The sequence below is a fragment of the Myotis yumanensis genome, unplaced genomic scaffold (genome assembly GCF_028538775.1).
Source record: "Myotis yumanensis isolate MYYU_CA2020_CCGP unplaced genomic scaffold, mMyoYum1.0.hap1 SCAF_21, whole genome shotgun sequence".
In the NCBI taxonomy this organism is placed as follows: domain Eukaryota; kingdom Metazoa; phylum Chordata; class Mammalia; order Chiroptera; family Vespertilionidae; genus Myotis; species Myotis yumanensis.
The window spans coordinates 8209550-8353728 of NW_027223772.1; the positions used below are offsets into that span (position 1 = coordinate 8209550).

General features: G+C 44.9%; 1 protein-coding gene and 3 pseudogenes across 2 annotated transcripts; 2 read left to right on the forward strand and 2 right to left on the reverse strand.

The window, feature by feature from the left end:
• The first annotated feature begins 25611 nt into the window (after window positions 1-25611).
• On the forward strand, window positions 25612-26642 carry LOC138998812 (oxidative stress-responsive serine-rich protein 1 pseudogene; annotated as a pseudogene).
• Window positions 26643-39519: 12877 nt separating this feature from the next.
• Window positions 39520-107858, forward strand: ACO1 (aconitase 1). 2 transcript variants are annotated; one of them, XM_070400834.1, is made up of 21 exons: window positions 39520-39622; window positions 61346-61464; window positions 67418-67586; window positions 68634-68771; window positions 81796-81865; window positions 81978-82161; window positions 82675-82814; window positions 84704-84875; window positions 87912-88012; window positions 89570-89686; window positions 90463-90622; window positions 91899-92034; window positions 92767-92851; window positions 93644-93800; window positions 94964-95088; window positions 96630-96734; window positions 97624-97766; window positions 99499-99646; window positions 102705-102827; window positions 105697-105882; window positions 107003-107858. In XM_070400834.1, the coding sequence occupies exons 2-21, from the start codon at window positions 61368-61370 to the stop codon at window positions 107114-107116; spliced, it is 2670 nt and encodes an 889-aa protein (XP_070256935.1). In that variant the 5' UTR covers window positions 39520-39622; window positions 61346-61367; the 3' UTR covers window positions 107117-107858. The 2 variants fall into 2 exon arrangements, with proteins under 2 accessions (XP_070256935.1, XP_070256934.1); XM_070400833.1 differs by lacking the exon at window positions 39520-39622 and adding an exon at window positions 40160-40253.
• Window positions 107859-114177: 6319 nt separating this feature from the next.
• Window positions 114178-125638, reverse strand: LOC138998919 (procathepsin L-like; annotated as a pseudogene).
• Window positions 125639-140010: 14372 nt separating this feature from the next.
• Window positions 140011-140810, reverse strand: LOC138998821 (gem-associated protein 8-like; annotated as a pseudogene).
• Between the last annotated feature and the right edge of the window lie 3369 nt (window positions 140811-144179).

Consider the following 144179-nt stretch of genomic DNA (forward strand, 5'->3'; position numbering starts at 1 on the left):
ACGTAAGACCCAGTGAACAGGATTAAGACAAAGTCTATGGAGAAATCAGAAAAGGCATTGATCTGGGGGAGATCCCAAGCAGTTAGGAGGCAAGGTTTTACATCGCGACTGCTAGCTATAAAAATAAGGGAACTGTAAACTCTCTGACTGTGGGTTTCCTGAGACAGCAGAGATAGAACTATTTCTCAAACTCGAATACAGGGACAGTCACTGCAATACATACCTCTTAAGGGAATCGATGCATTAAGAGGAAGCATTTGCAGACTAAAAGCCGCATAATACACAGAGGTTGCATCCTGACAGCTTACTTGTTAAAAGAATCCATTTGCGGCTCCAATATTTGGGGTCAGTCATTTCTCAGAAAAAGGTTAATGGAAACAAAATGGAACTCAGGCACATTCTCCCAACTGCTGTACAGAAATATAAGCAAAAATACTCCCTTAGCATATCCTAGGGCTATAGAGTGCAAAATCATTGCAACTTCTGTTGAGTAGAATTGCAGTCGGTACAATGGAGAAAAGAGGGAGGCTAGATGCAGGGAGGCATTTGTGTGGTGATTGGGCAGGTGGACTAAATGTCCGCTGGTCACTTCCAGCCTGGGGTGGCAATGATGCCATCTTTGAAGGCAGAGAATATGGAATAAGCCAAGCGGTGACTGGATGGAGCTGTAGAAACTTTCCCAATTCAGCTTCCAACCTAGAAGCTGCTCTGAACATTTTTATAAATGTGTCACAGGCTCGCAGATACTAGGGAAAGTTGATAGGAAATGAAGTCGTAAAACCTAATGGCTGTGGTCTCATCTTCCTGTCTGGGCAGCTGTATTCTAGAAAGGTGTGGATCCAGCTTGGGTCTCAGCCTCTAGAGCAGCTGTGCTCTCTGGAACGTCACCAACAGTGAAGGTCCCAACAAATGAAGAGAAGAATCGAGCAAGAGGAGATGTCAAGAGGCAGTCTAGAAACCCGAGGCGGACATAGGAGCCTTGTGCACAGAGATTTGGAACAGGATGGATGAGCATGCATGAGGCTGGAGGGAATCCTCCCAGAGGGGATGTCAAGGCTGTTCCAGTTCAAATGACTTTGGAAAGTACACCACTGCACCTAACGCGCACACAGCTCTCCGCGGGAGTCAGCCACAGCAGGGGTGTTGCGTTCCTCGGCTGGGGTCTGCATGATCCAGGCTGGTCATGACTGGCTTTTAGGGAGGCCTCACTCCCTGCCAGGCTCAGGCACCGTGTTCTGCACGCAGCATCTTGGTCCTCACAGCATCCGTCCATCCTTATCAAACCACTCACAGAAATCATGTTTATTGAGGATTGATGGATTCTAAATTGTATTGCTCAATTAAATTATAAAACCATAAAGCTACACTACAGGAATGTTTTGGGGTACATGGTGCTACCCTCTCCCCACCTCGAAATCCTTTAATTCGGTGGTTTTCAATGGTATGCCACACACCTCCTTAGTCTGGGGCATCGACCCCTTTTCCCCACATTAAACAATGACAACAGCCAGCACAATAGCGGACTGGTGTGACTGAATCAAAATGATACCTAATTGATTTTGTCAGATCAGCAAAAAGAAATTTTTTTGGTGTGCTGTAGAATTTTAATAATTAGTTTACGTGTGCCCTGAGATAAAGAGGGTTGGAAATCGCTGCTTTAATTGAGTAGTACTGTGGCATTACCCACCCGCTGACACTGTAAGAAGCAATGGTGTGAAATGTCTCCATGTGTTTGATGTAGGGATATTATCTATTGCATTACATAGCATCCTCTTCATGAGTCCCCAAGAGACATAACTCCTGATCTCAGTATAAGAATTATTATAGCCGAAACCGGTTTGGCTCAGTGGATAGAGCGTCGGCCTGCGGGACTGAAAGGTCCCGGGTTCGATTCCGGTCAAGGGCATGTACCTGGGTTGCGGGCACATCCCCAGTAGGAGATGTGCAGGAGGCAGCTGATCGATGTTTCTCTCTCATCGATGTTTCTAACTCTCTATCTCTCTCCCTTCCTCTCTGTAAAAAATCAATAAAATATATTTTTAAAAAAAGAATTATTATAGCTCTTTTAGCACCTGGCATGTTTTTATATGATAGGCACCAGATCATGCAACTGATCCTCTTTCCCTCCTTGCAGTAGCTGCTAGCAAATTCCAGGCCAGATTCATGGCCCAACTCAAGACATGCTCTTACCCTGACTTCATCCCATTCTTTCTTACTCCATTTTTTCAATTTAGTTATGCTTTGTTCTTTTATCCTATAACATTCTGCACATTGTTTAAAACCCTCTTTGAGCAAGATCAGGTATAAACACATACATCCATACAGTCATGTGTACAGATCTAAAAGTGCTATGGCCAAATTGCAAATACAGTGCAGGTATTAATGGTTTCATGTACATATAATGGGAATTAGTGAAATTCCTCTCCTCTGTTAAAATTATTTCTTGTTAATATTTATAAGTAACCCAGTTTTCCTGCTTTACATTCTTATTGAATAAATCCATTTTCAACTTGCCAGAATCCTGAATTTCTTTATTACTCATATGGAGGAGCCAAGTCTTCTGATTTATATGGAACAACTTCTCCATCTATTGGCACAATTTAATATTGCAAATGATATATTGTGGGTTTTTTGTTTTGTTTTGTTTTGGTTTTTTTGCAAATAATATCTTGAAATCAAATGTTTCCTTATTACTTCAAAGATTTCCCCTGTTTAAGTATCTTAGAAATTTCCCACTATCAAATATTTTTAATACTTTTTTTTAATATATATTTTATTGATTTTTTACAGAGAGGAAGGGAGAGAGATAGAGAGTTAGAAACATCGATCAGCTGCCTCCTGCACATCTCCCACTGGGGATGTGCCCGCAACCCAGGCACATGCCCTTGACTGGAATCGAACCCGGGACCTTTCAGTCAGCAGGCCGACGCTCTATCCACTGAGCCAAACGGTTTCGGCCCCACTATCAAATATTAAAAAGATCTCTGCCGCAGTAAGCTCTTGGCCTTCGGGGGTTAAAAATCCTATAGAAATTAAATTCATGACATTACCACTGGGCTGAGAGGTCTCCTGGATCACAATCTCTACCTCCTAGAGAGGGAGTCAAGCTGAAGTTTCCAAAATAAGAGATAAAGGAATGAAGAGACATTAAGCATACATATTCTAAGTCAGGTTAGGATGTGATAATCATTTTTAAATCAGGTTTAAGGGCTGCATAAAACATTGGGCATGCCAAAATTTCAATACTCATTGAGAATAGCTTATAAGTGACAAAACATATGGGCATTCAGAAGGGCCAATCAATTGTATAAATATGTATCATAATACTAACTGTTGAGATGGAACCAGTCTTACCACTCCTCACCTACCAACAATTCTCTACCCTTTTTTTTTTTGTAGTGTTGGTTTAGTGATGGTGATCTCCTTCAGCTTTTTCTTGCCTGAGAATCTCTTTATCTCTCCTTCGATTCTAAATAATAGCCTTGCTGGGTAATCTTGGTTGTAGGCCCTTGCCCTTCATCATTTTAAGTAGTTTGTGCCAATCTTTTCTGGCCTGCAAAAGTTTCTGTTAAGATATCATCTGACAGTCTTTTTTTATATTTTTAAATTAAATGTATTGGGATGACATTGGTTAATAAAAGTATATAGGTTTCAAGTGTATGATTCTATGATACATCATCTGTATATCGCATTGTGTGCCCACCACCCAAAGTCAAATCATCTGCTGTCACCATATATTTGATTCCCTTTAACCTTTACTACTCCTACCCCCTTCCCTCTGGTAACCACCAAAAACAGAAAGAAATCAGTTTATAGTCTTATGGAGCTCCCTTGTAGGTAACTAACTGCTTTTCTCTTGCTGCTTTTAAGATTTCTATACTTTTTAAAAACTTTATCTTTATTGTTGAAAGTATTACAGATATTTCCCTTTTCCACCCATTGACCACTTCTAGCCTGCTCACACCCCCACTCCAGGCCTTCACCACACTAAGATTCTCTACTTTTGAGTAAAGCATTGCCCTTACCTGACTAGGCAATTCCAATTTCTTGTAAACAAAATACATCACTTTGAAGATTTTTAAGGCATAAAATGTTCTCAAAATCCCTGTAATGTTGCAATCTCTATGTGATTCTGTGTGTCTGCTGTGAATTTATTTATATGTACACCTCTTGAATTATTACCCTACAGATCTGAGCTTAAAACCCCTTTCTTCCATTTATACAAAGAGTGCAGCCTTGAGCAAGTTACTTTTACCTTCGAAACCTCCTTTTCTCATGTGTACATTAAAACAACACTGATTACCTTGTAGGGCCGTAGTGAGCAGCATTAAATAGTATTTTAAAAAATATATAGCACTGAGATGTCCAGTCAAGATGGTAGTGTAGGTGCTCACCTCCTCCCACAGCCACATTAAAATTACAACTAAACTACAGAACAGTCCCACTGAGAACTTCCTAAAGTCTAGCTAAACAGAAGTCCTATAACTAAGAATGTTTTTTTTTAAAAAGCCACATTGAAACTGGTAGGAGGGGCAAGATGCTGAATTGGCTGATCCCACACCCACGTGTGGGGTTTAAAAATTGGGAAGACATCTCTGCTACAGAGGTCTCCCCTGAGGAGCAAGGGGTCCCAGCCCCACACCAGGCTCCCTAGCCCAGGGTTCCAATGCCAGGAAGAGAAGTCCCTATAACTTCTGGCTGTGAACACCAGACAGGAAAAAGCAAATGGGAGAAGGAAAAAATAAGAATTAAATCAGAAATCAATGAAATTAAAAATAGGAAATTAATAGAGAAAAATCAAGAAAACACAAAGTTGGCTCGTTGGGAAAATTGAGTCTTTAAGCCTCTATCCAGGTTAACTACACTAAAAAAGAGAAGAGGCATAGAAATAGAAATAAAAGAGAGGAGAGGATATCACTGTTATGCCCAGATTCCAAGATCCCCAAAAATTCCACACTGGGAGCCAGTTCGATGCAAAAGCAGAAGGTCCTTTTATTTTTGGGCTAGCTAGACCGACCCCGTTCCCGGCCGGCCCGGCCCTGCTCCCGGCCGGCCCCGGCGACAGGAAGAGAGTCCCCTCCCATGGGAAAATCCGGCTTTAATAGGGGGGTGACGCAAGGGGATTGTGGGCCCTGCCGATTGGCCAGGCGTGAGCCGGGTCTTGTTACACAGGATGTGGTCATATCTATGGCGCGCACTTCCCTTGATTGTCATTGGTTAGTTTAAAATCCCGGGCGCGGCCAGCAGAGGCCTGGGCTTCCGGGAAGAAGGCTACACGTGGCCCCAACATGGAGGATACAGGCAAGATGGAGGGGAGGGCATAGCCCTCACCCTTTCAATCACTATAGATCTCATGGACATTAAAAGATAATGAAAGACCATTATGCCCATAAATTTGTTAACCTAGGTGAAATCAGCCAATTCCTTGAATGACACAATATGCCAAAATTCACACACATAAAAAATAGATTATCTGAATACGTCTATAGATGTTTATTCAAAAAGTTGCATAACCTTCCAAGATAGAAAGCACTAGGTTCAGATGGGTTCACTGGTGAAATCTACTAAACATTTAAGGAAGAAATTTTACCAATTGTCTACAATCTCTTTCAGGAGATAGAAGTAGAAGGTATACTTCCTAACTTATTACATGAGGCCAACATTCTCCTAATACCAAACCTAGACAAAGAAATTACAAGAAAACTATCGACCAATATCTCTCATGAGCAAGATACAAAAATCCTCAACAAAACATTAGCAAATTGACTCCAACAATGTATAAATTATACACCATGACCAACTGGGACTTATCCCAGGTATGCAAGGCTGGATCATCATTCGAAAATCAATTATGTAACCCATCACATCAACAGGCTAAAGAAGAAAAATCACATGATTATGGGAATACTAGAGATGCAGACAAAGAGTTTGACAAAATCCAACACCCATTTGTGATAAAACTCTCAGCAAATAAAGGGTAACTTCCTCAACTCAATAAATATCTACAGAAGAACCTCTAGCTAACAGCATACTTAATAATGAAGTTCAACGTTTTTGTACTAAGGTTAGGAACAAGGCAAGGATGTAATCTCTCACCACTATTTTAACATCTTACTGGTAGTTCTAGCTCATTCAATAAGACAAGAAGAGGAAATAAAAGGTATACATATTGAGAAGGAAAAAATAAAAGTCTTTGTTTGCAAATGACATGGCTGTCTACACAGAAAATCTAAAAGAATCAACAACAGGAGGAAGCAAGATGGCAACGATATAGGCAGACGCGTCCCAGGTCTTGTCCCGGAGCAAACGGAGTAAGCAGCTGAAACTAATAACACCCACCCCGAATTGGCGAAATTACTCAGCTGGTGAAACGGTTTGCAGCCGGGAAGGGCAGAGCTCCCCTGGAAAGGCAAAAAACCAGGGATCTGGGCAGGAAAGTTTGCCAGACCTCTGAGCCCAGAGGGTCGGAGGGAGACTGTGTGGCAGACAGCCGCATCTCTTGGGACAGACACAGCCCCTGACTGGGGAAAGGAGTTCCTCGGGTTTGCTGGCACCAGGAGATTTGAGATTTGGATTTTGTGATTGCGGAGAACTGAGCCTAAAGGGGGCACCCTGAGGAACTGACCAGATCATGCAGTGCTGGTAAGAGAGGAGCGTTTCCCAGACCGGTAAGAGAGGAGAGTTTCCGAGGCCGGCCAGCGTTTGTTTGTTTGTTTGTTTTCACTGAACCCTGCTCATAGGACAGTTTGGATACAGACACTCACCTGTGCTGAAGAGAGGGAGAAGGTGCGGACGAGTGGAATCTGGGGAAAGGCTGAGGAGAGAGGGGGAGCCGGGGGAGGTGGCAGCGAATTGAGTGCTGAGACACCCCTGGGCCCAGGACTGGGGCAGCCATCCTCTCCAGAGGGTGGAATTCCTCCCTGCAGCCCCCCAGGCAAGGAGCACAGCCACACCCAGATTCCACCCTGTATGAGATAAAGGATTAAAATAAGCTGATTAGTCCCTGGGAGTTACCAGGGTCTGGCCTATAGAGGGACTTTCAGTCCCACCAACAACACAGAGCAGGGTAACGATTAAAAAACCAGCTCTGGGCAGTTGACCTCCCCAAACCAGTTTTAAGTGCAATAGAGAACATAAACCCTTACTGCTGGATAGAGAAGCCGAATAGCCTTAGAGGCCAACCCAAAAACACTGCCACCCAGAGGCTGAGCCACAAACTGACTCTTAGGTGAATACAAATTAAAGCAGTCTGGATCACAAATACGGCCTGCTTTAAAATCAGGACTGTGATTTACAACATGGAGGAACAGTGTAACGCAGGGAAATTCAACACTCTCCTGAATACCTGGTAGGACTAAGGCGAACCAGGCTGAAGAGTAGAAGAACCGAAAGACCTTCACTACTGCAAATTTTTTCTTTTTTTTTCTTTTTTCGCCTTTTAACTAAGAAACCAATTTTTTTCTTTTTCTTCTTTTTCCATCACCTGATTTTACCCTTTTAATTACTACATTTTTATTTTTAACCAGTATTATTACTGCTACCATTTTACCATTTTTTAAAGTGCCATTTTATTTTCTCTTTATTTTCTTTTGGGATTAGTGTTCTCCATTCTATTTTCATCGTTCCTTTAGCATCAATTTTCCTACCTCAATTTCACCTCTTTGCTAAAACCCTCTTCCTCACTTTTCCCCTTTTGGTGTCCTGTTTCTCTTACCCTATTCCTGCTTTAGATTTTCCCAATTCCATCTTTTTACCCCCTGTCTAATTCCACCCTACTTATATATCCTATTTCCAATCCACTGCTCTAAATCCTTATACACCTATCCTTTATCCTTCTTCACTACCCAAACTTTTTTTTTCTTATCTTTCTATTGTTTTCTTGCTGTTTGCTTGATTGTTGAATATATTGGGGTTTTTTTTTATTTGTTTGTTTGTTTTGTTTTGTGGGTTTTTTTTCTTTTTTAGGACTGGTTGTGAGGTTGTTTTGCTTTTTCTTTTTCTTTTTTTTCTGCTGGTTTTTCCCTTCCCTCCTCTCCCCCCCCGCTCCCCCGGTTATTTTTGTGCTTCTGTTTTCCCTTTCCCCTCTTGATATTATTGGTGGTTTGTAGTTTACATTCATCTCCAGGGATCTGTTGCTGGAATTTGTTGGGATTATTGGCAGTTCTATCAGAGTTTGCTCCTCATACAAATAGTCTCTTCCCCTCTTCTACTTCATTCTCTCTTTTCGCTCTTTTTTTTCTTTTTTTCCCCCTCTTTTTTCCCAATTCCATTTTTGCACTCCTTTTTTGTTTGTTTGTTTTTTCTTAGCTCTCTTTATCTTCTTCTCTTCTTTCTTCCTTATCCCCTAATTCTCTTAATTCAGGTGGTCACGTTTATTTGGGGTTATTAATATCGTGAATATACTTGTGTTCAGTGCCTGGTACATTGTGCCTTGTTGTGTTGTATTTTGTGCCTTTAAATCAACGCAGCAGATCCAAGCAACAGCAGCCTCCTGATCACCACACCCTCTGTCTGAGGAACAGCAGCCATACGTGAAGCCTCCCCCCACCAGCCAGAAGAGCCACCACAGCTGTGAACAGCACCCACCAGAGGAGCTGCTGCCAACTAAGAAGCAGCTGCTACCGCAACCATCCGAGCAGCAACCACAGCCCAAGGACCCACTGCTACCCAGGGAGGAGCCACTGAACGACTCAACATCTACATATGTCAGTGAGATCAAACATGGGTAGGCAAAGAAACCCCCAAAGGAAAGAAAAGGAGGACCGGCCAGAAAAGCAGCTAAGTAATACAGAGGCATGCAATATGACAGAAAAAGAATTCAGAATAAGGGTCCTAGAGTGCATACACCGGATGGAGGAAAAAGTCAACAACTTATGCAAGAAGCAAGAAGAAACAGATGAAAAAATCAATAACTTATGTAAGACCCAAAAGGAAATGAAGAGCGATATAGCTGCAATAAAAAACACCATTGAAAGCATCAACAGTAGACTAGGAGAAGCAAAGGACCGAATTAGTGAATTAGGAGACAAGGAAGCAAAACACACTCAAACTGTACTGCAATTGGAGAAAAAAATTAAAAGACAGGAGGAGAGTCTAAGGGAGCTTTGGGACAACATGAAGTGAAACAACATACGAATAATAGGGGTGCCAGAACAACAGAAAGAGGAACAAGGATTAGAAAACCTATTCGAAGAAATAATATCAGAAAACTTTCCTGAGGTGGGGAAGAAAAAAGTCACACAAGCACAGAGAGTCCCAAACAAGGTGAACCCGAAAAGACCCACACCAGGACACATCATAATTACCATGGCAAATGTTCAGGACAAAGAGAGAATCTTACAGGCTGCAAGAGAGAGACGGAAAGTTACATACAAGGGATCTCCCATTAGATTATCAAATGATTTCTCAACAGAAACACAACAGGCCAGAAAAGAATGGACGGAAATTTACAAAGTGATGCAAAGCAAAGGACTGAATCCAAGAATACTCTATCCAGCAAGGGTATCATTCAAATTTGAAGGGGAAATAAGAAGCTTCACAGACAAAAAAAAGTCTAAGGGAGTTTATCACCACCAAGCCAGCAATGCAAGAAATGCTAAAGGGACTGGTGTAAAAAGAAAAAAGAAAAAGCTCAGAAAGAAAACAGCCACACACAAAAAAAGAAATAGCTACAAACAAGTACCTTTCAATAATAACTTTAAACGTAAATGGACTAAATGCTCCAACCAAAAGACATCGAGTGACTGAATGGACAAAAAACATGACCCATACATCTGCTGTCTACAAGAGACCCACCTCATTAGAAGGGACTCACACAGACTGAAAGTGAAGGGATGGAAAAATATCTTCCAGGCAAATGGAAAGGAAAAGAAAGCTGGGGTAGCAATACTTATATCTGACAAAATAGACCTCAAAGTGAAGGCCATAACCAGAAATAAGGAAGGCCACTTCATAATCCTAAAGGGATCAATACAATAAGAAGATATAACCCTGATAAACATATATGCACCCAATGCAGGAGCATCCAAATACATAAAAAAACTCCTGGAAGATATCAAAGGAGAGATCGACAACAATACAATCATAGTAGGGGACTTTAATACACCACTGACATCTCTGGATAAATCCTCTAGACAAACAATCAGCAAAGAAACAGCAACCCTAAATGACTCACTTGATCAGATGGACTTAATTGACATCTTCAGAACACTTCACCCCAAAGCCACGGAATATACATTCTACTCAAGGGCTCATAAAACACATTCAAAAATAGACCACATATTGGGTCACAAACAATGTCTCCCCAAATTCAAGAAGATTGAAATCATACCAAGCATCTTCTCAGACCACGATGGCATAATATTATAAATGAACTGCAAAAAAAACAACCCAAAATACTCAAACACTTGGAAGCTGAATAGCATGTTATTAAATATTGATTGGGTTACCAATGAGATCAAAGAAGAAATTAAAAGCATCCTGGAAACTAATGACAATGAAAACACAACAATCCAAAACCTATGGGATGCAATGAAAGCAGTCCTGAGAGGGAAGTTTATAGCTCTACAGGCCTATCTTAAAAAGCAAGAAAAAATGGTAGTAAATCATCTAACTCTACAACTCAAAGAATTAGAAAGAGACCAACAAGAAAACCCCAGAGTAAGCAGAAGGAAGGAGATAATAAAGATTAGAGCAGAAATAAATGACATAGAGACCAAAAAGATAACACAGAAAATCAATGAAACCAAGAGCTGGTTCTTTGAAAGGATAAACAAGATTGACAAACCTCTAGCCAGGCTCACCAAGAAGCAAAGAGAGAGGACACAAATAAACAAAATCAGAAACGATAGAGGCAAAATAACAACAGACCCCACAGAAATACAAATGATTGTTAAAAAATACTATGGACAGCTCTACTCCAACAAACTAGACAACCTGGAGGAAATGGACAAATTCCTAGAAAAATACAACATTCCAAAACTCAATCAGGAAGAATCTAAAAATCTCAATAGGCCAATAACTATGGAAGAAATTGAAGCAGTCATCAAAAAGCTTCCAGCAAACAAAAGCCCAGGACCAGACGGCTTCACAGGAGAGTTTTACCAAACATTCAAGGAAGAACTAAAACGTATCATCCTCAGACTACTACAAAAAATTCAAGAGGAAGGAACACTTCCAAGCTCATTGTATGAAGCCAGCATCACCCTAATACCAAAACCAGGTAAAGACAACACTATGAAAGAGAATTACAGGCCAATATCCCTCATGAACATCGATAACAAAATCTTAGCAAATCAGATCCAGCAGTACATCAGAAAGATCATACACCATGACCAAGTAGGATTTATCCCAGGGATGCAAGGATGGTACAATATCCGCAAAACAATAAACGTGATACATCACATAAACAAATTGAAAGAAAAAAACCACATGGTCATATCAATTGATGCAGAAAAAGCATTTGACAAAATCCAACACCCATTTTTGATAAAAACTCTCAGCAAGGTGGGAGTAGAAGGATCATACCTCAACATAATAAAAGCCATATATGACAGGCCCACAGCCAACATCATACTCAATGGACAAAAACTAACACCATTTCCCCTAAGAACAGGAACAAGACAGGGATGCCCACTCTCACCACTCCTGTTCAACATAGTCCTGGAAGTATTAGCCATTGCAATTAGACAAGAAGAAGAAATAAAAGGCATCCAAATTGGAAAAGAAGAAGTAAAACTGTCCTTATTTGCAGATGACATGATATTATACATACAAAACCCTAGAGACTCCATCAAAAAACTACTAGACTTAATACATGAATTTGGCAAAGTAGCAGGATACAAAATTAATGCCAAGAAATTTGAGGCATTTCTATACAACAGCAGTGAACTTTCAGAAAGAGAGATTATAAAAACAATCCCATTTACCATCGCATCCAAAAAAATTAAACTACCTAGGAATAAGCTTAACTAAAGAGGTAAAAGACCTCTACTCTGAAAACTACAGGACGTTGAAAAAAGAGATAGAGGAAGATATAAACAGATGGAAGAACATACCATGTTCATGGATTGGTAGAATTGACATCATTAAAATGTCCATACTACCCAAACCAATCTATAAATTCAACGCACTTCCCATTAAAATACCAACGGCATACTTCACAGATCTAGAACGAACTCTCCAAAAATTCATCTGGAATAAAAAAAGACCCCAAATAGCTGCAGCAATCCTGAGAAAGAACAAAGTAGGTGGGATCTCAATACCAGATATCAAGCTGTATTACAAAGCCACTGTTCTCAAAACTGCCTGGTACTGGCACAAGAACAGACATATAGATCAATGGAATAGAATAGAGAGCCCAGAAATCGGCCCGAACCAATATGCTCAATTAATATTTGACAAAGGAGGCAAGAACATACAATGGAGCCAAGATAGTCTCTTCAATAAATGGTGTTGGGAAAATTGGACAGATATATGCAAGAAAATGAAACTAGACCACCAACTTACACCATACACAAAAATAAACTCAAAATGGATAAAGGACTTAAATGTAACATGGGAAGCCATAAAAATTCTAGAAGAATCCAAAGGCAACAAAATCTCAGACATATGCCGAAGCAATTTCTTCACTGATACAGCTCCTAGGGCACTTGAAACTAAAGAGAAAATGAACAAATGGGACTACATCAAAATAAAAAGCTTCTGCACAGCAAAAGAAACCATCAACAAAACAACAAGAAAACCCACCTCGTGGGAAAACATATTTGCCAATGTCATATCTGATAAGGGCCTAATCTCCAAAATTTATAGGGAACTCATACAACTTAACAAAAGGAAGATAAACAATCCAATCAAAAAATGGGCAAAGGATCTAAATAGACACCTTTCAAAAGAGGACATTCAGAAAGCCAAGAGACATATGAAAGCATGCTCAAAGTCACTAATCATCAGAGAGATGCAAATCAAAACAACAATGAGGTACCATCTTACACCTGTCAGACTGGCTATCATCAACAAATCAACAAACGACAAGTGCTGGAGAGGATATGGAGAAAAAGGAACACTTGTGCACTGCTGGTGGGAATGCAGACTGGTGCAGCCACTATGGAAGACAGTATGGAGTTTCCTCAAAAAACTAAAAATGGAAATCCCATTTGACCCAGTGATCCCCCTTTTAGGAATATATCCCAAGGAATCAGAAACACCAATCAGAAAGGATATATGCACCCATATGTTCATAGCAGCACAATTCACCATAGCTAAGATCTGGAAACAGCCTAAGTGCCCATCAGTAGATGAATGGATTAGAAAACTGTGGTACATCTACACGATGGAATACTATGCTGCTGTAAAAAAGAAGGAACTCTTACCATTTGCAATGGCATGGATGGAACTGGAGAGCATTATGCTAAGTGAAATAAGCCAGTCAATGAAGTAAAAATACCACATGATCTCACTCATTCATGGATAATAGAGACCATTATAAACTTTTGAACAATAATAGATACAGAGGCAGAGCTGCCTCACACAGATTGTCAAACTGCAGCGGGAAGGCCGGGGAGGGTTGGGGGGCAGGAGGGAGGGGGGTAAGAGATCAACCGAAGGACTTGTATGCATGCATATGAGCATAACCAATGGACATAAGACATTGGGGGGTAGGGGAAGCCAGGGTATTGTCAAGGGCAGGGAAAATAAAGGACACATATGTAATAACCTTTGTAATACTTTAAGCAATAAAAAAATAAATAAATAAATAATAAATAAAATAAAAAGAATCAACAACAACAGTAAACCCTTCTGGAACTAATAAGTCATTGTAGCAAGGTTGCAGGACACAGTTAATATATGAAAGTCAATCACTTTCCTATACACAAGCAATGAACACATGGAATTGGAAATTAAAAACATATTACCATTTGCATTAACACTTGAAAAAATGAATGCCTAGGTAAAAATCTAACAAAATACATGTATGTGTAAGTCTTATATGAGGAAAATTCTGATGAAAGAAATTAAAGAAGTAAATAAACAGATAGATAGTCCATGTTCATAGATAGACTAAATATTGTCAAGGTTTCCATTTCCCCCAACTTGATTCACAGAATCTCAGCAAGTTATTTTGTGGGTGTCAACAAGCTGATTTTAAAGTTTATATGAAAAGGCAAAAGACCCAAATTAGCCAATTCAATATTAAAGGAGAAAAACAAATTCAGAGAACTGACTACTCTACTTTAAGACTTACTATAGCTTACTATGAAGGTACAGTAATCTAGACTGTGTGATATTAATGAGAGAATAGACAAATAAGTCAATTAAACACAACGTAGAGCCCAGAAGAGACTCACATACAGTTAATTGATCTTTGACAAGAAAGCCAAGACAATACAATGGAGCAATGATAGTCTTTTCAATAAACAATGCTGAAACAACTGGACATCCACATGAAACAAAAATTAATCGAGACACAAACCTCACACCCTCCACAAAAATTAACTCCATATGAATCATGGACCTAAATGTAAAATCAGAACTATAAAACTCCTGGAAGATAGCATAGGAAAAACCTAGATAACTTCAAGTATGGCAATGGCTTTTTTAAAATTAAATTTTATTGGGGTGACATTAGTCAACATGAACATATAGGTTTCAAGTGTGGATTACTGATTTACAAAATCTGTATATAAGACCATGTGCCCACCACCCAAAGGCAAATCTTCTCCTGTCAAGGGGGAGAAAATGGTTCGAATGTGAGGCAATGACTCTTCAGATAGAACACCAAAGGCCTGATCCATGAAAGAAAGAAGTGATAAGCTGGACTTTTTTAAAATCAAAATTTCCGCTCTGTAAAGAAAATGTCAAGAGAACGAGAAAACAAACTAGGATAAAATAATTGCAAAAAAAACATATCTGATAAAGGACTGTCATTCAAAATATACAAAGGATACTTAAAATTCAACAATAAGGAAATGAACAACCTGAATACACACCTTACCAAGGAAGATATACAAATGACATAAAGCACAGAAAAGATGTTCAGCATCATCTGTCATTGGGGAATTAGAAATTCACACAGCAATGAGATACCACAGACTGGGGCGCCCTACCTGGAGGACCTTCACGGCTGCGCTGAAGATGAGGGGGAGGAAGACCTCTTTGACATCGAGGATGACATCATCTATACTCAGGACTTCACAGGGCCGGGACAAGTCCCAGAAGAGGAGGCCAGTCAGGACGGACAGAGTCGGGGCCTGCCCAAGAACATGTGCATGAATGGCACCGATTCAGTGCAGCTAAGCACCAGATCGAGGGCAGAGCGCCGGGCCAGTGCCGCCTCCAACCCTGCCCGCAAGGCCTGTTCTGCAAGCAGCAGTGAGGGCAGTCGGCCATAGCCCGTCTCAGAGAGCCCTGACCAAGTGCCATGGCCCAGGTCCTCTTCAGTCTTCCCAACGACTGCTGGCTCACCGCTGACCACACAGGAAGGCCACACCCTTCGTACTGACTGCCCCTCAGGAAGCTAGGGGGAAGTTCTGGAGGGCTGTTGCTGGGGACAGCAGAGACTGGGGTCTGTTTCCCCTCCCCTGCTGTGCACTCCCCAGGTATTGATACAGGCAGACTGATAGAACTAAACATATTAACAGTAATGTCACCCAGGGGTGGTAGGATTATGGGTAGTTTTTAATGGAATGTGAATGTGTGCCTGTGTGTGTTAATATGCACACATGCATGCATAAACATGGGTATATTTTCAGATATTTTTGCAGTGACTGTGCCTTACTTTTATAATAATAATGAAAGTGATGTAGAGAAATATTCTTAATGTCACCTCTGTGTAAAACCACTTTTTTATTTTGCTGCACAGCAATAAGTGTCTCCTTCAAGAATACTTCATTTTGCTCTCTCCCAAAGTTGCAAAAACAACTCTGATAATGAGTAGTTTATTTTCAGTAATAACATATTGGCTCTACTTAGGGAACTAGCTCACAGAACTTTTCCCTATGGCAAAACAGAAATGTCATACACAGAATTATTACAGGGTTTATGCTAACTCTGGCATTTTACATGCTTAAGCTCATTATTATTCTCATTAGTTTTATGACTGTTAATAGCAATGCTATTTATAGGATGACTTAACCTTTACAGATTTCAATCAAAGATTTGAAAACTCATTGAAGGATGTGTCTAGAATGTAAGAGGCTGTATTTCTGAGTGATTTTCCCTAGTGGGGAGCATCCTTTGATCCTCAATGTATTTAAATGACTGGGTTGTCTCACCAGAGAAAAATCAAGAAACAATTATCAGTAAAGGTATAAAACTCATGAATGAATAACTGGTTTTCATAGGAATATGCATGAATGTCAAATATACATATGAAATGAAAACACCTATGGGGTATTTTTTAGATATTCCCTTTTATATATGTAAGCTTAAACTAGGCAAGGAATAAGACCTTTCGAACAAGAGCCTTATTTTTTAGCTAACGCTGTTCTGGAATTAAATCTGAGCAGTTAAACTCTAAAAATGCAGAGGGATACAAATATAGAAAACACTCTATTTTAATTGTGAAGAATACAGCAAGGACACCACTGCTCACTTTTGCCAACAGACGGTTTCAGCTGTCCAGCCCAGTCCTTATATTCTTCACCATAGAGTTGTTCATTAGTCTGTGTCAGCTGTGTTTCTGCATAATTGTGAGGTGTTTTATAAGCATTTTTAAAACCATAAAACCAATAAGGAATAACATATCTCCCATCATTTTATGAACTTCAGAACAGTTTATAAAGCATGACAATTACCTGTTGTTTAAAAGAACCATCTGATGGCAGAAACATTAACTTTGACTAGGTCATCTTTTGCTGGGGATGTGATGAGATAGCTGCAGTGGTACTCAGTGGTGGAAATGGAGACGGGACCCACAGAGATGATTAAAGTACTGCCTCTCTGCTCTAAATCTACCCACTTATACTCTGCTTCTTGACGCTGGGACCAGGACTCTCCAGCCACCCTTCTGTTTGTCAGGTGGCTCTAGGGTACGATATGTCAACAGAGGCACCAGAGGGAGTCTGAGAAACTAGAGAAGGTAGAAGGGACTTACTTGCTCCTTCCTGTCTGTTTCATGGAGGCTTCCTGTCTGCTTTCAGTTTTCCTCATACTTACAAACTCCTGTTCCCCACAGAGACATCACCTTCTTCTTCAAGATCTGGCTCGCAAGCCCACAGGACTCCCCATTCCAAACTCAGAACCACCAGCCAGTCAGGCAGTACATCTCCTCACATGTCTGGGTTATAATTCCGTAGGGTTCCTCCGCTGAGGGCTGATAATCCCTTCCTACATTTGCTGACTGTTTGATACCTTAAAAGCTCTCTTTTTTTACCTTCTCATTGATTCATAAACCTAGTGAACAACTCTATTAGATTCTGTTGATTCAAATAAATTGTGTGGTTTCTGTTTCCAATTTGAACTTTGATTAGTTAGTTGGGCTGCTTAGACAAATTACCATAGACTGGGGGCTTAAAAAACAAACATGTATTTCTCACAGTTTTGGAAGCGGAAAGTTCAAGATAAAGGTTCCAGCATGGTCAGGTTCTCGTGAGGACCATCTTCTAGGTTGTAGACTCCTGATATCGCATCCTCACATGGCAGAAAGAGATCAAGCTAGCTTTCTACACTTTTAAGAAAAGCACTAATCCCATTCATAAGAGCTCCACCTTCATGACCTGATCAACTTCCAAAGGCCCCGCCTCCCAATACCAACACTTTGGGGGTCAGGATTTCAACATATGAATTTTGGGGGACATATTCAGTCCTTTGCAGACCCTGATACAAAAAAGAACTTGTCAACATCTAGCAAACATGACATGATTTTACCCTTCGACCCATCAATATCATGTCTAGTACTCTGTGCAAAAAGATCATATGGTCTAGCATTTTCCTTGAAGTGCTATTTATAAGAGTGGTTATTGAAAACAAAAAAGTCTATAAATCATACATGCACATAACGGAGTATCATAAAGTTACAGAAAGGAATGGGACAAGGCTCTACGTATTTCTATGGTGTGATCACTACGATGTGTGGCTAGGAAAACAAAAACAAAAAATAACAGGGAAAGAATATGTGTAGCATGCTGCTATTTGTTTACAAAAGAATAAAATAAGAGCATGTGCAGCCAGAGCAAAATAGACTGTTACCTCCTAAGGCACCCCATTAAATTATCATCAAATTTCTCAGTAGAAACATTACAAGACAAGAGAGGCAAAGGAAATATTTAAAATACTGGAAGAGAAAAACCACTAACCAAAAGTAGTATATCCAGCACAAATCCCCTTGAGATATGAAGGAGTAATATAGGCTTATACACATACACACACACACACACACACACACACACACACACACACAGACACACAGTTGAGAGAATTAGCCACCACAACACCTGCATTACAACAGATGTTGAAAGGAGATCTCCTATTGGAAACAAAAAGACAAAAGTATATAAAACTTTGAGTAGAAAAATTAACTGATAGACAGAAGCAAGAAAACACAAATCTACTACAGAATTACAGAATAGTGCTGGAAGCTATCCACTATACACTATCATGAAAGTGCAAACAGGGAACTCAGAAGGTTGATGGACCTTGAGCTTTGGCAAGGGCTAAAGCTATGCACTGATTGTTCTGTAGAGACAATGGTGGCTCAAGCAATTTCCTGACCTAATAGTCTCAAAGTAAATCTTTACTAATATTTACTGACCTTTAAGATAATCTGTCTGCTACTGGATTGCCTGCCTAAGGACAAGATGTGTATCTAAAATTGAATAAAAAGTTAACAGGGCCTGGGCACCAGTGAAGCCTTTCCACTAGAGAAAGACTCTCCACTGACCCCCCATGATTTCCAAATTCATATTTCTTGTCTAGTGTGTTCATTTGTGTGTGGCCCTTCTCCAGATCCTGAACCCTAGCCATGCAGGTTGCAGCTTTCACATAATAGGTTATTAAACAATTATAACATGTTAAAGGGAAAAAAGAGGGCATTAAATATAACTACAGAATTTTGGTAACATTTGCACAACATTAAAAGGTATAATTTATGACAACAAGATCATAAAAGGAAAAAAGGAAAAGGTCTGAACAGGTACAGGTAAATGATGACAAGAGGCAATCCGAAGAAAAAGTGCTATTGTATGTATGAGACATTTTACACAAACCTAATGGTGACCACGAAACAAATATTTAGAGCTGACAAACAAATATTTTTTAAAAAGGAAATAGAGAAAAATATCATAGAAAACACCAAACTAAAATAGAAGATAAAAAGAAGGGAAAAAATACAATAGAAATACAGAGAAACCTGAGAAAAAAAATGGCTATAGTGGGTCCTTTTATACCAATAATCACCCAAAATGTAAATGTAAATCACAAAACAACAGAATACACATTCTTCTCAAGTGCACATGGAACATTCTCAAGGACAGACCATATGTTGGAGCACAAAACTAATCTCAATAAATTTAAGGAAACTGAAATTATACAAAGCATATTTTCAGACCACAACAGTATGAAACTAGAAATTAACTACAAAGAGATGCTGGAAAAAAACACAAATTTGTGGGGATTAAACAACATTCTACTGAAAAACTATTGGATCAAAAAAATAAATAAAAGACCAAAGATACATAGAGACAAATGAAAATACAACATACCAAAATTTTGGGGATGCAGGAAAGGTGGTACCAAGAGGGAAGTTTATAGTATGACAGGCCTACCATAAGAAATAAGAAAAATCTCAACTAAACATTCTAACATTATATCTTAAAGAACTAGAGAAAGAACAAATAAAGCCCAAAGTCAGTAGAAGGAAGGAAATAATAGAAATTAGAGCAGATATAAATAGAATAGAGCACAGTAAGAAAAAAGAAAAAAAATTAATGATACAAAGAAGCTGTTTCTCTGAAAAGATAACAAAAATTGACAAACCTCTTAGTGCCTAGATTATCTAAGAAAAAAAAGAGAAAAGACTCAAACAAATAAAATCAGAAACGAATGAAAAGTTACAACAGACACCACAGAAAAAGAAAAGACAATATAAGAATACTATAGGCCATCAAATTTGAGAATCTAGAAGAAATGGACAAATTCTTAGAAATACATAACCTTCCTAGAGTGAACCATGAAGAACTGAAAAACTTAAATAGACCAATCACTGACAAGTAAATTGAAAGAGTAATCATAAACCTCCCAAAAAACAAAAGTCTTCTAAACATGCAAAGAAGATTTAATACCCACTCTTCTCAAAATCTTGCAAAAAACTGAAGGAGAGGGAACACTTCCTAATTCATTTTTATGAGGCCAAATTACCTAGATACCAAAAACAGAAAAAGACAACATACACAAAAAAGAAAATTACAGGCCAGTATCTCTGTAATTCACAAAAGAAATACTAGTAAATGAATACAACAATACATTGAAAGGATTACACATCACAGTCAAGTGGGGCTCATTCCAGGGATGCAAGAATGGTTCAGCATCTGCAAATTGATCAATGTGATACTACACATTAACAAAATAAAAGACAAAATCATTGAATTATATCAATAGATGCATAAAAAAGCATTTAACAATCTATAACATCAATTTAGTATTTAAAAACATTCAACAAAATGGGTATAGAATGTAAGTACCTCAACTTAATAAGGGCCATATATGACAAAACCTCAGCTGATGAAAAAGTCTGTGTTGAAAAACTTAAAGGTTTTCCTCTAATATCAGGAACAAGACAAAGACGCCTACTCACATCACTGTTATTCAAGATAGTACTGAAATCCTAGTCAGAACAATTAGGCCCAAAAAAGAAATGAAAGATATCCAAATTGAGAATGAATAAGCCCCTATTTTCAATGACATGATTCTATATATAAGAAACCCTAAAGTCTACACTAAAAGATTATTTGAAATAATTAACAAGTACAGTAAAGTTGCAGGACACAAAATCAACACTCAAAAATCTATTGCATTCCTATATACAAGCAACAAAATATCAGAAAGAAAAATAGACAAAACAGTCTCATTTACAATTTCAAAAAAAAGATAAAATACCTAAGAATAAACATAACAGGAAATGAAGGACCTGTACACTGAAAGCTATAAGATTTGTTGAAAGCAACTGAAAACAAAGAATTGAAAAGATATTCCATGCACATGGATTGGAAGAATTAACATTGTTAAAAAGGCCATATTACCTAAAGCATTCTACAGATTTAATGCAATTCCCATTAAAGCCCAATGACATTTTTCATGGAAATAGAAAAAAAATCCTCAAATTGATATAGAACCAAAGACATACAACAGAATAGCCAAAGCAATCCTCAGAAAATGAACAAAGCTGGAGTATCACACTCCCTACTTCCAACTACACTACAAAGCCAGAATACCCAAACGGTCTTGTATTGTCAGAAAAAGAGGCACACAGACCAATGGAACAGAACTGAGAGCCCAGAGATAAACCCACACATATGTGGGCAACTAATATTAATAAAGGAACTAAAAACATACAACAGTGAAAAGTATCTTCAATAAATGGTCCTGGGAAAACTAGAAAGTCATATGAATGAAACTAGACTGATATCTGATACCATACACAAAAATTAACTCAAATTGGATTACAGATTCGAATTTAAGACTTGAAACAATAAAATACATATAAGAAAACATATGCCCTAGCCATTTTGGCTCAATGGATAGAGCATCGGCCTTTGGATCAAAGGGTCCCGGGTTCAATTCCAGCCAAGGGCACATGCCTTGGTTGAAGGCTCCTCACTGGCCTGGGGCCCTGGTTGGGCTCCTGCAAAAGGCAACAAATCGATGTGTTTCTCTCACACCGATGTTTCTCTGTCTTTCCTTCTCTCTTCTACTCTCTCTTAAAAAATCAATAGAAAAATATCTTCCGGTGAGGACTAAAAGTTTCAACCCTCATCTCATGGTTGGCTGCTCTGGCAAACAGCCCCCATCCCAAGGTGCTTTCCAAAATCACCTTCATTAACATAACAAAGATACCTTGATGGTACTTCATGATTCTCTCAGTACTCAGGAAATTCCAAAGTTGTGCCAGGAGCTTTGTGCCAGAAAAGGGAGGAAAACCAAATACATATTTCCTATTACCAATCACAATATCACAATTTTGAAATAATGAGTTTACATAATCATTTAATAAAATTGAACTTTAAAAAAGTTTACAAACATATAGAAACTCTATCCATTGACATTGTTTCTACAAATACCAAACGCAACAGCAGTGAGTGTCCAGATCACGTCTCTAAATACTGTTTCCGACTAAGAGGAACCAGAACTCCTTCTATGAAATGGCAGGTGTAGGTCTGGGGAAGAACATGTACGAAGTGAGTGAAAAACCTGTTATACCAGAAAGCAAAGAAGCTATGGACAGCTGGGTTCTCTCAAAAGGATCCAAGAGCCAACCTGAAGAGACTCCATTAGAACATTTTCACTTGACCTGTAATTAACGAGTCCAGGCAATGATCATCAATGCTTGGTCACATCACACACACACACACACACACACACACACACACACAAAATGACAACCGGATATCCTGGTAAAAGTTGACATCATCTACAAAGTATTCTTGTGCAAAACATGGAAACATATATAAGCTTCAAGAAAAACATGGAAACATAATCAAGCTTCAAGATATATATATTGTCCTGGCCGGTTTGGCTCAGTGGTTGAGTATTGACCTATGAACCAGGAGGTCATGGTTTGATTCCTGGTTGTGGGCTCAATGCCCAGTAAGGGTTGTGCAAGAGGCAGCCAATCAATGATTCTCTCTCATCATCGGTGTTTCTATTTCTCTCTCCCGCTCCCTCACTCAAATCTCCCACTCCCTCACACAAATATATATATATATATATATATATATATATATATATATATATATATATATTAAAGATACATGTACTATACCTGAAAACAAAACCAGCAGCAGATGTTGACCTTGGTTTAGCAACCTCAGTACTTAAGTTCTGGCTAATAAAGAATTCAGAGGCAAGACTCAAACTATATAAGAGAATGTTTATTTAGAAAGTCACAGAAATAGAAGTGAGCTATAGAAGAAACAGTCTCAGTGTTATCTGTGGAAGTGGGGTGTCCACCAGTGGAAGTGGGGGATCCCTTTCCCCACTGGGTGCTAGGAATTGGGTTCTTATACCCTGAGAAAAAGAATTTCCTAAGACTAGAATGGATAATGAGTGATTTTTATGTGCATGGAGTCATAACCCTCTGTTTCAAAAGTCCCATTTCCCTTATCCCAGTCCTGGAAAAGGCACAGCTGGGGATTCAGCAGAGCTAAAAGCAAAGCCAGCGTTGAGTTGCAGTTCCATGGAGGAGCTGGGCCCGATGCAGCATCAGGCTAGTTTCAGTCCATTCATCTGCTGTGTGGGGTCCACAAGGCCGTGAGCAAAGTGAGCCAATGCAGGGGAGTGAGCCCCCTGCAACAAGAGAGCCAGGAGTGCAGGCAAGCAAGAGTGCCATAGAGGGGACCCCTTTGTTTAGTGCTTAAATATAAACTCGTCCTGTGCTTGCAGTGGCCACACCTACACGCCTCCTCTGGCCAATGCCCTGTTCCCAGGTATGACTGACAGGCAAGCGCCCTCCATATGTCACCAAGACTTTACTGGGCATGCATCTATTCTTTCTTTGTCTAGTTCCCAAAGTGGGGCACACACCCCACAGGGGGTAATTTGATTTTTAAGGGGGGCAATTAGAGAATGAGTTAACAGTGAATTTTTTGCATTTCTTATGGTTCAAGGGGCCTCATATACAGTATATAAATATATATTGTGACATACTTATTCATTTCAGTTCTCTATTATATGTTTTGAAACTTTATTTGCTATGTTTTCATATCATTTCATTTTTTTTTTTTTTGGACCGCCGGCACGGCCGGACTACGCCACCGGGTTGAATCCTCCGGGCGGACTGCGCGGACACCACCGGTTTATTATTATTATATTATTATTACTATTATTTAACAATTTCTTAGTGATTTCTTCCTCAGTACTTCAACTGTCCTTTCCTTCTTTTATTTTTCTCTTTCATGGATGCCATTTCTTTAGACGCTTGTTTAGACTAAGTTAATGGCCTTGTAGGCTTCCTCCACACGAATAGGAGTTCACTTTTTGAATAATAAGAATTACACATCAGTGGAGGGTCGCGGGGGACAGAAAGATTTGAGATGCTTAGGTGGGACATGGCCAAAAAAGGTTGGGGAACCACTGGTCTAGTCCCTTCCCCCAGGACCTGCAGGGCACAGACCTGGAGAATGTTAAGCTGCAGCTTCTGGCACAAATGCTTTGCCCATATCATCCGGCCTTCCCTTTCCTCCTTTCCTGTTAATTACTTAATCACTGGGTTGAATACAATGGTCTCATCAGAAAACAGGTTAAGGAGGAAAAGAAGGGGCCCTTGAGCTTAGGAGGGAGAAGGATAAAGGCCATGTGCCCGGGGGAAGAGGACAGGGTGGGAAAGGGGGCAATGCTCCCAGGAGAGAAAGGCCCTGCGTCCTCCTCTTGAGGATATTCCTCTAGAGGTCTCCGGGGAGGATCCTGATAGATTATTCATCACCGTTCCAGGTGTGTCCTTTCAGGATCAAGGTCTCTACTGATTGGTTGGCACCAGGGCAGGGGGTCATTAGTCACTGGGGCTGCTCCCGATGTTGGCCAGGACATTGCTTGTCTGGTTTTGCTGCTTTTCTGGGCCGGGAGCTAAAACACACTTGTGGCTTAGATGTTATCCCTAGAGGTGAGTGCTGAAGGGGTGGCCATGCCAGTGCCTCCTCCAGGGGGTCTCCCCAAGATTGGCAACATGACACAGGAGGAAAGGTCACGGGAGGGACTGAGCAGAATGACCAGCGATACAAAAGGTCAGGGGCTCTAAACCGAATGACCAGCGATATGCTGGGGAGGAAAGGTCACCCTGGGGTCAAGGCCCTTGTTTTCCCAGTTTTGCCCAATGTTCACCCTGGTGACCTTCTGTACCTGGCCCATCGTCCTGCTCTGCTAGTGTTTGTCTCCCTGCCTACCACGTACCTATTTTGCAAGAACAGAGGAACATATTGTGACATCATGGAAATGCAATTAACAATACAGGTGTTGGAACACTATGGAACAAACAATCATTTCCCCGACAAATAAACTGCAAGAAAAAAATAGAGTGTACAGATCTGTAAATTAACAGAGAAAAAGTTATGGGCCTAAATTAAACAAACAAATTGTAAGACAACTGGAGAAATTTGAACACAGATGGGATATTTTGTGACATTTGGGAATTATTTTTAACTTTCTTAATATGAAAATGATATTGTGGTTATATTTTTAAAACAAAATATATGATACATGAAATTGTATAAACTTGGATATTTTCTTTGAAATTATCAGGTATGGGGAAGAACTGAGTGAGGATATAGAAGAAATACTATTGTCCAAGACTTTATAATTGCAGAGTCTGGGTCATGAGTTCAGGGGGGTTTATTAATAATTCTTTTTCCTGGAGCAGGGGGGGGGGGGGGTTGGGGATTAATAGGGGGGAATGAGGGATCCGGGACAGACTAGCTGAACCGACGGGGCTGGGTAACCAGAGTGCGAGAAGTATAAGCGGGGACATCATAGTAGTGTAAAAAGTTTCACAATGAAATCCGAAGCCAAGGATGGAGAGGAGGAGAGTCTACAAACTGCTTTCAAGAAATTAAGAGTGGATGCATCAGGGTCCATAGCATCTCTGTCTGTTGGAGAAGGCCCATGTGTCAGAGCATCAGTCAGAACAGCAGCAGACGATACCAAACCTAAAACCACATGTGCATCTAAAGATAGTTGGCATGGCTCTACACGGAAGTCTTCCCGAGGAGCAATGAGAACCCAATGTCGTCGACGATCTGAATCTCCTGTCCTTCATCCCCCAAAGTTCATACATTGCAGTACCATAGCATCTTCTTCCAGCAGCCAGCTCAAGCACAAAGGCCAGACTGACTCCCCTGATGGCAGCAGTGGGCTGGGAATTTCAACCCCTAAAGACTTCAATGCAGGAGAATGCTCTACTTCTCTCGATACTATTCACACAGGGGCAGTTGTTGAGCCTTTGAGGACTTCGGTTCCAAGGCTGCCGTCAGAGAGTAAGAAGGAAGACTCCTCTGATGCTACTCAAGTCTCCCAAGCAAGTCTCAAGGCCAATGAACTCTCTGACTTTCAATCTGTTTCCAAGCTAAACCAGGGCCAGCCATGTGCATGCCTAGGCAAGGAGTGCCAGTGGAAGAGGTGGCATGATATGGAGGTGTATTCCTTTTCAGGCTTGCAGAATGTCCCTCCCTTGGCCCCAGAACGAAGGTCCACGCTTGAGGACTACTCTCAGTCGCTTCACACCAGAGCTCTGTCTGGCTCCCCGCGCTCCTGTTCTGAGCAAGCTCGAGTCTATGTGGATGATGTGACCATTGAGGACCTGTCAGGCTACATGGAATATTACTTGTATATTCCCAAGAAAATGTCCCACATGGCAGAAATGATGTACACCTGATAGCAAGAACCAACTAATATGCTTTAAACCAATGAAGGGCTGTCAGAGAGATGTAGTTAATGGCAGACCTGGCAGCCACTTTGAGAAGACACCTCCTGCTCACTGTGCTTGCAATAAAAACGTTACTTGGCATCTCAGTTCATATTCATTCTTTAAACTTACTCTCAGAGTTCTTACATACCTACAAACTGATCAAAGAAAAAGTCCTTTCACTTAGTGATGTTCCTGGGGGATGAAGAAACTATAATTACATGACTGGTAGCAGTGGGTACATGGTAAAAACATTTTTCAAATCTGTGAAAGACTTTGTGGCCAAGGAAATGAAATGTGGTTTTGTAACTGGACTGAACATTTGTTATGCAGTAATTGCCAGCTCAGAATATTAGAACTTCTATGACGGATTTAAGCCATCTCTGATTTAATGCAAAATTTATTGTCTTTACAGGTTTCTTATGTTATTAAGCCAGAGATCCAGAGTTTAGATTTAATATGAATAAACTAACTGGCCTAAAAAAAAAAATAGGGGGGAATGAGGACACATTTGTAGTACCTTAACTAATAAAAAAATAATAATTATTCTTTTTCCTTTTTCATATGTTTATATTTTCATAATAAAAAGCCCACTTTTAAAAATCAAAATCATCTGAGTTAGTGTTTTTGGATGTAATTCTTTGATAACTTTTCCTATTACCTACATTATTATTGCACTAGAGTTGACTTTTGTTAATTATATGTAATGCTGTGAAGAAACAATGTATTCATCAGAATTTTTCTTAGATAAAAAAATAAATAAATCCACTCTCTATAGAATGTTAGCAAACCTGACTGTGGGAAGAACAATGCCTGATAAAATAAAAATTTAAAAGTGAGAAATTTCTTGGTTATATCTGAAAGGAAATGATGAGAGAGAGAGAGAGAGAGAGAGAGAGAGAGAGAGGAAGGGTGAGAAAGAGAAAGATGGCTACTGGCTATGCTATATAATGAAACCATTCCTCATTACTCTTGAAGTGAACAGAAACCATCCATACGATATAAAAGGCTTGCTGATCCTATATAATAAAAGGCTAACATGCAAATCAACCGAACAGCAGAACGACCGGTTGCTATGATGCACACTGACTACCAGGGGGCAGACGCTCAATGCAGGAGCTGCCCCCTGGTGGTCAGTGCGCTCCCACAGGGGGAGCGGCACTCAGCTAGAAGTCAGGCTCATGGCTGGCCAGTGCAGCTGCGATGGTGGGAGCCTCTCCCGCCTCCGAGGCAGCCCTGAGGATGTCCAACTGCTGGCTTAGGCCCACTGTCGGACATCCCCCGAGGGGACTGCGAGAGGGTGCAGGCCAGGCTGATGGACCCCGCCAAGTGCACAAATTTCATGCACCAGGCCTCTAGTAATAGATAACATCTAGTGAGCATTTACAATGTGCCAATCAGCTTTGCTAAGCACTGTATACACATTAGCTCACTCACGCTTCATCACAACTGTATGAGGTAAGAATCATTACCACTGTTTGCAAAATGAGGAAACAGGGGCACCGAAAGGTGAAATATTTTTCCCATGTGACACAACCACAGCAGTAAAAAGTGGAGTCAGGGCTAAAACCCAGGATGGAAGGCAAATGACTCCAGGAACTTCATTCTTCATTCTTTATACTGCAGGGCAGGGTTCAGAAAACTGTCCACAGGCCCAGCACAGCCAGGAGCCTATTTTAGTACCTTTTTTCCATGTGAGGTGTGGGGTGGCTGCTCTGCTTAGGGTTGTGGGGTTTTGGGGGGTCCAGGGCCTGCTAGGCAGCCAGTGTCGCAGGACCAGGTCGCACTGGTGGCTATGTGTCACAGGTGACAGGAGGGCCAGCTGTGCCTGCCGGTAGCTGTCGAAGTCCTGGGTGGGTGTCAGCTGTGGGTGTCAGCTGCCTGCAGTGGGAGAAAGACAGGGAAGCCACCCTGGCCTTGGAGGACAATGAGGAGGAGGAAGGAAAGGTGGCGCCCCCTGCGAGCCTTTGCCCATGGAAACCGGTACAAATGCGCAGCGAATGCCAGGGATGTGTACCTGTTCAGCACCTCGTCCCTCAGGGCGCCTTCTATAACCGCAGCTCCACTTTTATTCTTGAGAGCTAAGAAAGTTGTTACATTTTTAAAAGGTTGTAAAAAAGCATATACGCCAACAAAACTTTTAAAAGCTGACCAGCCCGTGCTCTACCACCTTGCTAGGGTTTCCACTTGGAAACCCTATTATTGCACTAGAGTCGACTTTTGGAAAATGGAAAGGGACAGCACATTGACGCCTGCTGTGAGTGGCTGGAAGTTAAGGTCAGCCACAGGATGCGGGAGCGTGGATGCTGTAAGAAAGATGAACAAGTCACAACTTCTCAAAGCATGAGAAGGTCTTTGGATTGCCACAAGAAAATAGAAGTAGCATTTGAACCAAAATCAACCGAATCTCTGATAAGTGGAAGCTACCATGGATATCGCTTTCAGCGATCGCCAACTGGTGGTCCACGGACCACTGGTGGTCTGTGAGGTCCGAAAGGTGGTGACCGCTGGTTTAAGGAAACCTTTGGAACGGCAGTCACCAACCAGTGGTAGGTAGGTAGATAGATAGAAAGATAGATGGATAGATAGATAGATAGATAGATAGATGGATGATAGGTATTTGTCAGAATATTTGGTTTGGGTCAGGCACAGGCAGGCGGGCAGTGTCACTGAGTGGCTCTGGCCTTCTTTTCCATTCAGGGCATAACCCAACACCTCTCAAGCCACAGAAACGCATGTGCATTTGTAAGTCACAATGAAACGAGGTTGCACTAGCCCATGTGTTTGCACCTGTTTAATGGGGGTCCTACTTGGGAACTGCTATTGATGGCATCAGACAGAGCAGAATAATTCGGGTTCAGGCCATCGATTGTTGGGTGAAGTTCCTACTTGACAAGTGGCAGTGTTGGATCTAGGCAACAAAGAGATTGCTAACTGTACATCTGGGGTAAGGTGTTCCCACCTCAGGTGTCAGGGTTGTTTAATCCATCAGTCTACAGTCTTCCCAGCTGGACCAGATAGCAGACCAGACAGCTATCCTATCTAATAAAAGAGAAACATGGTAATTAGCGTACAATCGCTACCCTTCCCATTGGCTAATCAGGGCGATATGCAAATTAACTGCCAGCCAAGATGGCGGTTAACCACCAACAAAGATGGCGGCTAATTTGCATATGTTGGCACAATGCTGGGAGGTGAAAGGGGAAGGATGGAAGAAGCCCCCTGCCACTGACGGTGATCGGAAACCCAGGGGGGAGCTAAGAGCCGGGGGCAGGGCCCTGCCCCCCAGCTGTGATCAGAGAACCAGGCGCCTTTGCTGCCCCGGCCAGTGATAGTGGGAAGCAGGGGTGGAGCCAGCAATGAGAGCTGGGCAGGCACGGAGCCGGCAGTCCGGGGAGCTAGGGATCCCTTGACCAGGCCTAAAGCCTTGGCCAAAGACGTTAGGCCTGGGCAGGGGCGGAGTCAGCAATCGTGGGGAGCTGGGGGTCCCCTGCCCAGGCCTAATGCCTTGGTCAGAGGCCTTAGGTCTTGGCAGGGGCGGTGCCAGAGATCATGGGTAGCAAGGGCAGATCTGGGAATGGTGGGAGCTGGGGGTCCCCTGCCCAAGCCTGACACCTCTGGCAGAGGCATCAGGTCTGGGCAAGGGGCCGATCCTGCGATTGGAGGGTGATGGGGGTCAACGCCTGAGGGCTCCCAGTATGTGAGAGGGGGCAGGCTGGGCTGAGGGACACTCCCCCCCCCCCACCCAGTGCACGAATTTTGTGCACCGGGCCCCTAGTCCTATATAATAAAAGGCTAATATGCAAGTCAACAGAACTGTGGAACAACCGGTCACTATGATGCGCACTGACCACCAGGGGGCAGACGCTCAATACAGGAGCTGCCCCCCGGTGGTCAGTGCATTCCCACAGGGGGAGCACCGCTCAGCCTGAAGCTGGGCTCACGGCTGGGGAGCACAGTGGCGGTGGTGGGAGCCTCTCCCGCCTCCACAGCAGCGCTAAGAATATCCGACTGACGGTTCCCAGATTGGGAGAGGGCGCAGGCCAGGCTGAGGGATCCTCCTGAGTGCATGAATTTCATGCAGCGGGCCTCTAGTGTCATTGATAATATCCCAAGAATCAGTAAAAATATATGTGAGTTTCATCACAGGGAGTATTGGCCAGAGTGATAAGAATGGCCTTGAGCTGTGCCCACTGAGTGGACAGGGGCAGCAGTGTTCAGGGTGGCAGCCCAGGGGACACTGAGAGGTTTCAGCTCACTGAACCATCACTAACCAGGCCCAGGCGCTGAGGTGAACCCCATGGAGCCAGTGGCTTTACTTCAGGTGGCATAATGCAAATAAAGTTTCCCCTTTAGCTGCCACTTTTTCATATAAACTGAGATGCTGCTGGGACCAGGCCACTGCATCCTTGAATATTCTATTTCCACTTGACAAGGGAGGTATATTGAGCCTTTTCCTTATTAGTTGTCAAGTCTAAGTTGACACACCCCAAAATGGGGACAGCAGACTGCAGTGTGGAGCTGAGTAAAGAGGTATAGTTGGTGTCTGCTTCCAGAAGGTGGCGGTGTTGTATTAGGAAATTGCCTCTGCGTTTTGTAACAGAACTAAAGCTCTGACTTTCATTTCTTCTCAGATTTTACTGATTTTCCCTAGTCGGCTGGGTAGAGGACCGAGGTTACCTCTCTACATGCCACAGTCCCTGAATGCAAGAAAACCTTCTGGACTTCATGAGCATTCACAGTACAAGCACATGTGACATAAGCATCTTTCATATATTTGGCACTGACAGTCACAATGATACTGACTCTGCTCAAAAGGTCCTCCCTACAAGGTCACTTTAACTTTCTTTTCCCAGACACATCAGTGTAAATGTGGACACCCCCCCCCCCCCCCCCCCATAGCAGGGTGCTGAACCTCCGCATTAGAGACGGTTGGGGCTGGATAACTACTTGCTCGTGGAAACATTCTGTTTACTCTAAAGTGTTTAGCAGCATCCCTGCTTCTACCCAATAAATGCCGGAAGTACACACATACACCCTCCAATTGGGACAATTCAGGATGGATCCAGACATTGTCACATGAGGGGGTTGGAGGGATTAAACTGACTTGATTGAGAACCACTGCCCTCTGGGATCATGGACCAATGGACCAAGAAGTCTAACAGGCATATTAAGGGCTACAGCTGCTAACGGTCTAGAAAGTAGAAGGGAAGAAGAAGACAGGCTGTGGAGGATGGCTTTTTTTTACATTCAATATTACTGCAATATAGTTTCAGGTTACTGCACAGTGGTCAGACCATCATATATTTTACAAAGTGCTCCCTCCCTTGATCTTTCCAGTACCCCCACTTGGCACCACACATAGTGATTACAACGTTATTGACTATATTCCCTATACCATACTTTACACACTGTGACTATTTTGTAACTACCAATTTGTACTTCTTAATCCTTTCACTTTCTTCACTCAGTACCTTAACTCCCCGGCAACCATCAGTCTGTTCTCTGTATCTGTGAGTCTGTTTCAATTTAGTTTGTTTGTCTTTTCGTTTTATCGATGGTTTCCTTTGCTATACACAAACTTTTTATAGCATTTGATATAGTTCCATTGGTTTATTTTTTCTTTTGTTTCCCTTGCCCAAGGAAGATATATATCAGGAAAAAAAATCTCACTAAGAGAAATGTCAGAGATTTAACTGCCTATGTTTTCTTCTAGGCGTTTTATGGTTTCAAGTCTTGTATTTAAATCTTTAATCCATTTTCTTGTATGTGGTGTAAGAAAGTGGTCTAGTTTCTCTTTTGTGTGTGTGTGTATCTGTCCAATGCCCCAACTCCATTTATTGAATAGACTGTCTTTACACCATTGTATGTTCTTGCCTCCTTGTCAAATATGAATTGCTCATAGAGGGGTGTGTTTATTTCAGGGATCTCTATTTTGTTCCTCTGATCCATATGTCTGTTTTTATGCCAGTATCATGCTATTTTGATTACGATAGCCTGTAGTACAGGTTGATATCAAGTAGCATGATGCCTCCAACTTTGTTCTTTTTCAAGATTGATGTGGCTATTCAGGGTCTTTTGTGGCTCCATATAAATTTTTGGATTAGTCTAGTTCTGTGAAATATGCCATTGGTATTTTGATAGAAAGCGCATCAAATCTAAAGGTTGCTTTGGGTAATGTGGACATTTTAATGATGTTAATTCTTCCTACCTGCCGGGGCTGACCGGCAGACCCTGAAGATGGATGAATGATTACTCTGACACACGTTTCTGTGAAAGAGACGCTAAGGGACTGCTTGGCTATAGCCACCAAACAGCCCTGTTCACCTTCCTCCTTAGGCTTTTATTGTAACAACAACTCGAAATAAAATTAACTATTAGATACTATCAGTAGGGTAAGCATCCTTGAGAGAACACCTGCATCCACAGTGTCTTTCAAACAAGGATGTTTTGAAATCTAAACATAAAGATTCTAGTAAACCCCCACCCCGGGGTGGGCTCAGACTTGTTTGGAAAAGTCAAGGCAGGGTCTGCCACCTTCAGAAAGGTCCCCCAGAGGCCCCTGACCTTTCAGAGAATCCTCCTTACAGACTTTCCAACCAACTCCCATGCTTCCCCACACCTACCCATTAGCGGGGTATATTATTCCAGGACCTGAGATTTTACTCTACAAAAGATAACAATTTAACCTGTTACCATTTGGTGGATGTTGGCAGAAGACATAAGATTCTTGGGTCAGAGATGAAGTACTTTATTACTCATACACAACCAGCAGCATGAACATAATGTTGCACCAGTTCGCAATGGGTACAATAGGTAGAGGCCCAGGTGGGTCTATGCATATAGTGAGTTTACTTTGGAACCGAGGAAAAATGAGCTCGGGGAATCCACTGCTTTCACAGTAAATGGAAGGCAGGTCAGTCGGAAATGCCCAGAAGGAAGGACAAAGAGACTAAAGCCGTGGTCAGCAAACTGCGGCTCGCGAGCCACATGTGGCTCTTTGGCCCCTTGAGTGTGGCTCTTTCTAAACCTTAGGAGTACCCTAATTAAGTTAATAACAATGTACCTACCTATATAATTTAAGTTTAAAAAATTTGGCTCTCAAAAGAAATTTCAATCGTTGTACTGTTGATATTTGGCTCTGTTGACTAATGAGTTTGCCAACCACTGGACTAAAGCATGGGAAAGAGTCAAGAGAGCATATGAGACATAGAGGCTACAGTAAGACTTTAAAAATTACTCACACTAATATGTGAAAGCAGTCTCTTCGTAAACTGGGAATGGAAATGAGTCCAATAAACGACAAGTGTGCTACCTTTTTAAACTCTCAGTTGTCAATGTTATCAAGTCATTGTCTGAAAAAAAAAACGAGTGAGTAGCAGCAGCCTCTGAACAATGACCTCACTGCATATCCAGGTGCACCTACAGTGCAGGGCTGCACTCGGCTGTGCTGTTATCAAGGAGAAGATGCCCTGCAATAAGTGAATAGGGAATCCTAGACTCTATGATAGACCAATGTTCCCTTCCAGGACTCGTAAGCTCCTCTTCTTTCCTGCAGAGGGTAAGTAATGTATAACCTTAGGGTATCCAGTGATTTCACTTCAATAAAATTGCATGTGGTTGCATAGAGGTTAAAAGCACAAGCTCTGGAGTTGGAACAGCCTTTGTTCCAACTCCAGCATCAGCATGTACGAGTCATGTGACCTGAAGCAAATTATGTGAAGCAAATTCCGAATCTCATTTGTGAAGTGGCCACAGTGTCGCCAGCCTCAAAGGGCTGTTGGGGAGATTTCATGGGGCGTTTAGTCACATTTGGCTCTTACGATTAGCCAAGGCCAAGGGGATGGCACTTGATTGCTAAGGAGGTGGTCAAATGACCCTGGCTCCCCGGAAAGGCAGCTTAGGACTTGAGGCACTTGGTCGGTAAGAAAGAGAGCACAAAATTAAGACTATATCAGGTGTGGAGGGGGTGGCAATTACATACTCTGGGGGGTCAATATGAGGCTAAGAACTGCCTTTCCTTATAGCACTTTTTTTGAGGAGCAAAACATTTATGTCAAACTTCCTCGAGTATGAGGCAGACATCGTTCGGTGATGAGCTTTGGTATTCTAAAGTCCCTTTACACAAACATTTCAGGAAAGACTACCTCATACTTCCTTTATTGCCAAAAAGATGTCTCCCTCTGTGTTCTGAGAATACTGCACAGCAGACAGACCAACAGAGAGCAATAAAGCAGGGTCAGAAGAAACTGGCTGTAAGTCAGTCAACAAACATGTATGAAGTGCCTATTATGTGCCAGGCTCCTGTTAGGGGTGATGAACAAACGGACATGGTCGCGCCCTCATGGAGCGAGTATTTCCAGGGAGCAGCTCCCTGGTGCCGATCTTGGACCTGCTAGAGCCCGGTCACCTACAGCACTTAGGTTTCTCAGACTCAGTGCAATCCCACCTGCCCTAATGAGTCCGATGTTCTGGGAGGTGGGGGACACAGGAGGCTGTATTTTTATGTTTTTTAAATCTGCCTCCAAGTATATGTTTTTATTGATCTGGGAGAGAGCGAGAGAGAAACATCCATTGGTTGCCTCGCAATTGCACCCCAACCGGGGGTCGAACCCGAAACCTGGGTATGGAATCGAACCCGTGACCTTTCTGTGTAAGGCACGATGGTGCAACCAACTGAGACACACTGGCCAGGGCAAAGAGGCTGTATTTTTAAAAATATTTTTTATTGATTTCAGAGAGAGGAAGGGAAAGGGAGAGAGAGAGATAGAACATCAATGATGAGAGAGAATCATTGATCAGCTGCCTCCTGCATGCCTGCAACACAGACATGTGCCCTGACTGGGAATTGAACTGGTGACCTCCTGGTTCAACCACTGAGCTACACCGGCCAGGGAAGGAGGCTGTATTTTTAATAGGTGCCCCCTGGTGATGCTACGAAACACCCAGTCTGGGACCCACCACTGGTGTCTCTCAAAGGGTGGTCAGCTTCTCGAACATGGTCTTTGTAAGAGTGCAGCCTGGGATGTATGCTTCCAGTGCACCAAGAGGTTTGGGGACTGTTCTAGACGGCCTTTATCTTACATCACTTCCTTTCCATCAAATAACATGTCTGAACGTGCATTATAAATTGCGAAGCTGTGGAGGAGAGACAGTTCCATGACATGGCCGCTGCTGGGACCCTCCGGCTGGCCCTGGGCCAGAACAGAGATTGCTTACCAAGCCCCCCTTAGAGACGGTGTGATTGTAAACGAGGTTCATTCTGCCATAAGTCAGCCTCCGCCTGCCTCTGGCTATGTGCTGGTTCCTGGAACAGGCCATTACCCTGACCTGGCCCGGCCTGTGAAGCAATTTCCTGTCCTTGGTAGCAGTCACGGACTAGTTAGTATCTCTCATCATCTCCGCCCCCTTCACCCGGTGTAATCCCCGGCGCCTGGAGAGCTGTGTGGAGAGTGTCCGCTTTGCCTCGCAGCTGCTCAGATGCACCTGCTATGTACGTTTCCCGTAATAGGCCCCGCTACTTGCCAGACGAGAGTGGCCACCTCTTTCTTCAGTTTTTCCTGCCTCCCGCTGACAGGGGTAGCTTTTCCATCTCAGGGCTTTTCCCTGGGTCTGCGTGTAAAAACAAAAGCATGAAATGAAGTTAGCTGGGGCCAGTTTTTCGGACCCTTCTATACACTGAGTCAGTCCGATTCACGTAAGTAACTGAAGTCAGTAGGAGTGCAACGAGACATTCCTGAGATCGTAACGGGTCTGACCAAATCCTCATGGTTCTTATTACACTAGCTGGTGTTCCTGGTGCTAAGGCAGCTAGAAAGAGCAATGCTGGTACCTCACCCGGGGACTCTTCTGCCACTGGGCGCAGACCTGCAGTGCATGAGCAGGTACCTCTCCCGGGTGGCTTCCTCTCAGAAGGTCCATGAAGCCTATGCACTCCTCTGGGCCAAGTGCAGAATCTTTTGTTATGACAGGACTATTTCAGGCAGACCCTGCCTGAGCATAGTAATATGACTCGGAACCCCTTAGACCAGCCGTGGGCAAACTATGGCCCGCGGGTCGGATCCGGCCCGTTTGAAATGAATAAAACTAAAAAAAAAAAAGACCGTACCCTTTTATGTAATGATGTTTACTTTGAATTTATATTAGTTCACACAAACACTCCATCCATGCTTTTGTTCCGGCCCTCCGGTCCAGTTTAAGAACCCATTGTGGCCCTCGAGTCAAAAAGTTTGCCCACCCCTGCCTTAGACCCATGGTCGGCAAACCTCAGCCCGCGAGCCACATGCGGCTCTTTGGCCCCTTCAGTGTGGCTCTTCCACAAAATACCACGTGCGGGCGCACACGTACAGTGCGATTGAAACTTTGTGGCCCATGAACAGAAGCCGGTATTTTGTGGAAGAGCCAGTATTTTGTGGAAGAGCCACACTGAAGGGGCCAAAGAGCCGCATGTGTCTCGCGAGCCGTGGTTTGCCGAGCCGCAGTTTGCCGACCACTGCCTTAGACGGTTAGCTTTCTCAGCACACCGTGAGAGCCCAGCTCAAGAAGTGGTGTTCAGAATGAGGAAACAACTGCACAGCTAGGAGGGGACAGACAGGAGGTTAGAGAAGATACTGAAGTCCCACTTCACGTGGGAAGGGTGCCAGGTGCCTTTGGAATATCCAGTGGCGGCCGATGCCCCACAAATGGCTGGAAATAAAGAGCATAGAGAGCTGATGGGAGTTAAGATCAAAGAAGGCGATGTCGCAGGTCAGCCGCAGTGGCAGGAAGTCTGCCTGGGAGAGATGAAGAAAGCCCCTCCGTCTATGAAGTCACCGGAAAAGGGAGAGCACAGAGTGCAGTGAAGGAGCCGAAGGAAGGGTAAGTCAGGGGAGCAGCGGGCTCTGAGGCCAATAGGAGGTTAACATTTCAAAGAAAGACTAGTCACCAGTGTCAAATACCACAGAGCAGTCAGCAAGGCAGGCACAGAAGAGAGGCCGCTGGAATTGCATGCAGGACGCAGGCCACTGGTGACAATCCCAAGGGCAACAGGGTGGCGTGATCTGGGAACAATTCCTTATGATTTTCCTAGAGTGTTTCCTAATAAATCTCAATTCCCTTTATAGTTCTGATGTAATTACTTCCTGTCAAGGATTACCAGTTATCTTATTACTAGAGGCCCGGTGCATGCATTCGTGCACCGGTGGGGTCCCTCGGCCTGGCCTGTGGGGAATCAGACTGAAACTGGCTCTCTGACATCCCCCATCCCCCGAGGGGTCCCGGATTGCAAGAGGGTGGTTCTCAGGTGACACACCCCGGAATCAGGCTCCCTCCTCTCTGGTTCCGGGTGCATCACCCGAGAACTGCAGCTGCCAAGTCTCTGCAGCTCAACAGCTCCTGCGTTGAGCATCTGCCCCCTGGTGGTCAGTTCGCACCATAGCTACCAGTCGGACAGTCGGATAGTCACTTAGGCTTTTACTATATAGATATGCCTGCCATCATTAACATTAAGACATTTTGCTTTCTGAAGGGCTGTCTCTGTAAGAATCAAAATTTAGCTGGAAAATGTTCTCTCCCTACCTCCCCACCTCCACCCCTCCTGCTGTCCCCCTGCTCTCCCTGACTTCCATGGAGAGGGCTCTAGTATTATTTTTCTGGGTTACTCCTGAACCTCTGGCGTACAGTGGACACTCAAGGAAAGTTTATTCAATGAATGTTAATGGAAGAAATTTAGAAACTGGGTGAGAAGTCTTCTCTAATATAGGAAATATCCCCTTTCAAAATTAAATATAATCCTTTATGTTGAAAAATTAAATGTAACTAGGGGATAGCTGTACTCTGGTGTAGCATGATGAAAACAGTGTGGCCTGAGGGCTGCATCCCGGCTATGGGACATTTCATATTTGCAAAATGGGGTGCTACTCCTCACTGCATAGGGCAGTCAGAAGAGTGGAAGCACATAACCTGCAAAGCTCCAACCACAGGGCTCTGTGGACTCCGGGCATGGTCACTGGTAGCAGTTGGCATTCGTATTAGCTGTTATTCATCTTATCGCTGATTTATTAGGATACTACAGAAAACTACATTGTCTAACCACTATGCTGTTCGCCTGAAACTAATACAAAATAATATGGAAAATAAACATAGAAAACGACAACTTTCCATCTAACTGGGCAGGAAAACCTCACCACCTTTCATCCACAAGGACCTAACCACTTCGTTGGACTCACAGTTGCCTGAGAGGGCAAAGGTCCAACCAACATCCCTAAAGCAGGTCCCGTGGAGAAGGCCAGTGCCGCTCTCAGCCACTTCTCCCGGGGCCCAGCCTGCGTTATAAAGAGCTCCCACACGTTTTTAAAAAATTCACACCTAGAAACTTTGCTTTCGTAACCATGGAAACCTTGCAGTCTCCTATCATGTCAGCATGACCCCGAGGCCCACTTGGCACGCTTGGCATGGAATTAAGGCGTGTGTGTGTGTGTGTGTGTGAGAGAGAGAGAGGCGGGGTGGGGTGGGGGGGGCGGGGGAGGAGCGAGAAGATCACACCTACCCAGCAGCCAATAATGGAGCCCCAGGGTGGCCTTGCAGCCAAATCCTTTTTAAAAGCTGCATTTCTGCCCCCTCCCTTCGGCTCACTGCCCAGCGCGAGCCTGGCAGTCGCACTCCAGGCCCCAAAGTGGCTAAAGTCGCCCTGGGCGCGCACGAGTGGACCCGGCTCCAGGGACGTGGGGGCGGGGGGTGGGGTTCTCAGCGGAGGCCGCTGGTCAGCTACCCCTCCCGGGGCCAAGTCCCTCCCGCGGGGCGGGGCGGGGAGCCGGGCAGACTCCGCCCCGCCCCCCGGCCCCGCTCGGACCCTCCCGGCCGCGCTCTGGCCCCGCCCCTTCCCCGCCCCCTGGCGGCCGGCCCGGTGGCGCGGGGAGGGGCCCGGGGGCGGTGGCAGCGGGTGGACCCGTGCAGCTCGCGGAAGCGCGCCCCGCAGCGCCCTGGAGCGGCCCCGGAGCAGCGTGGTGTCCGCCTGGCCCCCGAGCCCGCCGTGCAGTCCCGGTGAGTGCCGACCCGGCCGGCCCGACGTCGCGGGCGGGAGCGCGGCCGCCCGGTCCCGGGAGGAGCCGCGCGAGCCTCTTTCGCAGCGTCCGGGCCACGTTCCCGAGCGCGACTCCGGCGCTGGGCGGTCCGGCGCGGGAGAGTCCGGGAGGCCGAGGGGAGAATCGGGGACTCGTCCTCCCCGGGGACTGACCTCCTCACCTTGTCCCCAGCCCGTGCCGCGCGGGGCGCAGGGGTCGGGGCAGGAGTGGCTCCCCTCGCCCCGGTGCCTGGGTGTGCGCGCCGCCCGGAACCCTCGCCGCGGCGCGGGCCTCGCTGGCGAGCCCTCCCCAGGCTGTGCCGGCCGCGCGGGCAGTCCTGACTCCGAGGAGGGTGTGCGGGCCTCCCGGGTAGGCCTCGCCGGGCCCGCGCTGGCCGGACCGGGAAACCCTCACTGTGGTGCCGGCCGATCGGCAGTCCACACCAAGTGGCAGGAGGAAAACGGCCGAGGGGACAGCACCCCTGGGTGGCAGATGGAAGGGCTGGCGGGGAGCACATCCTGGTAGATCAGAGAGCAGCAGGGAGCGGGGCCGCTTCCTCAGTCCGCCCGCACGCAGAATGGCATGTCTTCCTTCCTGCAGAGCGCCTGGGGGTAAGAGCCGCGGGGCACAGCCTCCGGGACAGCAGTTCTCAAACTTCTGGGGAGACTCAAACCCCCCATCCACTCTGAAATAGGAGCGTACTAAGGAGCTTTTGTCTATGTGGGATATCCTTCGATATTTACCATCTACAACAGAAATTTTTACTTTATTTTAAAATAATAGTGGTCCTGTTATAGTTACCCTACCATGTTTTTCTGAAAGTGGCCATGTTGTCCAAAACAGAATGTTACTGAGAAGAGCGGCATGTTACATTTTTGCAAATCTCTTTGATGTCAGGTTTCATAGTAGGCGGCTGGATTCTTCTCTCTGCTTCTGCATGCGGTCTGTTGCAAGATCACGTGTCATGTAGCCTTGGAAAACCTCCCTGTGTGTCCTCCTGAAAACGTGAGAGTGAAAAAGCAAACAGCCCCTTGGTGTTATTGCAAAACGGGTGTTGACCTGTGGACTCCTAGGCAGCCCGGTTCCGCCCCACACCCTGAGAACCACTGGTGTGGGGGATGCTCCCGAGGCTTAAACCACGGGCCCTGCTTCTCGTTTGCGGTCCTTACTCTGATTGGAGCACGCGCCAGCCCATGCCATGGGCAGCGTTAACCTCTGCCATTTGGGACCAAGTGCTGGGGCCCCACATACGCGACGATGAGCCCTGCTGGCCTCTGGAAGGCTCCGCAGGGCTCACAGGTGGCTTTGGTTGTTTCTGCGCCTGCAGAGCAGCCTGTCTGCATCCAGGTGGCAGCAGTCCGCGTCAGACAGGACCTGGGGTCCTGGGAGCTTGTGTGGAGTGTGCGGGGGTCTGTGTGACTGTGACCAGAAGTTATCTCCGCAAGAACAGGAGTGCGTGCATGCTTTTGTCTGCCTTTGCTCTGTGTTCATTTCTGCTTGCAGTTGCATAGCCTTGAGTTTGTAGGAAACTGACTCCCCAGCCTCGGTGCTCTGGCACTTTCCACATGCAGAGGTGTGTCAGTGAGGGGCCCTTCCTGCATCCTTCCTGCTGTGTGGTAGGTGGGATCCCTCTCTGGTTATTTCCTCCACGTCAAGTTCAGTCAGCACAAGTTCAGCGAGAGGTGACTTATGTCCTAGACAAGTTCTCTAAGTCTGTCCTTCCTTCCGCTCCTCCATCCACAGGCCTCTTGTGCTCCGCACTGCAGCCGCTCGCTCCCTTGGGAATGTTGCAGGCACGCGGGCGTGTTGCATCTGTACTTACACTCCCCGCAGATGGGAGCAGCCAGTGGATTTAAGCTCTGAGCACCTGCTCTGTTCTTGGTATAAAGATATGTATTGACCCACTTACCTTGCCCCAGCCCGTGGCCGGCTCTGCCCTGGATCCTGGGGAAAGTAGGAGCAAAGACAGATGCGGCCCCATCTTACCGGAGCTTCCCGTCTGGCGGTCCCTCAGGGAACTGCTGGCTCATTGAGACAGAGTGTCCACAGGAAACATGGCCCCGGGTGAGGAACAGTACCCCTTCCAGGTGTGTGCTTCAGGGCAGGTGCTGAGAAAGACAGGCCCCAAACTGTGAAGACACTAATAAAACCAGCGTTTATGGCCACGCGCCTAGCCAAGAACTTCCTTTGCCTTCCTTCCTCCACCCTTTTAAGGAGGGAGTCACTCCCTGTGAGGCAGCCGGACTCTACGGGGGAATGAGCTCCGGCCTGGTCTCAGTCACCAGCCCAGTCCTGGGCAAGGCACTTTCTCTCTCGGGGCCTCAGTCTCCTCGTCTTTAACGTGAGGGCTTGGGCCACCGATGTCCCAGGTTGGGACACGGCAGGTGTCTGGAGGAGCCAGGGTTTTGCTGGAGCCGGTTGGCACTAGTGTTTGTATGCATTTCTTCCAGTTCCGTGTCAGTGGCATCACATGTGTTAGCTTGGAGTAAGCCGTCATCCGTGTATGTGCACCTCGGAAATCTGCTCTAAAGTCAGGGCTCCCCCACTCCCTGCACGTTGTTAAAGGGTTACCAGCACACCGTTGCTGTTGTCAGAGCGGGGTGATTTTCCTCTGTATTTTAATAGAAAACAGACTCTTTACCCAGGACAAAAACACTGGATGTGGGGTGCGTGATTCAAGTTCTCCAAATTTTTGGTAGGGGAAAAAATAGTGAGTTTTCACTAGAATATGTGTCAGCATATTTCTGTAAAGAGTCAGATAGCATTTTACACTCTATGGGCTCTCCTGTCTCTGTTGCAACTACTCAGCTCTGCTGTTGTAGTGTGAAAACAGCCAGAGACAATATGTGAGTGAATGGACACAGCTGAGTTCCAATAAAACTTTATTTATAAAAACAGGTGCTAAGCTTCAGTTTGCTGACCCCTGTGCTAGAATGTCGAAACAGGAGCCATGCTTTAAGGAGGTAGTTTCATGGAAAAGGAAATTCTTTAGGACTTTATGGATGAATACTAGGGACTTGATATTCCAAGATAGACATGGCTAGAGTGACAACTGCCAAGGACTTGGAATCAAAGGAGAATCCATAGTAGGTTATTTAAAGGAAGGCCAAGTATGTTCAAGTTTTGAGGACACAGCCATGGGTGGAGGAGGGAAGGGGTGTCTTTGTTCCCAGCTGTCTCTCTGGAGCCGTCTCGGACATGCTGGGATAGAGGGACCTGCAGCGTAGCCCAGTGTGATTTTGGCTGTCCATTGGTTGGAGCATCATCCTCTACACCAAAAGGTTGCAGGGGTTCGATTCCCAGCCAGGGCACATACCTAGGATGTGAGTTCAATCCCCATTCAGGGCGCGTGTGTATGGGAGGCAACTGATTGATGTTTCTCTCTCTCTCTTTTCCCCCCCTCCTGCCTTCCTTTCTCTCTAAAAGTCTATAAAAGCATATTCTCGGGTGAGGATTAAAAAAAGAAAACAACAAAAAAAAAATCTCATAATATGTATATATGTTATACACTGTAAATGTACATTGTGTGTATGTATGTGTATATGGGCGTTTGTGCGTTTATATATGTACCTAAGTCATATGGGTGTGTGCTTACATATTCCATCTATTTAAAATTGCCTTATAGATGTTTGGGAGACAGATATACTGAACTATTAAAGTTATAGTTAGTGTGGAATGGATGCTAGAAGACAGTGGACTTGTTACGTTTTGTTATACCATATGTGTGCCTGCCCTGCAGCATTCGTGTATTGCTTTTACAACCTGAAAACAAAACGAAACACTAAAATCCCAACAACCTGTATTTTAAAAAAGAAGATAGTTATTTCTCTAGTAAAAATCCCCAATAAAGAAAATCATGTTAATTGTCACATCATGGTTCTGAACAAGTGTGTGTGGTACTGACATATATTAACTCAGGATAATCTTGAGCGACAGCCCTCTCAGATCGGAATATTTCGTTAAATAGCATTGTTAGATTTAAGCCCCAGATTAAAGTGTTCTTTACTGGACTATATCATGCAGCCTTTACAATGGTGGTGTAAAATGCTATTTCACGAAGTAGCCAGAAGCACAATTTAATTAAAAAACATATTACCCAAGAATATTTCCCTGTGATCCTGTTTTTCAAGGAGAGGAAGCATGTGCCTGTATGTGTGGGTGTGCACACACGTGGACCGAGGCAAAGGCTCTGCCACACACCGAGGGCTTTTCTCTGCGTTCTGGCTTTAAATTGTCTTCACTTTGCTTATCAGTATTTTCTAGCTAGTATTCAAAAAGTGTTAAATTTGATATGACAAGTATTCAAAAAGTGTTAAATTTGATATGACATGACCAAAAATACGCCCTATAGTTACCTGTACACCTAGTATGAGAACAACCCGGTAGCCTTCATTTGTCTTAGATGGACTTACCACCCACTTGCCTGGGAGCAGACCCCTGCAGCTCCCTTCCCCCCAGTGGGAAGTGGGGGACCAAGGGCCGAGTGACAGGCGTGGGGAACCGAAAACAGGCCTGCTGCCAGGCCGTCGTCACGCTGTGCTGTCAACTTCCCCGTGGCGTGGGCTCCAACCTCGGTCCACCCTCTCCCTCCAGTTGACCCCGAGGTTGGAAAGTTCTTTATAAACACCATCATCTGAGAAGCCATCAGCTGACCCCCTCCCTAGATCGCCTGGCCTTCATTTCTTTTTTGGCCATTTTTAATGGAAAATGTCAGACATACGAAGAAGTGGAGAGTAGATACCTCCAGCCTCAACCAATAGGAACGTTAACATTTGGCCAATCTTGTTTCATATATACTCACTTCTTTTTCTCTCTGACATCTTCATTTTCAATTGTATAAATGAACAAAAAATATTCCTCTTTGTTGTGTTTTTTTAGCACAACTGCTGTAGCCAAATCTTTACACTCTTCTGCCCCAGTGTCAGCACTGCTCAAACCACCGAGTGGACCTTGAGCACTTGCTGTGCTGTCCCGCTCTCTGGGCGGCATTGACTCTTCTGTGTAAATGTGTCTTCCCTCCCTCCTTCTCCACTTCTCTGCAAAGCCTTTCTCTACTCCCCTCATTCCAGCTGTCTCTCAGGGACCTTTCTTATGGTCCTTATCCTACTATAGTGATTTGTATGCTGATCTTAGTCTCCTGGTTAGATTTATTTGTATGAAGCAAAGAAGTGTTTTCCTTGTCTTCTGTATTACTTAGCAATGCTTAATGCAAAGGAGACACTTAAAGAATAGATGCTACATTAATTTGAATCAAGTTCATTGAAGGGAATTTTTTTTTAATCCTCACCTTTTTTTCCATTGATTTTTAGGGAGAGTGGAAAGGAGAGGGAGAGGCAGAGAGAAACACTGATGTGAGAGAGACACATCGATTGGTTTCATATGCCCCCGACCAGGGCCAGGAGCTGGCAACCAAAGTATGAGCCCTTGACCAGAATCAAACCTGGTACCCTTCAGTCTGCAGACCGATGCCCTATCCACTGAGCCAAACCGGCTAGGGTGGGAAATTTTTTATTATAAAAGAAATGCATCACATTGAAAGAAAAATTCATAGATCCCACCTAGCACCAAAAACATTTGATGTCACCTGTGAGGATTTTAAAACATTTTAAAGCATTGTGACGAAAAGACTTCAATTTGGTCTGTTACCATTTTTTCAAATACCTGTCTGGAGCCTTTAGGTTTTCTGATGTTATAATGTTTTCCCCCCAGTAGATAAGAGTGGCTCTGGCTGGATTTCAGAGTATCCATAGTGTTTTAAAATGTAGATTTAAATCTTCAGTAAAGAAATAGGCCGTATTTAGAATCCCCCTGCCCCATGAAGTAAGTGGATAGCAATCTCATGAATAATGGTATAGAGTTCCCAGCATGCACCGTGCTTCCCTCTGTTGCCTTGTTTAGTTATACAGCAGCCACTGTGAGCTGGGCAGAGCAGTGCAGGCCAGGTATCGTTACCTTAAATCTGCAAAGAAGTAGCTGAGCTTTAAGGAGGTAAGTGAATCTTGAATACTTACCTCCAGAAAATGGCAGTCTGAGTTTTGGTGTTGATTGGAAACCAGAGGGCTTTGAGATTCTATGTTGCAAACATGCAGAGACAGGGAACTGTCTTTCTGAGCATTATATGTCTTTGGGAGACATACCAGGCTCTTGAGGTAAGTACGTGTCCCTTACTGCCATAGAACTACTAAAGCAGCGGCCCTCAACCTGTGGGTCGCAACCCCTTTGGGGGTCGAACGACCCTTTCACAGGGGTCGCCTAAGACCATCGGAAAATACATATATAATTACTTATTGTTTTTGTGATTAATCGCTATGCTTTAATTATGTTCAATTTGTAACAATAAAATTGGGGGTCACCACAACATGAGGAACTGTATTAAAGGGTCGCGGCATTAGGAAGGTTGAGAACCACTGCACTAAAGGGATATCACACTCTCTGAGCCAGTCGTTTCTGATTCCTGGTGTTCTGCTTTTGTATTTGCTTTAAAAGTTATCCACCTTCTGATGAGTTGGCAAGGCTAGTGCATGAATGCTGGTGTGAGTCTCATTCTGTTCTTGACCTAAGATGACTCTGGGCAAGCCCGTGTTTGGATAGTGTGATTTGCTCAAGCAGGTGTTTACGGAGCACTTAATTATTCCTTATCCTCGTCATTCTTTTAAGACAATTATTGTGACATTACAAAGCACAGCTCACGCCATGGCATCGTTCACAAAGAAGCTGCATCAGGGTAAGACAGTGCCCTCCTACCTAATCGCCAGGTTTGACTTTTCAGTTGAGGAGGGGTGAAAATCGTTGCTGACCGTCTGTTCTATGCAAGAGCTGCGCCAGGGCAGACGTACCAAAAGTACAGTTGTGTAATCGTGGTGGGGCCTCACAGCCTCAGTTAGTCTTCAGGATGGTATGTTTTATAAAACCCCTGTTGGCTCAGGTAAGGAGTGAGTTGCTTTATTTGTGCTGGTGATGCCTATACTGGTGACAGCAACCCACCCTTTAGAAGTTATCTATCATATAAATGTTGCCAAAGTTAAGGATATTTTAGGGGAAATAGAGGTTGACTAGCTAGCCCTCACATGTGTACCTTTGAGTTTGAAGATTGTTGTAATGTGAGATTTAATTTTTTTTAATCCACTTGGCTAATTTGAGTCCTTATGTGAGGAGTGACTGTAAAATGCTGTCACTTGTGCAGCCCGGGCACCAGGGGGCCTAGGTCTGACTGCCAGCTTGGCCAGGTACCAGCCACTAGACCTTGGCAAGTTCCTGAACCCCTCTGATCCTCAGTAAAATGGGATGGCGAAGCCTTTCTCACGCACTTGCTGAGAGACCATATTACACAATGTGGGTGAGGTGCCTGGCACCCCACAGGCGCCCAGCACATGCCGTCGGGCCCAGTGCCGGTGGAATGATGTGGCGCTCGTGGCATAATGCCTGGTGATTGCTGCTGTTCTTCTGCTTTCCGTCCCAGCCCAGAGCTCCTGAGCTCCAGGCCCAGGTATGCAGCTGCCTGCTGGATGTCGTCACCCCAAATCCACCCCAACATCCTGGTTCCCATGTTAGTCATTGGTCCTGCCAGTGTGCCCAAGTGAGGGACATAGGCGCTCTCCCAGACCTCTCTGTCTTCAGTGCTCACCCTGCGTCCATCCTGCTTTCCTCACTCTTCCTGGGATTCTTGAACTTGTCTAACTCAAAAAGGGAGCCTCTGGCCTTAGCTGGTTTGGCTCAGTGGATAGGGGTTGGCCTGGGGACTAAAGGGTCCTGGGTTTGATTCCGGTCAAGGGCACATGCCCCGGGTTGTGGGCTCAGATCCCCAGTGGGGGGCGGGCAGGAGGCAGCCAATCAGTGATGCTCTCTCATCATGGATGTTTCTATCTCTCTCCCTTCCTCTCTGAAATCAATAAAAATCTTTTTTAAAAAAATAAGAGAGCGAGAGCCTCTGTTCCCTTTTCCTGACGTGACTGTAATAGCACCGTAGCCTGCCTCCCTGCCGCCTGGCCCTGAGTCAGTCCCCACCACCACCAGGCTGATCTCTGGTCTTGGAGACTGCAGCTTAGGACCCTTTACTGTGCACCCTTGTCTTCAGGATGAATCCGAACCCGTCTGTGAAGTCCCTCGTGATGTGGACCCTGCCTTCCTTTTCCTCTCGGGCCTGCCCCGCGTGCACCCTGTAGGACTCCCACCGGGGCCCACCTCCGGGGCCCACGCATGTGCTGTCTTCTGTCTGCAGTTTCTCTTCCTGACTCCCTCCCGCTGGCTGTGTCCTTCTGGAAGGTCCTGGAGGCCTTCCACACACCTCCCAGGCAGGTTAAGGTCTCCCTGGAGGCTTGTCACCCTCCATCTGTCACTACCTCCCGACCAGTCTGTGTGTGACCGAAGCACAGGGGGCTTTTATCCCTTTGTCCTGGTGTCCATAAATGTCCTCATTAAGCTCATGAACCTGCACCTGGCCCTTCTCTTGAACAGTTCAGCCACCAGATGTGTCATGGCCTAATCCACTCTATTACTTGTCACATCATAGACCCAGTGAAGTGGCCTCTGCATGTGGATACCATGCCACTGTGTGGTGGGTACCCTGAGATGGACCAGAGCACAGTGGGTAAGAGCCGGGCCTTAGAGCCGGTGGACTTGGCTTTGCATTCCATTCTCCCTGCCGCACGCCTGCAGTCTGGTTCCGGTCTCAGCTCCTGACCACACAGCCCCGCTGCTGTGGGGCCAGCCAGGGCGGGTCAGAAGCCAGGAGCATCGGGTCCTGCCGGCAGCTGCCTTCCTTCCGGAAAACCAATAAACATACGAGTTTATGCCTCCAGCTTCTGGGAGCTTGTCTATCGTGAGTCATCATTCTTGAGTCCAAGCAGTTCTGAGGTGGGTGGGGGTAGATGCCTTCTGAAACTGGCTGAAGCCATGGAGATAAGGTCTCCCTGCAGCCAGCCTCTACTGGTGACACTCGTTCTCAAATCTGAGTTAGACAAGTTCAAGAATCTAGGAAATGAGTTCGGAGGCTGGAGGGCTTCAGGCTGCTTTCATAAGGAAAGGGTGTCGACTACGCTGCTCTGTGATGCTCTCACACACCCCAGCCGCCTGCCCCTACGCCTGCTCTCAGGACTGGGCTGTGATAGGCCTTGGTTGGGGTCTCTCACATGTCCATTTGGAAGCCGCACTGGTGATGGGGGTTGCTGCAGGGCAGGGGACCCACGTTCGAGGAAAGCTGAGCACTGACCTTCACGAGGAAAGGAGGTCGGGAGCAGAGCTCGGGCTGGGTCAGGACCCCTGGTTCTGAGGAGGCCCGTCCAGCTTCGTCCTTTATTTCCCAGCCAAATGTTTCCTGACCCCAAGATGCCTTTCTTTTCTCAGTGCATCGCTGGAATTATAAATTCTCAAGTTCGCCAAGACTTCTTGGGGAAACTCTGCTTATATTCGCCCGCTATTTCATTCTTTTGAGTTAGTGGTCATGCAGTTGATATGAAATGAACTTCAAGGATGTGTGGGGCTAGCCTTTCTCCTTGGGGATTGCGTATGATATTGTGCCGCCTTGGTTGCCACCTAGCACTTGGGAGCCTCAAAGAGGCAGGCGTTTTGCTTTCTGGCCAGAAAGTGAAGAGCAGGGCCTGCTGGCTTAGGCAGCGCAGTGGCCATGGCCTGGGCCCCCAAATCCTGACCCTGGCCTTTGGCAGTGGCTGTGCACGTCTGCCGAGTGAGTCATGATCATTTTAGGATACATCCTGGAAATTTCCAATGTTACTTAATAATGAGGTTCAGAAAGAGAAAGGTTAGATTTGAGGAAGTAGCCACTTTTTAAATGCAGTCTTTATATGACAAGTTAGTTTCTTACCCAACTTGAACAAATTCAGATGTTGGAAATCTACAGTTTAAACCAAAGGTAGAGCTAGGAGAGTACTCTGTAGTTTGTCTTCAGTCAAAATCGCTAGAGTGGCCTGCTCTGCCCTCCTCTTGTCCTCTTTTTCTGTACTCATTCTTGCCTTTCTCAGACCTACCTCAGGGCCTTTGCACGTGTTCTTACCCCTCCTCCAGATTGCACGTAACTTGTTCTCTCGCTTCCTTCAAGGCTCTGCTCGAGTGGCTCCATGTCAATGAGGCCTGCCTTAATCTCCTGACATCCTTCAAGGCCCCAGCACTCCCCACTGCTCTCACCCTGCTTTATCCACACAGCTGCTCACTGTCTGACATAGTTTGTATATTTATGTATTTGTTTAGTCCTTCTCCCTCCACTAAAGTGGGAGCACCATGAGGGCAGGAACTTTGTCAGTTTTGTTCCTGGGTGTATCCCTACTGCCTAAAACAGTTTGTGGCATATGGATACTATAAATATGTGTTGAATAAATGAGTGAATGAATAAGTCAGGTTTTTTTTCACTTGGTAGGGCCTTTTTAGATCATTGACTAACCTTATGTTATAGATTAGGAAACCGAGACACAGAAGGTAATGTGGCTTATCTGAAATGAAATGGAATCATTTAAAAGCTGTTATTACTCTTGAAAAGACCTAGGAATATAGGTGGAGCATTCTGGTTGATCGTCAAGTAGAAAACAGATTAACTTAAAAAATTTAGCAAAAAGAGACAAGTCGTTGTGTGATGGCAAAGCTTTCTGATACAGAAGGCAGACTCATGTTCATTTTTTAAAGTGTAAAGTGCACCTTGCATGTAAATAGAAAAGAAAACCAAGTTGGTGGATTTGGTTTTACTGTTATAAAGCCATTTCTTTCTCCAGCTCCCTCCTTCTGCACTACTTTTTCTCTCTTTCATTCTCTACCAAAACAGGCAATGGCTCTTATCACTTCTCTTGCAAAATTCTTTCTATTACAAGTACCACATTCAAGAGATTTTTGTTTTGTTTTTGTTTTTTTAAATTACTTTTTATGATTCTAAGAGGATCAAAGAGGCAATCTGGTCTCTGGAAAAATTCAGAGATACTTGGGCTACTCCAGTTTCCTAGATGCATCTGCAAACAAGTGATTTCTCGCTCCTCGCTTGGCGAGAGAACCAAGTTAACAGGCCGTGGTGGTTTGCTGGCCTGAACGGTCCTGACCTCAGTCTTGTTTATGCTCACATAGACATCCTTGGAATCTCACTTTGGTCAAAAAGTTGTTTATAAGTAGAATGACATTCGCATACATGACCGTCCATTTAGGAGTGGGACCAATTAATTTCTCTTTAAACAAACAAACAGAAAAAGCAACATATCTAATTTTTATAGTGAACTGAATTGAACTCTAGAGATGTAGTGATATTTGCCTTTGGAGTTGGAAGCCGTGATAATTCAGGTGGGTGTTTTTAGGAAAGTGAGAAGAGAGGAAGAGAGGCAGGTAAACCACATGAAATACAGAAGGAACTCTTTTTGTTGTTTGCATACATTTTAAAAATCCACTTTCCTGGAAACTGACACCTATGCACACTGTGTACCCCCTAAGCCCCTCCCTGTACTCCCCCCCACCCCGAGTTAGCTCTATCCTCCCACCCCTTGCTGACTGGCGTCCTGCTGCTCAGGGTTCCTCCTCTCCTCTGCTCCTTCCCACAGGTGCATGGAAAGCCTTGGGTTGGCTGCAGGGCCCACTCATCTCTATGCCTCTCTATGTCCTTGGGCAACATAAGAGGATCCAACTCACAGCAGAGGCAGCTAAGTCATGGACTTACATTCTCCAAAGGCAGGAAATGATCTGAAGAAGTGAATCTTATTTTATCTGATCACTGGAGTTTGGCTAAAGTCAGTCGAGTGTTCCAAACGTCTCTACAGATTTGGCTGTGCCAACTCGCATCACAGTGTGGCGTTCACCGTGGCCTGGGTGTAGGGTCTGAGATGGTCTCCTAGCGAGGTGATGGTGTAGCAGTGTTCCGCCCGTATGCTGTACTCAGGCTCCCTCCGGAGGCCCACGGGCAAGATTGCTGCCTGGGCTTGGACATTCAGTTTGGGTTACAGATGGCAAAGCCTACTACTGATCACAGAGGGATTTTGTCCATGACTTCAGCTAATTGACCACTTCCCTTGCTCTGCCCATCCAGGTTCTCAATACACCCGAGCATGGGCTGAAATGGAACATCGGGTTGTAGGGCCTACCCTCCATGTGCAGGGGAATCTTGTAGACTGCAAGCCTGAAGATCAGAGAGAGGCCAAGGGCAGCCCTTGCTTCTCCAGGGTTAGAGTCTCATCCACGTTGTTAGCCCAGTCAGGTCCTGTCCGAGATGAGAACATTTGGTCATCAGAGGCCATCTCAGTGTCACTCAGTGTGGCCTGTCTGGCAGACATGCAGTTTACGAAGGAAGAAATTCAGATGTCTGACAGACAGATGGAAAAGTATTCATCTTCACTAGCAAGTCAAGAAATACCCAAGATTAGCTTTTTAATCCCTCAATTTGGCGAATGGTAAAAACGAAAATTATGTTGCCTGGTTTAGGCAACTCCATTCACTGCTTCAGACAAGGGTCACAAACCTGGAACAGCCTTCCCCGGCACCCTGGTGCCGTGTGACAGGTGGAGATGGGCAGAGCCTCTCTCCCGCGGTCCTACTTCTAGGAACTGAAAGCTCAGAGTTTATTTTAAGGAAATGGATTAAGAACCTATTCAAAGAAATGTATGCAGAGGTTGTAGCATTGTTTGAATGTAAATATTTGGAAACAACCTACGTACAGATGGTCCCCAGCTTATGATGGTGCGAAAGCCATACACATTCAGTAGAAACTGTACTTTGAATTTTTAATTTCGATCTTTTCCTTAGCTAGCAGTAGGCAATATGCTACTGTCCCATGATGCGGGGCAGCAGTAGTGTGATGATTTTGCCCAAGTAGGCGAGTTTGTGTGTTCTGAGCATGTTCTGTAGGCCTGGCTAAGCTATGTTATTCAGTAGGTTAGATATATTAAGTGCATTTTCGACTTAGGATTTTTTCAACTTACAATGATTTTATCAGGATATAACCCCAACATAAATTGAGGAGCATGTGTACTTTATTAAGGATGTAAATAAATTGTTATATATCTGAATGACTGATTTTTATGGTATAGTTAAAAGTGATATTAAATATCATATGATTGCCCTATAAAGTTGTTTGTGGTCTATTGCTGAGTGAGAAAAGCAATTTACAGAACAATGTGAAGTTTATAAAGTATCATATGATTGCCCTGTAAAGATGTTTGTGGTCTATTGCTGAGTAAGAAAAGCAATTTACAGAACAATGTGAAGTCTGATCCATTTTGTTAAGAAATTCAAATACATTTTAAAATCATGTTAAATGAAACCATAATACAGATTGACTTTTTTTTTTGTTCACCTGTATTTTTTAACATTTCTGCAATGAGCATCTATTTCTCAGTGTAATATTTTAAAAGTTATCACCACCTACCAAGATGGGGTTCAACAACAAGCTTGATACCCGCTAGGATTCCATAGGAAGGAGAGTGGGTGGGGCTAGGGTGAGAGGAAGGGGTGCAGCTTGGATCGACTTGTATGAGTATGGAGTTGTCCATCTAAAGTTAAACATGAGCCACTTCACTGCGTTGGTGGATAATGGAGGACACGTTTTGGGGAGTAAGGTGGGTTTATCTAAAAAGTCATAGTCACAAGTTTACTTTTAAAGAAATCCTCATCAGACATTATTAAAGAAAGAACTACATATTGTAGTTCCAGAAACGTTGTGGACTGTTTTATCTTCTTTTCAAAAGACATAGCTGTCAAATTCTCATTTTATAGAGACTATGCCAGTGATGGCGAACCTATGACACGCGTGTCATTTTTTTGGTTGATTTTTGTTTATTAAATGGCATTTAAATATATAAAATAGATCTCAAAAATATAAGTCTTTGTTTTACTATGGTTGCAAATATCAAAAAATTTCTATATGCGACACGGCACCAGAGTTAAGTTAGGGTTTTTCAAAATGCTGACACGCTGAGCTCAAAAGGTTCGCCATCACTGGACTATGCCTTCCTGTGTGAAATATCCTCTGAAGATATTTATGTGAAAATTGAAAATGGTTGCTTCAGCTTTTAAACTAGTAATTAGTAAATGAATCCATGCTTATGGAAAATATAATTTGGGTTATATTCAGCGGTATATAACATAAAAAGTTAAAGCCCCTCCCCCTTATTCAATATATTCTTCTACTTAGGGATAATCAATGTTAACTTTAATCTTTCTTTGTTGTACTCATTTTCAATACAGTGTTGTATGTGTGTGAATGAATATATACTAAGAGTTTTGAAGGTTTTTAAACTTAAACTTGATTCTAGTATATATATATCTTTTCTGTAACTTTTTATGTCACTTACTATCACTAAGTGTGAGTCTGAGCTCACATGTCTTATGTTGAATCTGAGTAAGGAGTTGTATGTTTGATGTTTATATTGATAAAGTTGATTTGCCCTTATTCTTGGGAATAAACTGTTCACTCCGGGCAGACTGGCAAAACTTAACCTTAAGTTGTTTTCCCAGAGCTTAGCTATCAGTCAGTTCTCTGGAATTCTGAACCCCATGGAAGGTTCAGTAAATGATTATAGGACTAAAAGTGCCAGAGGACTGTGATATGCCTACGTAGTACATTCTCAACTCCACTTATAAAGGATTTTATGTTGTTGTTTTCCCTGCCGGAAAGTTGTATTTCATTGGAGGGAAAGTAAGTTCTAATTTCTTCCATATTCCTGTGACCCCAGGCAGCCACTCTCCTCAGGACCTGGCTTTCCTCGTCAGGGGAATCTCTGCAGAAGACAACATTCTCTGATTCCCGCTAACACATCCTTATCCTCCGAAGTCAGCAAATCCCTAGGGTGGCTGATGGGTTAATGCAGGGGTGGGCAAACTTTTTGACTCAAGGGCCACAATGGGTTCTTAAACTGGACCAGAGGGCAGGAACAAAAGCATGGATGGAGTGTTTGTGTGAACTAATATAAATTCAAAGTAAACATCATTACATAAAAGGGTACGGTCTTTTTTTTTTTTTTTTTTTTTTTTAGTTTTATTCATTTCAAACGGGCCGTAGTTTGCCCACGGCTAGGTTAATGCCTATCCACTATGCACAGGTGAAGGTGTCTCTGCAGGTCAAAGGTCAGTTGGCTTCAAGACTGGATGTAGTCGGGGAGGAACCCAGCTCTGGACTCTCTCCACCTTTTTGCTGGGAGCATGGTTCATTTGTTAAGTATCTCAGATCTGCCTCCCTGTGCCTGATATTTAATATTTTCCATGATTTAACTTAAAAGTCTGGTGTTTGACACTCTCTTCCCCATACCCACTCTTCCAGGCACAAAATGTACCTGTGATGGTCATGATATTTTATCAGTCACCTAGCTGGAATTTCAGGAAGGCTTAGCTTTGAAACGCACTGTTTCTCGACCAGCTGTCAATTGTCTTGACTTTCGAAGGTGAACTAGATATGGTGAAGGGTTGCGATGCAGGGCATGTGTCTCTTTTTGGATTCCTTTCATAGAAGAACTGTTCGCCTGTCCCCCGTGACTGTCTGGTCATCAGTCCAGCATCTGAAGGCAGCTGTTCAGGAAGGACAGGTCCAGAATGAGCTCCAACCTCCAAGCTGAGAAGATGCCATTTCCTCAGCTCTCCTTTCCTCTTCCTTTTTCCTTTTTTCCCTTTCCCTTCAGGCCCTGCCATCTCATTCTGCAGAACAGAAAAGGCAGCAACCCAAACATATCTCCATGCCTTCTAACTCTCCCCCTTCCAAAAGGATAGGGTAACACACCACCCTCTCCTAAAAAATTCACATGGACTCTCTCTTTTATGAGATTGAAGGGGGAGTAGGTAAAACTGAAAAATGTAGGACAAAGCGGAGCAGAGGAGGATGGGAGATAAGAAAAGAAAGGGAGTGAAACCGGATCTGTGCTTAATGTGAATGTGGAAAGCAGGCAGGCTCCCTGGCCAGTTGGTAGGGTTCCTAGACTAAACCCCAATCTTGGGACAGTGTAGGAGTCAGCAAGAGCTGGTATTACTCAAGTTTGGGCTAGGGGAGGGTTCTGGGCAGGGGAGGAGGCCGAGGAGCACTAGATTCTACTCTGCATCTGACGGTTCCCAAGCAAAGGTCTTCTCCCTCCGAGCCTCCTTGGAGCGCTGTTGTGTGTTGGCTTTCTCTGGGGATTGCTAAGCACTGGGGACTCCTGGAAGGGGATTCGAGACAAGGGTCATAGGGTGAGTGGAACCTTGGAGTGGCTCTGATTTCCAGAGCTCTCTCGGCTCATGTGGAGGGGTCGTTTCCCAGCTTCCAAGCAAATCCATTGGGGGGGGGGGGGGGGGTGGCTGCCGGAAGCCGATCCATCCTTGCTGCTTGACACAGTCGCTGCAGGGAAGAAACATCTGCACAGCATATGTTTCAAGGGACCTGGCGTATATGGCATACTGTTCTTAATGTTTGCTCACCTTCTTGGCGCTGTGTTTTAACCAAGGTCACCTCTCCGAGAAAGGTTTCCCCAGGTAGGGATTTTTCCCTGAGGTTAGGGAGGGGATACAACCCCTTAATTAAGTGCCAGGCGGGTAGTTAAGCTACATAATCATTACTCCCTGGAATGGGAGATAAGGAACGCCCTAACCTTTGTAATAGAAATTGACAGGATTAAAATCGGCTGGTATAAATATGGATGTAACAAGACAATAAACATCAGATCCTCATCAGTTCCTAACCAGAACTCTGACCAGAACTTTGGCTGGAGATCCTGGCTAGAGGTCCTGACTAGGCTGCTGATCAACTGAAGGCTGTCTTCGTGTCATTCCTTCTTCGCCAACTCCATCCACCCTTTGGGGACCCCTGGACCTGCTGGGGCTGGATCCCAACAGGGGGCGGTTTGCCAAAACACAGCTGCTGCTTTCTCCCCCGTGGACAGGTAACAATGGCTGGTGCAGACCAAGGTACTGGGTGACGCCTGAAAAGAAGCTAAGGCAACTCCAGGCAGGCAAAACAACAGTCTTACCATTTCAGCTGCTAGTTTTCGGGGTGGGAAAGTTAAGTCTGGGCAGCAGCATCAGTGACAGATCAGAGGGATAGCAGCATGATTGCCTTTTTAAATTGTCCAGAATTCCGTCAGTGGAATGGTTAAGCCGTTTCTGAGCCCATGGGTTTGTAAACTTCTCCTGGAGACAAGCCAGCCTGTTTCTCATAGGTATCCATATGGTTTTGACCCTCCTGCCTGGCTCCGCATTTAGTGGGGATAAAGAGCAAGTCTCTTGCATTTGTGTTCCACTTCATGTTAAATGCGCTCTCTCCTCAAACACTACAGCCAGTCTCTCCTTGGCACCCGGAGCTCAGTTGTATTTTTTCTCCTCCCTGAGATTCCCATTCACTTCGCCGTTTTCTCTCCTTTTGCCTCTTCAGCTTTTGCTCCATCCACTGCTTTTCCATTCCAGCTGCCCGCCGTCCAGTGCCCGCCCAGGTTCCATCTCACCTTCACGTGAGTTTCCTGCCTGGTTACCCCACCATTCCTCCTGGCCAGTGCACCTGCCAGGGCAGGCCGGGACACAGGTCGCGGACGGACCAGCAGTCCAATAGGGCCCACAGGCGTGTTTGGTTGGCCATCATGGTGCACAGCCACACAGTCCTTTACAAAACGTTACGTACCGACATTTATAAGTCAAGAGAGCGCATGTGAAAATCCAGATGGCCAGCCGTCCTACCTCAGACCTTGGCTGGAGCCAAGAGGCTGCCGCCCTTAGACGGGCACACACTGCCCAGGCTGCCCGGCCCCTCTGCTGCCCGCTCCGTGTAGGCTCCCTGCCTGGGCCATGTAGGCATGTGGGTTGTGACCCCCTCTCTCCTATGAACATGGCCCTCCCTTTTCCATACACTTACCCACCTTTCCTGGTACATCGCTGCCTCCTGAACTAAGCGTAAGCTCCTGACTCCACAGTGTCCGCCAGTGATTCTCAAACTGAAAATGTGTCCGAAACACTTGGGAGATTAAAGACTGATTTGGTAACTCAGGAGGGACACTCAGAAATACTCATTTTTTAACAAGAAAGATCCCAGGTAATGCTATGCAGATTCTAGGGCACATACTTTTATAAGCACAGTTCCAGTATGTTCCATTGTCCCTTGCTGACCTTTCTTAGTTTCAGTTCCAGAATTCCTAAAGAAGGAAGTGGCTTGGCCCAAATTGAGGCAGATACCTTTCCTCCCCCCACAGATGGCGGCTCCTACAAACCCCACATGGGACCAGGGGACGGAAGCCATTCCCAGCAGAGTTGCTGGCGCACAACCCCCTCTTTCCTCCAGCTTCTCTTGCCCTGTCAGGTGTCTGGCTTGTCCCCGTGCTGGTGGCCCCAGGAAGGCAGGGCTGCTTCTCAACCAGCCGCCCCTCCCCAGAACTAACTAGTCCTGGGCTTTGAGCACAGTAGATGTACAAAGCCCTATTTCAGAAGTTATATGTGTACACAGTTAAAATTGCAAACCATGCAAAAGGATATACGGTAAGACTGAGCCCTCCTTCCCCACCTGATTTGGGGCCTCTGTCCCTCTTAGAGGAACCAGTCCCTTTTATGTCTTGATGAAGATAGGGACCCTGGAGAAGAGGCCCATTTGTAACTTTTTATCTCCATAAACAATTGTTTCCTATACATGGGTTTTTTTTTTTCATTTTACAGTAATATGTTGATCATTCCACATCAGTCATCTCAAAATTATTTGAGTTGAATATTTACACATGAAAATCTTGGATTAATTAGGGAAATGTTACTATTCTTTTTTTTTTTTAAGATTTTCTTTTTTTGTTGTTTTTTTGTTTTTATTTATTTATTTATTTATTAAATCTTTATTGTTCAGATTACATTTGTTCCTCTTTTTTCCCCCCCCCCATAGCTCCCCTCCTCCCAGTTCCCGCCCCACCCTCCGCCCTCACTCCCTACCCACTGTCCTCATCCATAGGTGCACGATTTTTGTCCAGTCTCTTCCCGCATCTCCCATTCCCCTTGCCCCCCCCAAGAATAGTCAGTCTATTCCCTTTCTATGTCCCTGATTCATTATAATCACCAGTTCATTCTGTACATCAGATTATTTATTCACTTGATTCTTAGATTCACTTGTTGATAGATGCATGTTTGTTGTTCACAATTTGTATCTTTACCTTTTTCTTCTTCCTCTTCTTAAAGGATACTGTTCAGCATTTCGTATAATACTGGTTTAGTGGTGATGAAGTTCTTTAGCTTTTCCTTATCTGTGAAGCTCTTTATCTGACCTTCAATTCTGAATGATAGCTTTGCTGGATAAAGTAATCTTGGTTGTAGGTTCTTGGAATCCATCACTTTGAATATTTCTTGCCATTCCCTTCTGGCGTGCAAAGTTTCTGTTGAGAAATCAGCTGACAGTCGTATGGGTATTCCCTTGTAGGTAACTGAGTCTCTTTCTCTTGCTGCTTTTAAGATTCTCTCTTTGTCTTTTGCTCTTGGCATTTTAATTATGATGTGTCTTGATGTGGTCCTCTTTGGATTCCTTTTGTTTGGGGATCTCTGCGCTTCTTGGACCTGTAAGTCCATTTCTTTCACCAGGTGGGGGAAGTTTTCTGCCATTATTTCTTCAAATAGGTTTTCAATATCTTGCTGTCTCTCATCTTCTGGCACCCCTATAATTCTGATATTTGTACGCTTGAAGCTGTCCCAGAGGCTCCTTACACTATCTTCGTATTTTCGGATTCTTTTTTCATTTTGCTTTTCCGGTTGGGTGTTTTTTGCTTCTTCGAATTTCAAATCTTTGACTTGATTCTTGCGCTCCTCTGGTCTGCTATTGGATGTCTGTATAATATTCTTTATTTCAGTCAGTGTATGCTTAATTTCTAGTTGGTTCTTTATCATAGCATCGAGGGTCTCATTAGTTTTCATGAGGCTCTCATCAAGTTTATTGGCTGCTTCTAGCACATTATTGCAAGCCCTCAAAATTGCGTTTTTTAGCTCTATATCCTCCATTTCTGTCACGTTTTTTTGTCTCCGCATTTTTTATGCTTTCTTGGTGCACCCTCTTGTGGTCTTTGTGCGCAGTCTTGTTCTAGTTGAGCCTTGATTGTTGTAGTTAATACTAGAGGGATTTGACCACCAGGCCGACTGGCTGTGAGAATCAGCTGTGTCTGCCCGGGAAAACTTCTGTCCTCTGGAGAGGTGCTAATCTAGCCTTTGCCTGAGGCGATCCGGCAAATGGCTCTGTGCAGGGCTTGGGCGGGGCAGATCGAATGGGATCAACAGGGTGGGCAGAGGGTGCAGTTATGGCTGCTCTCCGTCCCGTTCCCAGAAGTTCTGCTTCTCAGAACCCCAGCAACGGCTGCAAACCTCGGAGAGAAAAGCTGCCCTCACGTTTCAACTGATGCCAGACAATCCCGCTTCTCCCGTTTGAGTCTGAGTCCCTAGAGACTCGCCCAGATCTGGATCTCAGAGTCTGAGACTTCCTCCTGATTGAAAACGACAACCGCGCCCTCAGCCACCAGCCCGCTTTGCGCGCGCACCTCGATACCTTCATATTTTCCACACTGCGCCTCCTCTGAGCCTCGATATGCTGTTTTCTTTCCTTCTAGTTGAAGAGTCTCTCCTCAGCCAGCCGTTCCATCTTTTAGTTGTATTTTCGAAGTGGTTGTTTGCTGCAGCAATCCCAGGTGTTTACCTATGCCGCCATCTTGGTCTCCAATGTTACTGTTCTTATCTTAAAATTAAGACTGTTGGGGAATGGATTCATTAAAGAGTTTTTGCCCAAGGGGTAGGAATACAGAGCAGGTGTCTGTCGCCCACCCCATAGTGTTCTGCTCTAAGTTGTACATATATGATTTGAAATTGCTGTTTATGTGTGTGGAGGCCACGAAAAATGTCCTCCCTGTTCACTGCTTATAATTTATAAAAAGAGAAGTTCTGCCCAGAGCTGGGTAGAGGGTCCCCTGCAAACCTAGCCAAACCGGTTTGGCTCAGTGGATAGAGCGTCGGCCTGTGGACTGAAAGGTCCCAGGTTCGATTCCGGTCAAGGCCATGTACCTTGGTTGCGGGCACATCCCCAGTAGGAGATGTGCAGGAGGCGGCTGGTCGATGTTTCTGTCTCATCGATGTTTCTAACTCTCTATCCCTCTCCCTTCCTCTCTGTAAAAAATCAATAAAATATATTAAAAACAAAACAAAACAAAACAAAAAAACCTAACTTGGAAGTTTGGGCCTTGATGCCACCACAATATTACCTTAAAGATTCCCTGATGTGAACACTCCACTGTTGTCAGATACAAAACTGAGTCAGAAACACTTCTGACCAACATGTTTATCATTTACTTACATTGCTGTAGAGACTGACAACAGAAAGCAGCAGCTTTTAAATCCCCATTTCCAAAGTCCAAGTTTTATACAGTTGCATAATGTCACCTGCTATGGACCTCTTACCTCCTGTCAAGCAAGTCACGGTCCAGCTCAAAGGTCTGTTCAGATATTCAGGATTTACCATGACTTACTTCCTTCATTTCACTTCTTACTATTTCTTATCAGTGGCAAAATGTTGGAAAATTGTAGAAAGAAGACAAAAGAAATTTGGGATTTTATGCTCTCTTAGAGGTGAATGCTGGGTTTCACAATAGCTTCACAGAAACCCATTTTATTTGCTAAGATCATTCTTATATTCATTTATATTCCACCTCCCTGTCTGAAAAGATAATGATTTCTTGAAGTAAATATGTACCATAATTGTTATACAAAGCAAACACTCCTCAAAATAAATGAGGTCCAGCTTTGAGAGTAGAAATTAAATGTCCTTGTTCCTTTTCAGGGACACAGAGCCATCAGGAACCATGAGCAACCCATTTGCACACCTCGCTGAGCCTTTGGATCCTGCACAACCAGGAAAGAAATTCTTCAATTTGAATAAATTGGGCGATTCAAGATATGGTAGGTACATGGCTCTATGAAGTAAGTGCTGGGGCAGCAATTGGTATCTCATTTGCATAGTACTTATGCTATGTAATTAATTACCTTTTAGGAGAGTTGAAAAAGGCATAGCAGAGAACAGGTCTTGGATTAAGCTTTATAAACACACATACCTTGCATTGCTCATTTTTAAGTAGTAATAATGATGATATACATGTAGCATTTATATAGCATTTTATAGGGCATAGAGTGTTTGTACATATGTATTATGTCATTTAATCTGAGTAACAACCCTAGAGATCATGTTTATAAAGTGTAATAACTGCTAAGGAATCTGAATTCCCAGAGAGAGTCAATGAGATGGTCAAATAACAACTTTGTGATTACGCAGGATAGGACAAAAACACGTCTTTTTTATTCCAAATCCTGTGCTTTTCTACCTTTATGCTCTTGTCTTTTCCAGATAATATTGGGGAATAATTTCATATATCAGGATGGAACATTTCCTTTTTAAATGAGCAAAGTCGTTTTTCTTATGAATTATCATTGTTTTATCCTAGCAATCCCAGTTACCACACTATATGTTCTTTGGGATTTTATTTCCTTGGAGAGATGTATGGAACTATACTTTGGTCTTAATTACAATAATTGTAACGGAGTTATTTTCTCATTTCTTAGACACTAGTTTTCATGAGAAATATTACTGTGTGTATGTGTGTTTTACTTGGTAACATAAAATACTTTAAATATCTATATCGGTTTCTTTCATGATGACTTGTGAGGCAACCATTTATTCTGAAAGAATTAACTGTAATATTTTGTTTTTGCCTAGTGTATGGGTATTTTCTAGTACTGAATTTGTCCTAAATTCATTCAATATCTTCAATACCTTCATATTTTAAACTTTTAAAATCAGTTTACATTTGCCCTCTTTCCCAGTTGGAAGAATAGTCTAATGCCTATATCAAGACTAGAGGCCCGATGCACGAAATTCGTGCACGGATAGGGTCCCTAGGCCTGGCCAGCGATCAGGGCTGATCGGAGCCTTCCGGCTGCCAGCCAGGGCCTTCCTTCTGGCTGCCAGCTGGGATTTTCCGTCATTGTGTGCCACCCCATGGTGGTGAGCACATGTCAGCGAGTGATCAAACTCCTGGTTGAACTCCCGAGGGGACACTTTGTATATTAGCCTTTTATATATAGACTAGAGGCCCGGTGCACAAAAATTTGTGCGCTGGGGGCGGGGGGGCCCTCAGCCAGGCCTGTGCCCTCTTGCAGTCTGGGACCCTTCCGGAGATAACGACCTGCTGGCTTAGGCCTGCTCCTGGGTGGCAGAGGGCAGGCCCAATCCCTAGGTGCAGCCCCTAGTCAGGCTCAGAGCAGGGCCGATTGGGGAGTTGGGGCGCTGCCCCCTGTCATGCACAGAGCAGGGCTGATCGGGAGGTTGTGATGCCACACCTAGTCACGCTCAGGGTACGGCCAATTGGGGGGTTGGGGCACCACCTCCTGTCACACTCAAGGCAGGGTCGATGGGGAGGCTGTGGCGCCACCCCCTGTCACGTACAGAGCAGGGCCGATCAGAGGGTTGGGGCGCTGCCCCTGTCACTCACAGAGCAGGGCCAATCAGGGGGTTGGGGCGCTGCCCCCTGTCACTCACAGAGCAGGGCCCATCAGGGGGTTGGGGCGCTGCCCCCTGCCACGCACAGAGCAGGGCCCATCAGGGGGTTGGGGCGCTGCCCCCTGTCATGCACAGAGCAGGGCCCATCATGGGGGTTGGGCTCCGTACCCTGTCACACACAGAGCAGGATCGATCAGGGGTTTGGGGCACTCCCTGCTGTCACGCTCAGAGCAGGGCTGATCAGGGGGTTGAGGAGCTTCCCCTGTCACACACGAGCAGGGCCGATCAGGGGGTTGAGGAGCTCCCCCCCGTCACACACAGAGCAGGGCCAATCAGGGGGTTGAGGAGCTCCCCCCTGTCACGCACAGAGTAGGGCCAATAGGGGAGTTGGGGCACCGCCCCCTGTCACACACAGAGCAGGGCCCGTGGGGGGGGGGGGGGAGTTGGGGCGCCGCACCCTGTCACACACAGAGCAGGGCTGATCAGGGGGTTGGGGCGCCGCCCCCTGTCACACACAGAGCCGCAGGGCAATCAGGGCGTTTGGGCGCTGCCCCCTGTCACGCTGATCCCGGTGCAGGGAAGCCTCGCGGCTCCGCTGATCCTGCCCGGCAGGGTCACAGATCTGGGTCCCAGACCGCCGACAGCCTTGCCTGCTGCCGCCTGCCTTCAGTATGCAAATTAGCCGCCATCTTGTTGCTTCAGGGTGGGGGTCCCCACTGGGGTGCCTGGCCAGTCTGGGTGAGGGGCTGAGGGCCGTTTTCAGGCTGGCGGGCGACTAAAGCTCCAAACCTCTCCTTTTTTTCTTTTTTTTTTTATTCTGGCATTTATTTACCTTCTATGGCTGTCACTGGAGCTGAGAGCCGGCTTTCTCTCTGAGGCTCGGCTGAAAGCAGGTTTCTGGCCTTTGTTTTCTGTATTCGAAACAATATTGCGACTCCAGCAAGGCAGGCAGGGAACGTTGGAGTCCTCTGTCACTGAAGGAAGCAAGCCTCCCTGTTCGCATCAGCTGCCTGGCTGCCTGCTGCCATCTTGGCTGACAGTTAATTTGCATATCTCCCTTATTAGCCAATGGGAAGGGTAGGGGTCATACACTAATTACCATGTTTCTCTTTTATTAGTGTAGACTAGAGGCCCGGTGCACAAAAATTTGTGCACTTGGGGGGTGAAGGGGGAGTCTCTCAGCCCGGCCTGTGCCCTGTCGCAGTCTGGGATCCCTCGGGAGATAACGACCTGCTGGCTTAGGCCTGCCCCCGGGTGGCAGAGGGCAGGCCCAATCCCTAGGTGCAGCCCCTGGTCGGGCTTAGAGCAGGGCTGATTGGGGAGTTGGGGCGCCACCCCCTCTCACACTCAAGGCAGAATCGATGGGGAGGTTGCGGCGCCACCCCCTGTCACGCACAGAGCAGGGACAATCGGGGTTGGGCGCTGCCCCCTGTCATGCACAGAGCAGGGCCCATCAGGAGATTGGGGAGCTCCCCCTGTCACTCACAGAGTAGGGCTGATAGGGGAGTTAGGGCACCGCCCCCTTTCACACACAGAGCAGGGCTGATCAGGGGGTTGGGGTGCTGCCCTCTATCACCCACAGAGCAGGGCCAATCGGGGTTGGGGCATTGCCACTGTCACACTCAGGGCAGGGCTAATGTGGAGGTTATGGCTCTACCCTGTCACACTCAGAGCAGGGCCTGTGGGGGATTGGGGGGGGGGGTTGGGGCGCTGCCCTCTATCACCCACAGAGCAGGGCCGATCAGGGGGTTGGGGCACTGCCACTGTCACATTCAGGGCAGGGCTGATGGGGAGGTTATGGCTCTACTCTGTCACACACAGAGCAGGGCCGATCAGGGGGTTGGGACGCCGCACCCTGTCACACACAGAGCCACAGGGCGATCAGGGGGTTTGGGCGCTGCCCCCCGTCACGCTGATCCGGTGCCAGGAGGCCTCGCTGCTCCGCTGATCCCGGTGCTGGGAGGCATATTACCCTTTTACTATATAGGATAGAGGCCTGGGGGCAGGCTGGTTTGCCCTGAAGGGTGTCCTGGATCAGGGTGGTGGTCCCCACTGGGGTGCCTGGCCAGCCTGGATGAGGGGATGATGGCTGTTTGCAGCTGGTCACACACCCTTCAGGGTGGGGGTCCCCACTGGGGTGCCTGGCCAGTCTGGGTGAGGGGCTGAGGGCTGCCTTAACGCTGGCGATTGACTGAAGCTCCCAACCTGTCCTTTTTATCTTTTTTTTTTTTTTTTTTTTTTTTATTCTGGGCCAGCTTTAGCTCTGGCTCTATCTCTGAGGCTTCCGCTGCTGGTTTGTTTGCGTTCTATAATTGAAACAATGTATAACTTCAGCTCTGAGATCCCTTCGGTTTTGTTTAGCTTCTATATTTGTTACAAAGTTTCAAACTGCCAGCTCAGAGGCCAGCAGCGCAGGCGGGGGTGACATTAGAGTCCTCCTTCACTGAAGCAAGCAAGCCTCATGTTCGCTTCCAGCTGCCTGGCTGCTGGCCGCCATCTTGGCTGACCGTTAATTTGCATATACTCACTGATTAGCCAATGAAAAGGGTAGCAGTCATAGTGCTAATTACCATGTTTCTCTTTTATTAGTTTAGATTATATAGAGACTAGAGGCCCGGTGCACAAAAATTTGTGCACTCGTGGGGGGGGGGAGGGGGTCCCCCAGCCCGGCCTGTGCCCTCTCGCAGTCTGGGACCCCTCAGGAGATAACGACCTGCTGGCTTAGGCCTGCTCCTGGGTGGCAGAGGGCAGGCCCAATCCCTAGGTGCAGCCCCTGGTCAGGCTCAGAGCAGGGCTGATTGGGGAGTTGGGGCGCCGCCCCGTCATGCACAAAGCAGGGCAGATTGGGAGGTTGCGATGCCACCCTCAGTCACGCTTAGGGTGGGGCCGATTGAGGGGTTGGGGCACCGCCCCCTGTCACACTCAAGGCAGGGTCGATGGGGAGGTAGCGGTGCCACCCCCTGTCACGCACAGAGCAGGGCCAATCAGGGGGTTGGGGCGCTGCCCCCTGTCACGCACAGAGCAGGGCCCATCAGGGGGGTTGGGGCTCCATATCCTGTCACGCACAGAGCAGGGCCGATCAGGGGGTTGAGGAGCTCCCCCCTGTCACTCACAGAGTAGGGCCGATAGGGGAGTTAGGGCACTGCCCCTGTCACCCACAGAGCAGGGCAGATCAGGGGGTTGGGGCGCCGCCACTGTCACACTCAGGGCAGGGCCGATGGGGAGGTTATGGCTCTACCCTGTCACACACAGAGCAGGGCCTGTTGGGGGAGGGGGTTGGGCGCCGCCCTCTATCACCCACAGAGCAGGGCTGATCAGGGGGTTGGGGCGCAGCCACTGTCACACTCAGGGCAGGGCTGATGGGGAGGTTATGGCTCTACCCTGTCACACACAGAGCAGGGCCTGTGTGGGGGGGAGGGAGGTTGGGGCACCGCACCCTGTCACACACGAAGCAGGGCCGATCAGGGGGTTGGAACGCCCCAACCTGTCAAACACAGAGCCGCAGGGCGATCAGGGGGTTGGGGAGCTCCCCCCTATTAGGCACAGAGCAGGGCTGATCAGGGGGTTGGGGTGCCTTCCCCTGTCATGAACAGAGCAGGGCGGATAGGGAGGTTGTGGCCCCACCCCCTGACACACACACAGCCGCAGGGTGATCAGGGGGTTTGGGCGCTGCCCCCTGTCACGCTGATCCAGTGCCAGGAGCCTCGCTGCTCTGCTGATCCCGGTGCTGGGAGGCATATTACCCTTTTACTATATAGGATAGAGGCCTGGGGGCTGGCTGCTTTGCCCTGAAGGGTGTCCTGGATCAGGGTGGGGGTCCCCACTGGGGTGCCTGGCCAGTCTGGGTGAGGAGCTGAGGGCTGCTTTCAGGCTGGCAATTGACTGAAGCTCCCAACCACTCCTTGTTTTGTTTCTTTCTTTTTTTTTTTTTTTTTTTATTCTGGGCCAGCTTTAGCTCTGGCTCTAGCTCTGAGGCTTCCACTGCTATAATCGAAACAATGTGTAAGTCTAGCTCTGAGATCCCGGCTGGCCGAAAGCTGGTTTCTGGGGTTTTGTTTTGCAACATAGTTTCTTAGAGTTGTAGCTCAGAGACCGGCAAGTCAGGCGGGGAAAGTTGCAGTCTGCAGTCACTGGAGCAAGCAAGCCTCATGTTCGCTTCCAGCTGCCTGGCTGCCGGCCGCCATCTTGGCTGACAGTTAATTTGCATAAGGATATGCTGATTAGCCAATGGGAAGGGTAGTGGTCGTACGCTAATTACCATGTTTCTCTTTTATTAGTGTAGATGGGCTTTAAAGCTCTCTTATGATAAAGAGTCTCATGATTTTTGTTTGTTTTGTTATTCTTTCTCCTTTATCCTAGGACGCTTACCATTTTCTATTAGAGTTCTCCTGGAGGCAGCCATTCGGAACTGTGATCAATTTCTGGTGAAGAAAGATGACATTGAAAATATCCTAAATTGGAATGTCATGCAGCACAAGAACATAGAAGTGCCATTTAAGCCTGCTCGGGTCATCCTGCAGGACTTCACGTGAGCCTCATGTCACTTTGCTCTCTTCTCTGCCTCCCTCGTCAGACTTTAAAGAAAGCTTTAAATAAAAAGCCAGCCACAGTGACTATATAATTTATTACCCAATAACCAGACACTTTTGAAAACGAAAGGGAACTACTGATCCCAGTCAGCAAGAGCTAGTTTCAGGCAAGCTGGGATGTGTTCCCGCCGCCTCTTCCAGTGACAAAGGTCACTGTCTTGGTCTTGAAGACTGCAGTCCCTAATGTGCCAGCGAAGGAGGAGACACATAGGAGTGGAGCTGTCTTGGAATCTTCCTCCCCCGCCCCCCGCCCCCACGTCCTGCCACTCAGGGAGACAAGTTTCAAACACTGTACTTGAACACTGACGTGCAGTCCCTTGAGGGGTGATAAGGAGTTCGCAAGGCCTGACCTATTGCTGTTAAGCCCCAGTTCACATCCTGCTGTTCCCAGAGATCTTTGCTCCCCATCGGCCTCTCTTGTGAGCTAGCACTCACTACCTTTCTATTTTTAAATGATATTAATTTACTCCTTCTGGAGGCCCAATTTTGTTTTTCTATGGAAAATACCCAAATTTTATACTCTAATATAATAAAAAGGAAGGATTCACTTGTACATTTGATGTATAGCTTATTTTTCTGAATTATATTCATTCCTTTAAGTTTGGTCTGAAGTTGAATCTGTTCTCATATGTTTTCTCTAGGTCTTTGTCAACCCACCATGTGAATGGGAAACAGTCATGGTAGTAACAGTTCCAGAGTTTTCAAGCACCAGCTTGCCCAGAGTTTCTCTATTTAGACCATGTTGGTTGTTCACTTTAATGCAGTGATAAAATTGCACACAGAGATACGACTCAGTCATGGCACTTACTGCTTGTGTGATTTCTGCTCAAGGAAATGTGTTCAGAAACTTTCACTTCTCTAAGTCATCATTAGGTCCACTGATGAGAGTTTCATTGCCAATTTTTTGTCAGCGGAGACAAAAACTAAAAAACTCAATGACACATGCTTGACAGATTTCTCTTCTGCTTAATGCCTTCTTTCCTTAGGGGTGTGCCAGCCGTGGTAGACTTCGCTGCAATGCGTGACGCTGTGAAAAAGTTAGGAGGAGATCCGGAGAAAATCAACCCTATCTGTCCTGCTGACCTTGTAATTGATCATTCCATCCAAGTTGATTTCAACAGAAGGTGAGAGATTAACACGAATACCTGGGTTTTCTGCTTTGTGCAGAATATTGGAGTGTAAGTCTGTGTGTGTGTGTGTGTGTGTGTGTGTGTGTGTAATTAAATAAATGAAGAAAATATTTAAAATGAATATTTAGGAAAACTCAAACTTAATATAGATTTTTCAGTGAAGCTTTTTAATTGGGGGGGGTGAGGGTAAATTTTTTAAAAGCTTTTTTCTTTTTTCCCCCCCTTTTTTCTGTTTACTTCTTGGGGTGAGCAGCCTGTGTTTAAATCCAGCTTAAAGTCTGAGTGAAAAACATTCACGTGAATTTCTGCCATGAGAATTTGTCAATGCAAGTACTTGTTTGACTTTAAGAGTTAAGGTTTGTTGTTTTTAACCACTGGATCCTTATTCCTTTTTTTTTTTTAATCCCAAGTAACTATTTTATATCTGGCTATCTCCCCTCTCCGTGTCGGTTTCTATAATGCCTATGCCTTTTTTCTCCTTTGTTCTTTTTTCTATTGTTTGTGATTCTTCCAATAATGCTAACATCTCCGTGGCAGTCAACCATAAGAATTTATTTCTTACATGTCTACAAGGTGACTGGGAGGTCAGCTGATCTGAGCTGAGTGCAGTGGGCAGCTCTGCTTCATTCAGCCCTGGCTGGGTCCGCTGCTGACACTGCACTGCACCTGTGCAGAGCAGCTGGGATAGCACCACTCCATGTGTGCTTCTGCTAGGGCCCAGGTTGAAGGAGAAAGCAACTCTTCACAGGCTCACGAAGGCAAGCAGGAACCCACAATATATTGAGGCTAGATCAGGACTGGCATAAGTTCACTTCTAGTCACAAGGACATTAATCAAAGCAAGTTACACAATTAAGTCCAAAGTCATAGAAGTATTTGCAAGATAACACAAGGGAGGGCAGCCAGGTCCTGCTAGAAAGCTGGTATCTTAACTAGAAGTATAGCTAGATAAAGTTCTTATCAATTATCAGTGAGGAAATAAATAATTATTCTGCATATAATGCTGGGAAAATTAATTATTTGATAGATGTAGCAGTTCATATGAATTAAAGCATTAATATTAGAAAATTAAATCATAAAATTTGGAAGAAAATTCAGGAACATCTGTCAAATATTTTTATGAGAAATACTTTTCTAAATTTTGAAGCAATGAATAAAACAAAAAGGGGGGAAATCTATAGATTTAATGTCTTCAAAGTTAACAGGACATAACTTGAAAAAATATTTGCAACAAATATGTCCAAGGGTTAATATTTTTAATATATAAAGGGGGGTGTGGAAGGTGATGTCATCAGCATGGCATTGAGAGAGGTCCTTCTGACCTCTCCCCTTGAAGCTAGAAGTTGAACAGCTGAAATTCAACAGAGGATTCCCTGCTTAACACACAAGCACGTCTGGGAGATCCACACATTGAAGCATCTGACAGTGGGTGAGTCAGAGCCAAGGGGAAGAGGGAAGAGGGGGAACAAAGAAAGATAGGGATCACAGACGCAGCCTGGACCTCACTGCGGGGCTCGGGAGCGGGAGGAATCGGTTACGGTGGGCACACTCTGCAGTCCTGAGGAGTAGGGGGTAGAATCAATTCCTGCTTGAGTGGCCAGCACATATGACAGCTGAACCCAGTAATGGGCAGAGATAAGACAGTTGCAGCAGCTGTGGATCAGCATCTGCCATTACCAGGCACTAAACAAAGCCATAGAGCCCCCTCCCATCCCCCCAGAGCTTGCCTTCCCTCCCCCTCCCAAAGCTCACACCTGCCCCCAGCAGAAGCTCTAGCAGCAAGTGTGGGTTACAGAGCACAGGATCTGCAGCCCTGAGAACTGGAGAAGCACATTCCTCCCTGCACAGCAGGCACACGCTGTGGCTAATCCCAGTGGCGAGTAGAAATACAGAAGTCTGGAATTAGAGCTGTGGCAGCTGCTATTAGTGGGAGGAGAATAAAGCCATAAATGCATGAATTGGCCTCTCCCAGCCCAGCCCATCCCAACCCACTGCAGCTGAGTCCTGCAGAGGCTTAGCTAGTGCAGCACAGGCAGCAGCATGCAGTTGCCGAATGCAGTGCGGGACTCCACCGGCGGGGAGCACTGTTGCCCACCACATTTACCCCTGAGGGTGATGCCCAGAGACCCAGGTGACCAGGTGAGGGGACACCCACCTCCCCAGGGAATACAGGGCACTTTCCACTGCCCTCCAGAGAGCTGAGAAGCCAGAGCTCTTCAAGATGAAATAAAAACATGCCTCAGGGCCACCTACTGGAAACCAAAAGAAAGACCTCTTCCTATCAACCTGCTGACAGAGATGCGCTCAACACTCTTTAAAAAGGCAGATTCCATTCCCATAAATGCCTCGGCAGAGAAACAATCCATCAAATACCACGGATAACCAAGGTAGCAAGGCAGCTCAGAAAGGATATGAAGAATCTCCAGAAAATAAAGACAGGGAAATGTGTGACTTAAGTGACAGAGAATTCTAGATTGCAATTCTGAAAAAAACCCTCAGTGAGATACAAGAAAACTCAGGCAGTTTAATGAACTCAGAAATAAAATCCACAAGCCAAAGAGATTGAAAATTTTAAAAAGAACCAAATAGAAATTTAGGAGCTGAAGAGCTAAATAAAAGAGATGAAGAATGAACTAGTGAGCTTAGGAAGAAGAGCTGACTAGATGGAGGGAACAGTAGTGATTTTGGAGATAGAAATCTAGAAATGGCACAGATGGAAGAAGAAAGATTTGAGAGTAAAAAATAAAAAGGAAGAACTCTAGGGAACTATTGGACTCCATCAGAAAGAGCAATATAAGAATAGTGGGTATGCCAGGAGGAGAAGAGAGGGAGAGGGAACAGAGAGGCTGTTCAAACAAATAGTCAAAGGGAACTTCCCAAATCTATGGGAAGATGGATCCTCGAATCCAAGAAGCTAACAGAACACCTAAGTATCTCAATCCAAAAAGGCCTTCTCTAAGGCATATATTAAAACTGTCGAAAATTAATGACAAATAATTCTCATGGCAGCCAGAGAAAAGAAGATAATAAACTATAAAGGAAATCTCATTAAAGTATCGGATTTTTCAGCAGAAACCCTACAAGCTAGGAGAGAGTGAAATAAAATATTCAAACTATTGAAAGAGAGAATTTACCAGGCAAGAATAATATTCCAACCAAGTTGTCCTTTAGATATGAAGAAGAAATAAAGACTTTTCCATACACAGGAGCTAAGGGAATTCGTCACCACAAGTCCTGCATTACAGGAAATACTGAAGGAGGTTACCTGAAATAAACAGGCATGCGTAAGATGACTCATGGACAGACAGAAACAGGAAATTGCAATCTTGTAGGATATTATACCCTTCAATGTAGTGTAAGGATTAAAAGAGGTAAAAACATTTTTAAAAAAGAAAAGACATAGCTACTGCAATTTGGAAATGCACTCAGCATAAAAAAGATAATTTGTGACAAAAATATAAAAGGAGGCGGGGAAAGGTCTGAATTTGCACAGGGCAATAGAGATAAGATGCAACCAGAAGCAAAATGACTGCTGCATATATGAAACTTTCTATTACATAAACCTAGTGGTTACAACAACAATAACAACAACAACAAAAATCTAACATAAAAAAAAAAAAAAAAACACCAGGAAAACATTATAGAAGACCACCAAACTAAAATAACAGACAGAAGCCCAAAAGAAAAACCAATAGAGGCACAGAGCTACCAGAAAGCAAAAGGTTTAAATGGCTCTAGGAAATACTCATACATCAATAATCACCCTCAATGTAAATGCTCTGAATTCATCAATAAAAAGGAACAGAGTGGCAATTGGATCAGAAAACAAAATCCAACCATATGCTGCCTTCAAGAGATACATCTAAGCTACAAAGACAAAGATAGGCTCAAAGTGAAAAGGTAGAAAATGATAGCAGGTGTAGCCATCTACACTAATAAAAGAGAAACATGGTAATTGGCGTACGACCGCTACCCTTCCCATTGGCTAATCAGCATGTCCTTATGCAAATTAACTGTCAGCCAAGATGGCGGCCGGCAGCCAGGCAGCTGGAAGCGAACATGAGGCTTGCTTGCTCCAGGGACTGCAGACTCCAACGTTCCCCTCCTGACTTGCTGGCCTCTGAGCTGGCAGTTTGAAACATTCTAACAAATATAGGCCGGGATCTCAGAGCTGAAGTTATACATTGTTTCGATTATAGAACGGCAAACAAACCAGATACGAAGCCTCAGAGCTAGAGCCAGAGCTAAAGCTGGCCCAGAATAAAAAGAAAAAGAAAAAAAGGAGCGGTTGGGAGCTTCAATCAACAACTGCCAGCCTGAAAGCAGCCCTCAGCCCCTCACCCAGACTGGCCAGGCACCCCAGTGGGGACCCCCACCCTGAAGGGTGTGTGACCAGCTGCAAACAGCCATCATCCCCTCATCCAGGCTGGCCAGGCACCCCAGTGGGGACCCCTACCCTGATCCAGGACACCCTTCAGGGCAAACCAGCCGGCCCCCAGGCCTCTATCCTATATAGTAAAAGGGTAATATGCCTCCCAGCACCGGGATCAGCAGAGCCGCGAGGCCTCCTGGCACCGGATCAGCGTGACAGGGGGCAGCTCCCAAACCCCCTGATCGCCCTGCGGCTCTGTGTGTGACAGGGTGCGGCGTCCCAACCCCTTGATCAGCCCTGCTCTGTGTGTGATAGGGTGCGGCGCCCCAATCCCCCCCCGCCCCACGGGCCCTGCTCTGTGTGTGATGGGGTAGAGCCATAATCTCCCCATCGGCCCTGTCCTGTGTGTGACAGTTGTGGCGCCCCAACCCCCTGATCCGCCCTGCTCTGTGTGTGACAGGGGGCGGTGCCCTAACTCCCCTATCGGCCCTACTCTGTGCGTGACGGGGGAGCTCCCCAACCCCCTGATGGGCCCTGCTCTGTGCGTGACGGGGGGGGGGGGGGGGCAGCGCCCCAACCCCGATTGGCCCTGCTCTGTGAGTGACAGGGGGCAGTGCCCCAACCCCCTGATGGGCCCTGCTCTGTGCGTGAAAGGGGGCAGCGCCCCAACCCCCTGATGGGCCCTGCTCTGTGCATGACAGGGGGGAGCACCCCAACCCCCTGATTGGCCCTGCTCTGTGAGTGACAGGGGGCAGTGCCCCAATCCCCCAATTGGCCCTACCCTGAGTGTGACTGAGGGTGGCATCTCAACCTCCCAATCCGCCCTGCTCTGTGCATGACAGGGGGCGGCGCCCCAATTCCCCAATCAGCCCTGCTCTGAGCCCGACCAGGGGCTGCACCTAGGGATTGGGCCTGCCCTCTGCCACCCGGGAGCAGGCCTAAGCCAGCAGGTCGTTATCTCCTGAGGGGTCCCAGACTGCGAGAGGGCACAGGCCGGGCTGAGGGACCCCCGCCCCCCCCCAGTGCACAAATTTTTGTGCACCGGGCCTCTAGTACTTATATAAGACAAGTAGATAGCAAAATAAAAAGTAACCAGACAAAGATGGACATTTTATAATGATAAAAGGGACAATACATCAAGAAGATAGAACACATCCATAAGTATGCACCCAATAAGGGAGTACCAAAATATCTAAAGCAACTACTAACAGAACTTAAGGGAGAAACTGAAAAAAACATGATTACTGTAGGTGCCCTAAATATCCTATTGATAGCTATGGATAGATCATCCAAACAGTAAATCAAAAAGAAAGTATTGGTCTTACACCACACTTAGACTAAATGGGCATAAACTCATTTGCAGAGTATTTCATCCCAGAACACCAGACTATGTATTATTCTCTATTGCACATGGAACATTCTCTAGAGTAGACAATATGATGGGACACAAAACTAGCCTCAACAAACTTTTTAAAAATATATATATATTTTTGTTGATTTCAGAGAGGAAGGAATAGGGAGAGAGAGATAGAAACATCAATGATGAGAGATAATCATTGATCAGCTGCTTCCTGCATGCCCCCAGGTGGCAACCAAGACAGCAATCCAGGTATGTGCCCTGGATTGTAAATTCTAATCTCCAGATTGATGCTCAACCACGGAACCACACTTGGCCAGGCTAGCCTCAACAAATTTAAGATTGAAATCTCATCAAGCATATTCTCTGACCACTATGCATTGGAATTGGAAATCAACTACAAAAGGAAAGTGGAAAAAGCTATGCATATGTGGAGATTAAACAACATGCTACTAAACAATGACTGGGTCAAAGAAGAAATAAAAGGAGAGATCAAAAGATACACAGATAAATGAGAATAACAGTATGACATATCAAAACTTTAGGGATATAGCCAAAGTGGTGAAAAGAGGGAAGTTTATGTCATTACAGACCTATCTTAAGAAAAAAGAGAAATTCCAAGTAAACAACCTAACATTTCAACATAAGGATCTAGAAAAAGAACAAAGACCAAAGTCAGCAGAAGGGAGGGAATAATAGAAACTAGAGCAGAACTAAATGAAATAGAAAAGAAAAAGACAATAGAAAAATTAATGCAAGAGCTAGTTTTTAAAAGATGAATAACATTGACAAACTGGCTAGACTCACTAAGGAAAAAAAAAAGAAATACTCAAATAGACAAAATCAGAAATGAAAGAAAAGTTACAGTGGACACCACAGAAATACAAAGGACCATATAAGAATACTATGAAAGACTATATGCTACCAAATTTAATAACCTAGAAGAAATGGAAAAGTTCTTAGAAATATATAACCTTTCTAGACTGAATCATAAAGATCTGCAAAATCTATGCCCATATGGTGTGGCTCAGTAGTTGAGCACCGACCCATGAACCATGAGGTCACTGTTCAATTCCCGGTCAGGGCACATGCCCGGGTTGTGGGCTCAATTCCCGGTAGGGGGCATGCAGGAGGCACCTAATCAGTGATTCTCATCATTGATGTTTCTATCTCACTCTCACTGTCCCTTCCTCCTCTGAAATTAATAAAAAATATTTTTTAAAAAAAACTGGAAAATCTAAATAGACCAATCAACAGTAAGGAAATTGAAACAATCTAAAACCTCCAAAGACATAAAACCCCAGGACTGAATGGCTTCACTAGTGAATTCTAATCAAACATTCAAAAAATCGAATACCTATTTTTCTCAACGTCTTTCAAAAAAATTGGAGGAGATGCAGTACTTCCTAACTCATTTTTACGAGGCTAATACTACCTTGATACCAAAACCTGGCAGGGATAACACAAAAAAAGGAAATCTACAGACCAATATCTCTGATCAATACAGATGCAAAAATCTTAACCAAAATACTAGCAAATCAAATACAACAGTACATTAAAAAAAATACATCATGATCAAGTGTGGTTCATTCCAGAGGCACAGTGATAGTTCAACATAGCAAATTGACTAAAGTGATACATCACATTAACAAAAGGAAATCAATATACTCAAGATTAGAAAATAAACATTATTAATTATAAAGGTGTAATGAAGGAGACATTTTTATGCACTGCTGATAGCACTATAATTTAGAAATGATGAAAGCAGTATGTATCAAGATCCTTAAAAACTACGATAACCTTTGTCCTGGAATTTCCACTTCCAAGCTTAACTGGTACAGATACAGAAAAAAGCTTAATGATTTAATAGTGTTCATTAAAGTATTATTTATAATAATGAAAATGTAGAAGTGTTCTAAATATACAATAAAAGAGAATGATTTATTAAATTATTGCATGTCCTTAAAGTAAATTATAAGATAACTTTTACAGTTATACTTATAATGTGCTACATAACACTTGGAACCTGCTTATGTTATACAGCTCAATGAGGCAGGTGTAAATTGCATATATAGAATGATCTCAGCTAGATGAAAAGTTATGCAGAGATTAAAATATTAGAAAGTGAGGTGCAGTTATTTCTAGGATTGTAATTGCTTTTTATTTTTGCAATAAGAAGCTATTATAATAATAAAAGCATAATATGCTAATTAGACTAGACGTCCTTCCAAACGAAACGAAGCCAGAGCTTTGAGGGAAGCCCGGGTCCCGGGTGCCAGAGGGAAGCCAGTGCTGGCAGCCAGGGGAAGGAAGGCCTACTCTTGCACGAATTTCGTGCATTGAGCTTCTAGTTTTATAATAAGATATTTAAGAATATGAAATAATCCAAAGGGAAAAAGGAAACCGTTATTTGCTTCTTTGGGGATTTAAGCAGGTTCTATACAGCCTCAAGAGAAATGTAGAAACTGGTCATTCTCCAGTTGGTGTTGACAATATCCAAACCAAATAAATCCAAGGTAAAGAGAAATCTGCTTTGTCCGTAACTGACAGTTCTTGGAACAAACAGACTGGATGCTTGCCAGCTCTTCCTTTCCTTTGGACTCTTAAACCCATCCTTAGGCAACATGTCCCTCCCCCACCCCCCTCTTAAGTCACATGAGCTTAATTTAATGTTTGATTTCAAAGGAAGAGTTAAAAATATATACACAGAATATCCTATTTGAGATTAATGATGTTTTCCTAAAGTCCCACTTCAGAAGCCATAAAAAGTAGCCTCACAAATTCATGGCCAACTTGATCCTTCTTGGAAACTCTCATTGTGGCTGGATTTACCTCATTTTGCTGGCCTGGTGGAGACAGGATTGCAATTGTTTTAATGTCTGAAGTCTTTCCTCACAATTCATAGAGCTCCTGACTTAAGCAATGAATGATTTTTGGTTATCACCAAGTTCAGTGTGATTTTTTTTTTATTTTTTAAACCTTGACATTATCAACTTTGATTTTAATTTTTTATGGGAATTTCCATTTACACTGTAGTACAAAAATATTTTTATGAAAACAGCAAATCTAAGGTGAACTATGATTCTAAATTGACACCCAAATCTAGCAGACCTGTGTGTGTGTTTTTGTAATTAAACAGAACATTTCTGTTAGAAGTATTTTCATTGGTGTTGTTTTGTTTTATTTCTTGAGTTCGGTTTTGCAATTTGACCTCCTATTCTCTTTCCTCATGTTTATAAGGAATCGAATGGGATATGTCTCAATCTTTGTGGAACTGTGTGCTGTGGGCATATTTCCAGCTGTTTCCAGAAATGAAGTAGGAAAACGGGGTAGAGGTGGTAGGGTGGTAAATTTTCTGTTAAATACTTCCCAGCTCTTTGCCTGGTTTGAATAATATTAATTTGCCTCACAGCATCTTTAGGCATTGAGGATCTAACTAACAATTATTGTAAGGTTTTACAAAGTTGTCTTAGAAATAACTATTTTTAAAATCCCAACAAGAATATCATAACAATTTCTGACCAGATTTTGTGAGTGTGAAAACTTATCTCCACTGTTTGTGAATTTCTGGAGTACCATTATATATAATCCTCAGAAACTTTGAAGGCCATCCAAATCTGAATTCAAATTCTGTAACTAACGAGGAATTTCCTCTTTAATCTGTGAGGCCACCACATTTGGAGACCTTAAAAGCTCACTAAGATTGGGTGAATTTGGGGACATTCTGAGTGGTGCAAAAATCTGAATCCTAGGTCTGTTTATTCGTGTTCCTAAATAGAACTAAGTTACTTGAGCCAAGGTAAGCACAATCGATGTTTTGTTTTCATGAGTAAATTCCAGGTTTTGCCTGGAATTAACATATCATAAAATAGCCTAAGCATTTCTGACTTCCTCTCGTCCTGTAAATGTGTTGTTTATCTCAAACTGACCTGACGTTCCCAGCATTCTCTGGGTGCATGTTCCGCTCCATCCCTGCTTCTGCTGTGAGGAGCTCTGATACCCGCAGGTGCTGCCAACGGACGGGAGGACAAAGCTAAAGACTGGGAGTTAGGTCACAGGTGGTCAGAGAGCGGAAGTGATGGGGTGCCAGAGGCAGGGGCTGCCTGTGATTCAGAATGATGTTCCAAGGTGCTTTTTTTTTCAGCTAAACCCATTTAACACCCCTACTATGTACCAGTATTTGTTCAAGAAACAGGTTAGCTAGGAAGAGATTAGTGAACATACAACGTTAATGCAGTTAGTAAATGTAGCCAGGGCCAGATCATCCTGACTTGGGCTGGCAGAAGGTCCTTCAAGCAGTGTCCCTAGGTCCCTAGTTGGGTCCTGCAGGGCGATTATCACAAAAGAAAAGCCAGGAAAAGCAGTCTACTCTGAAAGAAGGGAGTGTGCAAAGGCAGGAGGACAGAAGCTCGGGGAGAGGGTGAGGGCTCCGGTGTGTGTGAAGCTGAAAGTTTGCACTGCAGGATAGGAGAGGGCTTACAAAGAAAAGCTGAGGATAGATTGAAGTATTTTTTCAAAGCACGAAATTTGAATATTATTTAAAAGATGGGAAGCCATTGGCAGATTCAAGATGGGCATGATCTATTGTAGGAACCATTCTGATAACCGTTGCAAAAGGTACATTGACTAGGCTGACAGGGAAACCATCGAGGAGGCTATTTCTGGAATAAAGACTTTGATAGCCACAGCTGCTCAGGGGGTCGTTAGTAAGCACAGACAGACGAGGACAAGATTCAGGGGAAAGGCCAAGCGTTAGGGTTTGCGCATTCAGTTTGTATTCCTGACACAGATGCCCCAGATACATTGGGCCTGTGGGTCTGGACCTGAAGAGACAGGTGGGAATTGGAAGGATGGAGCCCTCGGTGTACGGGTGAGAAGGAGACGAGTACCTTAGGGAACAGTTGCCCCTGGCCAGCAGTGGGGTCCTGCCTTGCTCCGCTGTCCTGGGTCTCCTCTCTCCATTCCTTCCTCCTGCCTTTCTCTAACACACACACCTTCCCAGACATTCATCCCTATGTCAGGCATCAGCAAACTTCGGTGAAGGGTCAGTAGCTCAGGCTTTGCTGGCCACATACTGTCTCTGCTCACATTATTTTTTTCAACCTTTAAAAATGTAAAAATGATTTTCTGCTTGAAGGCCACACACACAAGTGTTGGACTGCATCTGGCCTATGGGCTGTGGTATGTGGACCCCCGAGGTAAGGCTCTCCAGGGATTAATTCCATTAAAGCCACCAGCACGGTTCTTGGAGGATATTCACATCAAGAGAAAAAGGGGGTAACTTGAGTGTGGTTTTTGTAGAGTAAATAAGTGCCTCCAGTTCTTTTCTTCCCAAAGAGTGCCTGCCCGTTTGTCTCCGGTTGACTCCCCTCCTCTCCTCCTTCAGACTACATCAATGACATTCCCATTGGGAAGGCGTTTCTGAGCCCGGTCAGAGTGCCCAAGGCACGGTGGGTGTATTTCCCGAATCACAGCACTGATGGTCACTCCTGAAAGCACCTGGTTGAGTTCTGCCTCTCCCCAGGCTCTGGGCTCCCAGGGGCCGGTGCACATGCTGCTTTTGCACGTTGTGTCCCTTGAGTACCTGCGGCACAAGGTGGGCTCTGCAGGTCACCAGTAAGTGAAGGGAAAGGGCGGTGGGGTTAAGGTAGAGGCCCCTGGACCTTCAGACCTGGGTTCAGCTCTGTGACCTACCTGCATCTGATCTTGGACAACTTGCCGAAACTTCCTGGGCCTCAGCTTTCTCCTCTGCAGGTTGGGGTGACAGTGGTGCCTGTGCCAGGCCAGTGAGTTCACACTTGGCGCCGGTGACATAATCCTAGACTTCAGCTCCTGCTGTTACTGTGCTGGCTGCGGTCATTCCCGCGACCGCCGTGACGGCTCCTGTTTCCATAGCAGTAGCTACGGGAAGGCAGCGCGGCATAGGGATTTAGAGCATCGATACTGGAGTCAGACTCTCGGGTTTGAGTTCCAGTTCCACCCTTTACTAGCTGTGTGGTCCTGAGCAAGCTTTTACCCTCTCTGTGTCTCAGTTTCCTCTTGGAAAATGTGGATATTAGTTGGGCCAACTCAAAGAGTCATTATAGAGACTAAATGAGAAAAGTAAAACATGTAGAATAGTTTCATTTTCATGTCATGAGGTTGTGGATGAGAAGGGAGTAGAGAAGGGCTGGTTCCTAGGAATGTCAGTAAGTGTTAACTATTAATGAGGTCATCCCTGGGTCTTAGCTACTAATTTTACTATCCTTTCCCATGTTCCCGCAATCCAGGATATAGAACAGCAGTTCTCAACCTGTGGGTCGAGACCCCTTTGGGGATCAAACGACCCTTTCACAGGGGTCACCTAAGACCATCGGAAAACACATATATAATTACATATTGTTTTTGTGATTAATCACTATGCTTTAATTATGTTCAATTTATAACAATGAAAATACATCCTGCATATCAGATATTTACATTACGATTCATAACAGTAGCAAAATGACAGTTATGAAGTAGCAACAAAAATAGTTTTATGGTTGGGGGTCACCACAACATGAGGAACTGTATTAAAGGGTCACGGCCTTAGGAAGGTTGAGAACCACTGATACAGAGTTTATGAGCGCCCCCTGTGTGCCGAACCCACAAAGTTGCAACGATGAGTTACTCTACCTTGACTCAACACAATGTAGTTTGATTACAAAAATCCTGGGAAAGTTCCTTGATGCCCTGAGTGGCTGGTGTCATTCCCGAAGGACTGAGTGACTGTGAATAAACCTCAGCCTGTAGCCTAAGCTTTACAGACGTTCTTGGGTGGCCCCATCGTCTTCACGGACCTCTGTTCTCGAGAGAAGGGATTATGATTCCGTAAATGCCTGTCCCTGCTGGCACCGGTTGCTCCCTGTCTCCCAACATAAACAGATGGAAATGCCAGTCCAGCCATGGCTCAGCCCAGAGAGAAGTTGTCATGAGGTTGTGGATGAGCAGGGAGTAGAGAAACAAGGGTTCTTTAAATATCTAAGCTGCTGGTGTCATCAGAAATGCCTGGAGTCTGTTCCTGTGGGTCACACATTGTGATTGATTAATTTAAACTTAAATTCACTTAACATTTTCTACCCACCATGTTTAAAGAGATTGTAGACATCACTTTCATCAAATAATTGTTCTTTTACTTTTGTTAATCACCTTTCCTTTCCCATGTGAATGAATGTATACTACTACCCAGCAGGCCTGCAGATAAAAACCCCATTTTGTTCATTCATCTCCAATAAATTTGACAAGTAACATTCTAACTCTTCTCTCTGACAGGGTAGACAGTTTACAGAAGAATCAAGACCTGGAATTTGAAAGGAATCGAGAACGATTTGAGTTTTTAAAGGTATGGGCAGAGTTTGCTCCATTGGTTGATCCTTTCCGTCTGTGGGTACGAGGGAGAGGTGCCCAGGAGCCCCTCGGGCATTCAGAGTGTTCTTCCCGTTTTTCAATCCTAGTGGGGCTCTCAGGCTTTTCGCAACATGCGGATCATTCCCCCTGGCTCCGGAATCATCCACCAGGTGAATCTGGAGTATTTGGCCAGAGTGGTATTCGATCAGGATGGATATTACTACCCAGACAGCCTTGTGGGCACGGACTCGCACACGACCATGATCGATGGTTTGGGCGTTCTCGGGTGGGGTGAGTGTTCTTCCGTATGTTCCGTACTATAGCTTGTACGTCCATTTGTGTTGGTACCATTACATCCCAGTAGCATGAATTTGTATGACCACAAGAATCAGAGAGGTGTTTTTGCCTGCTTTGTTTGCTGCTGTATTTCCAATGCCCAGAAAAATGCCTCAGGCCTTTGTTTGGAAGAGTGAACTGGAATAGGGGTCAGGGTCATTTAGAATAAGTGAAAATCACCTGGGGTGTGTGTTACAAGTGGAGGTTCTTGAACCCTTGCTGTCCAGTTGGTGTGGAATCAAGGGGATTTTGATACAGATGTTTGGGGACCACACTTGAAGAAACACTCATTAAAAAGTCTGTGGAGGGAGATAGAGAGAAGATAATTGCTCCTTTTAGAAGCATAACTCTGTACTAGTAACTAGGAACGTTGTAACTGGGTTTATTGCCTGGTAATGACCCTGAATTCTGCCTGTGGATACGGTGAGAAGTAATGAAAGCATTCTTGTGTCATGCCACTCCTTGCAGGTGTGGGTGGCATCGAAGCAGAAGCTGTCATGCTGGGTCAGCCAATCAGCATGGTGCTTCCCCAGGTGATTGGCTACAGGCTGATGGGAAATCCTCACCCTCTGGTCACATCCACTGACATCGTGCTGACCATCACCAAGGTAACAGACGCTGCCTCTTCTGTGGTCCTGGAGAGTCACAGTGACAAACGGGAAATACATGATGGGTCCCTCTTGGCCTCCGTGTGTTCTGGAAATGCTAGAAAACCGTATGTTGATGATTTTAAAATGCAATGGATGGGATAAGGGTAGTTCTGTGGTTAAGTCTTAGGTAATTATGTTCATTTTCCTGTTCTATTGCCTCATGGATCTCTTTCTTTTTTTAAAAAAAATATTTTTTTATTGATTTCAAAGAGGAAGAGGGAGGGAGAGATAGAAACATCAATGATGAGAGATAATCATTGATCAGCTGCCTACTGCATGCCCCTCACTGGGGATCGATCCTGAAACCCAGGCATGTGTCCTGACAGGGAATCAAACTGTGACCTCCTGGTTCATCGGTGGGTGCTCAACCACTGAGCCACACCGGCCGGCTGGATCTTTTTCTTTTGAAATTGTGAAATAGTTCAAATACAGAGAAGTGAACATGATATTCATATGCCTACCACATAGACTTCACAGATGGTAACATTTTGCTTCAGAGCTCTCTCTGTATGTTTTAAGAAATGAAGTGTAATACTTACAGTTTAAGCTATCTTCTCTGTTCCCAGAAATAACCACTTCTCTGAGGTTGTAAGAATCATTCATTTGCATTTGATTACACTTCTACTACATTTCCCCCTTGGTTCTTCCTTAAGTGTAAATAACAGACTTTTTCTGTGACTAATGTTGGGCTTTTTAAATTCCCTTCTCTGTACTATAAGTTACATTATTGTAAAGATGTTTTTCTAAACTGGAAAATACTGGTTTTTTTCCCTTTTTTTCTTTAGTCATTTTAGGAAATAATCTTTTTTATGTGATTTACTTGCTTTGCAAAAAGAAAGCAGTTTTATTTTGAAAGGATATTGGAAAAATTATTGACTTATTATCACAAACATAATTTTTTCTGGTTGTAAGTTTGGAGGCTTGGGGTATTTGGGATGGACGCTATACTGGGAAGGCCCGGAAAAGTCTCCCTTTGATGGAATCTCTATGGAATTTGGAATTGGATTTATTTGAACACACTAGTTTATCATAGATGTCTGTGCATTGTTCTTCAAATGTGGGATAATGTAAGGCTTGCACACAAAATGTGGCAAAATTTCACGTCACCAAAGAACCTATCCCTGTATTTGTCCACAGTTCCTGGAACTGGCTTCCTGTAGGGCCGGTGGCTCGCTCGGAAAAGATAGGGGAGTCAGACTGGATCTTTTGGTTACATTTGACTTGTACCTGTGTTTAGGAAATTTGTTCATTTTACACTTGAAAATAGCCATTTACTTACTCAAATCATCATTTATTTGAGTTAAAAAAAAATTATTTTTAGCACTTCCAGGCATTTCCAGTGATCTCATCGCAGAAAAAAGTGTTTCACATTTTTAAAACCTTTTCTTAATATTTTTCTTTGTGTTTATGGCATTACTTTTTTGAACGGTTTTGACATAATTCTAGATTTACAGGAGAGTTTATGTAAAGATGATACAGAAAGCTCCTGTTACCTTTCTCCTGGCTTCCGCAAATGCTACCTGGCATAACTGCAGTGCGTTCATCAAAATAAAGATGCTGACGTTGTTACGAATGGCACTGTTAGCCAAGCAGAAACTTGTGCAAGCAGCCTGTGCTTTTGGTATTGTCCCTTTTCTGTTTCAGCTTCCGGTCAGGATACCGTGTTATATTCAGTTGGCATTAGTTTTCAAGGTTTATTTTTTAAAGTAATCAAAAACATGTTGAGCTAACTTCCTGTTTCTGTTTATCCGTGTTAGTCTGTAGGGATTGTAAGGTGATGATAGGTGATAGTTCTGCATGTTAGATGTGGTCTGTCCACTCTGACTCCTTTCCATTCTGCCGCTCAGCACCTCCGCCAGGTTGGGGTAGTGGGAAAATTTGTCGAGTTCTTCGGGCCAGGAGTAGCCCAGTTGTCCATCGCTGACCGAGCTACGATTGCCAACATGTGTCCAGAGTATGGCGCAACCGCTGCCTTTTTCCCGGTGGATGAAGTTAGCATCAAGTACCTGGTGCAGACAGGTGAGTGTGACACTCGAGAAGCTGGGGCCTCCGTCACGTTCCATGGAGCGCAGAATGGGGTGCAGGCGCAGCCTTCAGCCCTTGAAGGGCACTGGGTCTGACTTACAGATGTCTTCCTTCTCTCTGTGGAGTCAAAATAACCGCTGGGGTATGAGCAGATGTGAAGTAGATAGGGGACAGCCATCAGGAAAAGCTCAGATTCCCTGGAAGCCTAGGGTTGAGGCCGTGGGAGGTGAGGTTAGGGGGTGGGCAGGCAGGAACTAGAACCACACAGGCTCGGAGGCCACAGTGATCAGTTAGGATTTTATTCCACACGTTCTAGGAAGCCACTGAGTCAGATTGAGCAAGAAGGTAACATGAAATAATTTTATTTTTAATACCTCCTTCTATGTGACAAAGATAGAGGAGACCTTTTGGTTCCCATATGACTCTGAAAATTGTAACTAAGTCATTAAGGAGAAAGGAGCAGACGTCAGCGTTCTCACCCGTGTCCCGTGTTTACTACAACGGCGGTGGTTCTTTCGCAGCAGGAGTAGTGGGCCAAGTAAGAGCTGGCTGCCCATCTCCAATGAGTCTCATAAGACCCCTTCAGACTCTGACTCCCAGCTTCTCCCTGACTTTCCCAAGGAGAAGCCTCCTGGAGGAGTTACCATTGTCATGAAAAGCTCATTAAAAAAAAGGGGGAGGGTTTTATTATAAACTAGAGGCCTGGTGCACGAATTCGTGCACAGGTGGGGTCTGGCCAGCCTGCCTTGATCGGGGCCGATCAGGCTGGGCTGACTGCAGGGGAAGGGATGCAGGAGGTTGGCCGCCTGGCCTCACCCCTGATCCAGGTGGGGGGGGGTGATCAGGGGTGGGGCCAGCGGGGGGGGGGGGGGCGGTGGCAGGTCTGCGGGTTGTTGGTGGGCTGGCCAATAGGGGGTGGGGCTTGGAGGAGGGGCTGCAGGCAGTTGGCTGGCTGGCCCCACCCCTGATTAGGGTGGGGGGGGCCGATCTGGGGCGGGACTGGCCTGGGGGAGGGGCCATGGGCAATTTGCTGGTCGGCCCTGCCCCCTGGTCAAACTCCCAGTCGAACTCCCAGTCACGGGGACAATTTGCATATTAGCCTTTTATTATATAGGATACAGCTACATCGAATTGATTAATTGCTACCACCCTTGATTTCCAAAGGACTTGAAGTGAAAAAGATATAGAAATTAAAGGACAGAATAAATAATTGAGGAAATCAAGCTAAAGAAGAGCGGGGAAGGGATGGCGGGGAGGGGAGCGGGAGGAAAGCTGCAGAACCATCCAGCGCGAAGATGAGTGTCTGCGGCTCAAGGGGGGCCACTCGGGTAGTGATCGGGCACCAAATCTGAAGCCTCTATTAAATTGAAACAAACACACCCCTCAGAGAAGTGGAGCTTTCTCACTCCAAAGAGAAGTTTCTCCTGCGCATCTTTGTGGAGGGATGGCGCGGGATGGAATCAACAGTGGGCTCAACAACAGGTCAGGATGAGCACGTTAATGAGCTCAGACAGTCGGTTTTTGTGAGGCCCGTGCTAGAAGCTGACGACCTTGACAATTCATGTCAAAGAAACAGCAAACAACAAACGCTGCTGTGTGGTGGGTCCAAGGATCAGGCTTTCAAACAGTTTTATTCAGAGGCTTGGATGGACTACATGTCCTTTGGGCGTACTTCCTGAGTGTTATCTCCTTCAGCCGGGGGCTTGTGACGAAGTGCTGAGCATTCAGGGTCATTCCTGGGGATGCAGCACTATGAGTTAAGACTTTGGACTTTGGCGTCAAACTCAGGTTCGGATCCTGGTTCTGTCATTCACTGGCTGCATTCCATGGGAAAGTTACTTCATCTTGAGCCACCATTTCCTCATCTGTGAATGAGAATAACAGTAGTTGTCTCCTAAGGTCATGATAAGGGATTAGAGATTGAGATCATGCATTCAAAATGTGCAGCCACTATGGAAGACAGTATGGAGTTTCCTCAAAAAACTGGAAATGGAACTTCCATTTGACCCTGTGATCCCACTTCTAGGAATATATCCCAAGAAACCAGAAACACCAATCAGAAAGGATATATGCACCCCTATGTTCATAGCAGCACAATTCACCATAGCTAAGATCTAGAAACAACCTAAGTGCCCATCAGCAGATGAATGGATTAGAAAACTGTGGTACATCTACACGATGGAATACTATGCTGCTGTAAAAAAGAAGGAACTCTTACAATTTGCAACGGCATGGATGGAGCTGGAGAGCATTATGCTAAGTGAAATAAGCCAATCAATGAAGGAAAAATACCACATGATCTCACTCATTCATGGATATTAGAGACCATTATAAACTTTTGAACAATAATAGATACAGAGGCAGAGCTGCCTCACACAGATTGTCAAACTGCAGTGGGAAGGCCGGGGAGGGTTGGGGGGCAGGAGGGAGGGGGGTAAGAGATCAACCGAAGGACTTGTATGCATGCATATGAGCATAACCAATGGACATAAGACACTGGGAGGTAGGGGAAGCTGGGGTATTGTCAAGGGCGGGGGAAAAAAAAGGACACATATGTAATACCCTTTGTAATGCTTTAAGCAATAAAAAAAAAAAAAAATGTGTAGCACACAGTGCCGGGCACACAGGGAGTGCTCCTAGCTGGTGACTTGTGGGATCGGGGTGGACTGTTACGTTTGCAATAATAATGTGGGATGCTGGGAGTCTGGCCAGGTGAAGGCAGAGGCAGGATGTGCTGAGGCCTAGGATGCTCCTAATTGAGGAGCATAATAAAGAGAAGGGGGAGTGCTTACAGGTAGGAGGAGACACTCATAGCCTCTTCTTTAGTAACCACAGGTCAGTTAATAGTCCACAGGGAACAACAGATCGGCTAGAGTCAGACTAGTGTCCTGAGTGCTGTGGCATCAGCAGGCCTACCGTGTGGAAGTGAAGTGCTATCACTGTAAAATTGCTGGTGGAGGCAGCAGCTTATAGTCTTTAACCAGAAGTATTAACATCTATTGCTTGTTTCCTCTCAAAATGCCCACCCAGGTCGTGATGAAGAGAAGGTCAAGTACATTAAGAGGTATCTGCAGGCTGTAGGAATGTTTCGGGATTTCAATGACTCCTCCCAGGACCCAGACTTTGCCGAGGTATGAGAGCGCCATCGCGGGACTTGTGTTTCCTCTTCCTGAGGCGTGATTTTAGTGCTGCATGGTTTTTCTTGGGGGGTGTACTTGTAGAAAACTGATAGAGGAGCTTGGGGAAGGACTTCACTAGAAGGACTAAAGGTTAAGCTCATCCTTATTAAAGACTAGTGGCCTGGTGCACGAATCTGTGCACATTGAAAGGAAATTAATTAGAAGAAACATTCTAACCTCACTATTTGCCCTTTCTCTATAACAGAAGTGTCAACCTAATTCACAATCGACAATGACAGATGGACACACACACACACACACACACACGTGCGATTGGCACCAGCGAGAGCTTTATATATATCTTGAGTCAACTTAGCCTTTTATAGATATAGGATAAGCTTGTTTAGTTAGTCCTACTTTCTGATTTAGCTAAACTTTTTCCAGCTCAGTGAAGCACCCCAGCTTCTCTTTCAGGTAATTGTCAGCAACACAGCAGTAAATATCAACATGAAGCAGATTATTATTGTAGATCACGCAGGGAGAGCAAAGGGTAAAATATTTAACTGCAGCAGTGTTTGACTATATTCTGCACAGTGAGAAAACCTAAAGTCATTTTCAAGGTCCACCATTTCTTACTTCTTTTCAGTTGGGTCAAGTTTCTAAGCTTTCTAAATCTCTCTTTTCTGGCTAATGAAAAGAAAATAGGATTCTACCGAGTCTCCTATCTACCTACTCCAGGACTTCTGTGAGGATCAAATGAGATGAGGCATGGGAAAACGCTTCACAGACATTTGGTTAAATTGTAAAATGTGTGCACTTGGCTATAAAGCAAGTCGTATTCCTGAGCTGAAGAAATTCCAGGGAGGCTAGTCACTAGGAAGAGGAAGCCAGGCATTGCTATGTGACATCATTACCCGGACAGACACTTAGAATATTAGCCTTTTAAATATATACATGGCAAAGAAATGGAGGTGCGGATGCACCAACTAGTTCTGATTTATCCAGTGACTAAGCCTTCATTCATTTTCTAGGGTGCTAACTTAATCCACACTTTTCTCAGCAGCCAGGAGCCAAGGGCACACTAGGTGGGGCCCTCATTTACCTTCATATGACGCCAAGGGAAGGAAGTGCTGCAGTAGACTAGGGCCCACTTCCTGGCATTGATGACTTGATGGCTGCATCCCTCCCAAATCATCTTAGAAAAAGTACAGTGGATGATGTATCATTTCAATAAGAAACCCATCCCAGATCAACTTAAAATGAAAAGGATGAAGGAGCTGCTTTTCGAAGATGGCTTGCTGCAAGGCGCTGGGCAGCAGCCACATGCCCACCCTGCTCTTCCTGAGAGTGGCACAGCTGCCTGCTACCCCACCCCGCCTGCGGGTCCATCTTCATCGTTAGAGATTCACCCCTTAGGAGTTGAAACGAACGCTGACCTCCCTGGCTTTGAATGGGGTGGTGTAGTTGGTTTTTACTGTTGCAGGGCTTTAAGATCTCTGACACCGCTTATGCTGTTTCTGTGTGGGTGTAACGTCGGTTCCACGTTTCCTTTACTTCCCGGGGCGGCAGGTGGTGGAGTTAGACTTGAAAACGGTAGTGCCTTGCTGCAGCGGACCCAAGCGGCCTCAGGACAAAGTCGCCGTGTCCGACATGAGGAAGGACTTTGAGAGCTGCCTCGGAGCCAAGGTCAGTGCCGGGAGCAGGTGGAGGCCCTCCCCGCCCCGGCCCGCCCCACGCTCCGTCACCTGGTGCCAGGCTTCAGCGCACCCCACTCCGAGATGACTCCTCCGGAAGCCTGGCCAGGGGGGCGTGTCCTCTCCATCCTGACGTCCTCAGTGCCTCCCCACCAGCCAGTGGCCAAGCAGCCTCCTGGGAGCACTTGGCCGTGTGTGAGCATAAGCCAGCCCACCTTTGAGAGCATATGTGCCTTCACATGACGCCCCCACACCCTTCCCTGTACGCGCCGCGCTTGGCTGGCCCTTGTGTTTCTGTTCCTTCCATTCCCTGCTCGCACGGTGGTCTCCGGTTCAGAGCAGACAGGCATCTCTCCTTCACTGGAACCTTCGTGGCACTTGATTGGCTGATTCTGACCCAAATGTCCCCTTTTTCTAAATTTCCATCTGGTTAAAATCAGTGACCTCATTAAACTATAATAATGTCATCGAATTCTACTGAGACTAACTTTAAACTAAATTTGTAGTTTTAACATTTCCGGTCTTCAGGTAGAAAGGAAGTAATTGCTAATTTCAAAGCAAGAGTAAGATTTAGAATTATGGCTGCTGTTTGTAAAGGTTTTAAAAGACTAAAGAAAACTTTACTTTTACTGTAGCATTTTGGATTTCATTGGCCAAGATATTTATGTTTTGTTAAGAATTGCCCTTTAATGTTACAGTTCCCAAAGTATTTCTTCATCTTTTAAAGTGAGAAGTTTTGAAAAAATATCTATTTTTTTCTTCCTGTAGCAAGGGTTTAAAGGGTTCCAAGTTGCTCCGAACCATCATGACGACCATAAGACGTTTATCTACAACAACAGCGAATTCACCCTCGCTCACGGCTCTGTGGTCATCGCTGCCATCACCAGCTGCACGAACACCAGCAATCCGTCCGTGATGCTAGGGGCAGGTGAGCGCATTTGAAACCCTCCTCGTGGTCATGTGGACATGAGGGTGGAAATCCCCCAAGACACGACCCAGGGGCTCAGCATGTGGTGCCCTGAACCTTTCCTTTCCCAGATGTAGGAATTTACTGGCCCAGAAATGTTTACACAATAAATAGTGTCCAAAGCAAAGTATTTAAAGTGGAACAAAAAATGCATAACTGTGGTTAGAATTAACACCGAAAATAAGTAGAAGGAAGCAAAAGAAGATGGATTTCTGGTAAAGCCCAGAACCTTATGTCAGACTTTAGAAGAAAAGAACTAATTTCCCGTCGCAGTCTGGTCTCTGTACCACCCCTGCTGAGCCCTTTTGTTCAGTGGAATTCAGGCTTAGATTCGTTGTCACGCGCACCTGAGTTAGGGCACAGGCCTTGTCTGCAATTCTGATTAAGTAGCTAACATTTGCATCCAGACTTTTGTTACTGTAAGGTCTCTTTAAGTTTCCACATTTCTGAGCATCCCCCACAGTTCCTGTTGAGCTGCATGTCCATAGATGATGGAGTTACAACAGCCCTTTCCTTATGAGCTGGACAGTGCACAGGAAAACCAAGGAGTCAGCTGTTGCCAGCTAAGCCGACCAGGCTCCTCAAGTACAGTCACCGGCGTGTCTGTAGCTTTCTGTCTTCACACCCCTCTCCTCATTTCTTTCTGCCTCTGTGATACAGCCTCAGACAGAGCACCCAGGGCCCCTGGGCCTCAGGGCCCTTGCAGTGGGCTGTGTTTGTGGAAGTCTTGTGGCCCAGGAGCTCCTGATCTTCCGCTTTAAGACATTTTCACATCTAGACCGACTGTACTCCTCACCAGCCAGTGCACCATTCAGATGCTTTACGAAGGGCTCTCCCGATTAGAATTTTCATCCAAATAAAAGATATTTAGAAAGATTGCTCTCCCTCCCCAAATTAAAAACTCATTTTATAACATATCCCTAAACAGTTTATCGCTTAAAACACACACACACACACACACACACGCACACACACACACACGCACACACACACACACACACATCTTTTTCTTCACTTTCGTGGCCGAGTTTGAGTTTACTGCACACATGTGAGTGACTCGGGCCAGTGAGCGCTGCGTTTCTAATAAGCAGCAGAAATAGCAGAAAGTGCCCACAGGAACGAGGCTTGGTCTGGCAGGGGCCGGAAATGCAGACTGAAAGAGCCAGTGTCGTCCTTGAATGTCCCCGGTACCTAGAGTAGGCGGCCACCCACATGTGTCTGTGTTTACCATCCGCAGGCTTGTTAGCCAAGAAAGCCGTGGACGCCGGCCTGACCGTGAAGCCTTACATCAAAACGAGCCTGTCTCCTGGGAGCGGCGTGGTCACCTACTACCTGCGGGAGAGCGGAGTCATGCCGTACCTGTCCCAGCTGGGGTGAGGGGGCGTTTTCTTTCACGCCGTTGCCTTTGTTGTGTCGTCTTCCACATTACCTTGCTGTGTCACCTGTAACTGCCGTAAGCTCATCCAATGGTATCCAATTCCGTAGCATTTTGTCAGATGGTGAGTGACCTTAAACCCTCACATTCCCACAGAGTAGGACCCTCAGTTGCACTAGCGGTTCATCATACGAAGGTGCCCGCGAAGGGCAGCGCAGGGCATGGGATCCAGCCTGTGTGTTGGTGGGTGCTGCTCTCTCCCTGTGCCGGGGGCCAGCGTTGGCTCTGCATGGAGAGCTGCCCTTTGGTATGAAAGCATTATTACCCTGGCTAAGATGTCCTCGTTCCTCAGGTACTTTAGTTATTTGTCTCCAGATACAGCTTCCCCAGCTTCCCCATTATTCCTAATTTGGATGACAGGTTTTATTCATATGCATCATAATAGTCAGAAATCCTTAGGAATATATGATAAAAATAGTGAATAGAGACAAGAAATGGCATATCCGACTTCCACTTTCACTTAGACTTATTTTTATAATTGACTCAAAAGGGAGTCTAATGGAATGATCTAGAATGGATGAATAATGTATCAAAATGCTCTGGGAATGAACACGTTAAAGGAGCGGCACTGTCCCAGGCTTATTTCCTGAGCCGCTCTCCTCTTCAAGTCGGCGCTCTGCGGGAGCTGTTCCAGCAGAGGGCGCACTGAGAATTCTGCCTTGTCTTCTAGGTTTGACGTCGTGGGCTATGGGTGCATGACCTGCATTGGCAACAGCGGGCCCTTGCCTGAGCCTGTGGTGGAAGCCATCACGCAGGTAACTAAGGGCCTGTGGGTCTTCAGAGCTGTGGCCTCTTCTCCTGTGATGTGTGACCGAAACACTGGTCATTTCAAGAAGGTTTAGGGAAGCAGGGGATGTGGTTGGATGTACGGCCCTTGAAGTCCAGCTGAACTTACTCGTTAGATAACCTCGGGCAAGTTAACGAACCTCTCTTTACCTGCGTGGTCACGACTGTACACTAGAGTGGTAAATAGTACCATTTCACAGCCTGTGGGCATTGAAATGAGAATGGCCATCAAAGACAGTGTGGCGCCTGGACACAAGTGGGAATGAATGCAAGTTCTGACTCCAGATTGTTTAATCTGAAGACTGGTTCCAAGTCAGAGAGGTCTTCACCCACATGAATCTAACCTCACTTGCACTGGCTTAGGCTTTGTCCCATAAATTCTGCAGCGTTGACAAATACCATTACGTGTGCTTTGCGTGAACTACAGAATCCATGTAAGTCAGCGTGGCTGCCTGTAGCTTTAACTTTTGGCCGTCCCCACCTGTCCTTAGGCCCCAGGCAGCAACATAACTAGGACGTTGCCTCCTGACCTACCTGGCATCTCCTCATGAACAGAAACCAGTGACCATGTCTCTGTGTCTTTTGACACGGATGGTCTCCCCCAGGGACACCCCCGTGTGCTCTCCTGTAGAGGAGAGGACCAGGGCAAGGGACGCTTGAAGAGCTATGTCCTGGTGATGGGAAAACTCAGCAAATGGCCTAAAATGAGCACCGGGGCAATCTCGTTTCCTGTGACTTGACTTCTCTCTCACCTCACACAGGGAGACCTTGTCGCTGTCGGAGTGCTATCTGGGAACAGGAATTTTGAAGGTCGAGTTCACCCCAATACCCGGGCCAACTATTTAGCGTCTCCGCCTTTGGTGATAGCGTATGCAATTGCTGGGACCATCAAGATCGACTTTGAGAAAGAGCCACTGGGTAAGACTTGGTTTATGGGGTTAGAATTTTCCCCCAATGAATTTGAAAATATAATTGGAAGAGAACTAGTGCTTTCCTTAATAAATAATGAAGCCTAGAACTTCAAGAGGTAAAGGGAGGAGAGTCTTTTCTTTATTCCTCAACACACAGCCAGACATAACTGAAATAAATAAGGATGTACGTAAGAGCAAGGGATGACAGAAAAGAAGTGCAGAGAGTGATAGAGAGCTTGCTCCTCTGACAGCTTCTCCAGTCCCCTTCTCCGTCTCCTGCTTTAATCTAATGATAGGCATTGCTTAAATATGCGCTCTGTGGGAACACCTTCAGATAGTTTAACCTCCCCAGATTCAGAGAAAAGGATGCTTTGTCTCCTTGCCTCTGGTTTTCTTGCTTCCTATCCCCCTTCTCAATTCACTGTATGCAAATTAGATTATATGAAAACAGTGCCCTTTCAGTTGACCTCTAGGAAATTATAACTTAGACGTACAGGTGGGACTCATTATCTGTGTATCCCATATTCCCAAATTTGCCTGCTCACTAGAATGTATTTTATCCCCCATGTCAATGCTCAGCATGCTTCTGAGGTCATTCACAGGCACGCACAGAGCGGGGAAACCGAGTCACGCAAGGTGCACCTTCTCAGCCAAAGTCACATGAGGCAGCCCCCCGCCTTCTTATCTCAGCTGTCGTCCTGTACATAAGTGACCTGTTCATGGTCTACTCGTGCCAGGGTGTTTGCATTGTTGTGCTGCCTGTAGGTGATGTCACTGTTTCAGGCCCCCACGTAGAGTGCGGACGTGCTGCCTCGTGTCCCTGAGCCCAGGGAGCCTGGGAGGTGTCTCGTGCTAGGTAGGCTTCATCAGGCACGGCTCATCATGCCCTTGGCGGAGAGTTCGATGTTAATGCATCAACAACATCTATTAACTAAGGCGTCTGTAAACGAAACACAGAAAGCCAGGTTATATGCTGACCAGCTGACCGAAATGTTGTGGCCGAGGCTCTGACACCTGCCCTGTGTTTCCTCGGGGCCGCTTTTTAGGGTTCACCCTGCAGTGTCGGCATGGACTTGATAGAACTACCGCCAGGAACAAGACTCGACTGTATGGAATAAAGAAAAAGGCTGTTAAATGAAGTTTTCTCATTAATAAACATTTCTCCCCCAGGGGTGAATGCAAAGGGACAGCAGGTGTTTCTGAAGGATATCTGGCCAACAAGAGATGAGATCCAGGCGGTAGAGCGTCAGTACGTCATCCCTGGGATGTTCAAGGAGGTCTATCAGAAAATAGAGGTGAGGGCCCGCCCGCCCCTCCCCGCCCTGAGAGTCTGAGGGAGAGCTGCTCCTCTGTGTCCTCTCTGCAGACCTGGAGGCTGATAGGAGTGGAACCGGTTCATTCCTCCCTCTTCAGAGAGTAGGGAAGTGGCTCTCAGTCATTTTTCTCCTGTGACTCACAGTTTTACAAACCCCACACGCCCCAGGTGTTCCAGGTTGAGACCGGTGGACGGGAAGAAAGGCCGCAGGTTGTGAGTCCCAGCCAGCTCTCCATCGCTCTCCCTTTCTCAGACCCCTGGGCTGTGGCGTCCCTGTGGCTGAGGACCCTCCCCCAGGTGTCACTGAGGTGGAGCCGGTTGGGGGAGTGCACCTCTCACAATTATTTGGATGCTTAAGAATAAATAAATAACCAAACAAGCAAACAAATAAATAAAAGCCACTCAGTAGAAAGCACCAAACTGCTTAAATAAATGAAACTCTTGGAGCGTTTTACGAATAGGGATAAAATGTATGGGGCTTAGTGTTGTTTGTTGAGACCCTTGGATGTTTTTCCTTTCCCTGCTTTCTGTGTTAAGCTGACTCACAGCCTGCTGACAAGGGCTTGGGTTTGAAACAAGACAGCAGGCTGTCCGGGGCCGGGGGGCTGTGCCCTCCCCCCAGCGGCCCTTGGGAAATGAATGGTCTGAGGGAGTTTGATGGGCATTGCATGAAATGCATGCATTCAGAGGCTGAGCTAATGGACCTGTGAAGAGATTTCAAGCTAATTTGTATGCAAAGCAGCTGTGATTGTCTATCCAATGACCATGTGACTTGGAAGTCTACTTCCCCAAATCTTCAGAGAGTAAATGATTTCCCCTTCCGTACAAATCTGGATTATTTTTTCTTAATTTGTAAGTATGTGGATTAGTTATCTCTTGCTGTACAACAAATTACCCCGAAACTTTGTGGGTTAAAACAGCACACATTTATTTTCTCACAGTCTGTGGGTCCACATGTGGCTTAACTGGGGGCTCTGCCTTCGCGAGGCTCCAGTCAGATGTCACCTGGGGCACTGCACTCGTAAGGGCACTCACGCGGTGTGGTGGGATCAGCACCTCAGGGCTGCTGGACCAGGGGCCTCAGTTCTTCAGGACCATCAGCGAGAGGCCTTGCTGGTGGTCTCTGCACAGTTCACAGCTTGGCAGCTGACACCATCAGGGCAAGCAAGTAAGGAAGCAGGAGAGGCTGAGGGACATAGAAGGCAGAGTCTCTTCATAACCTAACCTTGGAAATGAGTCACTACATTCAGCCCACACTCAATAGGAGGGGCTCCCTTTAGGGTGTGAATCTAGGGGTGGGGGCAGCTGGGGTCCTTGGGCTGCCTGTCATAGTGCACATGTATTGTTAAGTTATTTATCATGGCACTGTCTTCGTTTAAAGGAATTCTTTTGTATGACTAGAATAAGAATGGTTTTTATTGTACTCGTAGCTCAAATGTGTGTTATATGTTTATGTGTTGAATTTTCCTTGTAATAGAATGTAATTGGATTGGCCCTTTTTTTTTTTCTTTTTTTCTAAAGACTGTGAATGAAAGCTGGAATGCCTTAGCAGCCCCGTCAGATACGCTGTATTACTGGAATCCCAAATCTACCTACATTAAGTCACCACCATTCTTTGAAAACCTGGTATGACTTTTTATTTTTAACAAACTGAATTCTTCAAAAGGTTTCTTTCCTTATAACATCTACTTTATTATCCCAGACCCTTGTTTTCACCACCTATTTCATTCAAACCTCCACAAACCCAAGCAAATGCCATGAGGGAGGGTTTGGGGAATCTGGGAGATTAACTGAAGTGAGACCTCAGTTTCTCTGTCAGGGCTTGTGTGTGGCTGTGTAGAGACACCTGGGGATCAGATGCCACTGGGCGTGGTCTCGGTGAAGTCGGAGGGCTGTTCCAGGGAGCATGCAGGGCCTGCATCCTTCCCCCTGAGACCCACTCAGGCAAGGAGTCCTTGCTGCCCAGGGTGGGTCCCTCTGCCTGGGGGATGGGATAGAAGTCAGAGTTCTGTGCACGTGGAGAGAGAGAATGCCATTTGCAGCTGCATCCTATAGCTTTGGAGGGGACAGGGCCAGTCCTTCTCCTTCCCTCCAAGGGTGAGATGTAAGTGTTTGGAGTAAAATCACCTTACTTTTCTGAGCACCCCTGATAAAATTGAAAAGAAAAAAATAAAACACCCTAGAATTTCCTGTGCACTGATTAGGGCTGTCACCTGGTTCAGGTCCACAGAGCTCCACTCTTGAGACTTCCCTTGTGACTTGTTGGCGGAAACCTGGCCAACCCTACTTGTGTTCTTTTTAAAAAAAATATATATTTCTATTGATTTTTAGGGAGCAAGGAAGGAGAGAGAGATAAAAATATCAATGAGAGAGAATCATTGATCGGCTGCCTCCTGCACACCCCGCACCAGGGATCAAGCACAAAACCCCGCGCATGTGCCCTGACCGGGAACTGAACCAGCTGCCTCTTGGTGCGCGGGGCACACTGGCCGGGCTGACTTGTGTTTTCCGCTAGACCTTGGAGCCGCAGCCCGCTAGATCTATTGTGGATGCCTATGTGCTGCTGAATTTGGGAGATTCAGTAACAACTGACCATATCTCTCCGGCTGGAAACATTGCAAGAAACAGCCCTGCTGCTCGCTACTTAACTAACAGAGGGTAAGTGTGAGTGAGGTGGGAGCTGAGGACCGACCGAAGGCGGCAGGGAGGGACAGGGCCAGCAATGCTCTTCCGCCTGGTCCCATTGGAAGCAGACTGCGGCTCTTCACCAAACCCTGGTGCTTGGAAACCAGTCAGTCTTTTGTTTGCTGCTTCGAAGCTTCTATGGGTGAATCCATCATCCCGTCAGCCCTGTCACGGGGAGAGGGGACAATCTTTGAGCAAGCATTGTGCGCATTCGGCTCAACTATCATTTCTGCCCCCGGCTTGCCAAATAGACAAAGCACAAGGGTCTGCTTTTAACCTCGGCAGAGCCTGGCTGCACTTGAACTGCTCAGCAGAAACATAACGTGAACTGCGTTGCCGTTCCCGGTTAAGACATACTCTATACAGAGAACTGCTTATAAGACTGGCAGTTCACGCACTCATCAGCAGTCCTCAGTCATGCACCGATTTTAACAGGTACTACACCAGGGTTATCTACTGTTAGCTAGTAGACCCGTATTAATCAAAGTCGGTTCCGACTCTCGCTTTCCGTGAGAGTCATCTGGGGAGATAAAGACTCCTGGTTCCCCTCCCACCTCCCGAATCAGCTTCCTCTGCGATGGGGCCCTGAGCCAATTCGAGGAACGAAATCCAGCACCTTGTTTTGATTGGTGATTGGTGACCTCTTTTGAGACATGGACTCTAGGGAACTGAGTAAAAGCAAATATAATACCTCCCCTGAAAAATGCACATATCATAACATCTTGGATATAATTTTCGTTGCTCCTGAAACCCATTTATAGGTTCACTCGGTCCTCAATTGGATCTAACCTTTAAATCACATTAACACGCACACTCATTTCCCAGCATTTTAAGGTGCAGCCCAGTGAAGGGGTCACTGTGTTCGTGGAAAAATGTTGTCTCTGATGTTCTGACGTCCCCCTGACCAGGCTTCTCTCTGATCTCAGGACCGGGAGGGATAGCTGTTCTGCCTCCAAGGCACTGCTCTGGTTTTTATCTTATGAAATTGTAAATCCTGCTGCCGGTTGTGTGTCTTCCCTTTCAGCCCAGTTCCTGATAACTGGGGGACAAATCGGAACCCCCTTCTGGTTAGTGTATGGGACATATTTTATGTTTCCTCCATTTTGGGCCTCACCTGACCCCTGACCAACTTACTTAGATTATTCGTCTTTACTTCTTTTTCTTACCCATTTATTTTTAAGCCTCACCCAAGGCTATGTTTATCGATCTTAGAGAAAGAGGAAAAAAGGGAGAGAGAGAAAGAAACATCGATATGAGAGAAGCATCAATCGTTGGCCTCCCGGATGTGCCCGGAGTGGGGATCGAACCCACGGCCCTTTGGTGAACAGGACAACTCTCCAACCAACCACCTGGCCAGGGCTTTCTTACCCATTTGTCATATTTTAATTTTTGTGAAACTTTAAAGGCTTCCATACTGAATAAATGCAATAAATACTCTTATTAGAGTTCCTCCTACTTTTCTACCCAGATTTATAAGACAGAGATTGGCCTGGGATAACATTTAGTTCCACCTTCCCCCCCAGATGGAGGTTGGGGATTGCACCTCCAGCTGCCTCATTGAGGCTATGGGAACAGCTTGCTGCCTGAGAGGGCATTCTTGGTAGATGAGAGGAATACTGAGGTTTCTGTTTTTCCCTTCTTGGTGTAAGTGAAGGCCATCTTCACCCGTTCACTCAGCCGGCTCCCCTCCCTCTTGCCTTGGCAGCCTGACTCCGCGGGAATTCAACTCCTATGGCTCCCGCCGGGGCAACGATGCCATCATGGCTCGGGGCACATTTGCCAACATCCGCTTACTAAACAAATTTTTGAACAAGCAGGCACCGCAGACGATACACCTGCCTTCTGGAGAAGTGGTGAGTATGGTGACCTCGTCTGGCCCTGCTGCTTGGGTGTCTACCCGGTCGGTCACTTTCCCTCGCTCTTAGCTCCTTCCCTGCCCCTCCTGCCTCTGGCTTCCTGCGGTCTCGCCAGGTGTCCATGTGGAGCTCATCAATGATGGGGACGCCCTTTAACCTGGGAAACCTCGTCCTGCTCAGAGGTCCTGCCTTTGGCCTGACTAAATCCGCTTTCCTGGAGTTGAGCTTCCAGAGCCTTTGAGTGAAATGCACGAGTTCAGAGTGTTAGAGGGGAGATTCAGGGTAGGGTAGAGGGTGTTTACCCAGAAGTGCTGTTTTAGGACTGTATTGGCATTTAGTTGAGTTCACCACCCCAGGAGGAGAGAAGGAACGTGGAGGCCGGCTTGGGTCCTACAGGGAACCCGTAGGTGGGCCTGCTACAGTGGGATTGTCTGCTGGGAGGCCTGAGAGAGGCCGGGAAAGCCTGCCCTTTGAGTCGGACAAGCCCGGGTTCAAGTCCCAGCTCCACCTCAGACCAGCTGTGGAGCTCCCAGCAATGCATTTCCCTCTGAGCCTGAGCGTTCTTACCTGTGAAACAGAAATACTGTTCTATCTACCTCGGCAGGCTCTGAGGCTAAAACGTAAATGGAGGGACATGTGAAACAGCTAGTCTAGTGTCTGGTCCGCAGTGTCACTTCCCTTCCCAGGAAATGTGGCGAAGCTGCTGGAAACGGGCGAGGCCACTGCGAAATAACCTTCCCAACCTATTTTAAAACAGTAACAGCTAATATTTATGTAGAACTTACTATGTCTCGGGTACTGTTCTAAGCTGTCTGCATGCATTGTCTAATTTACTACTCGTAGCAACACTTTAAAGTGGGTACCATAGTTACCCACATTTTAAACTGGGAATCTGAGGCGCTGAGAGCTCATATATCCCTAAGGCCACAAGTAGAGAAACTGAGTTTAAACCCAAGAAGTCTGGCTTCGAAGCCAGTGCTTTTCACCACCACGCCCACTGCCTCACCTGCAGCTGATTATGTTTTTGTAAAGTCTCTTCATAGACAGTCACTGGTCACCAGGACCAGCTCAGAGCCAGTGCCCAGCAATGTTCAGTGAATCAGGGATAATGAGCAAACTATTCGATGAAAAAGATACAGTTAAATGTTAGGATGTGCAAGAGACCGAGGGGAGGCCTTGCGAGGCAGACATCGGGGCCTCCGGGTACTGACTGTTGCGGTGAATGTCACTTACTTGCGAGCCCCACCATGGCAGAACTTTCAGTCAGATGTTCGGTGCTTCTTAAATAAGGAGACAGAAGCAGAGAAGGACGCACATTTGAGCCAACCCTTGAACTTGAAAGATAGACCTAGGCCAAGGACAGGGAGGAAGAGAAAACAGATAATGTGAAGAATAGAAGAAAACAGAAAAAAAACACACACATTGTTTCTTCAGAGTGATGAGATGGGTTCCTGTTGCTGTAAAGCAGGGGTGGGGAACCTTTTTTCTTCAAAGCGCCATGTGGATATTTATAACATCATTCGCAGGCCATACAGAATTATCAACTTAAAAAGCAGCCTGCTGTATTTGGTCAAACATCTAATTAACTCACCCTAGTGCCTTGGCAGGGCCAGACCAAACAATTTTGTGGGCCTTATATACGGCCCATGGGCCAGACGTTCCCCACCCCTGCTGTAAAGTAATTAGAGGGCAAGAAAGACTTCTTTGAATTTAAAAAAAAATTCCCAAAAATTTCACAGGAAAAGTTGGTTAGTTGAAAAAATCTCTCAAAATATAGGACAGAAAGATAAAGGAGAAATTAGAGAGAAACTAAGAGAAGTAAAGACTGAACTGAGGAAGCCCAACATCTGACTAAACAGAGGTACTGAACAGAGAAGAGAGGAAATTCTCACACACCAACATGAGGGAAATTCTCGACTGCCAGATCGAAGACTACAGATTGAAAGGGCCGCTGAGTGCCCAGCAGAGTGCCTGGAGGTGACCTGCAACAGGCACATCCCTGGGAAGCTAAGATCAGCAGAGGTCTGGCCAGGGCAGCTCAGTTCATTAGAGCATCTTCCCCTGCACCGAAGGGTCACGGGTTCCATACCTAGTCAGGGCGCACGCATGCCTAGGTTTCGGATTCCATCCCTGGCGCCAGTCAAGGAGGCGACTGATCGATGTTTCTCTCTCACATCAGTGTTTCTCTCTCCCTTCCTCTCTCTCTCTGAACATATCTTCGGGTGAGGATTTTAAAAAGGAGAAGCTCTAGAAACTCCTGGAGAAGCTAAAACAGGTTATATACAATATGCCGGAGATCAGAGGTGCCGAAGCAACACTGGGAACTTAGACTGATTTCTCCCTTACACTCCTGTCCTTCACACCCCACTCAAATGAAATTAAAGTCATAACACATTCAGATACTCAAAAATTGAAATTTTTCTAAAGCCCTCTCAATCAACCATTTCAGTTAAGAGAATATCTGTATTTATAAAAGACTAAGTGACCAGCTGACCTGTCAGTAGGGATGACGCTCACTGACCACAAGGGGGCAAATGTTCAACGCAGGAGCTGCCGAGCGACAGCAACTTTGCAGAGTGCCCTCTCGCACTCTGGGACCCCTCGGGGGGATGTCGGACAGGCTAGGCCAAGGGACCCCACCTGCCGGAGGGACCCCGCTCACTCCGCAGATGCCCTTCGAGCCCTGGCACCGCCCCAGATGCAGCTGGCCAGGGAGGGACTTCAGGAGTTGGCTCCAGGGCATGTCCAGCCTGTCTAGCCCAGTCCCACCCCGCCAGCCACCTTTTAATTAATTTCTTTTCAATGTGCACAAATCCGTGCACCAGGCCTCTAGTAAAATATAGTTTGGTCAGTGTAGATAGATGGAGCTCATTGGGAATCTGTAGACCAGGCATCTGTAGACCAACCTATAGGTTGGCTGAGTTTTCCGTTGGCTTTGCGTTGACTTGGCTCACTGCAGACCTCTGACCCTGCACACCCCACCAGGTCTCCCTGGCCTGTGTCTGCACTCTGTGCCTTTGCTACATCTGTAATACCTCCCCTTTCTCTTCCTCAGCTTGATGTGTTTGATGCCGCTGAGCGGTACCAGCAGGCGGGCCTTCCCCTGATTGTTCTGGCCGGCAAAGAGTACGGCTCTGGTAGCTCCCGGGACTGGGCAGCCAAGGGCCCTTTCCTCCTGGTGAGTATGACATAGGGACATCCCCGCGGGCGGCTGCCCCTGTGGACCGGAAGGGACGCTGGGAGGGGCCAGGAATCCATTCTGGTGCTTTACTCTCCACGATGTGGAAGAGCAACTCAGAAAAGCAAGTGGTGTTTGTTCCTCCCCTGCTTCTTGGTGGACTGGTTTCCCTTCTCTCAGTGAAGAGTAATCTGGAGGTGAAATGGTTCCCTCAGACCAGACCTATCCCGGAGCCATGGTCTTTGGGGGTCGCAGTAGAACAGCTGAGCGGAAGGTCTGTGCAGTCTCTGAAATCATATCCAAAAGTTTGTCTGTATGTCTTTTTCTAAGGGGAAAACTCCATGGTTTTCATAATGTTCTCAGAGGATGAGGACCCAAAATTTGTTTAAGGCCATTGTCCCCGGTGAACTTGAGGAATAAGCCAGGGCTGCTGCTGCTGACCTGTCTGCCAGGTTTCTGGAAGGGAAAAGGTCAGGAGCCTGAGCTTTGGGTAAACTCAGGAAAGTGCTTCCTAGGATGCTTTTTACTGCCTGTGAAAGTCTCTTTAGACTCAGCGGGGAAGGAGTCTCTCTCTATGCGAACAGGACCCTCTGTAGACCTTCAGCCTTTCAGGGCTTGACCAGGAGGTTTCCCCAGGGGCGGGGCCACACAAGGCCACAGAGAGCTCTCACCTCTTCAGGGATCCCAACAAAACCTGCTGCTGGCTTTAATCCTCAGGGCAGGTAAAACGGCTTAGCTGATGTCAGTGTAGATAACATGTGGCTCGAGCCAATCAATGGACTTGGGAAACCCTGAATAAGTGGTATCCACAGTAAAACATGTGGCTGTCCAGCAGGGAGCCCCAGACATCCAGGCTTCTGAAAATCTTTGAATATCACACACCTATTATTTTGGTTTTTTAATCAATTATTTTGTTCTGTCGGAAAAAGAAATGTTCTCTGATTATTTGGTAGTATGTCAGGGATCTGCTCTTTTAGAACCTGCTGAAAAGAACCAGAGAAAAGAAGGAAGAGGTTTGAGGAAGGGAGCTGGTCGCTGACAATGCCAGTCAGTTGGGTGGGGAACTTTAAGACAATTGGGTGGGAGGGAAGAACTGGCACCCAGGGGGCGCTCCAGAGTCTAGACTTCGCTGTAGAGCCGCTCTGAGTCCTGGCTGCCCAGACACCATGTACTTCAATCTGTAGCTGCCCAGCCAGGGCCACTCAGCAGTCTCCTGGGCTGAATTCATGCAGAGAGGGTTATACAGTTGTGATCTGTGGCATTGAGAGACCTGCGCAGCCATTTATACAGAACTAGGGACATGAATAGTATGCATTTACAGAGATTTATACTTCCCCTCAAAATAACTACATAATACATGTATCCAAAAATCCGTACAAAATACCTGCTACCCTGAAGAATCTGCCCTTCCTCCATAAATTTGTTTTTAAATTTGGAAACAGTCTTGGCCAGGTAGCTCAGTTGGTTAGAGCGTGGCCCCAATACACCAAAATTGCAGGTTCGATCCCCAGTCAGGGAACATACAAGAATCAACCAATGAAAGCATAAATAAGTGGAACAACAAATCGATGTTTCTCTCTCTCTCTCTCTCTAATATATATATATATGTATATATATATATATATATATATATATATATATATCCCTCTCTCTAAAAAATCAATAAATTTTTTAAAATTTGGAAGCACCTGTGGGATTTTTAAAAAATACCTATGCCTGGATCTCATCCCAAGAGATTATGGTTTAACAGGTAAGGAAAAAGGTCTTGTTGTCAGATTTTAAAAGCTTTCCTTGGTGATTCTAATATGCAGCAAGTTTGAGAGCCACTGCTTCATAGCCATGGTTTTCATGACTTTCTCTTCCTCCTGCCCACACTCCCTGCGTGAGAATCTGTGCAGATCGGGGGTAGTGCCCGAGATTCTACATTTTAAAAACATTTATTTATTTATTTGTATTGATTGATTAGAAACAGAGAGAGAAATGCCGATTGGTTGCTTTCTCTATGTACACTGACAGAGAATCCAGCGCAAACTTGGTGAATCAAATCGGGACAACATTCTACGCAACTGAGCTACCCAGCCAGGGCTCTAAAATTCAACATTCTTAACAAGCTCCCTGAGGGACCCTTATGCAGGGTTTTTCTTAAAAGTGTACCCTAGATATCAAGACACCTTTTAGGGGTACCTAAATATCCAGTTACAGTTAACTAATATTTGGGAATAGGGTGTGTTAGTTAATCAAGTATCCTGGTTTATTAATCATTGCTGTATAGTATTGCCAGTTATAGATTGCCAGTAAAATGTACTTTATAGATAGCTTAATGTCAAGATTATATTCCCTAGGATTTGATCCTTGAAGCAGGAAGTATAAAAGCACACAGTAGGTAATTCGTTACTCTCTTGATAGTATGTTCTATAAGTTGCTTCTCTGATTAAATCTTCCATGTCTGCCAATGGACCTACAATCATAGCAGAATTGAAGGGAGAGAAATGATTTTCTTTATGTTGTTTTGTGATGTGGAGTCTGTTACAGTGGAAGTTTAAGAGGTGTTACATCACACAGTGGCTCAGTGTGTGGTCAGACTGCCTGGGTTCAGAATACTGGATACTCCCCTGACTGCCTGGCTTGGTGCAGGGGGAATGAGAGCAGCCATTTAAGGGCTCACACAGCGCCTGTACTGTGTGGGCACTCACTGAGCCCTGACTGCTGTGCTATTTATAGGGAGGGGATAGCTTTTTGTGTAAATGATTACTTCGTACTTATAAAGAATGTAGGTGTGAGAAGAGTTTTGACTTAGGAAGCCTTTTGCTAAGTTTCTGTGTCTAAGGAAAAACTGGGACTGTGTCCAAACCCCTCTCTTGATCCTCAGGGAATCAAGGCTGTCCTGGCGGAGAGCTACGAGCGCATCCACCGCAGTAACCTGGTCGGAATGGGAGTGATCCCCCTCGAGTACCTCCCGGGGGAGACAGCGGACACCCTGGGACTCACGGGGCGGGAACGATACACCATCAACATCCCAGAGAACCTCAAACCACGAATGAAAGTCCAGGTCAAGGTAAGCCGGGGCCTCTCCACGCCAGGGCCAGCTCACAGGGACACTGTGTTTGTAATCCATCTTGTTAGAAGGAAATCAGTGGGATTTGGAAGAAGAAAAAACAAAGGGTAGGACTCAATTAGCCTGAAGAGTTGTACCAGCCCCCTTTCTACCTGCCTCACAACATATCACATATTTCTGTTTATTCATAGTTATCAGTCCCATTCATACCTCCAAGCCTTTCCCATTCCTCCCAGTTTCACTTAGCCCAGAGACTAGTGATGAAAGCTCGGGGGTAAGACATGACCTAAAAAACACCTTTTTTATTATAAGAATGTGAACAACAGACGCTGTCCCCATCCGAGTCTTACCCCAAATGACAGCTCCCTGGGTGAGGAAGGGAGGAGATGCCCACGCCCAGGTCCCAGGGGGACTTAGACTCCCAGGCAGAGGCCGCTGCTGAGGTCTGTGTCCAGGGTGAGGAGCTGGGCCCAGTGCCTAAGGGACCCCAACAAAACCTGCTCACCTGAGGCACCTCCTCTGCAGGGAGACCTGAGAGGCTTGGAAACACAGTGCCCAAGGCCACAGTGACTACTGCCCAGAGAGGCCCTTTCTTTTTTCTTTTTTTTTTTTAATTAAATTTTTTTAAATGTATTTTATTGACTTTCTACAGCGAGGAAGGGAGAGGGATAGAGAGTTAGAAACATCGATGAGAGAGAAACATCGATCGGCTGCCTCCTGCACACTCCCTACTGGGGGTGTGCCCGCAACCAAGGTACATGCCCTTGACCGGAATCGAACCTGGGACCTTTCAGTCCGCAGGCCGACGCTCTATCCACTGAGCCAAACCGGCTAGGGCGAGAGGCCCTTTCTAAGTCTCAGATGCCTCTCACGTCCATCACTCACACTTTCAGTGCCTGAACATGCGGATGAGTCGCTGGGGGTCTTTTAAAATGCAGCCTCTGAATCAGCGGGTCTGGGTGGGGGCCTGCGGCCACGCATGTCTCCAGGCGCTGCCCATGGCGCTGGTGTGCGGACCCCTCCCCGCGGGGCTGGCCTGGGGGCCGCGGGCACACGCTCCTCCTGACTGAGCTGCCTCCCTGCTCCCTCATGACTCTTCTTGGCTTCTTTGTGGTCGCAGCTGGATACCGGGAAGACCTTCCAGGTGGTCATGAGGTTTGACACCGACGTGGAGCTCACCTATTTCCACAACGGGGGCATCCTCAACTACATGATCCGCAAGATGGCCAAGTAGGCCCCGTTCCCTCGGAGACCTGCCCTGGGAGCTGCCCCGGAGCGTGTGCGGAGCCACCGGCCGCTGAGCCCCTGGTGCAGAAGCGAGGCCCCCGCCTCCACATGGGTGCTGCCTTGCAGACGGAGCACAGAGCACTGGCCTCCCGGTGCCCTTCCTCCAGGCACAGGCAGCAGTTCCTCCATTCTCTCTTTTCCTTCATCTTTGTATCTTTTTCTAGAATTTGGAGGCTAGCATGGTGGAATGTCAGTAGTGCCAGAAAGAACTGAGCGTGTCTTTAAAGTTACTGATCACAGAACGTTGATTTTTTACTCTTAGCCTGTTAGTGTTCAGCTGAACACAAACAAGCGTTCTCAGAAGGAGCTCCCTGTCCTCTCTGTTTCTTGGTTCTCCTCGATTCAATGAAACCTTCCCCTGCCTGTTACACCAGTGTTAACTGTTGTGGGCAGATGGGAACTTTTGCACACTTCAGATCACAATGATGATTGCGACTCTCCCCCGCCCCCTTTCCTTTGGAGTGAATGGTTCGGACACCTTGTGGCCAGGTCAGAGGTGGAAACTTTTTGATTATGTAACTTTTGATCGATCACCATTAAAGAAATGTGAAGTTTTCTTTTACTATCTTTAAAACTTTTCCCCAGAAAATTTTGTTCCTTTGTCCAGAGGATAACTTTGTTGGGAGGTGGTTTTGCAGAGAGACAGATATTTCTAATTTGAATAAAATTAAATCTATTTTCAAGGAAAACTTTTTGACTTTGGAATTGAATCCTGCTGTGTGTGTGGCTATAGTTTTGGGCTGTTTACAACAGAGCGGATCTCAGGCGTTAGCTTCCCAAAGCCTGGCTGAAATTCAGGTTCTCCTGTTTGTACGGCCACGGCAGTGACCTGCAGGTAACCTGGAGGGGCTGAGGAACCAGCGTGTTCTCTGCCCTGTTTGGGAGCAGACAAGCAGGTAGCAGGCAGGGTAGTGAGCAGGTCATAGCTTTGATTTTTGTGTCCTCTAGTTTTATCTGCTCATTTTCATGTCTGAAGTTGTTTCAGAGCACATGTCTCTTATTCTGTGCCAGCAGCAACAATAAAATATAGACTGAAGTGGCTCAAACATCAGAAACTTCTTTTCTTGTAGTTCTGGAGCCTAGAAGCCCAAGATCAAGGTTCCAGGCAACTCATTTTTCTGCTAAGTGCTCTTTCCTGGCGCGCAGACAGCCACCTTCTGCTGTGTGCTCCCATGGCCTTCGTCAGGGCAGGCACAGAGAGAGAAAGAACTAGCTCTCTGGTGTCTCTTCTTATAAGGGCACTATCTTATGAGATTAGGGCCCCACCCTTACAATGTCATTAAACCTTAATTACTTCCTTTGAGCTCCCATCTCCACAGAGGCACACTGTGGGGTAAGGGCTTCAACATATGAAATTTGGAGATACACAAACATTCAGTCTGTAACAGGGCAAACATAGTCTAAAAGGGCCATTTTCAGCAGAAAAAATCACCCAAATTGGAGCTAAAAGGACCTATTACAGCTAAAGGAGCAGACTTAGAAAGGTCTGGTACCTTAGCAGTATTCCCCCTAATATGCTTCCTGGTCAAACAGTTGGGCTGATTACAGACGCCAGCTTTCTGAAATCCAAAGAGAACTCTAAAGTTCTGTCATCATCTGAACCAGCCCAGGCACTCCACCCTCCCCTCCATCAGCAGTAACAGAGTTACATCCAATTACTGTCTTTGGAGATTTTTCAAACCCTTTATCTAAAAGGTTTTATGAAAAAATATATATATAGAAGACTAACCTGAGGATATTTTCTTTTTAAACTAAGGAAATACTTTGTTTTCATTGTAAAACTGACCCATAGCCCCAAAAGAAAGTTGGGAAAACATGAAACAGTACCCAGAGAGAAAAATGGGAAGGTGCTCACTGAGAAATTTCTATCCTCAGTAAAATTGAGGAGGAGAATTAAGAAGTGCTAAAGAATTTCTTCTCATTGAAAATGTGGAAGAGGTGTTTTGAAATATATTGGTCTCCAAACTTGAGGAGGTAATGTTTTTTTAAAATGAGTCAACACTGATGTAATGTAATTCTGACCTAAAGTAAGTGATAAAATTTGTTGTCTGCTGAATTGTAAGGTTCATCTTTTTGAGTTAAAATATTCCTCACACCTCTGTCCAATATCAGCTCTCATTTTCTGAGCACTTGTTTCATACATCTCATTTTATCCCCCAAACTTCCCTGCAAGTTAAGTACCAATATTGTCCCAACTTTGCAGATGGGGAGACTGATCATTTAGAAGACAGAGTAACTATCTGAGGTCACACATCTTGTACCATATGTGGCAGAACTGGTATTGGAACCACTGATTCCCGTGGTAAAGCTCTCCCCCAGCTCTGCAGTGCTCAGTGCTCACAGAGATGCTGAGGTGAAGATCTCTGCAAAGGATCTGGAGAAAGTGTGTGTGTGTGCATGTGTGCCTGCAGGTGTGTGCCTTGACTTTCCCCAATCTGGTTCCATGCTTCTGTGTTACAAAGAAAATTACAGTAAAATGAAGGTCACTACCTGGAGGCTGAACTGAACAGGTGTGCCTCTCCAAACTCTACGTTATTACCCATCCCAACACCTGCACAGCACAATGGGAGCTTTTCTCGGAGGACTCCGGATGTCAGAGAGAGAGAGAGAGAGAGAGAGATCTGAGAGAAAGACTAAGGGTGTTGTCCACAAGATGAAATGTCAACTAAAGAGCAATTCTCGCTCACTTTGCCTTTTAGATCTGAAAACATAACTTCAGGTATTAGCACTAATAAAGTATATTTTAATCTCACTGAGACAGACTTAAAGCAGAATGAATTTGAAATCTTCTGCAGGACAAAATTTTAAGCATTAATGTACTGTTCTAATGCAACCCTCAGGGCGATATGATAACAGGTACCAACCATGCTCACATTCCACCTGTTAATTATGGTCAAATTCTGACAGTAATCCTATGTAATAAAAGGGTAATATGCAAATCGACCAAACAGCAGAAGGACCGGTCCCTATGATGCTCACTGACAACCAGGAGGCAGACACTCAACACAGGAGCTGCCCCCTGGTGGTCAGTGTGCTCCCACAGGGGAAGTGCGGCTCAGCCAGAAGCCGGGCTGATGGCTGGCTAGCACAGCGGCAGTGGTGGGAGCCTCTCCCGCCTCCACAGCAGCGCTAAGCCTTCAGTTAGACATCCCTCGAGGACTCTCCGACTATGAAAGGGCGTAGGCTAGGCTGAGGGATCCCCCCCACTCCACCCCCAGTGCGTGAAAGTTGTGCACCGGACCTCTAGTGCGAGTAGAAAGACTTAACCTTTTCTTTACATGCTTCATCCCATGTCTAAGGCTACAAATGGAGTCATTCATCATGTTTTTCTTTGTATAGGTTTATTTTTTCTTTTTCAATTACAGCATTATTACTAGTCAGAAGAATGCCCTTGCTACCTTTTGCTCTTCCCTGCCTATCATAAAGTAGAGGAGGAATAAATGGTGATGGATGGAGACTTGACTCAGGGTGGTAAACACACAATACAGTGCACAGATGATGTGTTGTGGAACTGTGCACCCGAAACCGCTATAATTTTAACCAGTGTCACCCCAACAAAAAGGAGAAAAACAAAACAAAAAATGAGAAAAGAAAATAAAAATTTGATATCTGTGACTTAAAACTGTAATAAATCTGAGGATATGTAAACAAAGAGATTGGTGTATTCCTAAAATCCAACTTTGGTTCACTGAATCCTGCTCTCTAGGAAGCAGAGCTGTTAGAGCATGGACATCAATGCAGGTGTTCACCTGCACATTAAACATGCAGGAGCTCACCTCCTGGCCTCCTCGGGGTCTCTACGGTGCAGGGTGATCAGTGCCACATTATCAGAAATGCTGTTGTCAAGACAATCCAACATGAACCTCAGGATGCCACTGGGAGGGACTTAAACAGATCCTCAAGAGCTCTCTAGGAAATGGAAAGTGAGGGATATTTACACCAAAATGTAGGCGGAAATGAGAAGTGCTATAAGAAAGAGAGGTACAAAGCGTTATGGACATTCAAAAGAGACCGCTGCCAGCTGGGGGAATTCAGGACAGGTGTATGGAGGCAGCAGAAGAGGGGAAACAGGTCATCAGTTGCAGCCCATGAGCAACTCCCCCGACAGGAACAAATTGTGAAGTCAGGTTGGCTGAAGTGAATAATGAACAAAGGGGAAGAATGGGAAATAAGGTTGGAAAAAGAAGTGAGTGCTGGATATGAAAACTCTTTAACATCAAGAAAATTAGGGACCTGGCCAGCATGGCTCAGTGGTTGAGTCTTGACCTATGAACCAAGAGTTAATGGTTTGATTCCTCGTCAAGGCACACGCCAGGTTGCGGGCTCAATCCCCAGTGTGGGGTGTGCAGGAGACAGCCAATTCAATGATTCTCTCTCATCATTGATGTTTCTATCTCCCTCTCTCCTTTCTTCTCTGTAATCAATAAAAATATATTTAAAAAGAAAGAAAATTGGGGAACCACTGGAGTTTCTACACAGGGAAGTGACATGCTCAGAGCTGCTTCCCAGGAGAAGTAATGTGGCAGCTGTTGCTATGGCAATTGGAAGAAGGCCGAGAGACTGGTTAGGAGACTGTCTAGTTCAAGTGGGACAGAAGAGCTCCTTGGAGTTTCCCTTCTGGAATACAGGGGCCCTGCAGTACCATAAGCACAAGCAGGAAAGGTTCACCTGTTGACTACCCAAACCTCGATCCAGTGGGAATTACCCCCCCATAAATATGTCAGTCAGTGTTGGTCAAGGTACACAGAACTCAAATGGGGTATATGTTAGTGGACAAATATGTTAGTAGCCACCCAATCCGGACCAAGTAAGCCACCTGTAGGGCCACTGACACAGAGCCCTCTGTGCCATTGGTCACACACCCAGCTATGTCTCGGTAAAGGAGAAAGGCCAGAATGACAGACACTCACAAATCAGACAAATTGGCAGCCATTGAAGAATGGCATCAAAACTCTCACCTACAGTTTGGATCATTGTGATGACCTTGCCCACAGCCTCATACAGGATGACCGCCTTGCTCTGGACAATGTTGATGCCTTCATCAGCACCCGAGGTGGCCATCAGAATCTTGTTATCTCCATTGCTTCTGCATCTAATACACATTCTGTTCTGAGAGAGTCATTCCTGGTCAGAGTCAGGGGGCATTACCCAACTCACTAGGGCAGTGATGGCGAACCTATGACACGTGTGTCAGGTGACACGCGAACTCATTTTTTTTGGTTGATTTTTCTTTGTTAAATGGTATTTAAATATATAAAATAAATATCAAAAATATAAGTCTTTGATTTACTATGGTTGCAAATATAAAAAAATTTCTATATGTGACACGGCACCAGAGTTAAGTTAGGGTTTTTCAAAATGCTGACACGCCCAGCTCAAAAGGTTCGCCATTACTGTTAAGTCCAGCTGTGAAAGTAAAGACAAAAGCAAAATAAGTGTGAGAGAAGGCCAGACACCATAGGGTGTCTTGCAGACATCACAAATTTATCATCGCTAAAAAGCTAAACCAGCGATTCTCAAGCTGTGGGTTGCGACCCCTTTGAGGGTCAAACGACCCTTTCACAGGGGTCGCCTAAGACCATCGGAAAACACATATATAATTACATATTGTTTTTGTGATTAATCACTATGCTTTAATTATGTTCAATTTGTAACAATGAAATTGGGGGTCATCCCAACATGAGGAACTGTATTAAAGGGTCGCAGCATTAGGAAGATTGAGAACCACTGCTCTAAACTCACACTGTTCCTGCGGAAGTGCTCCTAGTTCTGGAACCAGTACCACCTATTGGCTAAGGACAGTGTTCCTCCTTATTCACCAATTCTTTAACCGTTCAATAATATGCTTCTGAATCGCTTACCTTAGGGAGATAATGAAAGTTCATTGAAATGGAAACTATGCAGCAAAGAGAAACTACCTCCGTTTCACCCTCCCAGGAATGAAATCTTGAGAAATTTGCTCAGATGGCTCTTGCTCAGGGCCTTCCCTGACCCCCAGAGGGCGCCAAGTCCCTGCCTTTGGACCTGGTTGTCCTCTCTGCTGCCCCTGCCCCTGTCACTGCCCCATCACCAACGCAGCAGGGCACAGGGAGGTGTGCCAGGCTTTGATTTACTAGGTCTGCCCTGGGAATGTGGCCTCCACAAGGGGGACTGATTTGCCTCATTCATGTGACCTCAAACCCAGCACAGCGGTGCTGCATGGAAGGTGCTCAATGTACTTGTTGAAAGAATAATGAGAAAAAATAATTCAGGTATATAAACGATACAATTTTATAATATAATAGTGTGTGTGTGTGTGGGGGGGAGATGTAATGTTTTTACTTTTTAATCCATTTACAAAAATAGATGATCTGAAACAGTTGTGAAGTTCAATGTTTAAAGTGAAGCAACTTCACTTGGAGGATATATACAGGGTGGGGCAAATGTCAGCTCACAGTTGTTCATATGCAAAATCAGTACATAATAATACAAGAATAAGCTCTATGTTTTGCATACTTAAAACTGTAAATCCACTTTGCCCCACCCTGTATATATATCACAATTATTTACTCTTTGAAATACAAAAAGTGTTTGCTTTGTTTTGTAGACTCTCATGTCAGTCTGAAGGGAAATGGATTTAGAAAACACAACCAGTTTTAATTTCTATAGAAAAACACGCAATGGGCCTAATTACCATTAATGATACCCCAGATTATAGCTATACACCCACACACCTGAGTTACTCTTCATAATGCTCTGAATCACCTGCCTCTTAATTTAAATATGATAGAAGTTATGAAGATATGGAATATGAGAAGTACTGGTAATAAGTTTATGCTACCGGTAAGTCTTGTGCACTAATCAAAATTTGCTTTCAGCTTTATTTATTTGATGTCTGTTGGCTTGTTTTAAAAATATTTTGATAGTAGGTGGAGCTTGGAACTTTTCAAAAGTTGAAATTAATATAAATCTTTGAAAGTTACAGAAGCTTCTAACATCCGTTTGATTGTTTAGACACCAGAGAGGCCTTCACACCTTCATCCATGTCAGCACCTCAGCATCGTCTTTGAGTCTCGGCTGAACTTCCAGGTGCCGTGAACAGACCCTGAGCGAGCCTGCATTGGGTGCCAGGTGTCAGTCACAAAAGAGTCATTTCTGGAGGATTTTCAGAGACTGATTGTGGCAGGTTGCATTTTCCAAAGATGGCCACCACCAAAGCTTCCATGTCACATGCTCTTCTGCTAGTGACCTCGCTCCAGCCCCCTCCCTGGAACCCGGGCTCTCTCTGTGACGTCCCCCAACTACAATACAGCCACAGAGACTCCGCTGGGGGCTAGACACAGTCCTAAGTAGCCTTGCAGGTCCTCCCTGGGCGTCCTGGCTCCCCGCCTCCAGGGGCAGCCCTCTCAGAGGCAGTCTCCACGCTGTGGGAGCCCACGCCATGCAGTGGCCCGTGCACGTGCTCTGGTCAGCAGCCCAGTCCCAACGCCCAGCGCACAGCAGCATCTGGGGCAGTCAGGTGAGTCCACTTGGCCGTGAGCCCAGCCAGACCTACAGACGATTCAGGCGAGACTGCGAGTGGTAACCCCCAGCTAAGCCAGACGGGAAGTGGGAAAGATGGTTACTGTAAAGCTGCGATGTTTGGGGCTAGTGTTTTACAGAAACAGATAACCGGAACAGTCTTTTCACCGACCTCCCAGTGGTCCCTGTGTCTGTAAAACCCACGTGTGGACCCAGCCTGAGACTGGTAGGAGGGGCGGAGGCGTGGAATGGGCTGGTCCGACACCCACATGTGCTGTGTTTTTAATCAGGAGGGATATCAATCAGTGATCATATAAAATGCAGAAAAGGCCTTCAACAAAATCTAACACCTTCAGCAAAGTGGGAACAGAGGGAACATACCTCAACATAATGAAGGCCGTATATAACAAAGCTAAAGCCAGCATCATACTCAATGGGCAAAAACTAAAACAATTTCCCCAAAGAATGGGATCAAGACAGGTATGCCCACTTTCACTACTCTTGTTCAACATAGCTCTGGAAGTTGTGGCCACTGTACTCAAAACAGCCTGGTACTGGCACAAGATATATAGATCAGTGGAACAGAACAGAGAACCCAGAAATCAACCCAAGCCACTGTGCTCAATATTTGACAAAGGAGGCAAGAGCATATATCAGAGCAGAAACAGTCTCTTCAATAAATGCTGTTGGGAAAATTGGACAAGTACATACAAAATAATGAAACTAGACCACCAACTTACAGCATACACAAGAATAAACGCAAAATGGATAAAAGACTTAAATGTAAAACATGAAACCATAAAAATCTTAGAAGAAACCATAAGCAACCAAAATCTCAGACATCTCTCAGCAATATGTTTACCAATACATCTCCTAGGACAATGGAAACTAAGGAGAAAATAAACAATTGGGACTACATCAAAATGAAAAGCTTCTGACAGCAAAAGAAACCATCATCAAAATAATAAGAGAGCCCACTACAGGGAACAACATATTTGCCAATGATACATCTGATAATGGGTTAATCTCCAATAGGAAACTCATACAACTTAACAAAAGAAAGACAGTCCAATTAAAAGATGGGCAAGGTACCTAAACAGGCACTTCTCCAAAGTGGACAAATAGGAAGCCAAGAGACATGAAAAAATGTTCAAAGTCACTAATCATCCAAGAGATGCAAATCAAAATGACAATGAGATATCACCTCACACCTGTCAGAATGACTATCATCAACAAATCAACCAACAACAAGTGTTAGCGAGGATGTAGAGAAAAAGGAACCCTCATGCACTGCTGGTGGGAATGCAGACTGGTGCAGCCACTGTGGAGAACAGTATGGAGTTTCCTCAAAACATTAAAAATGGAACTCCCATTTGACCCAGTCATCCCACTTCTAGAAATACATCCTAAGAATCCTAAAACACCAATCAGAAAGGATATATGCACCCCTATGTTCATAACAGCACAATTTATAATAGCTAAGACTTGGAAACAGCCCAAGTGCTCATCAGCAGATGAGTGGATAAAAAAACTATGATACAGTTACACAATGGAATACTACACAGCAATAAAAAAGAAAGATTCTTAACCATTTGCAACAAAAAGGATGGATCTGGAGAGTATTATGCTGAGCAAAATAAGCCAGTCAGAGAAAGATAAGTATCACATGATCTCACTCATATGTGGAATCTAATGAACCAAATAAACTGATGATCAAAAATAGACCCAGAGTCATAGAAGCATGAACAGACTGTTGAACCTCAGAGGGAAGGCAGGGGAGAGTGGGTGGGAAGAGATCAGCCAATGAATTTATGTGCATATATGGGGACACAGACAATGGGGTGGTGAGGGCCTTGGGGGGGTAGGAGTGGGCTAGAAGAGATTTATGGGGGGAAAAGAGGGTCTAGGTAATATTTCAACAATAAATATTTTTTTAAAAAATAAAACATAATACTTCATAATAGTTTATGCACCCAACCAGGGAGCACCGAAATATATAAACAACTACTCACAGAACTAAAGGGAGAAACAGATAAAAACACAGTCGTAGTTGGAGACCTTAATCCTCCATTGATAGCTTTAGACAGGTCAACCAAACAAAATCAATAGAGACATATCGGCCTTAAATGAAACACTACACCAAATGGACATAATTGACATTTACAGAACCTTTCATCCCAGAACACCAGATTATACATTCTTCTCCAGGGCACATGGAACATTCTCAAATAGAAATGACTGGGTCAAAAAAGAAGTAAAAGGTGAGATCAAAAGATATATAGAAACAAATGAGGATGACAGTACAATATATCAAACTCTCTTGGATGCATTGAAAGCAGTAGAGGGAAGTTTATATCATCACAGGCCTATCTAAAGAAACAAGAAAAATCCCCAGTAGAAAACCTGACATCACATCTTAAAGTACTAGAGAAATGAAGAACATAAGCAACCCAGAGTCAGCAGAAGAAAGGAAATAATAAAAAAATATAGCAGAATTAAATAAGATAGAGAACAAAAAAACTACACAAAAAATCAATAAAACAAAGAGCTGGTCCTTTGAAAAGATTAATAAAATTGAGAAACCCCTGAATAGACTCACTGAGAAAAAAAGGGAAAAGACCCACTTAAACAAAATCAGAAATGATAGAGAAGACACCACAGACATCACAGTTATAGTAAGGATCATACTAGAATATTATGAAAGACTACATGCCATCAAATTCAATAACCTAGAAGAAATGGATAAGTTCCTAGAAATATATAACCTTCTAGACTAAGTCATGAAGAACTGGAAAATCTAAATAGACGGGTCAGCAGTGAGGAGATTGAAACAACCATCAAAATCCTCCCAAAAAACAAATATCCAGTGAATTCTACCAAACGTTCAAAGAAGATTTAAAACCTATCCTTCTCAAACTCTCCCAAAAAATTGAAAAAGAGGCAATATTTCCTAAAATAGTCCATGAGGCCAATATAACCCTAATACCAAAACCTGGCAAACATAACACATTCATCTCTGATGAATGCGGATGCAAAAATCCTAAACAAAATACGAGCAAATCAAATAGAACAGTAATCAAAAAAAAATAATACATCATGATCAAATGGGGTTCATTCCAGGGGCACAAGGATGGTTCAACATACACAAATCAATCAGTGTAATACACCACATTAATAAAAGAAAGGATAAAAATAATATGATCTTATCAATAGATGCAAAAAAAGCACTTGCTAAGATACAACATCCATTTGTGATTAAAATACTCAATAAAAGAGGAATACAAGGAAAGTACTTCAACAAAATAAAGGCCATATATGATAACCCTCAGCTATTATCATACTCAGTGGAGAAAAAATGAAAGCTTTTCCTCTAAGATAAAAAAACAAGACAAAATTGTCCATTCTTACCACTCTTATTCAACATAGTGCTGGGAGTCCTAGCCAGAGCAATAAGGCAAGAGAAAGAAATAAAAGGCATCCAAACAGGGAAGGAAGAAGTCAAACTGTCACTTTTTGCGGATGACATGATTCTGTAATTAGAAAATCCCAAAGACTCCACCGAAAAATTATTAGAAACAATACACAAATACAGTCAAGTTGCAGGATACAAAATCAATGTGCAACATTGTCTTCCTGTATAGTAACAAAACTTCAGAAAAAGAAATGAAAAAAAAAACCACAATTATTTTTGCAATTGCAACCAAAAGAATAAAGTACCTAGGACTAGCCCAGCTGCATGTGGCTTAGTGATTGAGCATCTACCTATGGACCAGGAGGTAGGGGTTCGATTCCCGGTCCGGGCACATGCCCAGGTTGCGGGCTTAATCCCCAGTGTGGGGCATGTAAGGAAGCACCAGATAGATGATTCTCTCTCATCATTTATGTTTCTATCTCTCTCTCCCTCTCCCTTCCTCTCTGAAATAAATAAAAATATATATTTTTAAAAAATACCTAGCAATAGCCCTAGCTGGTTTGGCTCACTGGATAGAGCATCGGCCTACAGAATGAAGGGTCCCGGGCTTGATTATGATCAAGGGTGCATGCCTGGATTGCGGGCTTGATCCCCAATAGGGGGCATGCAGGAAGCAGCCAATCAATGATTCCCTCTCATCGTTGATGTTTCTACCTCTCTCCCCCTTTGCCTTCCTCTCTGAAATCAATAAAAATATATTTTAAAAATACTAATAATAAATAAATAAAATAAAAATACCTAGCAATAAACTTAACAAAGAACAAGAAAGACCTATATACTGAAAATTACAAAGGATTATTAAAAGAGATTGAAAAAGACACAACAAAATGAAAAAATATCCGGTGTTCATGGATTGGAAGAATCAATATAGTTAAATAGCCATATTATTGAAAGCAACATACAGATTTAATACAATCCCCATCAAATTCCCTGTCATTTTTTTAAATAGAATGAGAAATCATCAGATTTTTATGGAACCACACAAAATCCCGAGTAGCCAAAGCCAACCTGAGAAAAAAGAACCAAGGTGGAGGTATCCTGCCACCTGACTTCAAATTATACTACAGAGCTACAAAAATCAAAACATCATGGCAGTGGCAAAGAAACAGACACACAGATCAATGGAACAGAATAGAGAGCGCAGCTATAAAACCACATGTATATAGACAGATGATTTTCAACAAAAGAGCCAGAATTGCACAATGGAGTAAAGATAGTCCCTTCAATAAATGGTGCTGAGAAAACTGGAAAGCCACATGCAAGCGACTGAAACTGGATTACAGTTTGTCCCCATGTACAAAAAATAATAATTCAAAATGGATCAAAGATCTAAATATAAGACCCAAAATAATAAGTAACATAGAAGAAAATATAGGTACCAAATTTGTGGACCTGGGTCGTAGAGAACATTTTATGAACTTGACTCCAAAGGTAAGGGAAGTAAAAGCAACAATAAATGAATGGGACTATATCAAATAAAAGCTTCTGCACAGCAAAAGAAACTGACAACAAAACAAAGAGGCAACCAACCAGATGGGAGATATTTGCAAACAGTAGCTCCGACAAAGGTTTAATTTCCAAAATATATAAAGACCTCGTAAAACTCAACACCAAACAAACAACCCAATCAAAGAGTGGGTAGAAGACATGTGAACAGCCAATAGATATATGAAAAGATGTTCAACCTCACTGACAATTAGGAAAATGCAAATCAAAACTACAATGAGATACCACCTTACATCTGTTAGAGTGGCCATTAGCAACAAGACAAGTAATAACAAGTGTTGGAGAGGTTGTGGGGAAAAGGGAACCCTCATTCACTGCTGGTGGGAATGTAGACTGGTACAGCCGCTATGGAAAGCAGTCTGGCGATTCCTCAAAAAATTAAGAATAGAGCTACCGTAAGACCCAGCCATCCCACTCCTGGGTATATATCTGAAAACCTCAAAATAATGTTTCAACAAAGACATGTGCACCCCTATGTTCATTGCAGCATTCTTCACAGTGGCCAAGACATGGAAACAACCAAAATGGCCCTCGATAGAGGACTGGATAAAGAAGATGTGGTACCTATACACAGTGGAACACTACTCAGCCATAAGGAAGGATGAAATAGCACCATTGGCAACAGCATGGATGGACCTTGAGAACATTATGCTGAGTGAACTAAGTCAGAAAAAGCTAAAAACCATATGATTTTACTCACATGTGGGATATAAAACTGAAACTCATGAACACAAACAGCAGTGCGGTGGTTGCCAAAGGGAAAGGGGTGGGAGTTGAAGGAGGTCCTACTATAAGGTGACAGGAGATTTGACTCTGGCTGGTGGACACACGATGCAATATACAGATCTTATAATATAGAAACCCACACCTGAAGCCTATATATTCATGTTTATCAATGCCATCCCAGTCAGTTTGATAAGTAAAAATTTTATTAAAAAGCAGCAAGAGAAAAGCAGTTAGTTACCTACAAGGGAGTGCCCATAGGATTGTCAGCTGATTTATCAACAGAAACTATATAGGCCAGAAATGGAGCGGCAAGAAATAGTCAAAGTGATGAACAGCAAGGACCTAGAACCAAGATTACTCTATTCAGCAAAGCTATCATTTAGGACTGAAGGTCAGATAAAGCGCTTCACAGACAAGAAAAAGCTAAAGGAATTCATCACCACCAGCCAGGATTACATGAAATGTTGAAGGGTATTCTTTAAGAAGAGATGAAGAATAAAAAGGAGAGGAAAAAAAGATTAAAAATATGAACAATAAAATGGCAATAAATACATACCTATCAACAATTGAGTCTAAAAATCAAAATAAACTAACAAGGAATCTAATGAACAAAATAAACTGATGAATAAAGTAGAACCAGAGGCATGGGAACATGGCACAGACTGACAAATCTCAGAGAGAAAGGAGGTAGGGAATGGGAAGAGATTAACCAAAGAACTTATATGCATATATGCATTACTTATGAACACAGACAATAAGGTGGTGAAGAGCTAGGGCAGGGCAGGAACCGGGTGGAAGGGACAATGGGGAGAAAAAAGGGCACATTTGTAACACTCTCAACAATAAAGATTTAAATATAAAAAATAAAACCAATATATTTTTCCTTAGGTTAGAGATTTAAGCCCTTACATAATATATCAGAAATACATCTTTGTAAACAACTTATCAAGAGGCATAACAGAGCACTAGTTGAAACACTATCATTCTATTCTTCTAAGGAAACAGCAGAGAACACAAACTTACTAGATCCAAGGGGTCTTTTTAATTTAATTACAGAGTAAAATTATTTGGAAAATTTGAAAGGTCTAACAATTAGACAAAAAGTAAAGCATTGCTATATCAATCAAATTATAGAGCCGCTTAAACATAGTTATGAAGTACTTAACATCATGGAGCTATGGGTCAAGTCATACCAAATAGAAACATCAGGCACAAACATCACATGTACAGAATGAACAACTATGTTAAATCCACACACCGAGGAATTCTACATTGAAGTCTACATGCTGAAGAAAGAGTCAGTCTTGTTTTATGTCATGGATGTTTTCCAGTTATTCTTCCTAAATTTATACAAAGACAAACGCTTACCTTCTTTGTAGAATTGAAAGCTATCCTGACCTGCACCCATAGTGACAGAGATGAGCCCACAGTTGCCATTTCCTTCATAAGGAACCTCTCTTGCTTATGAATATTTATGAGTCAGGGTCATTTGCAGCAGAATTCTCAGGCCTACAGCTGCAGACTTCATTCTTTCAAAGTTAAAAAGGAAGATCTTGATTACTACCACTCACTTGCCTGGTAACAGGAGGTCAAGACAGTTTGCAGCTTAATAGTTTTCAAGTCAAGTTTGTTATAAAGTGGAAAACAGTATGGAGTTTCCTCACAAAACTAAAAATGGAACTCCCATTTGACCTAGTAATCCCACTTCTAGGAATATATCCCAAGAAGTCAGAAACACCAATCAGAAAGGACATATGCACCCCTATGTTCATAGCAGCAAATTTACAATAGCTAAGATTTGAAAACAGCCTAAGTGCCTATCAGCAGATGAGTGGATTAAAAACCGTGGTACATCTACACAATGGAATACTATGCTGCTGTAAAAAAGAAGGAACTCTTACCATTTGCAACAGCATGGATGTACCTGGTAAACATTATGCTAAGCAAAATAAGCCAGTCAAAGAAAGGTAAATAGCACATGATCTCACTCATATGTGGAATATAATGAACATAAACTGATGAACAAAAATAGATCCAGAGACATAGAAGCCTCAAATAGACCGTCAAACCTCAGAGGGAAGGCGGGGGGTAGGGTGGGTAGGAGGGGTAAGAGACCAAAGGACTTGTCTCCATGAGTATAAGCAAAACCAATGGACACAGACAGTAAGGGGGTGAGGGCATGTGCTGGGGGGTGGGAGCAGCTGGGGAGAGATCAATGGGGCAAAAGGAGACATATGTAATACTTTAAACAATAAAAAATTTTAAAAAGTGGAAAGTTTGTTATAAAGCATCTCAGGAGGAGACATGCTATTGGTTGTTTTGAAATTGAAAAACAAGCTGGTGTGTCTACTCAGTAAGGCACTACATGTATCTGCTCATAAGATACATGGAGAAATTTATACTATATAGAGAATGGTAAGTACATCTCCATGTAACATGGTAATAGAAAAACTATCTTAATCACATTAACGGAGGACTGTGCAAAGCTAATAGAGTTTGCAGAAATGGATTGTTCCCTAAAGTGTTGAATTTCTAAAGTAGAGCTGGAATGATAACAGGATAACAAGCACCTTTTATCTTTGCGAGATATGGATAGGATTCCTGTGTCCAGGCCTTTGTTGTCCTTGACGTACAGGAAGGCATTATCCATTAGGCCACCCCTGCAGCCCTCATTGCCCTGAGAGCGAGAGCAGTCCACCAGGTTCTGCTCACTCAGCGAGAGGAGTTTGCCAGTTTTCCGGAACATCTGTCCTTCAAGGGAACCAGTTGCACTAAAAGCCCAACAAGAACCACACTGACCCTGAAAACAAAATCCAAAAGCTCTCAGTCTACCATCCAAATAGCAAGACTGACAATAGCCCCTGTATCTGAAAATTCTTTTTAAAATAGAAAACTGCATATTGTTGTATTTTCTACATAAAAAGGCCACACATTCGTTTTTGGCTTTACTCTTGGCGCGACCTGCTGGACACCGTCATACCTGACTCTGCACAGGAGCCACACGGCCTTTCTCTCTCCAATCCACAGCCAAGTGAGGTCCGGATCGCTTCCCCCTCCCGGGGTCCTGGTTTTGAAAGCCATTTACCATCCTCCTGAATTCTTTGTTGGTCTTTAAGGAAAAGGAAATAGAGTGTTGCAAAGCAAGATTATTTTTGCTGACATACTAGGAGAAGAAACACAGAAAGCGCAGCCTCCGATGCCCCACGCACCATGTCAGCAAAGGCATTCGTTGCCATGGCGAAGCTGCATCTCCCTCGGCTGTGTTCCTGATTGTGCAGTTCAGTCATTTTCATACTCTCCTGCTGCTCTGCTCTTCTACACCCTTCTTCATTCTAGAGGCACAGAAATTAGCTACGGTCTTTATTTGCATTTAAAACAGGGATGCACGTCCTATTGAGTCAGGACAGGGTGTCATGAAGTGAAGGCCTCAGGAAGCTACTCTGGGCCATAAACTCCCAACAGCATGGACCTCTGTGGGGCCTCCAGGTGAGTGTCAAGGCTCAGTTAGTTGATCCGAACTTGTCCCAGGGCAGCTCATACCTACCCCAGCAAACCGGGGGGAGGCAAACCTCTTACAGGAATCCCTCCACCCACCTCAGCAGATTAACCCTGAGTGTGACTTAGTCCTATACTTTTTGGTTAAAATCCCTGGAGGACTGACAACAGTGCTAGTGGCTCCTGTTTATTCTGCAGCAAAGGAGGGCGGGTGGGGAGGCAGGGCTCACAGGCAGAGGCGCTCACTGTGTCAGGAAGGGCGCAGCTGGGTTTGGGAAGAATGGGGATGGGATGGCCATGCCCAAAGCACAGACATGGAGGTCCAGGCCCTGGTGCTGGGGTGACGGGGACGCAGTGGGAGGGCTCCAGGGAAGGTGGGCTCTCCTAGTGCTCCTGTCCTGTCCCCCCAGGCAGGGAGTCTTCCTCCCTCCCAGGCCTTTCTCCAAGTCCCCAGGAAGGACTCCTTTGCAGAGAAACGTGGTCTAGTTACGGAGGAGCGGAGGAAGCAAACGGCTTTTACCTCCCACTCTGTGTGTCCTAAGCCATTATGTCTTCCTCTGTGTCCAACCGGCTGTTCTTGAGATTTCACTCAAGAAACTTACTTTGGACTTTTATTCAGTGATTTTTTAATTTGATTTACATCTAATGTCAGCATTTAAAGGATATTTTGTGAAAAAGTTTTAAATGGAGGAAAATATATATGCGTGTATTAAATATTAGTGTACCTAATTAAGAATTTAGGAAACAGACACCAGAAGAATTGTACATTTATTACCTAAAAGTACGTACTTATTATAGATAATTCATTTAGAAAAAAATCTTTTTATCTCACATCCTTTCCCACATCAGATTTTTCTATGCATATTTTAATTTTTTTATAAAAATGGAGTCACAGTTCATGAAGTCTAGTAACTACTTTCTACTTACAATTAAATTGACAAATTTTTTAGAACCACAATGACGTACATTTTTAAAAAAATTTTTATTGAGGGGATAGAGACATAACATAAAAATATTGATTGCCTTGGGAAGAGCTGGCCTCAAGAAGCTACTTTGCACAATAAACTCCCAGCAGGTGGACATCTGCGGATCCCTCTGGAAGTTTCCGGTGCTATCGACCCTGTTACACAGTCTCTTGTGCATTGCCTTCCTCTGGTTCCATGATGCATCTTAACCGTCATCAAGATTTGGAGGCTCCTTATCGCACGTCCTGGGTGTGAGCAGGGTAGCCACACTGTAACTTCCGAGGCAGCAGGTCCAGACAGCTATTTGCTCATCGCAGGAGTTCCATGGCCTTCCTCTCCCAAGGCCACAGACCAGAGGGTCTCCACAGCGGCTCTCTCCACGTCCTGTGCTTCTGCCTCTGGGATCAGTGCATTTCCTGCCTGGAATTCTGCAATGACCTTCAAGGAAAAGGAAACAGAGTGTTGAGAAGCAAGAGATGATTTTGCTAATAAACCAGAGAGGACACAAAGAGTCCGGCCATCCTGGCCACACTCACCTCATCGGCGGGGGCATTTACCACCGTCTGTAGGCTCCGTGGCTTTCCCTCAACCAAGATTTTAACTACGCTGCCAGCGACCGCCTTGAGCACACCTGTGAGTACTCCTTTAAGCTAAAAGCAAACATATAATATATCATGTTTATCTCTATTTCAAACTCACTCACCTTCCCCAGGGGGATTTGCAGACGGAGAGGAAGAGACAGCAGGACCAGGAAGGGTGTAGAGGTCTGGGAGCTGTTCTCCAGCTCCCACACAGCAGGATGCATGCCCCATTGTGTCAGTAACGGGGTGCGGGGGCATGAAGTTATGGCCTTGGGAAGAGCTGGTCTGAACAGGCTACTCTCTGCTGTAAACCCCAACAGCATGGACCCTTCCCTTCAGGGTCCCTCTGGACAGTTTCACATGGTACCTACCACGCCAGCTATAGTTCCAGGTATGGCGATCAATTCATTTGCTTCTGCATGTAAACTGTGATTAACTGTTGGAGCCGCGGAGGCTATTCCCAAGCAGAGAAGTATCAGGAAGACTGAAGCATTCATGGTTCAAAACCTAGAGAGAACAAATAAAGGAGTCTCTGATTAGAGCGATCCTTCTAAAGCACCATCATGCTTTCTTCTGAAGAAAGTAGGTGGGATAAAACGATTGAATTCACTCTCCCAAGGGCTTATACAAGGACTGTGGAGGAAGGATGAGGATTTGCGTGGAGAAAATCAGTCCAGATGGAGGTATGTGATTCGGTCACTTAAGGAAAAGCAGCTGGAGAAGGACTCCAGGTTTGAAATGTGATGTGCAAAGATCATTTAGGTTGGGAGAAGGTTGTGAGGGTGGCTTATGGGTCAGGATCTTGAGGCTCCAAAGAGGAATCGAGTAAAGGCTGGTCCAGGGATTTAGCAACACTGCCGAAGTGACCCAGGAGAACCTCCCTAACGAGGACTCCTGACCCCAGGTAGGGACAGAGGTCCCAGGAGTTAGGTGGCCACTTCCCACTCCTTCCTGACTGCTGTATGGCAGGGTGAGATGTGCCTTCCAACCACCTCTCCTTGAATTGGAATCTTTCCTAAAGGCCCTTCCAGGGGAAGATGGGCAGGAGGACAGCCAGGGCTCAGCTGCCCCGACCTGGCCTGGGCCACCCAACCTCTCCCTCCTCCCCAACCAGGGAGGTGCTTGCCTGGCATGATGGGGCCCAGAGACACCCTCCCACACCAGCTTCTGCATCCTGACAGGGCCAGGCTCTTCTGAGGCTCAGATCACTGGCCAGGGACAAGGGCAGGGGAAGCAGGCAGGACCTGGGGGAACGCAGCTCTGCTCCCTGCCCACCCACACTCCTGCCCCTTCCACAGATGCTGACACAGTCAGGCAGCAGCGGGCCCAGCAGCGGACGGGCTATGGTCAGGCGGACGGGCTGTGGTCAGGCGGCTGTGTCCTGCCCAGTGATGGAGAGGATCACTCCCACTGGGGGCCTAGGATCCTGTCCCCCATGGTGTGGACAGGCTGGTCCTGGGGTGGCCTAGCCCGGCCTGGCCTGGCAGAAGCACTCACCTGCGGTGGACGCAGCTGAGAAGGAGCAGTCAGCAGTGGCAGGTCCAGGGGACTCTGATGCATGGTTGTGACCCCAAGGCCACCCATTTAAGGATCCTGAGCAGCCTGGCCAGCCCCTCCCCATCTCTTACCCATGCCTCATTGGCTAGGATAGCCTGTGGGCGGGGCCACCAAATTCTGGGACTCCAGGGGAGTGACAAATCTCACTGTGGGGGATGGGAATGGCCAGGGAGAGGTCAATGGGGGAAAAGGAGACATATGTGATACTTTAAACAATAAAGAATTTAAATTAAAAAAGAAAAAAGCTCACTTGGTCCTAACTGGTCCCTGGGCAGATCCTACCTGCCTTGGTGACACCTGCCTGTGGGTGACTAGGTAGCAGAACCAGGAAAACACTGAGAAGCGCTCCAGGGAGGAACTGGAACCCACAACAATGAATTACCTGCAGTTCATGCCCTGGGCAGGGGTTCAGGAACAAGAGCTCACAGGGGACCCCAAGTGGTCTTTCAGCAGAACCCTGCCCTTCCTTTCAGGTCCAGGGGTTTTGGTTAAAACTCAGGAGGGTTGAGAACAGTGCCATCCACCTGGTGGCTCCTGTTTATTCTGCAGCAAAGGAGGGCGGGTGGGGAGGCAGGGCTCACAGGCAGAGGCGCTCACTGTGACAGGAAGGGCGCACCTGGGTTTGGGAAGAATGGGGATGGGGTGGCCATGCCCAGAGCACAGACATGGAGGTCCAGGCCCTGATGCTGGGGTGACTGGGACGGGCTGGGAGGGCTCCAGGGAAGGCGGGCACTCCTAGTGCTCCTGTCCTGTCCCCCCAGGCAGGGAGTCTTCCTCCCTCCCAGGCCTTTCTCCAAGTCCCCAGGAAGGACTCCTTTACAGAGAAACGTGGTCTAGTTATGGATTGGCGGGGGGGGGGGGGGGGGGGGGGGACGGCTTTTACCCCCCACTCTGTGCGTCCTGAGCCATTATGTCTTCCTCAGTGTCCAACCGGCTGTTCTTGAGATTTCATTTTAAAAACTTACTTTAGACTTTTATTCAATGAAGTTTTACTTTGATTTACATTTAATGGCAGCATTTCAATGACATTTGGTGAAAATGTTTTAAATGGAAGAAAGTATATTTCCATATTACACATTAATTTCTATAGTTAATATTTAGGGAACACAACCCAGAAATGTTGTGTTTGTTTGTATTCATTGTAGAAAATGCCTGTGAGACAATATTATTCTTATCTCACGTCCCTTCCCCATTCAGTGTTTTCTATGCATATTTTCATTTTTTAAAATAAAGATGGAGTCACAGTTCATGAAGACTAGTAACTATTTTCTACATACAATTAGTTGGACAAACTTTCTAGAACCTTAAGGAGACACATAACTTTGTTTTTGACTCTGGTGATATAGACATAACATAAAAACACTGATGCCACCATTTTTAAGCGTACAGTTCAGTGCATGAAGCTCATTCACATTGTCCTCAGCTGTCTCCACCATCCATTCAGAACCTGTTCATCTCCCCAAACTGAAGCTCTGTCCCCTTTAAGCAGTAACTCTGCATGCCTCCCTCCCCTAGTGCCTGGCAATAAAATATAAATATTTTCTGTCTCTATGATTTGACTACTCTACGTATGTCACAATAGTGAAATCATGTAATATTTTCTTTTGTTCCTGGCTATTTCACTTAACATAATATCCTCATGTTCATCCATATTTTAACACAGGTCAGATCTTTCATTTTTAAAAAGTGCATAATATTCTGTGAGTAAATGTCCCATGTTTGTTTCTCCAGTCATCCCTGGAGGGGCATATGGGTTACACCCACATGAGGTTACTTTGAATAATGCTGCTGTCCTCATAGCTGCACGAATGTTTGCGTTCCTCCTTTCAATTCTTTGGGTGCAAACCCAGAAGTGGAATGAATTGCGGGTTTTAAAATTTTATGCTTATTTTCTTCTATGATTACCACAGGGGCTGCAGAATTTTAAATTCTTACCATCATTGCACAGATTTCTAATCTGATATAATTTGCAAGAATTTTCTCAAAAACCTCTGATTTTCCATTTTATTAAGTAAATAATGTCCTTGGATGGACATTTAAAAACTTTTAATTAATCATATGAAATTATTTTATTTTTTTGATTGCCTATTCTTTTAATGTCCTTTTTTTGCTAAAAATTACTAATACATTTAATATTGTGATTTTCTTCCTTTGTGTTTTGATTTTATAATTTTAGTTTTTATGCTTTGGTCTTTGATCCATTTTGTGTTAATTTTTGCATAGGTTTGAGGTAAGGGTCTAATTTTATTCTTTTGCATGCGGATATTTGATTTTCCAAGCATCATTTGTTGAAAAGATCATCCTATCTTTATTGAATAATTCTGGCAACCCCACACAATTTTTAAAAATCAGCTCATTTGAATTTTATTTTAAAATCATTGAGAATATAGAAGCTCTCTTCTCTCAAGCACCAGTACCTGAATCTCTCAGGTGATTAAAAAGTATGTTTTATTCTAAATCAGTGGAGTTGTATTTCACCATGCATTTCAACCCAATCAGCCATCAGGGTATGTAAGCACATGTTCTGATATATGGCTTTACAGCTTCCCTGGGGTCACCGATGGATAAGATAGTGAAACCTGCTCCTGCAGGAACACCTGCCCTCAGGCAATTGCCTCACAGGCAGCCTGTGGCAGGTGCTGCTCCAAAGAATGGCCTCCCCTTTGGGTTTGAGGAAATGCCAGGCCACTTTCCACAGTGGCTCCTCTATCTCACATCCCCCTCAGCGCGCTGTGCGGGTCCTGGTTCCTGCGCATCCTCTCTCACCCATCCCACTGTCCATTTTTAAGTTGTGTCCCTGCTACTAGGTAGAAGTGGTATCTCATTTGGATTGGATTTGCATTTCCCTGATGAATGATGATGTTGAATATCTTCACAAGTGCCTACACATATGTGCATGTATCCTTTGGGAAATATGTATTCAAATCTTTTGCCCATTTAAAAATTGGGTTATTTGTTCTTTTATGGCTGAGTTGTAAGGGTTCGTTATATATTCTGGATATTATGCATTTATGAGATATATGACTTGCAAATACTTTTTCCCACTCTGCTGTTGCATTTTACCTCTTGGCCATGTTTTCTTTTAAAATTGTGGTAAAATAAACATAACATAAAATTACCACTGAGGTCACTTTAAGTGTACAGTTCAGTGGCATTAGGGACCCTTGCATTTTGTGCACCATCACTGCCATCGAGCGCTAGAATTCTTCTCATCGTGTCAATCTGAAAATATGCACCCAATCAATACGATTCTCCATTTCTCCCTCCCACCAGCCTCTGGCAACCATCACTCCACTTTCTGTGAATATAACAAAACCAGTGGATTGTATCTGTTTATATGGCGAACTTTCTCATACGAGAATCATATCTCAGTTTGAAAAATAAAGATGGGAATATATTGAGGTCATTAGACACTCTATGATGCCTCATAACATTGCTGTAGTCCAGCGGGTTGACTAGCAATTGTCTGCCCCTCTCCCAACATAGATTTCCAGGGAAATTCAAGAGAAAAGGAAACAATTTGTGGAGAAGTAGTAAAAACAAGCATGTGGCAAATGTACGTGTTAGCCAAACGTCTCCCCTGGTGATTTCCAAGAGTGCCACATGGTGAAATCACATGGTCAGCTATTGCTGTGCTCGCAGCTGTTGAGCACTCTGAGGATGTAGGAGTCACACCCCACAGGCACAGAACCCTTCAGCCAGGGCAGCGGAGAACTGACACCTCAGCATGGACTTCAATGGTTCTGCCCAAATAATGACCGGGGAGGAAATTAGGATGTGACTGAACTTTCTGTTGATGAAAAAGGGGTTCTATGGAAAGTGATCTCACAAGGTGATGTGCTCATAATTCCTAAGTGGGCTGGTCATGGTGGGTAGTCACACCCCAGGTATATACATTTTTAAAAAAATATATTTTATTGATTTTTTTACAGAGAGGAAGGGAGAGGGAGAGAGAGTTAGAGACATCGATGAGAGAAAAACATCGATCAGCTGCTTCCCGCACACTCCCTACTGGGGATGTGCCCACAACCAAGGTACGTGCCCTTGACCGGAATTGAACCTGGGACCCTTCACTCCGCAGGCTCACGCTCTATCCACTGAGCCAAACCAGTCAGGGCTACATTTTTATTAAAAGGTTTATCTTTGACTCAAGCAAGCCCTGTCCATTGTCTCCATGCATCTAGATCAGTGGTTCTCAACCTTGGCTGCACATTAGAATCACCTGGGAATCTTTTTAAAATCCTGATTTCTGGGCCTCATCCTCCGGAAATTCTGTTTCTTTGTTACTAATGTTGTGGGCTCACCCCATAACAAAGAAACAGAATTTCTGGGTAATGAGGCCCAGAAATCAGGATTTTAAAAAGATTCCCAGGTGATTCTAATGTGCAGCCAAGGTTGAGAACCACTGATCTAGATGAACAGGCCTTGGCAGTAAGCTGTAACCAACCTCAGAAGAGTACATCATCTCATTAAGTATCCTGTAATCCAACCCCTGCCTGGCTTTCCCCAACCTTCATGTAATCTCCCTTACATTCCCTTTTTAATTTCAAATGCATAAAAGAAACTGCACAACTGTTATTATCTGAAACATCTGAGATCTTCCTCCCCATCATATGTTTCCAGTTTGGCTCAAATAAACACCTATGAAAATTATCTACAGCCAGCTGGCTTGGCTCAGTGGTTGAGCGTGGAGCTATGAACTGGGAGGTCAGGTTTGATTCCTAGTCAGGGCATATGCCCCAATTGTGGGCTTGATTGCCAGTATGGGGTTTACAGGAGGCAGCTGATCAGTGATTCTGTCTCATCATTGATGTTTCTATCTCTCTCCCTTTCTCTCTGAAATCAATTAAAAATATTTAGAAATATTATTTACAGGTTTAGATTTTTCTTAGGTTGACATTTTATTTCTGTTTTATCATTTTGCATTTCCTTTTGGATAAGAGAAGCAATAAAAATCATTTTTCCTTTCTCTTCTTGTTTATTATTTTAATTGAACTGGAAGAGAATGTTGATGAATGTTTTGCCAGAAATAGTAAGCTTTGGTCACTAAAATTACAGAATATATCAAAGCTTCTATTTTAAAACCATTGTATGTTACTGCGTTAAAATAGTGGATAAATGATACATGAATTGAAACATTTTTTTTTTTACCTCTTGATGTCAAGGTTTTACCACAGAATTTCATTGTGGTAAATGCAGATAAATCCAAAGTCATCTCTCACAGGAATAAATTTGGGGCAAAGAATCTATCTTCTCCAAGCCACAGAGACAGTCACCTACCCTGAGAAGCTCATCAGTGTGACCACAAAGCTCATGACAAGATTTCATATGTTTGGGTTACAAATGAAATGAGATGACACAGGTGTTGATAAAACCCATCATACCCAGAATGTCTCCCTTGAAAATGGACATGTCCTTGAGTAAATGACATTTAACCCAAAGGTTCAATAACATTGCAGTGACTACTGTTGCCATTAAGTATTGGCTTATGATCATGCTTATTGTATACTAGAGGCCTGATGCTAATAGATATAAGAACAGATTGGCGGTGGCCAGAGACAAGTGGAAAGTGGGAGAAATGGATGGAGTTCAAAATATAAAAAAATAAATAAACTAAATTAAAAATTTAAAGCCTGCGGTAAAGAAAAACTATTGTTTCTCCCCCCCCCCCCCCCCCCTTCTTATCACCTGTCCTACTTTATTCTCAATTCCCCCTTTAGCTGGAGGCAGGGAATTTAGTATCTCAAAATCTGCAAGTAAAAAGATAAACCGAATCTAAAACATCTTCAATCTAAAACATCTTCTATTACTCCTATTCAGAAAGGGTCTTTCAAACAAGTTTTTCTTCCTTTCCTCTGCTCCCAGGTGTGCTAGCAGGCCGAGAATTTTCTCTGTAAAAGAAGTAATTTACTTGCTGGAGCTCAGAGAAGGCTGTAGGAGGCACCAATCCATCCCTACGTTCTACATTTTCTCTGCAGTTTCCTAGTTTTCCAGCCTGGTTAGCTGTTTCCTATATCCCAGGTACCATAGGTGACCAGTCAACCACCTTGTAACAAATATTTTCAAATTCTTAGCTTTGTAAGAACAGAAATTTTCTTACTGCCATCTACCATATCACAGCGCTGCCCATTGCCCATTTTATGGATATTTCTTGATAATACCCTATTTCTAAGGACTGGTTTCTGCATTGGAAATAATTTTTTCATGTTCTGGTGATTGACACCTAACTCAATAAGCTTTGAAAGAGTCTTCTGTATGTGATATAGGGTAGTTTTTCTTGAAGTAGAGCTGGATTCCACCAAAAGCTTAGTAGTTTTGGTATTAATCACCTTGTTGATGTTGTCACATCACATTCAGGTGCCCTTCCTTTTCACCCAGACAATCTTGTTTTTGGCTTTTTCTCAGAGTTCTTATACACACATTTGGTGTTTATAAACTGACTGCTCTAAGGGTGGTATTCTGAGAAGAGAAAGCTCTTGGCTACTAGCATAACACTGCCGCCAGGTGGCCTGACTGAGACATGAGCTCATTCTGAACAGATCCCTGTGGGTTGCAGATGATTGGCAGGTCTGGTATTCATGCTGGAAGAAGGTTTCATCAGCTGCACCTGAAACACTTTCAAGGCAGAAGAGCTGTTAGGAAAGAAAGAAAGAGAGAGAGAGAGAAAGAAAGAAGGAAGGAAGGAAGGAAGGAAGGAAGGAAGGAAGGAAGGAAGGAAGAAAGAAAGAAAGAAAGAAAGAAAGAAAGAAAGAAAGAAAGAAAGAAAGAAAAGAAAGGAATGCAACTGACAGTTGATATGGTTAGGGTGTGCTTAGTTTATTAAGAACTGCTTTGGTAGAAAGTGGATAAAGGTGTTTAAAAGGTACAAACCTTAGTTTTAATATAAATAAATTCAGACGATATAATGGACAACATGGTGATTATGGTTAATAACACTGTATTGTGTTTTTGAAAGTTGCTAAGACAGTAAATCTTAAAAGTTTTCATCACAAAGAAAAAATGTAACAATGTGAAGAGATGGATGTTAACTAACAGATTGTATGAGTCATTTTGTAATATATACATATTTTAAATTATTATGTTTTAACTAATACAATATTTTTATTTGTATGTTAATTATATCTGAATAAAATGAGAAGGAAAAGACTACAAAATTATATTTGAGAATAGCTGTCTTATTTTACATTCCTACCAGCCAGGGAGGAGCAATCCAGTTTTCTCTGCGTCCTTACCAGATCTGACAATATTTTTTATTTAAGCCAAACTAATAGGTCTCTAGTTATATATTACTGTGGCTTCATTTGCATTTTCCTAATGGCTAATGGTGTTGAATGTCTTTCATGGGCTGATTTGCCACTTGCATACCCTCCTTGGTGAGGATAAACTGTTGGTCAGGACTCCCCTTTACGCATATGGTGCGTGGATGTCAGGAGCCCACCCGGTGCCAAACGGATGGCTGTGGTTCCTGCATTAGTTTGGATGGTGGTTTATCTAAGGCACCTGTGATGGAAAAGGCTCCTTCACACACCATGCCCACAAGACTTGATGTTTAAAGTCATACCTGATAGAGAAATGGAGCAAAGAGTGTCCTCTTTCCATCTCAACTTAATCTTGTCATGAGCGTTGTGGTCAGTTGATGAGCTCAGGGGGCGTGTGACTGTGACTGTCTCTGCCGCAGGGAGCTGTGCCTGTGCCCCTGCAGTTCTGGGCTCTTGTCTGTGTTTAGTGACGGGCTCACTGGGGTTGCATGAGGAGTGGTGTTAAATGCTCTCCCAGCTGCTTCACTTTGCGTTATGTGACACAGCAAGAAGTCACACAGACAAACAGAACACATTGGAGCAGGGAAGTACACCGACCCATGTAAGGGAGTAGAGAGAATTTTGCCAACGTTTAACAACATTTTCTAATGAAAGTGCATTGAGACCACGATGCCAGTGGAGAGCTGATGCTACAAAATCTAATTTTCAGATTTCATTTTCACATGTTAATTCACACTTTATTTATTTGCCCTTTCATACAATGTCACCAACATCACAGATTCACTGAGTTGCCTCAGCACATATCGGTTCACATTCTATTATAATTCTTGAGGCTTATGTATTGTTTAGATACATCATTATAATTCGATGTGGTGAGAAGCTAAGTGAGATCATTCTTCTTTCCTCCTCAAATCTGAAGTAAGCCCCCAGATGGAGTTCAGATAACCTCTGGCTATGAGGTCGGTGCCTTTTTTCTGGGTTTGTCATGTCAGCAGGACTCAAACCTCCCAACACCCTGTATTAATGACCTGGGGCCGTAACGCAACATTCCAACTCTCTTCCTGAAAACAAGGGTCATCCGCAGGTCTGTGGTTCACTGCACGTTTTCTGATCCAGGTGACCAGCCAGCTCTCCCCCATGCAGCCCTCATCCTCCTTGGATTGCAAGTCATGCTCTACATGTGGCCATGACAGAGGTATAAGAGGTGACGGGAAACACACATGGCCTCATAAGGCCTAAGTCAGAACTAGCACAGTGTCCCTTCCTCATATTCTTTTGTACAAGAGAAGTCACACAGCCAAGCACAACATATTGGAGCAGGGAAGTATACCTCCCCATGTAAGGGAATAGAGAGAATGAATATTTCTGAATAAAAATCCCTTAATAGCTGGGTGTGAAGATACATGATTGCACACAGCAAGGAGGAAATGTATGGCACTTTATGCCCCAGTCTCAGAAGTCACATCTCATGATTTCCCCCATACTTTATCAGGAGTCACTAGAGGTTCTACCAGGTTCAAGGGAAAAAAACATAGACCCCTTTAGGCAGTGGATGGAGTACAAAGGTCATTTCAATGAAAGGCCACATATAACCTGAGATCTTGGAATGGTTGTCTCTGGAAAATGCCATCAGCCACAGGAACAATGAAAAGGTATTTCCAAGGAACAAGCTTCCAGGGCAGTTAGTGTTTGGGGACTACAGGGCATTCCCTGGCCCCCGGGTGGTGGCGGCACCAGTTAGCATCCTGAGGACATGATTTCCTCAAAAGGAAATGAGCTCCAGTTTTCCAGGGTGTAACTTTCTCCTGGGACCCTGGGAGCTCCACGGCCTTGAAGTGACTAAACTCCTTTGTGGAAGCCCTTCACTCACTGGCTGACGGAACACAGGGCCTCCCAGAGATCTTCACAAGACCCCCCCCCCCCACCCCATGGTGTGTCCCCAGGGAGGTGAGAGAGGCCAAGCAGAGAGGGGTGTGCAGAGTCTGGGTGCAGACTGCCTCCTTCCAAGGGTATGAAGCAGGGGCGGGCCCTCACCCTCTCTCCGCTCCAGTTTCCTTACTCTGTACAGCAGGACAAGCAGAATCTTGCTCTGAGGGGTATGCTGTACTAGGGCATGCAAGGTATTAGCATTGGCACTGGGCAAGTTCTGGACAAACACACACGGATATAAAGCTGGTGGTGACTGATGCTGCCTGGGGTGGAGGAAGAGCAGAGAAACACTGGGTGTTTGCTAGGCACTGGCTGTTTGCTTTCCCCTCCCTGGTCATGTGTGTAACCCCTAACTCCTAGGTGATGGTTTGAGGAAGTGCTGCTTTGGGGAGTTAATTGGGGCATGAGGGTGGTGCCCTCATGAATAGGGTTAGTGCCCTTATAAAGAAAGCCTGGGACTGAGGGGGGGGGGGGGCGGTGGTGGTCCCTTACCTCCTCTACAAGGTGAAGACATGGAGAAAAGATAGACGTCTGTGAACCCAGAAATGGGCCCTCACAAGACTCCAAATTTGCTAGTACCTTGATCTTCAATTTTCAGGATACAGAGCCGTGGAAAATAACTTTCCATTGTTCATAAGCCCCCTACTCTATTTTACTTTCTCACAGCAGTCAGAGTATATTGCTATCAGCTGAGTCCTGATTCCCCCACACGGATCAAGTCTCTGTAGGGCTGGGTGGACAAACAACACTCTCTGTGTTTTCTTTTTAAGATAAAGAAAAGGCTTGTTTTGTTTGAGGAGTTAGATGGCTCCACTCCTCCTCCTCACAGGATAGAAGTTAAGGTTAGTTAGTTAAAGTGATTCTAGATAGCAAACCTTTAATTTGAGGAGCAGATGAATTATTGGGAATAAAATAGATATATTCTGGACAATGTTTCTGAGCTTCTTTCTATGCAATTTAATAGCTAAGAAAAGCATAAATTAACCAGGTATTTATTTATTTATTTATTAAATATATTTTTTATTGATTTCAGAGGGGAAGGGAGAGGGAGAGAGAGATAGAAACATCAATGATGAGAGAGAATCATTGATCGGCTGCCTCCTGCACGCCCCCTACTGGGGATGGAACCCACAGCCAGGCATGTGCCCTTGACGGGAATCGAACCCCGGACCCTTCAGTCCACAGGCTGGCGCTCTATCCACTGAGCCAAACCAGCTAGGGCTGTGGTTTATTTTTTAAATGTGTATCAGTTACAATTTATATGCCACTCAATTTCATTAAAAAATATGTCATGTTCATTTTTTATGTCAATACATCTAGATCACTGGCATTCTATATGATGGTTATGTAAAATTCTACTTTGTGGACATTTCCTTTGATATTTTTGTTTTGTGTTTACATATTTTTCCTATTATAAATTTGCACATTGTTATACAAATATTCTAACACATTTACAGGGATAGTTTTAGCTCCTTAAAAACTTACTACATCAACTAGCATGCCCATTGAAAGGTATGTAGATGTTTTTAAAAGTATCGTCCCAAAGTATTGAGTTGATTGATACCTGCACAGTCAGTGTGAGAGTCTTCCCCTCCCTTACCCATCTCAGCCAAGGCTGGATTTGGATGTATTAGTTGACAATTTACCTATTCATACTGCAATGGGGAGTTCTCTATGGTGAAAGTCAATTCACTATGAGAGCTGATACTTTTGTCTTTATCATTAAAAAATAGATTAGTGGCATCTGTAATCAATTCATAGAAATAAAATGATGTAGTATTTCATGTTTATCCGTGGGATGGGTATTTACAAATAGGTATATGTGAATAGGAAGCTAAATTTCTCCCCTTCTCCTTTTTGTTTTATCTCTATTTTATTGGGTATACAGAATAAATTCTTGAACAGTCTCAAAAAATATTAACTTGTGTCATTCCTTCATAATGCCCCAATCACTTGATTTTTTTTCTTAACACAAATATATAATTGGTTACTTATTATTTTAACCCCAGGGTTGCAGTCCAGAAATCAGGTTTTCAAGCAATAACTCCACAACTGCAGGCAGCGATTGGAGTCACGTGCAGACAGCATCATTGTCCTGTGCCTGTTACACAGACCAGGGCCCCTTCCCAATACCTGAGATGAAGACAGCAGTGAGCTGAGGGGCCTGGGGCAATCCGCTGGGTCAGCGAGAAGAGCTGTAATGGCAGCAGCGGGTATAATGGTCCCTAAGGCGTGTCTGTCTAGCAGGTTTGTAACATCATCAGCATCTTCCTTCCATAACTGAGCGTGAGGGATCCCTTGTGTGCCCTGGAGCAGGAGTGCTTCCTGGACTAGGAGGCCAGAGGGTAACATGGAAAGTGTGAGTGCTGTGTGGTTGAGTTAGATAAGAAACCAAATAGTATTGAGATTTGTCCTGTATATTCTGTGCCTTGTGGGTAAACCCTGAGCACACACACACACACACACACACACACACAAAAGACTAGAACAAGGTTTCTAATCTCTTGTCACAGACTCCTTGCATTTATGGATAGATTTCAGGAAGCTGCATTAGTCAGGACTCTCAAGAGAAACAGAGTCAGGAAGATGTATATAAATGTGTTCATTACAAGGTATTGGCTCATGAATTACGGAGGATGAAAGACCTCAAGAACCGCATTTGGCAAATTGGGGACTCAAGGGCTTCAGGCCCAGGAGTTGCTAATGTTTCTATCCAGAGGCTGGAAAGACCACTGTTCCAGCCAGAAGGCAGCCAGCAGGAGGCTCCCCTTGACTGCAAGAGGGCCAGCATGTTTGTTCTGTTCAGGATTCGCCTGATTAGGTGAAGGCTGCCCACAGTAGGGAGGGCAACCTGCTCTGCTCAGTGAACCCATTCAAGTGTCGGTCTTGTCCCAAAGCGCCCCAGAGAACAAACCTGGGTGCTCCATGGTCCTGTCAAGTTCACATTTAAATGTAACCACCACAAGTCCACTCTTTGTGAACTTGGCACCTTCTCAAATTATACTTAATCTCCAAATAAGGACAATAAAAGGTCATATTTCTGCCAAATACATTGCAAATGTCATTATACAACCAATGATATACAAACCCTTTCCCCAGAAAATAGACTTCTGAGGGATGTTTACTCCTTTCCTTAATATTCCATAACTTAAACTCTACAATGTAAAATCAACCATACTTTAATAGCATGACATATCTTCAATACATCTCATGTTACCTGATAAGGGAATAAAGAAAGGAAAGGAAGATGTTTTATGGACACTCACGGGCAATCATAACCATAAGAAAATAGGAAGGAATTGCTCACGATCATTACAAGCCTCATTTCTGTAACATTCACACTTGGTATTTATAACGATTGTCTTCCACTACCTACTCTGTATCCCCTTTGTCCTCAGCAAGCTCCTCAGCCTGTTGTGTTCTTTACCTGGTGGGCTGACCCAAACTTTTATTCCTCAAGGGTCTAGGCCACTGATGTTCAATCTTTTTCTTCTCATGGCACACAAACTAATTACTAAAATTCTAGGGCACCCCAAAACTTATATTTTTTGCTGATCTGATGAAAAATAGGTGTAATTTTGATTCATTCGTACAAGATGGCTATTGTTGTGTTGGCTGTTGTCATTTTTTTTTTCATATGAAATGATCATTTTATGTCAAAAGAAAAATCTCGCAAGCAGGCAACAGTACATGCCCCGCTACTTAAAAAAGGCTGATATATTACACGAAATTCATGCAAGGGGCTCGGCCCTCGCAGCCCCTCCCCCACCCTCATCCCCTCCCACCCCACACATGACAGGCCCACTGGCACTTTGGTGAACATGCTGATTTCTCAGGACAAAGTCGGTTATGGCTGGGGGCCCAGGGCCCAGGACTCAGAACTTCAGCGGAATGACCGGCCAGTACTTGGGCCGCTTTCGGTCAAAGTGCTTGTTAAAGCTCAGCTGCACTGCGGCCTCCATGGCCTGGATCTTGGCGGCGCTGTCCCTGTACAAACGCTTCATCTCGGCCTGGCGCCGCTCGCTGGGGATCTCGGAGGGGGGCTCCATGGAGCGGCTCCTCTTGTAATACAGGTCTTACTTAGTCAGCGTTCACGTAGTCCTCCAGGCGCTGCTGCCGCCGCCGCTCCTCCCTGTGCCTCTCGGTCTCTGCAAAGTCCTGGAGGAGCTCCGCTGTGATCTCCATGTTGCTCAGGTTGCACTCCACCTCATCATCTGAGCCGGTCTCCGCCTCCTCCTCTGTGGTCCAAGATTGGTCTTCGCTTGTGGTGTCAGGAGGATGCTGCCCAGACCTTGGAGAATGTGAATAACCACAGTGGGAGTCCTGGGGGGACAGGTGATGGTCATAGAAGGGCTGAGAAGATCTACCTTTCTTAGCATAAAAGCTCTGGGGAAGACCTCCTGGAGTGAAGTACCAGGGGGAACTGAAATAAGACTCCATGGCCCTCCGATAGGCATTCTGGTGGCTTCGCATCCAAGCCATTGCTTGATAATAATGTTGCCAGTATCTTGCATATACTGGATGACAAGACCAAGGCGTGGTAGTTTCCGATGATGTCATCTTTGCTGCCATCTCTGATTGTGAAAGTCCAAATGGGCACAGGAACTCGGGCTCCCAGCTTCCAGATTCTGGGCGGTGGGACCCACGGACCTACTTCAGCTGTTGTCATTTTTAATTTTTATTTCTGACAATGTAAGGGGAGTGCCCTGACTAAATAGGCAGGTGTTGCATGTTTAAAATCCTTGCGGTACACCAGTTGAAAATCCCTGGTGTAGGCCATTACCAATCCTGCCTGGATTGGGGTGTTGTTATTTAATCTTAATCACAGGACATCCTAAGGGATCCCTTGTATGTTAAACATATTCTCCCCTACCTCCATGTAGAGCAGCAGTCCTACCTCACCTTGGCAGTGAGAACCAGTCACCCGTCAGCACCATAGCTCCTTGCTTGTAACTGACTCAGAGGCATGAGGGACCCCAAGTGTGAGCAGAAACTCAGGACATCAAACCAGATGGAGAGGGACATGGGCCATGACAAACTGGTTCACGAGTGTTGACAATCCAATGAGCTTATAGTAAGTCACTGACGTGAAAACCTGACATGTCAGAGAACCCTACAGCTCATTTAGGAGGAGAAAAAAAATAAAACCCAAAACGCATCCCGATACAGGTTCCCCAGTTTAAAAACAATTACAGGAATTTCTAGGGCATCATCAGTAATAAAATTTGAAACTAAATATTTTCTCAACTATCAATACTTTTAACTAAATCTAATAATTTTTATCCTTATGATGGCATTAAAATTTTCTTTATGTTGTTGCTCAATGATTCTAAAATTGTAGCAAATATGTAGTAAAAAAGTATAAGATGAGTCAAGAGTTAATTAATAAAATAATGTTTTTCTGGGGGAAAAAGTAAACCAGACAGAGACCAACAAAAATGCGATATTTTGCTCAGCTAGAACTGCACCTTGGGTGATGTCCTGCACATAAAGCAAGAAAAAGTTTCACGTCCAAACCAAAATGCAGAAAAGTGTGCATAAGGATGGTGATCCCAGCGTTATTTGTAACGGGGAACGCCTGGTTGTTTCTTGTTTGGGAAGAGTTAAGTCACTGGGCTGTGACAGTGACTGTCACTGTGTTATACAGCCATTCACACAGATGTTTTTGAAGAGCCTCTAACACTGACAACTGGCTGTCCTAATGTTAGATTAATAAATCCAGTTACTTTAAAAATGTCTAGAAAAATTAAAAGGCAACACTCTCCTTCATCAAATTTCTCTGAAAGCCTCGGGCACTGCCTGAGCGCTGGGGAGGCCGGGCACCCAGGACTGTTCTTTGCTGCCTTTCTGTGCAGAGGCAACGAGAGAAGCCTCCACAGGAAACACCTGCTTCTCCTTCCCAGGGGAGAGCTGGTCCCAGAGTCACCTGAGCCTTCAGGAGGCAGCCCTGGCCTCCCTCTAGGGCAGTGGTTCTCAACCTTCCTAATGCTGTGACCCTTTAATACAGTTCCTCATGTTGTGGTGACCCCCTATTTCATTGTTACAAATTGAACATAATTAAAGCATAGCGATTAATCACAAAACAATATGTAATTATATATGTGTTTTCCGATGGTCTTAGGCAACCACTATGAAAGGGTCATTCGACCCCCAAAGGGGTCACGACCCACAGGTTGAGAACCGCTGCTCTAGGGGGACTGCCTTCCCTTCTTGGGAGACAGAAAGCTTATCTGGGCACTGGCTGTGACACAGTCCGAGGGCTCACAGAACCCCGGGGTCAGTCAGGGGCAGGGGGATGGCATGCAGGCGTGGGGGGAAGAACATCTTGGGATGCTCGGTGGTCACCCTGCTTGTGGAGACGGGCGTCATGGCTGAATCAGTGAGAATCAAGGCTCTTGGCCAGAAGCACAGATTCTCTTTAGGGCCTGGAAGTCTATCAGCTCATAAAACACATACACACACATACACACATTTATATACGATACACACATCACACACAAAGTCACACATTTATAAACAATACAGACATAACACAGACTTATACATAATATACACATTGCACATATACACTCACTAAACATACACAAAACACATATATGCTCACACACAAACACACAAACTTATACACACATATGCACACAGACAATGCCATTCATGCACACACATATACACACACACTTAGGCACATATGCACAAATGCTCACATATACATATGTATTTACACGATACACACACCTATGTTTACTCATAATGTATACATGCACATGAAGATGTTCTAACAAGACTCCCTGAGATGTGTTATTATGGCATGTGGATTACTCTGAGCGAAGACAATCAAGACCCAACAGATTCAAGAAAAACTTTTACCTCTCCCTTAACAGCCTAAAAGTATTTGGTTGAGGTGTGGAGGCTGGCCCAGAAAAGGAGCTATGACCAGACGTAACTTTTTATCTGGAAGACCTAGCTGTAGGGCAGGGCAAACCTCTGCTCCAAATACCTGTCTCCCCTGTGAAGCCAGGCCGGATCCCATTCCTTAGCTCAGGTTGGCATACAGGCCTCAACTAATGGGCCCTTGGGTCTCATATTTTTATTTATTTTTAAAAATATTTTTATTGATTTTAGAGGGAAAGAGAGTTAGAAACAACAACGATGAGAGAGAATCATTGATTGGCTGCATCCTGCACGCCCCCTACTAGGGATGGAGCCTGCAACCTGGGCATGTGCCATGACTGGGAATTGACCCTTGATCTCCTGGTTCAGAAGTCAATGCTCAACCATTGAGCCATGCCGGATGGCTGGGTCTCATATTTTTATGGATCCCCCATACATACGGGTAATTACATTTGTTCTTCTCCAATCTGTCTTCTGTCAATGTGATTATTAAATCATCCCACCTTAAAGAGTAGAAAAATAATTTCCTCCCCAACACACTCACTACATCACACTATGAACACTTAGCAGAGGTTTATAAGGAACCCGGTGTGGTCAGCTGACCTGACACTCACTCTGAATTGTTAATAATTGATGGTACAATTTTGAGTAAATCTTTTGAACTCTTTCCTTGGAGACCTCAGTGAGTGAAATTAGACTAAACCATCTGCCAGTCCCTTTTCTTTATAAAATTCTGTGGTTTCTGTGGGACAGGACACGTCACCCAAAAGCCCTGGTCTCGGTCCCTCCTCTGTACCCCTGACGGGACCCTGCAGGCTGGAGTCCCAGCACCCGGCACCTGCCTGGCTGCCTCAGCATCAGCCCTGAGAAACAGTCACCACCTGGATCCAGGGGGCCCTGCTGTGGGTGCTTGTGAGCCTCCTTCTCTCCCTCCTCCCCAGACACCCCTTCACTCCCTTTGAGAGAAGACTTGTCCTTGTGATCAACAGTCATGAGCCCGCAACCCTCTGAGCCTGGGTGGTTCTGGGGAGATTAGCAGTTGTGTCCTGGGGTTATTCCTGCTCTGAAACCAGGAGTTTGACCAGGGGGTGGGGCCAGCCAGCCAACCTCCTGCATCTCCTCCCCCCAG

Coding starts and splice junctions, on each gene's coding strand:
- ACO1 (XM_070400833.1), top strand. CDS start 40,225: ATGTCTTCCTTCCTGCAGAGCGCCTGGGG. Junction 40,254..61,345: donor TTCCTGCAGAGCGCCTGGGG/GTAAGAGCCGCG, acceptor GTTCCTTTTCAG/GGACACAGAGCCATCAGGAA. Junction 93,801..94,963: donor CTTTGAGAAAGAGCCACTGG/GTAAGACTTGGT, acceptor TTTCTCCCCCAG/GGGTGAATGCAAAGGGACAG.